Raw genomic sequence first — 144,179 nt, 5'->3', positions numbered from 1 at the left:
TCAGCATCAGTCTTTCCCATGAATATTCAGGATTGATTTCCTTTGGGATGGACTGGTTGGATCTCCTTGCAGTCCAAGGGACTCTCAAGAGTTTTCTCCAACACCATAGTTCAAAAGCATCAATTCTTCAGCATATCTTTTTCTTGAAGTATAGTTGATTTACAAGGTTGTGCTAGTTTCAGGTACAGAGCAAAGCGATTCAGTTATGCATACATATTCTGTTTTTCAGATTATTTTCCCTTATAGGTTATTACAAAATATTGAGTAGAATTCCTTGGGCTATGCAGGAGGTTCTTATTGGTCATCTATTTTATATATAGTAGTGAGTATATGCTAATTTCAAACTCCTAATTTATCTCTCCTCCCACTTTCCCCATAGGCAACCATAAGTTTGTTTTCTATGTCTGTGGGTCTATTTCTCTTTTGTATACAAGTTCATTTGTATCATTTTTTTGGTTTCTCCATATATGCAATATCATGTGATATTTGTCTTCGTCTGGCTTACTTTACTGAGTATGATAATATCTAGGTCCATCCACGCTGCTGTGTTATTTTATTCCTTTTATGACTGCATGTTATTCCATTGTATATGTACCACATCTTCTTTATCCACTCTTCCGTCAATGGACATTTATGTTGCTTCCATATCTTTATCCTTTATGGTCTTACAAGGCCTCCAGAGTTTCCTCCCTAGAGCCTCACAATGAGGCTGTGAGGGAAATTTGCTAAAGAAAGAGATTTCCATCCTAAAGATAAGAAAATGGAGGCCTGGAGAAGTTGGGTGATATCCCCCAGGACCAGTAGCAAATTAAACAAAGAGTCAGGACAATGCCTAGGTCTAAGATTCCTGCCACAACCTTCTTCTCAAGTGTCCTCCGAGATTTTTTTAGTTTTAAAATTTTGGTACTAGAGCTAATCAATGAATATAGTAAAGTTGCAGGGTATAAAATTAACACAGAGAAATCCCTTGCATTCCCATACACTAACAATGAGAAAACAGAAAGAGAAATTAAGGAAACAATACCATTCACCATTGCAACAAAAAGAATAAAATACTTAGGAGTATATCTACCTAAAGAAACAAAGACCTCTACATAGAAAACTATAAAACACTGATGAAAGAAATCAAAGAGGACACAAACGGAGAAACATACCATGTTCATAGATTGGAAGAATCAATATTGTCAAAATGGTTATACTACCCAAAGCAATCTATAGATTCAATGCAATCCCTATCAAGCTACCAACAGTATTCTTCACAGAACTATAACAAATAATTTCACAATTTGTATGGAAATACAAAAAACCTCGAAGAGCCAAAGTAATCTTGAGAAAGAAGAATGGAACTGGAGGAATCAACCTGCCTGACTTCAGACTCTACTACAAAGCCACAGTCATCAAGACAGTATGGTACTGGCACAAAGACAGAAATATAGATCAATGGAACAGAATAGAAAGCCCAGAGATAAATCCACGAACCTATGGACACCTTATCTTTGACAAAGGAGGCAAGAATATACAATGGAAAAAAGACAACCTCTTTAACAAGTGGTGCTGGGAACACTGGTCAACTACTTGTAAAAGAATGAAACTAGAACACTTTCTAACACCATACACAAAAATAAACTCAAAATGGATTAAAGATCTAAATGTAAGACCAGAAACTATAAAACTCCTAGAGGAGAACATAGGCAAAACACTCTCCGACATGAATCACAGCAGGATCCTCTATGACTCACCTCCCAGAATATTGGAAATAAAAGCAAAAATAAACAAATGGGACCTAATGAAACTTAAAAGCTTTTGCACAACAAAGGAAACTATAAGTAAGGTGAAAAGACAGCCCTCAGATTGGGAGAAAATAATAGCAAATGAAGCAACAGACAAAGGATTAAACTCAAAAATATACAAGCAACTCCTGCAGCTCAATTCCAGAAAAATAAATGACCCAATCAAAAAATGGGCCAAAGAACTAAACAGACACTTCTCCAAAGAAGACATACAGATTACTAACAAACACATGAAAAGATGCTCAACATCACTCATTATCAGAGAAATGCAAATCAAAACCTCAATGAGGTACCATTACACTCCAGTCAGGATGGCTGCTATCCAAAAGTCTACAAGCAATAAATGCTGGAGAGGGTGTGGAGAAAAGGGAACCATCTTACACTGTTGGTGGGAATGCAAACTAGTACAGCCACTATGGAGAACAGTGTGGAGATTTCTTAAAAAACTGGAAATAGAACTGCCATATGACCCAGCAATCCCACTTCTGGGCATACACACCGAGGAAATCAGATCTGAAAGAGACACATGCACCCCAATGTTCATCACAGCACTGTTTATAATAGCCAGGACATGGAAGCAACCTAGATGCCCATCAGCAGACGAATGGATGAGGAAGCTGTGGTACATATACACCATGGAATATTACTCAGCCATTAAAAAGAATTCATTTGAATCAGTTCTAATGAGATGGATGAAACTGGAGCCCATTATACAGAGTGAAGTAAGTCAGAAAGATAAAGACCATTACAGTATACTAACACATATATATGGAATTTAGAAAGATGGTAATGATAACCCTATATGCAAAACAGAAAAAGAGACACAGATGTACAGAACAGACTTTTGGACTCTGTGGGAGAAGGCGAGGGTAGGATGTTTCAAGAGAACAGCATGAACATTATCTATAGTGAAACAGATCACCAGCCCAGGTGGGATGCATGAGACAAGTGCCTGGGCCTGGTGCACTGGGAAGACCCAGAGGAATCGGGTGGAGAGGGAGGTGGGAGGGCAGATCGGGATGGGGAATACACGTAACTCCATGGCTGATTCATGTCAATGTATGACAAAACCCACTGCAATGTTGTGAAATGGTTGGCCTCCAACTAATAAAAATAAATGAAAAAAAAATTTTTTGGAACCTGGGTTTATTAGTTCAGAGCTGTCCACACATTGCAAGAGCCCTATGACACCAGAGCACTCCTCACCCTTCACCAACAAGAGTTCTCTTAGGAGAGATGAACACACACCTGGACTGAGTATGTGACCTCCTTCTCATGAGCTAAGTGGCTGAAGACGACCCAGTTTGGAAATTCACCAAGCTATAGTCTGTCTCTCCCTTCTTTCTCCTGGTTATTGACATTAAGCTATCATGTTACTCACAGATAGAAAACTGGAAGCGAACTAAAATGGAAATCCTGTTGTTACCTCAGATTTCTCCTTTGTACACTCATCTGAATATATGCTACTTTTATTCAGCAGTTACTAATTCAAAAGCCATAGTGGCCATGTATCAACTCTTGAAGTGACTGATGAAATCAACTTAATGAAGGGCAAAGTCTATGGCAGAAAAGACTGGGTGTCTGTCTGACTCAATTTGGCTTGCCAGCCATGGAAGGACCCACTCCTCAGAGGGAACCACAGTTCTTCATACAAAGATGCAGACCACACCCTGACCAACACGCTCCCCACCTCCTCACCCTCAACACACACACCCTTCAGGTTTTCTGAAGTCAGTTACTCAAAAAATATACACAGAGGAATTTGTAGATGTCAGGCATTGTGCTAAGGAGTAAAATACAGCTGCTGACAGCACAAAAAGCCTTGCCTCCTTGGTGCTTACATTCTAAAGAGGAGATTTACACAACAAAATCTGAAACTAAAATATTAAAATAGACTCACCTGCTGTCATTCCCCACATCACACCTTCTAACTCCTCTGGGGCCCCATTTCTAGGGCTTCATCTCTGCCTCCATCTTGTTTTCTAACACCCAGCTCTACTAAATCACCTTGGTTCCCACCACCCTCCAAACACCACTTGCCTCGTCTTGGTCCGGGAGTTTGTGATGGACAGGAAGGCCTGTCATGCTGCAGTTCATGGGGTCGCAAAGAGTCGGACACGACTGAGCGACTGAACTGACTGACTAACTGAACTGGTCACCATTACCCTTTCCCAATTCTGAGAGCAAATGCCTACTCCTGAATCCATTACGTGGAATCCCAATCAGGTGTACTCAGTGAGACTTCTTGGGACTCGTGCTCAGATGCCCTATTGATCTCCCTCATCAGCTCCATTCTGGATTATGACTGAGGAGGTCTCCACTGGTCCTAGAATGTCAGTGTGGTGGCTCCACTCCATCTTCCATCAGACCCTAGATCTTGCCAGGCCTCGGGGCTTTGTGATGGAGTGTTTCCAGTACAAGATTGTCCAAAAGAACTGATAAACCAGCGAAGGACCTGTGATTCTATTCTGGAATCTACTAGGCAAGATTAGCCATGTTCTTCACCACTTGGCATCACTCTGGGCTTCTGTTTGCTTGTACCTCAGTGTCCACCTTGGCTCCTCTCTGCACCTGTGTTTTTAACACCGCATCACTTGTGTTCCCTTTCTAACTTTCCCAGCTTCTAGTCTGCTGGCTCAGGTCCCTCTGAGGTTACTCCTTCTCCCCAGACGAGCTCATCCCAATTCTCCCCAGCATGGCCATAAATGACAAATGACACGTGCTCCAGTTGTCCCCAAGGACAGGTATGAAAACAGAGACAGGAAGGGGAGAGGGCGAACCCTGATGGTTATAGAATGGATTGGAGACAGAAAAGCTAAACTTCAGTTCTCCAGGCCTGAGATTCTGTGCTCTTACCTCTTTGCGCTAGTCCACATTTCCTAGGGCTTCTAGAAACTTACTATGACCTAACCTCATGATTTCAGAACTCACACACAAAAAAAACATCAGTCTCTTCTTTCTTCAATCTATCCTCTGTACCTGGATATCTCTCTCTCCCCTCTCTCTCTTGCACACAGACTCCCTTAACTTGTGTGGGGATAGGGAGGGAGGGAGGACTGAAGTGTGGGAAATGATACCTCAGAACACTTCCATCACTTGATGATGCTGCTGGAAGACTAGATAGATACCCACTTTTGCTGAATAGGGAGGTATTCAACTTTTTGTACTCCTCTCCAAAACCTGGGTGTGAGCATTCCTTCAACTAATATCTTCAGAGACTGCTGAGCTAGTGAAAGGTCAACATATGCTCTCCCATGTTACTCTAAGGAGACTTAGCAACAGTTTACACATTCACAGCCAATGAATTTCATACTGTGGCCTGTAGTCAGAAAAGAAGAATAGAAATCAATCAGAAGTCACCCTGATGCCCACCTTTCTCTGAAAATCCACTCTGATGTCAAACGAGGAAGAATGGTTTCAATAGCAGCTGATAAGTCAAACCTGTGAACCTGCTCCTGCATACCTGGGGATTGGCAAGCCTTAAGGAGGAGGCTGCAGTAAGCTGTCCTGTACCCAGAGCTATGACTGACTGCTGAATTTTCAAAAACAACTTGCCTTTGGAGCACAAGGTAATTACATACAGCTTCCAGGCAACATTTGGGAGAAAAAAAAAAAAACTCAAGTGGATGAACCAGGTTCCCCTAAAAATTAAAAAAAAAAAAAGTCCATCAAAAGGACAGCTTAATAAAATGCATGTGTTCAATTGATCCTGGGCAGAAATGATTTTGCCCTGGCAAATTACATTTGTATCTAAACATCGTATTTTCAAATGGGACTGTGTTCTCTGCCCAGCATCACTGGGAAAGGCAGTCAGTGCCCTGAATGTTCAACAATATACCATATGGATTCCTTTTATTAAAATCTCATTTCACCGGGATGACTCCTTTGAGAGAGATGTGCAGAGTAACGTGAGGAAATCGGTGAACCAACACCACATAACTGTATCACGCATATTAAATATTCTTGCTTACGCATTCACTACGCACTTGGCCTACCGCTGAATGCACTTGGAGACCGAGGACGTCTGTAACTCAGCAGCTTGGGAACTTTGTTCCCCCCCCACCCCCCTGCTTCCTCCTTTCCTGCTTTTAAAATCAATTAAGAGGGGGAAATGAATCAAAGTTCTTCTGTCTTCACACCCTCTCTGCAATGCTGCCACTTCAAAGGTGCTTGGGCGGGTTGCTTTCATCAACAGAGCCCTGAGTGATCAATGGGAAATACCAGCTAAGTCATCACACACAGATCTGCATCATTGCCATGATCCCCCTCCAGCCACTGTCCCAGAACCAAGAGTTTCTTAAGCATGTGTGCTGGGCTCCTCTGTAACTTGTTTGATTACTCTGGGAACAGGAAAATAGCTCCAGTTCAAAAATCAGACACTGTTAAGTTTCTTTCAAATTTTCTTTTTTGTTTTTACCATTTTAAGTGTGCAGTGTAATAGCATTGTTTATTCACAATGTTGCACAACCACTAGCATGTCTGTTTCCAAAATCTTTTCATCATCACAAACCATAACTCTATCAATGAAATAATAACTGCCCTTCCCACCTAAAATTAAAAGGACAATGTTTACCCATCGTGGTTGGCCAACCACACAGATTTTATTTTAAAGATGGATGAAAGTGAAAGTGTCAGTCACTCAGTTGTGTCCCACTCTTTGTGATCCCATGGACTGTAGCCCACCAGGTTCCGTCTTTCCATGGGATTCTCCAGTCAAGATTACTGGAGTGGGTTCCATTCCCTTGGTCTAGGTGAATCTTCCCAACCCAAGGATCCAACCTGGGTCTCCTGCATTGCAGGCGGATTCTTCACCGCCTGAGTCACCAGGGAAGCCTCCTAAAGACGGGTGGCTATGAAGAAGAGACGCTTGTCTGAGCACATGATTTTACATAAATTCTGGTGAGATTTAATATAAGCCAAAAATATTGATCCTGAAAACTTGTGGCTGGTTAGAGCTTCATTTTTTTTTTCATTTACTTAAACAAATACAATGAACAGCTACTATGTACTGTGTTCTGTGTACTTTGGAGATCCAATGGAGAATCAGAAAGAAATCTGCCCCCATATAGTCAATTACCATAGAGAAAGGACATGTGTAGGTAGCTCAGAAACCAGACAGCCATTGGCAGAAACATGGGCTGCTATGAGGGTCTCTTGGCTCAGTGATCCAAGGAAATCTTTCTGAAGAAAAGGTTCTTTGATCTGGTTTTTGAAACATTAACTGAATTATATACATGGAAGAAGATAAGAGAAAAGAGAATAGCATATGTAAAAATCAACTTAGGGAGCACGTGGATTGTAAGTCAGAAATGGCATATGGAGTTTAGGGGAAGAAAAGCTGTAGATGAACTAGAAATCAGGGGGTTTCTTTTAGATGGTGTGCGGGGGGTGGGGGAAGATCTGTGACAGGCTTCATGCAGAAGTTGTTCTGCTCTTTGTCATGGGACCCTGCAACCCTGGTTGGAGGCGGCCTCTTTGTTTGGACCCAGGCTCCTGCCATCATACCTGCTCCTCTGCTCTTTATTCACCCATTTCTTCAGCTTGCAGATCGTGTGTCTGGCCTTGGTAGGATTCCAGCCCACCTCTGCTTGCCTGTCTGTTTCAGTGTCCTGTGTCCTAAATATAAATTCTCACAATGAAGTACTTCCAATGGACTAGACTGAGTCAGGAGCACATTCCTAACTCCATCATTTGTGACTGGAGGGGACAACACCCCTCTGACAAACATGGCAGCCTGGGTCCACACCCCTTCAACTGCTGCTAGGGTACAGGCACCCGCTGGAGAAAAGTGATATCAGCTGACATTTACTCAAATGAGTATGTACTCTAAATGTCACAGACATCTACTAACATTTAAGAAGACAAGGAGATGTGCCATGCACTATGGAAATTATGCCAGAAAGGGTAAGAAAGTGAATATTTTAGCATTAACAGAGGCAACCTTCAATTATATGGAAGAATGCTATATGGAAACAGTTCATAACTCAATACTGCTGAATAATGAGATGTTCCACTCTTTTGATATGAATGACCAGTCTACAATTCATCAATATTATAATTTACCCCACTTCTCTCCACTCCACAGTCCCCAATGTGTGTCAACCAAGAAAACAAAACTTCCCCTTGCCCCGTCCTATATGCATTCAAATCACTTGTAGTATGCAGAAGGATTTTACATAACTGTATCAAAATTATTAATAGAATATATTTCACCAGCCCAGGAGAGAGTTACATTTTCATAGGGTATATGGTCTGATAAACAGTATCAGCAAAGATAAGAATTTTACCAGGCATGTGTTTTTTAAAAAACGAATTACCTGCAAATAGGTATTTTTAAAACCTTTTCCATGCTGGTTCCTCACCCCCCCCCCCTTTTAAAATAGGTCTACCATAAAGTCCTCTATTCAGAAAAAGAGTGTCTGATTATTTTAATGTATAAATATTAGCTATAAGTTCCTTCCCCTGGGCAAGTACACAGATCCAAAGTGCTACTGCCTTCAGCTTGCCATGGTTTTAATATAACTATCTTACTCCATCAGTTAATTAATTAAGAACACATACTGTGTGTGTATGGTGCACACTTGTCACGCAAGCAAGGGCTTCCCAGGTGGTGGAGGTAAAGAATCTGCTTGCCAATGGAGGAGACACAAGAGACTCGAGTTCCATCCCTGGGTCTGGAAGATCCCTAGGAGAAGGAAATGGCAGCCCACTCCAGTATTCTTGCTTGGAAAACCCCATGGACAGAGGAGTCCAGCAGTCCATGGGGTTGCAAAGAATCAGATATGACTGAACGACCGAGCACACAAACACACATAATACAAGCATATACACACCTGATGGCAGAGGTTCAAGCTCATCAGCTCCATGAATGTACACATCTGCACAAGCATGACAGTTATATAAATTCACCACTATATTTGATTCTTCTGTCTCAGACTGAAAGATGATACAGGCTTTCCCATCAGTAATTTGAGATGCTATTTAATTGGCCTTTGTGATTCTAGAGATACTCTAGAAATATTCACTTCCCTTCTTTGTTTATAATCTTTCACACATCAAAACTACTCAAAGAATCATACTTACACACCACAGGCCTTCTGGGCTCAGCTAAGATTTCCTGCTTCTAATCAAAGGAAAAAATCTGAACTTTAAAAGAAAATATTAGTGCTATCCAGTGAATGCCAGGAGCTGCAATTTCCTACTAGTACAGATGATAAGAATTCATTTTTCTTTTTTTGATACTGTTTGCACAATACTTGGAATGTTTGCAGTGTGTATAAATCAGGGCCATTAGTAATGAGTCAGACCTGAAACTGAAAGGAGACGAACATAGCATCTCCTGAGACAAGCTGATTTCTGCAACCAGTCCCTGAGTTTGACTCTCTGCTTCATGGTGGCCATGGCCAGGTGGGGCACCATGCTTTGTTACCAAGACAGTGTTGGATCTCCTTGCAGTCCAAGAGACTCTCAAGAGTCTTCTCCAAGACAATAGTTCAAAAGCATCAATTCTTCAGTGCTCGGCTTTCTTTATAGTCCAACTCTCATATCCATACATGACTACTGGTAAAACCATAGCTTTGAATAGATGGACGTCTAAGATGGCAGAGTAGAAGGATGTGAGCTCATCTTCTCCTGCAAGAACTCCAAAATTACAACTCACTGCTGAACAACCATTATCAGGAGAATGTTGGATCCCACCCATCCCTGTCCAAGGGCAAAGGAGAAGACCCAGCAAGACAGTAGAAGGGGTGAAATCATGTTTAGAATCAAACCCCATACCCACCAGAGACACTTGAAGGGCTCAAACAAAACCTTGTGCACACCAGGATACTCCACAGAGACTGAGCCAGACCTGCCTTCGAGTGTTTGAGCATCTCCTGTGGAGATACAGGTCAGCAGTGGCCTGCCACAGGGGCAGGGGCTCTGGGTGCAGCAGGCCTGGGTGTGGCATAAGCCCTCTTGGAGGAGGTCACCATTAACCCCACCATAGAGCTGCCAGAAGTTACACAGGACTGGGGAAACAGCCTCTTGGAGGGCACAAACAAAACCTTGTACAAACAAGCACCTAGGAGGAAGAAGCAGTGACCCCACAAGAGACTGACCCAGACTTGCCTGCAAGTGTCCAGGAGTCTCTGGCAGAGTTGTGGGTTGGTGGTGGCCTGCTGCAGGGTCGGGGACACTGAGTGAGGCAGTGCACGTGTGGGACCTTGTGAAGGGGGTTGCCATTATCTTCATTACCTCCACCACAGTTTGGCCTCAGGTCTTACAACAGGGAGGGAATACAGCCCAACCCATCAACAGAAAATTGAAAGAAAGATTTACTGAGCATGGCCCCACCCATCAGAACAAGACCATTTCCCCCTCAGTCCTCTCTCCCATCAGGAAGCTTCCATAAACCTCTTATTCTCATCCATCAGAGGGCAAAAAGAATGAAAACCACAATCACAGAAAATTGATCAAACTGATCACATGGACCACAGCCTTGTTTAACTCAAATGAAACCATAAGTTATGCCGTGTAGGCCCACCAAAGATGGATGGGTCATGGTGGAGTGTTCTGACAAAATGTGATCCACTGGAGAAGGGAATGGCAAACCACTTCAGTATTCTCACCTTTAGAACCCCATTAACAGTATGAAAAGCCTACTTGTTGGGCTCAAAGACCAAGAGAATACTTCCTTGACTTAGAATACTTGGACTTTATTGTGAATATAGTCAAAGCTATGGTTTTTCCAGTAGTCATGTATGGATGTGAGAGTTGGACTATAAAGAAAGCTGAGCACTGAAGAATTGATGCTTTTGAACTGTGGTGTTGGAGAGACTCTTGAGAGTCCCTTGGACTGCAAGGAGATCCCACCAGTCCATCCTAAAGGAAATCCATCCTGAATATTCATTGGAAGGACTGATGCTGAAGCTGAAACTCCAATACTTTGGCCACCTGATGCGAAGAACCGACTCATTGGAAAAGACCCTGATTCTGGGAAAGATTGAAGGCAGAAGGAGAAGGGGACAACAGAGGATGAGATGGTTGGATGGCATCACCAGCCCGATGGACGTGAGTTTGAATAGGCTCCGGGAGTTGGTGATGGACAGGGAAGCCTGGTGTGCTGCAGTCCGTGGGGTCGCAAAGAGTCGGACACGACTGAGCAACTGAACTGACTGACTGATATACATTCCTGAGTGTGAACCATTCCACATTCAGTAAACCACACAAATAGTTGGTCTCAACATAAAATAAATGAATGAACTTAGAAAGGGGTGTCATATGCCAGTGTACTTACTTACCCAGCTTCATCACCCTGTGCATTCAAATCAGCACACGTTTCCCAGGCTACACAGGTAATTCTGAGTACTGCAGGGTCCCCAGGGTGCTTCTGAGTCAGCCTCCTTATCAGGCCACCTCACTGTACCTTCATCACTCAAGTCCTTGGCGAAACTGCCACCCCTTTGGTCATCATCCCTGCCCCCACAGAAGCTGGCCTCTCTTCTGCCATTCCATTTCAGTTATTAAACAAGTGTTTTTCCCTTAAAGGTCTTCAGAGCAAAGCTGAGACAAAGTCCACTTTTTAAGAAAGGTTTTACTAAATGTCTAGGGTTAAAGAAATGAAAATAGCGTGGCAAGATCCTGTTTACAAGTATCAGCATATCTTACTTCCCTCAGAGCCAACAGGCCCAGATTCTGTAAAGTCTTAACCTCTTTACTGACCTCCAGTCCATCCACTCACAGCATTCCTTAAAGGCTCCAAGCTGGGCTGTCTTGAGTTCTGGCTTGCTTCCCCAGCCTCCTAGAATGTTCCACCCCTCTCCCTCCCCTGGTTAACTCTAAGCTAATCTTTGCCTTCTCCTGAGTATCATCTTCTCCAGGAACACACTGTGATGAGCTAGCTTCTTGCTCCACAGAGGACACTGCCTTTTTTACATTCACTCTCGGTGTTCTTTTATTTATATTTAATAGGTATAGTCTTATTTCTCATGCTTAAAAAGCAATTATTACCCTCAAAGGATTGAAAGCAGAATTCTAAAGAGATACTTGTACACCCAAGTTCATAGCAGAGCTATTCACAATTAGCAAAAGGGAGAAGCAAACTCAGTACCCATTGACAGATGAACAAATAAACCAAATGTAGAATAAACATACATTGGAATACTATTCAGCCTTAAACAAGAATGAAAATTTGACACACACTTCAATGTAGTTGAACCTGGAGGACATTGTCAGAATTTTAATGTCAGTCACAAAAAGACAAATATGGTGACTGTTCTTACATGACATATGTATAGTAGTCAAATTCATAGAGACAGAAAGTAGGATGGTGGTTTCCAGGGCCTGGGGGAGGAGGAATGGGGAGTTATTGCTTAATGGATACAGAGTATCAGTGTGGGAGATGAAAAACTTCTAAAGTGGAAGATGGTGGTGGCTGCACAGGGATGTGAACGTACTTAATGCTACTGCATCACACATTTAGCATGGTTAGGATGGTAAATCTCTGCTATGTGTTTCTGAGACACAATAAAGTAATTTAAAAATTAGCTTAAAAAACTATTTGTTTAGTACTTGTCTCCACCTCTAGTCTGTAAGCTGGGTGTAGTTTGTAGTCACTGCACATATATATATTTATATATATGTGTGTGTATATATACATATACATATATATATATTATATATATATTTAATAAAATGAGTAAATGGAAGGTGCAGATCATCCCACTTTTGCAGGGACACCAAATGTACCTATGTCTCAAAATCCACACCCCCTCTTAAGACCCCCAATCCCAAGCAGGAAAAATGTCCACTTTACCATGCAAGCTCCATCATTCAAGTTACAATTAATTTCCTGCCCCAATATCTGTCTCTACCCAGGATGCAGGATGATAAACATACCCCCTCCATTGGCCTCTCCAGGTAATCTCCCAAGAAATGTGGTCTCATTCTCTGGACCAAGATGAACAGTCTTATCAGAATATATCACAACGTCAGTACATTTTCCCAAATATTAGTCATTCTGTATGAAACAATCCTACAGTTAGGACAAAAAGTTCCACCAGGGATACTGTGATGAACTTCTGTACACTGAGTGGTGAAGGGTGTGTTAGTAACACATTTCTGCAATCTTCCTTGTCAACCCTTATCTCCTATCAGTAACTTCTCAAGCCAAAATACCTATGACACCATCAGAACATGCCACAGGTTTTAGCAGAGTACTTGAAACTCAGAGCCAAAAATATTTCTATTCCCCATTTTCTCTCTAAAAAATTTTAGAACATGAAAATATATGTATATGTATATATATATTTTATATTTATTTATATAATATATATATAGCTCTGTCCCAGCCATATGCCACAATTTATATAACCAAATAAGATGCCTATTTTCTTACACTCTTTTGTTCAGATTAATGACACTTTTGAACTTTGCCTCAAAACTTGCTTAAAAATTGATAAGCAAATGGCATATTCCAACTGATCCTTCTAGAACAAAGGGATAGTCTTCCCTCAAGAAACACTTGAGTTTTCTATTTTAATTAGGTATAAAATAGATTGCATGATTAAAAAATAGGTTTCACAATTCTTACCCATCATGGTTGCAAAAATCTTTGGGTTTGATTTTTTTTGGGGGGGTGGGTTTGATTTTTAACTGGGATATTCACTATTAAAACTGAGTTAAGGATACATGCTCACTTGTGAAATTCTACCCTTTTAAATATCCATTCAGTTCTTGTAGAAAGTATCAGCTTTGTATCAGTTTCTTTATTAAAGGTATTATATCTTTATTAAAGATATTTCTTTCATATCTCTCTACAATATTTAGTAATACCTCATTCGAGCATGAATTTTTATAGCAAAAGGCATCAGCAACAAGGCACAGGAAATTATCAACCTCTTGTCAGAGCTTATGGTGAATTTTTGAAAATCCATATCTTGAATCTATAAACCTGGAAGTTTTCTTGTTTTATTTCCTTCTCCAAATGAAGTACGCTTATTGCCTTGTCGTAGACATAAAACCTAAGGAGACAAATTCACCTCTTATTCCAAGAGCACTCCCAGACTCCAAGTTCCCTCTGAATCATACTCTGAGGTCATTCTGACAAGAGTGACCCACACAATCCTTGTCCATTCACCATTGTCACATATCACACCATCCTGCAGAAATTTCATTTTGTGCAAATGAGGGCCCCCTGGACATTAGAAGCCACTAAAATATAAACTACATACTCTGCAACTTTTAAAAAACTCCAGGTAGTTGACATTACCTGTGGACTAATGATACCTCTTGCTGCTTCTTCCCCATACTGTGGTTTGCACGTGGGAAGGGCATAGATAGCAATGCTGGAATTGCAATCAAAATCAAGCTTTGAGAGCTGCTCCTTTATAGCAGGCAACCCAGGAAAGCAGAGGACCATTCAGGGAGGTTCTGTGCTGCAGCTGTTAAATGCATGTGCCGTGGAACCAGTCAGGTTCCTTCCCAACTTCTTCCATGCACTAGGCATGCTACCCCGAGCAAGCTATTTAATATCTTTGTGCATCAGTCTTATCATCTGTAAACTGGAGATGATAGCGTCCCCCTGTCAGAGAATTGCTATGAGAGCAAAATGAATAGCAATATAAAATACTCCTAGTATTACCTATACATACTAAGCAGTAAAAAAGCATTCTGTTTGTTTCCAAGGCAAACCATTCAATATCACGGTAACCCAAGCCTATGCCCCAACCAGTAACGCTGAAGAACCTGAAGTTAAACGGTTCTGTGAAGACCTACAAGACCTTTTAGAACTAACACCCAAAAAAGATGTCTTTTTCATTATAGGGGACTAGAATGCAAAAGTAGGAAGTCAAGAAACACCTGGAGTAACAGGCAAATTTGGCCTTGGAGTACAAAATGAAGCAGGGCAAAGTCTAATAGAGTTTTGCCAAGAGAACGCACTGGTCATAGCAAACACCCTCTTCCAACAACACAAGAGAAGACTCTACATATGGACATCACCAGATGGTCAACACCGAAATCAGATTGATTATATTCTTTGCAGACAAAGATGGAGAAGCTCTATACAGTCAGCAAAAACAGACCAGGAGCTGACTGTGGCTCAGATCATGAACTCCTTATTGCCAAATTCAGACTTAAACTGAAGAAAGTAGGGGAAACCACTAGACCATTCAGGTATGACCTAAATCAAATTCCTTATGACTATACAGTGGAAGTGAGAAATAGATTTAAGGGACTAGATCTGATAGACAGAGAGCCTGATGAACTATGGACGGAGGTTCATGACATTGTACAGGAGATAGGGATCAAGATTATCCCCATGGAAAAGAAATGAAAAAGGCAAAATGGTTGTCTGAGGAGGCCTTACAAATAGTTGTGAAAACAAGAGAAGCAAAAAGCAAAGGAGAAAAGGAAAGATATTCCTATTTGAATGCAGAGTTCCAAAGAATAGCCAGGAGAGATAAGAAAGCCTTCCTCAGCAATCAATGCAAAGAAATAGAGGAAAACAACAGAATGGGAAAGACTAGAGACCTTGTCAAGAAAATTAGAGATACCAAGGGAATATTTCAGGCAAAGACGGGTTCTATTAAGGACAGAAATGGTATGGACCTAACAGAAGCACAAGAAGAGGTGGCAAGAATGCACAGAAGAACTGTACAAAAAAGATCTTCATGACCCAGATAATCACAATGGTGTGATCAGTCACCTAGAGCCAGACACCCTGGAATGTGAAATCAAGTGGGCCTTAGAAAGCATCACTACGAACAAAGCTAGTGGATGTGATGGAATTCCAGTTGAGCTATTTCAAATCCTGAAACATGATGTTGTGAAAGTGCTGCACTCAATATGCCAGCAAATTTGGTAAACTCAGCAGTGGTCACAGGACTGTAAAAGGTCAGTTTTCATTCCAATCCCTAAGAAAGGCAATGCCAAAGAATGCTCAAACTATCGCACAATTGCACTCATCTCACACGCTAGTAAAGTAATGCTCAAAATTCTCCAAGCCAGGCTTCAGCAATACGTGAACCGAGAACTTCCAGGTGTTCAAGCTGGTTTTAGGAAGAGGCAGAGGAACCAGAGATCAAATTGCCAACCTCTGCTGGATCATCAAAAAAGCAAGAGAGTTCCAGAAAGACATCTATTTCTGCTTTATTGACTACGCCAAATCCTTTGACTGTGTGGATCACAATAAACTGTGGAAAATTCTGAAAGAGATGGGAATACCAGACCACCTGACCTGCCTCTTGAGAAACCTGTATGCAGGTCAGGAAGCAACAGTTAGAACTGGACATGGAACAACAAGACTGGTTCAAATAGGAAAAGGAGTATGTCGAGGCTGTATATTGTCACCCTGCTTATTTAACTTATATGCAGAGTACATCATGAGAAACGCTGGGATGCAGGAAGCACAAGCTGGAATCAAGATTGCAGGGAGAAATATCAATCACCTCAGATATGCACATGACACCACCCTTATGGCAGAAAGTGAAGAGGAACTAAAAAGCCTGTTGATGAAAGTGAAAGAGGAGAGTGAAAAAGTTGGCTTAAAGCTCAACAGTCAGAAAACTAAGATCATGGCATCTGGTCCCATCACCTCATGGGAAATAGATGGAGAGACAGTGGAAACAGTGGCTGACTTTATTTTTGGGGGCTCCAAAATCACTGCAGATGGTGACTGCAGCCATGAAATTAAAAGATGCTTACTCCTTGGAAGGAAAGTTATGACCAACCTAGACAGCATATTAAAAAGCAGAGACATTACTTTGCCAACAAAGGTCCATCTGGTCAAGGCTATGGTTTTTCCAGTGGTCATGTATGGATGTGAGAGTTGGATGGTGAAGAAAGCTGAGCACTGAAAAATTGATGCTTTTGAACTGTGGTGTTGGAGAAGACTCTTGAGAGTCCCTTGGACTTCAAGGAGATCCAACCAGTCAATCCTGAAGGAGATCAGTCCTGGGTGTTCATTGGAAGGACTGATGCTGAAGTTGAAACTCCAATACTTTGGCCACCTCATGTGAAGAGTTGACTCATTGGAAAGAACCCTGATGCTGGGAGGGATTGGGGGCAGGAGGAGAAGGGGACGACAGAGGATGAGATGGCTGGATGGCATCACTGACTCATTGGGCACGAGTTTGAGTAAACTCCGGGAGTTTGTGATGGACAGGGAGGCCTGGCGTGCTGCAATTCATGGGGTCGCAAAGAGTCGGACACAACTGAGCAACTGAACTGACTGGTGATAGCTCAATAGATGAGTTAACAATAAATGTCCGTTCATACCATTCTTTACGTCCTCCTTATTTCTAGCTCCCAAAGTTTTCAAGGATTTTGGTTTAGTCCTAATCCTTTAAATTACACCTTACTGCTCCCTCCTCTCCTTAGTTGCCCCTGGAAAACAAAGCTATGAGCTGCTGGCCCATTTGGGGGCCAAAGAGAATTCGAGAGGGCCAAGTCAAATGAGGGTTTGCTTATGAGTGAGAAGGCCATTCTCTCATTGGTTTTCTCTGCTCAAGAAAAAAACTGCACTTCTAACAGTTTTTCTGAACAATGAAGGGGGAAAAAAGGATTTCATTTAATATTGAGATGTTTTATTTTACCTATAAAGAACAAAGATTCTTGAAGCTGGCTTCTTGTCAATGCAGATAATCCATGCATGCATATGGGTGACCCTCAGCCCTCAGATAGCTAGCAAATTGATCTACTTCTTGTTGACCCAAAGTCAATGAACTAAAGACTCTGGACTTTTTTTCTATCTAACACAACTCTATCTCACTTAATTTTATTTGGAGGTCCTGTAATGGGGCATAAATAGGAAGCAGAAGTGGGGACCCCTCAAATCTTACTTCTTTTTCAATGAACTAAAGAAAAATTGAAGGGTAAATATGTCCATTAGTCTCATCAAATTAGAGGCTATGTTAAAATCACCATCAACATTATGAATGGCAGTGAAGCTCCATATAGGGTTAAAAAAGGAATATGTCTGCATGAAGGGAAGTTTCATTTTGCTCTACCATCTTCCTCCAAAAACAGCCTTAGGAATGGAACATATAAGTAGATATAAGGACACACAAATCACTTAGTCATTTTCCCATAGTGGACACTCACCTGAGCAGGTGAGATGGTCCACGCAGGGTTGAAGTAAAGATGGCTCAGCCGTAGCCATCTGCCCTATAAAGTATGTTGGCAAGACCTTTCTACAGTCTTCTGTATCAACATGTATCTCCTATAAATTAGGACTTTGAGATTAACATATATATACACTACTATATGTAAAATAGATAAACAATAATGACCTACTGTCTAACAGGGAACTATACTCGAAGCCTTTTAATAACTTAAAATGGAAAAGAACATGAAAAAGAATATATATACAAATGTATATATATATGTGTATATATATATGTATATGTATATATGTATATATATATGTATGTATATGGAGAAGCAAATGGCAACCCACTCCGGTATTCTTGCCTGGAAAATCCCATGGACAAAGGAGACTGGTAGGCTACATACAGTCCATGGGGTCACAAAGAGTTGGACACAATTTAGCAACTAAACAGCAACAAATATATATATATACATATATATATATATACACACACATACATACACACACACATATGTACATATGTATATGTATAACTGAATCACTTCTGTACACTTGAAACTAACATAGCATAGCAAAATAACTATACTTCAATTAAAAAAAGAAACACATATCTCCTATAGGTAACTGCCTAAGCTTGCTATGTGGTGAGTCAGGGAGAATTTTCATACAAACACACTGTTCCATTGTGAGCATCTCATTCTACTGGTCCCAGAAGCTGTGCCTTGGGTTTAAGCTAATCACTAGCCACTAGACATTCACCTCTCTGCTCCTCTGCTCAAGCCCTAGAACATGAAAAGTATACAGGTTTGGAGTGACGTTGAGGATGGTGGCCAAGTGGAGAACATATCTGATTGTCTTTTCTGTCACTCTAAGAGCTTTTCCAGGAAAAGAGAAGTCCGCAGACATAAGCTTGCAATAATGGACTGACATGGGAGAGAAGCATGTAATGGATTGCCAGCTGCATTGAGCAGGATAGATTTCTGCATAATGCTCACTTCCTTCAGTTCTCTGCTTCCCACTCACTTGGTCATTGTGCTCTGTCTTCTTATCACCATCTGACATAAGTATGTATTCTCTTAATTATCTGGATCCTCCAGTCAGAACATAAGCCCCATGAAAAGTAGAACTGCTTTATCCCCAGCACCTAAGATCATATCTGGAACATAGTAGGCACTCAATAAATAATTGCTGAGTTAATGAGCAAACCTGTTGTAGCTGTTAACAGTTTTAGCACTAGATTCCTGGAGACAGAGAAGGATGCGACATCAACTTTGGAATATACTAATCTTACTTCACAGATGAGGAAACTGAGACTCAGAGAGGTCTTGGTTTGCTTCAAATCTTATCAGCCCAGAAGATCAGATCAAGGCTCAATGGACCACTGACCAACCCGTCCTCCATGCACATAGACATTTTTGCTATAAACATGTGACCCATGACAGAGCAGAAGGAACTGGAAGGGAATTTCCTGGGCACTCTTCAGACATGACCCAAATAGAAAAGGGAGTCCTGAGCCCTGAGAAACAGAATAGATGAGAGTGAACAGGAGCCAGCCTGTCCCAGTCAAACAGGCTGCACAATGGACATGGCAGTGCAATAAAACAGATGGCTGCCCAGATGCAGCAGCTGCTGTAGCCACACAAAGTGTAGTCTGGTGAAGGTCACAGTAAGTGAGTGTTATATCACAAAAAGGAGGAACAGGAAAGCAAAATAGATGCATGCATGCTAAGTCGCTTCAGTCGTGTCTGACTCTTTGCAACCCCATGGACTGCAACCTACCAGGCTCCTGTGTCAATGGATTCTCCAGGCAAAATGAGTGGGTTATCATGCCCTTCTCCAGGGGGTCTTCCTGACCCAGGGGTTGAACCTGAGTCTTCTGCAGCTCCTGCATTGCAGGCAGAATCTTTACCACTGAGCCACCAGGGAAGCCCTAAAATAGATGCATATACATTTTTAAAATTTTAGCTTATTCTTTGAAACTTCCACAGCTAGAAGGTTGTTGTTGTTGTTCAGTCACTCAGTTGTGTCCGACACTCTGCAACCCTGTGGACTGCAGCACACCAGGCTCCTCTGTCCTCCACTATCTCTGGAGTTTGCTCAAAGTCATGTCCATTGAGTCAGTGATACCATCTAGCTGTCTCATCATGTGCTTCGCCTTCTCCTTTTGCCTCTAACTAGAAGGTAGGCAACATGAAAACAGGGTGTTCTCTCTCATTTAATAAATAGTTATTATATACATGAAGAGATGAATGAATGAATTATAAGCATCTCTCATGTGATAGACATAATGCTCAATACAAAGGATGGTTCCTGTTCTGGAAGCTCAATATTCCAGAGGCTTAAAGTAAGTCCCAAATTACTACACAATGTGTCTCCTATTAGACTAGAACCATGAAATGATCCCAGAGGAAGCTGGGCTTTAGGGAGTTAGGAGTTTTCAAGAAATGTTTTGGGTAGGACTAGATGATCAATTGGGTAGTGTAAAAGTAGAAATTAATCAGGAATAGAAGATGAGGAACTAAGAGAAAAATCTATGCTAATGCCCAGAAGCAAGAGAGGTGGGAGAAACCCCAAGAAGCCCCATATCACCTAGAAATAGCACAAGTTTTTTAATTAGACCCAAGTTCAAACTCTGACTCTGCTTCTTATCACCTGAATATTGGAAAAATTACTCAAGCCATCTGACCTTTGGTTGTAAACATCTCTAATGTAGGGGAAATTCTGTCAACATTTCAGATTCTTGCAAGGATTCCACGAAAAGGTGCTTTCTGCATAGGATCAGGTACATGGTCAATTCTAGGAGCTGCTGTCTGCCATTACAGTGTGTAGAAAAAAGAGAAGTGGCACTAGTGATAAAGATTCTGCCTGCCAATGCAGATGTCAGAAACACAAGTTGGAGTCCTGGGTTGGGAAGATCCCCTGGAGAAGGGAATGGTTACCCACTTCAGTATTCTTGCCTAGAAAATCCCGTGACAGAGGAGCCTGGTGGGCTACAGTCCATGGGGTTACAAAGAGTCAGACACAACTGAGGACACACGCAGGATGTATGATCCATTACTATGTAGGGAACGGGTCAAAGGTGACCTGAAATGGCAAAACACGGCGAACTCATCAGTGGCTGCCGGTGGCACAAATTCTTACTTTAACTAGGAGATATAAGAAGGAGATTCAGGGTTTTAAGAAATAGAGTGGTGTGATCAGATCTATCCTCCACCTGTATCACTATGAGAGTGATTACAAGCATGGATGAGCTTGGGGTGATAACAGGGCTGGCAGGGAGGTCATGGAATCGTCACCTGCAATAATCCAGACAGTAAATAAATGTCTGGACTAAGGAAGAAATAATGGAGATAGAAAGGAGGGGATGGCAACAGGGAGTGTAAGAGCAAGATTCCTAGAAATAATTATCCATGGCTCTTATGGGAAGAATAAAAGCCCAGAGAGTGCTTGTGAGTGTGGTCTTCAGACCAGGGCCAAATCCGAATTGTTTGTTACCAGCTGGCAATGAAATAAGTACAAAATCAAGAGTAAGAGTTTAAGAAGCTTCACAGCAAGATATTTTTATTGAATTTTATAAAAATATCAATCTGCAACAGTTTTCATTCTTAGAAGGTTTGCAAACCATTGGTCTACAGTGATGCTGTCCAGTGGAAACATAATGAAGTCATGTATATAAGTGGAATTCATGTTAATGTATTTTATTTGACTCAATACATGAAATCAACATGAAAATGTCAAGGATGCTTTTGCATTCTTTTTTTCAAAACCTGATATGTATTTTATAATTATATCTGAATCTGGATTAATTCATGTTAATATATTTTATTTGACTCAATACATGAAATCAACATGAAAATGTCAATGATGCTTTTGCATTCTTTTTTTCAAAACCTGATATGTATTTTATAATTATATCTGAATCTGGATTAGCTACATTTTAAGCACTCGATAGCCTGAATGCCCAGTGACTACCTATTAAAAAGCCCAGATGTAGAATGTCTGTCAGTTACTGGTTTAAGTGATTGAGTAGATGGTCGTGCATTAACCACACCTTGGAGAAAGAGTAGTCTTAGGGGGAAAAGCTCCTAATTTTATGGCAGAGAGTTTTCTCCTAAATGTGTATAGCCTCTTGCCCCACATCTTACGCCTCCCCTGGAGAACTGGAAGAATTTCCTGTGAGTAACTTTGGGGAAACAAACTGGGCATGTCCAGCTCAGCAACTTCACTCTTTTCCTTTAGGAGCCAGACCGACCTGAGAAAGAATGGAGCTTTGCTTCTCCTCTCAGGGACCCCCTCCACATAAGGAGGCCTGCCATGGCCTAGCACTGCTCTGATCCAGAGGATAAATCCTAGTTCTGAGGTTAGGCCATAAGCTCATTTGACACTCACAATAAGCCATGTCCTTCAAATTAGTCTTTATCATTAATAGTAAGGGTAATACTCAGCCTCCAGCTTTGCCTATAGCGGCAGAGGTTGGTTCCAGGGACTGATGTGGGTGGAGAGGTTCTCAGCAAAGGAATGGATCTCAGGGGATTTGGAGGTGAAGCCAGTGATGGCTTGACCTTGAATTAGACAGTGACTGGCCTGAACACACACGTGTGGGCCATTCAGGGCCCCAGAAGATGGTAGCAGGTGACAGAGTTCTTAGTAAGCAAGCACAGCTGAGGCAATGACTCAATCTTAGGAAAAATAGAGCATTTCCTTATGCTGTTGTTATAGACTTCAGGGAGTTTACAATACTTGCTGCTTTTAAACTTCAAAAGACTTGAGTTCAGCATGTACTTCAGAGAACTATGAAGGCTTTAGGTTTAAATTATTAATGCCAGGCCTAGCAAGTACACCAGCTGCCCCATTCTGTATCCTTAAAAAGGGAGAGATGAAGTAACTCATCTTGGATTTAGGAGGCTTGCTTCCAAACTCAAGAATGCTGCTGCTGCTGCTGCAGCTAAATTGCTTCGGTCGTGTCCGACTCTATGCGACCCCATAGACGGCAGCCTTCCAGGCTCCCCCATCCCTGGGGTTCTCCAGGCAAGAACACTGGAGTGGGTTGCCATTTCCTTCTCCAATGCATGAAAGTGAAAAGTGAAAGTGAAGTCGCTCAGTCGTGTCTGACTCTTAGCGACCCCATGGACCTCAGCCTACCAGGCTCCTCCATCCATCGGATTTTCCAGGCAAGAGTACTGGAGTGGGATGCCGTTGCCTTCTCCGAAACTCAAGAATGAGCCACTCCCAAATGATCTCATGTTAGTTCATGATTACTTGAGGATATGAGGGAGTCCGTGTCTTACCCTTCAGCAACTGCACAGTTATATTGCCTTAAGACTGTATAACATCTGAAAATAAGAGAATGCAGTTGCCCTGTCAATAGAGACATTCCACACTCACATTGCTCAGTTCAGTACTGAGTAAGTAGGTCTACACAATTCTGGGGCTCAGTTAGTGGGACCATTTGTCACACAAAATAGTGCCCTCCAAGTTAAAGTCTGTAAGCCATTATGGTAATATTCTGGCTTACAACAAATTACTTTGTATTTTACATTTTCAACCTAAAGATCTGACAAAAATAATAAGTTCCATTTGGGAGATATTTTTTAAATGTCAAGGAGATATTGAGGCATCCTATAGGCATTTGACTAAGTTGTATAAAGATATTAAATTGAACTTGGGTAGAATCAAAGGTCTAGAAGCAACCAGTACAGGTGTAGATGGTTTTTGAAACATAGGTGAACAAGAGGTCATGGAAGAAGCTTTTAAGATGAGAGAGGAAACCAAGAGCTAAACTCCAGAGAACAAAAGCATTTGAGAAATGGACAGAGAAGAGAAAGAAATCAAGAAAGTGCCAGTAGAAAACAAGAGGGTATTATTTCTACTGAGAAAAATGGAAAGAATGTTTGAAGAGGGAGAAAATGGCCAACACTGTGACTTGTATTTACACATGTATTCATTCAACAAATATTTATTAAGTATCTGGTAAGCAAAGAGACTATTCTAAGTACCTAGAATTTAGCAGTGAGTAAGACAGATAAAATGCTTCCTCTTGTGAAGTTTGTGATCTAGGGCAAATTCACACAGATCAAGTAAGATGAGGAAGGAATGAGATCATCCATTGGGTTTGACCATCAGGTGGTCATTAGAGATTTCAGCAAAGGAAGGACAATGGCATAGAGGAGTAAAAGCAGACAGATGCAGATTCAGGCAAGCGTGGGAACTGGGGCTGCAATAAAAGAAGACTGTATGGAGTGGTTATTGAGAATATTTGAGGGGTGGGAGAGGAAAAAGTCAGTCAAGAGAGAAACTAAAGACCCAGGAGAAAAGATGAAAACTTGCAGAAAAAACTTATGAGCATATGCTTGGATAAACACAGTTTACAGTGGTACAAATTCTACCCTGAGTAATAGTAATAAGAAGATCCAGTTTGTCAAACACTCCAAGTGCCTTTTGCTATCATAAGTACTGTGCTAGATACAAGAGGATAAGCTTTGATCTTAAGGCTGTCTCAGTCCCGTACATTAACTCTACAAGAATAATTAGCATGATCGTTTCTTATATTGAATGAGATACTGTTCCAAGCACTTACAGGGAATATTGCATTTAACTGACCTAGCAAACCATGCAAGAAGGTTGATTATTGTTACCTCTGTGACAGATGATGCCACACAGGGACAGAAAGGTGAAGTACCTAGCCCAAGAGACAGGCTGGTAAATGATGGAGCCAGGAATCAAAACAAGACAGTTCAAGTTCGGGGCCCAAGATCTTATCAACAGAAGTTAATCTGAATCACTTTTGTTTATCCCCATGTGACATTTACACTGAAATGTCTCTTTTCAGGTTTTAGGTGGTTAGTTGTCAATGTCTATGAGCCTCAGAGTCAAGCCTCTGGTGTATCGGCGGGAGGTGAGTTCAAATGGATGTTTGTCTTACTTTAGCAGAGCAGAGTGACAAACCAATCAACTGCTTGGAGAAGATTAGCACATGGCCTGCTGTGGATTATTGTTTGGCCTGAAAGGCTGGTGCCTGGCAAGCTCCTCTCTGCTTTAGGAAACTTTGACAGTTATGGAAGGTTTTAGTTATTCATTAGGAGAGGAAGACTCTCAGGACCTTCCAAACACTACCTGACTCAACCCAGATGAAATCAGTTTAACAGAGAGAAAGGGGCTCTAAACCCCAGGAAACATATGGAAAAGGACAAATGGGGTGGAAGTTTTAGGGTGTTTTATTCTCCAGAAATCATCAAGTATAGGAAGAAAATGTGAAAAAAACGTCCTAGAGGACACACGAAATTACAAGAAATCAAGAAACATACCAAATGCCTAGATGGACAAGTTGAAAAGTAATAATGCATTCCATTAAGGCAATGCCAATAAATCCCACTAGCACTTTTTTTGAAAATTGTAAACATACTGCTAATTTAAGCAAAAATGAAAGCATTTTAAAAGAAAATAATAGTGGGAGAGAAAGACATACTTGTTCTTCTAGGTAAGAAGTTATGCTATAATAAAGCTATAATTATTAATGTATTGTGATTCTGGGTCATAGCTAGACCTACAGATCAATGGAGCAGAATATAGTCCTGAGAAAGATACAAGGATGCAGAAAAATTTAGCTGATTATGAGGCTGCTATTTCAAATCAACAGAGAAATGAAAATATTTCTAAAAAATAGCATTGGGACAAATAACAGTTTGAATGAAATTTAATTTGGATTCTTAGTGTGTGTCTTATTCCAAAATAAATTCAGGATGGATTAAATATTGAAATATAAAGCAAACATGTAAGAACACCAGGTGAACATTCAGGTGGATATCTTTATCATCCTTATATGAAGGATCTTCTAATTATGTCATCAAAGTGAGAAACCATAAGGATACACTTGAACCCATAAGAATTCAAAACATGTATATGGTAAAACCCACGGTCCCCAGGATTAAAAGAGAAAAAACAATAACATATGGCATCCCAGGATTCTGAGAAAAATAAGATGTTCATGCTTCTATGAATCAGAATGTTGTTTTAAGAATGATGCAAGAAATATTCCTGAGGATCCTCTGGGTCAGGGACTCTTCCCAGTGCCAAGGACACAGCTAAGCAGGGAGACTGGCTTCTTGCTGTCACTGAACTTGGTACCCAGTGATGAATGAGTGGGAGACAGAAAAAAAAAAAAAAACTGTTTAATGTCCTGCAGAGATGAGTACTACAAGGGGAAAAAAGCAGAGCGTTGCCTGGGGTGGGGGTGAGGGGCAAAGGATCGGGGAAGATCACGTTGAGGAGGTGATAGTTAGCCTTAAGGGCAGAAGAACACAAAGCAACACAGCAGGGCAACATAAGGCAAATCCATTCAAAACAGTAAAATGGAAATTCCAGTATCCAGAAGGTATCGTATAAAGAATTACAGGGTTCTTACACCAACTCAAACATCTGTTTAGTATTCTCAGCCCAGTTAACTCCTTTTCCCACTTCTTTTAAAATTTATGCTTTGCCAGCCTAACCCAGTTGAAGGCCAATTTTATGCACATTTTCTATTTCAGAATCTGAGCTCTTTTTGAAATCACAATGCTTTATAAGCACGTTTTTGCTGTTCTTGATTAGCCACTCAGTTGTGTCCAACTCTTTTGCGACCTCATGGACTGTATGTAACCTGACAGGCTCCTCTGTCCCTAGCATTTCTCAGGCAAGGATACTGGAGTAGGTTGCCATTTCCTTCTCTGAGCCCACATTTCTTGCATTGGCAGGCAAATAATTCTTTACCCCTGTGCCACCAGGGAAGCCCTTATAAGCAAGTTTTATTTTAATAGAAATTTAAGTTTTCATGGATGTATGAAAATTAACCAGAAACTGAGATTTTTTTTAATTTTCTGGACTAACCAAGAAAAAAGCTTGTGTCTCAGAAAGGGCTGGCCTGTGACTAGGGAGGAGATGGACAGAGAAATAGAAATGAGTATCTGTGTCTGTGTACATGCATGGGTGTGGTGGGGTGCAGAGATATGTAGAGACCCATAAAACATGACCTGGATGACAGGTACCTACATGTAGGAGCACAGAACATATCTCTTCCAAAGTTTCCAGAACCCACAAATAAGCATTACTCCAGAGTGTGACCCCTACTCAACTACCCATGCATGGGAGCTCAGACATTTGTTTTGCTCAAAAAGAAAAAAAAAAAATAAAAAGACCATTTTGCTCAATCATATTTTATTTATATGAAATGATGATATCATGCTAAAGCTATTTTATTGTTATAGAACTTTAGGTTATATAAAAAAAATTGAGTTTCAGGGAAAAAACATACTTTAATTTTAACATCTTCAAATTTTATTAAGTAGAAACACTGGTTTTGGAAGTCAATCTTTTTTCATATTGTATATAAACCTTCTTTTCAAAAGAGCCCTTCTGTTTTACCCCACCTCATTTGTCCAGCAAACATATACTAAGTATCTACCTCATGCCAGCCAAGCCTGACCCAATTCAGTTCAGTTCAGTTCAGTTCAGTCCCTCAGTCATGTCTGACTCTGCGACCCCATGAACCGCAGCACACCAGGCCCCCCTGTCCATCCCCAGCTCCCAGAGTTCACTTAAACTCATATCCATTGAGTTGATGATGCCATCCAGCCATCTCATCCTCTTTTGTCCCCTTCTCCTCCTGCCCTCAATCTTTCCCAGCATCAGGGTCTTTTCAAATGAGTCAGCTCTTTGTATCAGGTGGCCAAAGTATTGGAGTTTCAACTTCAACATCAGTCCTTCCAATGAACACTCAGGACTGATCTCCTTTAGGATGGACTGGTTGGATCTCCTTGCAGTCCAAGGGACTCTCAAGAGTCTTCTCTAATATCACAGTTCAAAAGCATCAATTCTTTGGTGTTCAACCTTCTTTATAGTCCAACTCTCATATCCATACATGACTACTGGAAAAACCATAGCCTTGACTAGATGGATTTTTGTCGACAAAGTAATGTCTCTGCTTTTTAATATACTGTCTAGGTTGGTCATAACATTCCTCCCAAGGAGAAAGTGTCTTTTAATATCATGGCTGCAATCACCATCGGCAGTGATTTTGGAGTCCCAAAAAATAAAGTCAGCCACTGTTTCCACTGTTTCCCCATCTATTTGCCACGAAGTGATGGGACCGGATGCCATGATCTTAGTTTCCTGAATGTTGAGTTTTAAGCCAATTTTTTCACTCTCCTCTTTCACTTTCATCAACAGGCTCTTTAGTCCTTCTTCACTTTCTGCCATAAGGGTGGTGTCATCTGCATATCTGAGGTTATTGATATTTCTCCCGGCAATCTTGATTCCAGCTTGTGCTTCTTCCAGCCCAGCGTTTCTCACTGACCCAGTTAATGACACTGAATTCCTAATACCTTGGGGTCCATCAACATTGAGGCACATACAAATGGCAAGTATTATTATTGCCATGATGGACATTCTCCAGCACACAGGCAGGGCACAGAGAATTAGAGAATCCTACCCTGTCTCTCATGGGATCCTTACCGCTCTTTTCTTCTCAAAGAGCAGAATGAAAGGAATCTTCAGTTAAACCTGACTGCCGTGACTTTGCTGATTCCAGCTTAAGAGAGTTAAAATGCAGGATTGGTGCTAATAACTAGACCACATGAAGGTGTCTGAACTCATAGGACCTGATGTCTAATCCAATAAACTCATAAGCTTGAAAGTAAAAGAATCAAATCTATTAAATAACCCATCTGCATGAAGCAAGTGAGAAAAGGGGGAAAGATATATGCTTTGTTATAAGATCACAAACACATACACACTTACAAACAGAATGGCAGACATACATAGCTTCCTAAACAGACACACTCACACTGTCAGTCACACACTCAAAAATTCAACTGATTGGATGAGGCCCACCCGCATTAGGAAGAGCAACCTGCTTTACTTAATATACAGATACAAAAGTTAACCTCACCCATTAACACCCTCACAGACACACCCCAAATATTGTTTGACTAAATGTCTGAGCACCCCATGGCTCAGTCAGTTTGACACATAAAATTAACCATCACATTCATATTTTATACCAGGCATTGAGCACATTCCTTGGCACATAATTTGTATCAGGCTTATTCTTAAGAAACGAAGACATTTGAAAAAAAATTCAAATGTTCTCAGCTCTCAGATTATTGCCATGCTCCAAAGGCAGGAAACAGAGAAGAAGATGAGGAAGAACTAAGGACCTAAAAATAAACTACAAAAACTACAAGCCAAGGAGAAACCAGGAGTCAAGGGTTATTAGTTATGATCCTTCAGAGAGAACACACACACACACATGCACACACATAAACATACACAGACACATACACACATATGTGTATACATAAATACATGCACACACATATGCAACCACCAAACCAAAGCAGAGAAAAAATTGTTGCTATTGTTGCTTAGTTGCTAAGTCATGTCTGACTTTTGTGACCCCATGGACTGCAGCCTGCCAGGTTCCTCTGTCCATGGGACTTCCCAGGCAAGAATACTGGAGTGGGTGCCATTTCCTTTTCCAGGAGATCTTCCTGGCCCAAGGATCACACCCATATACTCCTGCACTGGCAGGGGAATTCTTTACCACTGAGCTACCAGGGAAGCCCGAGAGAAAAAATTCTTGTAGCTTAACCCTTTAATTTGTTTTTAAACTTTTTGTTTTGTATTTGAATATAACCAATTAACAATGTTGTGATAGTTTCAGGAGGATGGCAAAGGGACTCATCCATACATATACATGTATCCTTTTTGTTGTTTAGTCGCTAAGTCAAGTCCAACTCTTTGCAACCTCAAGGACTGCAGCATGCCAGACTTTCCTGTCCTTCACTATCTCCCAGAGTTTGCTCAAACTCATGTCCACTGAGTCAGTGATGCAATCTAAACATCTCTTCTTCTGTTACCCCTTCTTTTGCCTTCAACCTTTGTCAGCATCAGGGTCTTTTCCGGTGAGTTGGCTCTTCACATCAGGTGGTCAAAGTATTGGAGCTTCAGCTTCAGCAAGTCCTTCCAATGAATATTTAAGGTTGATTTCCCTTAAAATACATGTATCCATTTTCCGCCAAACTCCCCCCGCATCCAGGCTGCCACATAACACGGAGCAGTTGCTTGCACTGTACAGTGTGTATGGATGTGTGGTAGTCGCTTAGTTGTGTCTGACTCTTTGCGACCATATAGACTGTAGCCTGCCAGGCTCCTCTGTCCATAGAATTCTCCAGGCAGGAATACTGGAGTGTGTTGCCATTCGCTTCTCCAGGGGATCTTCCCAACCCAGGGATCAAACTCTGGCCTCCTAAACTGCAGGAAGATTCTTTACCATCTGAGCTACCAGAGAAACCCTGTACAGTAGATCCTTGTTAAACCCTTCATTTTAAAAACAAAGAAACTGCAGCCCAGAGAGACAGTGTTTTATCCAAAGTCACACAGCAAATGAATGACTGATCTAGGATCTGCACTCAGGACTCCAGAACATTAGTGCAACATCAACAGGATATGTTTCAGCCATTGTATTATCCTGCCTGCAGTCCTGGGTGCCACAAACATTCTAAAATTCCTGCTTTCTCTTACCAAGCCCTTTGTGATGAGAAGCTGATGGCAGGACGGTGCGACTCTTAATGTTCTTCCAAACAGCAGAGCCAGCACTCCAGGGAGCAATGGTTCCTTGTGGTCCTGAATGTAAAGATTTTGAGAAGGAAGGCAAAATGAACGGGAGGCAGATTCATGAGCTAATTGCTTTGAGATCATTATAATCAATATCAGTTGTCCCAGGTCAAGGCTGCCTTTGCCTTGTCAGGCTGCTGACACTTTGTGCTCTATCAACTGGCTTCTCGTTTCAAAGTGATAACATTATTGATTTTCATCCTGTACCATGAAGGCCACCCTCTCACCTCCGATGGATAGATGGTCCCATGCTTGTGGTTTGCCCATCCTCAGGCTCCTTAGTGAAAAAGGCTATAGGAGAAAGAAGACTGTCTTTGCAGTTTCACACCCTCAGATTCTGTCCACGGCCTGAAGAAATACACTTTCCCACAAACAATACTGCCTGATTTTCCTAAACGCCCTTTCTCATCCTTCTCCATATGCAAACTTTTTTTAAAACCCAAATGAAACTTTCCCTCTTCCTCTCTGTGCTCTGATAATGCTGGGCTTCAAATATGCACCCAAAGTGAGTTGCTTGCCCAGCTCTCTCCCCTGAGTAGACATTGGGAAGTCATGGGTTTGGGGGTCAGAGAGAGCTGGGTTCAAACAGTGGCTTAAACATTTTCCAATGCTATGACCTTGGATGGGTTGTCTAACTCCTCTCCAGGCCTTCATCACGCCATCTTTGAGAAGGTAGATGATAACACCTGTCTCATCACTTTGTTGAGCTCTTTAAATGAGATCATATATAGGAAGCACTGAGTTGGTGCCCATTAAGCCTATGCATCTCATCCTTTTCCTCCTCTCCTGCTCTTTCTTTTATTTATTTGTTTATTTGGCTAGATCAGGCCTTAGTTGCGGCACACAGGATCCAGGCATGCGGGACTGAACTTACATCCCCTGCCCTGGAAGGTGAATTCTCAGCCACGGCATTGCCAGGGAAGTCCCTCCCCTGCTCTCTCCTGATAGGCTGTGCCCTGCACCCCCTACTCCACCTCCGGACAGGGCCACGCCTCCCTCTTCTGTGAGTTTCCCTCGCACCACATATGGCACGGGGGAGCCATGATGAAAGTTTATGGAGTTGAGAACAGCGAGGAGGATAAATTTTGTAGATGATGAAACTGCCTCATGGCGAGAATCCTTGATGCTGATGATAGAAACCAGTCCACCAGACTCCACATTTGACACATCCTTTAATCTCTCTAAGTCTTGGTGCCTCATGTTAGTTCCAAAACAATCTGAACACAACAACCATGCAGACTTGGTGTGGCACTTGCTGCATAATTTCTTTAGCTAACAAGTTCCCATCTCCCTTTAGTGCCGAACAGAGATGTCCACCACTCCCTGCACCAGTCCCACCTCCCTCCCCCTGCAGCTGTAGTCCTCAGCCTTCCAACAGCATAGCCCTTCCTAGTTACCAAGAACGATGCTCTGAAACAGGAAGGGCTGAAATAATCCCAGTTCCCCTCCCAGCAAGTGACCGTAGACCTGGTACCCAGGGCTTCAGAGCTCCTGTTCTGGGCTTCTAGCTGCAGTTTAACTTCTTTACAAACAGCACTTCTTAAACCAGCATGCTCCAGTTTTAGAGATTAACTCTTTCCTCAAAACTCTTGCCCTGCACCTCAGCCCAGCAGCCAGGCCTTGCTTCCCAACGGCAGGTCCAGATGCTGCCAGCCCATCGGTCTGAATTTCTCAGTGTCTCCCACCTGCATTCTCATTATTAGCTCCTCTCACTTGCTGGTCTTCCCGGTTCTGTGCCATCTGGCAGCACCAGCTGTTTGTCACTTTGACATAAACTCCTTGAAAAGGTGGTTTGTCTCATCAGACTCTTCACCTTTGCTGCCAGCCCCGCACCTAAGTTCCCATCCGGCCCCCGGCCCTCTCCACCCAGCTGTCTGCTGGCCAATCCACTGCCATGACTTCTTTTCCCAAATACTATTATCACCAAGCAGGACCCTATGGGGTTCCATAGCAGACCCTTCCCCCATAACCTCTGCTTTACTCCTCTCTGAAGTACCCAGAGGTTATCTGATGCACATTTCCTGACTTGTTTTACAGATGCTAAAACCCCCACCAAATGGAAGATGTTAACTCTTTGATGACCATGAGCACACAGGCCCCAGCCTAAGGACTGATAATGTTAACACCTGTGATACCACCCTGTTACCGCCCATCAACCAATCCGAGAATTGTGCACAAACCAATCACATACTCTGCAAACTTCCCCTCTCTTACCTGGCCCTTAAAAAATATGCCTTTCTGGGGATTTCCCTGGTGGTCCAGTGGTTAAGAATCTGCCTTCCAATGAAGAGGATGTGGGTTTGATCCCTGGTTGGGGAACTAAAATCCCCCATGCCTCAGGGCAACTAAGCTGGCATGCTGCAACTGCTGAGCCCAGGCGCTCCAGAGCCAGTGCCCTGCAACAAGAGAAGCCTCTGTACCACAACAAAGGCCTAGAGCAGCCAAAAAAAGAAGAAACTTTGCTGAAACCCAGGAGAATTTGGGCTTTTTCAGCACTTACTATCCTGGATTCCTTGCGTGGTGCCCTGCAATAAATACTGCACTTCCCTTCATCACAGTAGAGTGGCTTTACTGTGCATGGGGACAGGATGACATTCTACAGGCACTTAGTTGCTTTTGTAGGAAAATAAAATTTGTCATTCCAAGACATCTCTTTGGCATAGGATTATTTCAAGCTGAAAACAAGCAAAGCCCATAAGACTCAGGAAGAAAACTCGACCTTCCCCCTAACTGTCTAAAGAACATAAATAGGGGGCATGTTCCAGGGAGGAGACATCACCAGAGAAGGCTACAGCATGAACTACGTGTGTCCTCAGGGAGGAACCTGGAAAAGTCAGCTAAAATTCTTCTCTCTTTCCCATTGTCTCTGCAAACTTGTTTACCAAACATTTGCTTTCCCTCTTCATGTGAGCTTCCAGCCTGCCCTCTGAAGTTCCGAACCACTACCCTCCACATCCTCTTATTATCTTCAGCTAAAGATGTCAGTATCTGAAAGTGAAGATTTGGCCCATTTTGGTGAGTCACTCGGTTTTCTTGGGTTTCTCCCATGTATACATGTTATTAAACTTACGCTTTATTTACTCCTGTGAATCTGTCTCATGTCAACTTAACTCTTAGATCTGTGAGAAGAGACTAGAAGGGTAGGGGAAACTGTCCTGTTCCCCAACACTTAGCTATCAAAGGCATCCTCATGTTCTGAATCCCTCCTCAGATGTATGTCACTGACAGAGGCTGTTTTCTTGTCTGCATCCCTATCTTACCTAACAGGGCTTCCCAGGTGGCTCATATGGTGAAGAGGTCACCTGCAGTGCAGGAGACTTGGGTTCAGAAAGATGCCCTGGAGAAGGGATTGACAATCCACTCCAGTATTCTTGCCTGGAGAATTCCATGGACAGAAGAGCCTGGTGGGCTACAGTTTATGGTGTCAGAAAGAGTCAGATACAATTAAAGCGACTGAGCACACACACACATGTTACCTGACAGAGTATCTCTTGTAACAGCCAACAATATTGGAAATGGCATTTAAAATGTGACAAAGTTAAACACTCTGAAAAACAGTCAACATGCTTTCAGCCACTTAGCTAAGCACCTGGCAAGCATTATCTCATTTGCTCCTCAACAAGCTAGCAAGACCGATAATATCACTAAACTCATTTCAGAGATGAAGAAACTAAGAGAAAATAAATGATGGCTTCCAAATAGTGAAACTATTAGGAAGGATTTTGAACCTAGATCTGCCCAATATCAGAAGCCATACCCAAACAATGTGTGCACTGCACTCCATCCATGTGGTCATCTTAGAAAGCATTTATTGGGATGAACATATAGTGTGGCCTTATTTCAGCATTAAGAATTGCATACTTTGAGTATCTAAAGTAATAATACTGTTCTTGAGATTTTGTAGCTTATACCTTATACCTTCCACAGCACTCCTAGTCATTTGTCCTTTTAGGTGATGGCTTCATTGGTCTTTAGTGTATCTACTCGTCTCCCTCTGTCCTGAACTTCTTTATTATTTAGCCATTAATTTGGTGTTAATCACTCTTTTCCATGTGTCAGTTCTTTGGCTTCTGTTCTGTTTTATTGCTTAACCTTTCATATTTTTGTATCCCTTGCTTCCTGTATTATTTATTTATTTGGTTTTTATTTATTTTTTTTCCATTTATTTTTATTCATTATTGTAATTACTGTACAATAGTGTAGTGGTTTTTGCCATACATTGACATGATTCAGCCATGGATTTACATGTGTTCCCCATCCCAATCCCCTCTCCCGCCTCCCTCTCCATCCCATCCCTCTGGGTCTTCCCAGTTCACCAGCCCTGAGCACCCGTCTCATGCATCCAACCTGGGCTGGTGATCTGTTTCACCCGTTGTAGTATACTTGTTTCAATGCTGTTCTCTCTAAACATCCCACTCTCACCTTCTCCCACATTTAGAACAGTACCTAATCCATAGAAGGTACACAGTATTATTTGAAATGTGCTTTGCACACAATAACCACTCAATACATTTTCATATATTCTACCTCACTAAATATCCTATTATTTTGCATACAAGAGGGTATTTGCTGAATAAATTCATTTTTTAAAATGAGAAACCTGAGACTTACTCAGCCAGGAGAAATGTATGAGCCTGGACAACACAGCTATTTGGTGACCTCGTAAGAACTTAAACATAGCATCCTGACTCCTGGTCCATTGCTCTTTCCTTCCTTTATTCTACTCTTTCGTATGTTGTGAAGAGTGGTAGAGTGATTTGACTGGAAGTGACATCTTTAATGGGGCTTCCCAGGTGGCTCAGTGGGTAAAGAATCTGCCTGCAAAGCAAGAGACACAGGAGACATGGGCTCGATCTCTGAGTCAGGAAGATCCTCTGGAGGAGGGCAAGGCAACCCACTCCAGTATTCTTGCCTGGAGAATCCCATGGGCAGAGGAGCCTGGTGGGCTTCATTCCATAGGATCGCAAAGAGTTGGACACAGTTGAAGTGACTGAGCATGCACGTATACACATCTTTAATATGTCTTGGAATGAAATCATCAATTACAGGAACAAAAGCACAGGACAAGAATCCAAGAAGGCCATGTTCTGTGCTCCTGGATTTGCCTCCTAAGGTGACTAGCAGGACAGTTTTTAGCATAAAAATGGTCTGAGAGCTTGTCCCTGGAGACTGATAGGAACAAGGTTGAAGTGACTATTTTACAGTCTGTGGAGGGAGGGGAGAAGTTGACAGGAGCCAGAACAGGTGGAAGAAGCACCAAAAATGGGCAGAAAACGAGCTAAATTACAGTGGCTCAGGATAAGCAAGACCATATGGATATAGAGTTGTTCTAGAAACTTAAGGGGCTTCCCTGATGGCTCAGTTGGTAAAGAATCTGCCTGCAATGCAGGAGACCTTGGCTCAATTAGGGAAGATCTGGAGAAGGGATAGGCTACCCACTCCAGTATTCTTGGGCTTTAAGAGATGTGTGAATTTCCTGACAAGGAGTTCATCCTCTGAAGGGAGCACTGCCCTCCTGCAGTGTTGTACAGGCACACTGCTTCCACCTTAGCCATTTGTTAAAAGTCTAACAATCCATGAACACAGCAAAGTTTTTCCTGTTTTAGACAGGTCAAGATATATGACAAGGATTTGGAAGTGTAGGACAGGGAAAGTAATCTCTACTTGTCTAAGTTCCTGACTGAGATTTCCTGTAATAAAAGATAAATTAACAAGAGAAAAACCAACAGAAATTTATTTATATGTAAACCTCAATAACTCCCTGAGATGGCCCAGGTTACCACCCTAAATGGGCTTCCCTGGTGGCTCAGATGGTAAAGAATCTGCCTGCAATGCAGGAGACACAGGTTCGATCCCTGGGTCAGCAAGGTCCCCTGGAGAAGGGAATGGCAACCCATTCCAGTATTCTGAACTGGAGAATTTTATGGACAGAGGAGCCTGGAGGACTACAGATCACAGGGTCACAAAGAGCCAGACATAACTGTGGGACTAACACGTGTGCACGTGTGCCCGAGTACGTATGCATGCATACACACACACACTACTTTATTTTTTTTTCCCCATTAGTTTTTTTTTTATTTATTTTTATTAGTTGGAGGCTAATTACTTCACAACATTGCAGTGGGTTTTGTCATACATTGACATGAATCAGCCATGGAGTTACATGTATTCCCCATCCCAATCCCCCCTCCCACCTCCCTCTCCACCCGATTCCTCTGGGTCTTCCCAGTGCACCAGGCCCGAGCACTTGTCTCATGCATCCCACCTGGGCTGGTGATCTGTTTCACTATAGATAATATACACGCTGTTCTCTCGAAACATCCCACCCTCGCCTTCTCCCACAGAGTCCAAAAGTCTGTTCTGTACATCTGTGTCTCTTTTTCTGTTTTGCATATAGGGTTATCATTACCATCTTTCTAAATTCCATATATATGTGTTAGTATACTGTAATGGTCTTTATCTTTCTGGCTTACTTCACTCTGTATAATGGGCTCCAGTTTCATCCATCTCATTAGAACTGATTCAAATGAATTCTTTTTAATGGCTGAGTAATATTCCTTTGTATGTGTACCACAGCTTCCTTATCCATTCGTCTGCTGATGGGCATCTAGGTTGCTTCCATGTCCTGGCTATTATAAACAGTGCTGCGATGAACATTGGGGTGCACATGTCTCTTTCAGATCTGGTTTCCTTGGTGTGTATGCCCAGAAGTGGGATTGTTGGGTCATATGGCAGTTCTATTCCCAGTTTGTTAAGAAATCTCCACACTGTTCTCCATAGTGGCTGTACTAGTTTGCATTCCCACCAACAGTGTAAGAGGGTTCCCTTTTCTCCACACCCTCTCCAGCATTTATTGCTTGTAGACTTTTGGATAGCAGCCATCCTGACTGGCGTATAATGGTACCTCATTGAGGTTTTGATTTGCATTTCTCTGATAATGAGTGCTGTTGAGCATCTTTTCATGTGGTTGTTAGCCATCTGTATGTCTTCTTTGGAGAAGTGTCTGTTTAGTTCTTTGGCCCATTTTTTGATTGGGTCATTTATTTTTCTGGAGTTTAGCTGGAGGAGTTGCTTGTATATTTTTGAGTTTAATCCTTTGTCTGTTGCTTCATTTGCTATTATTTTCTCCCAATCTGAAGGCTGTCTTTTCACCTTGCTTATACCTTCCTTTGTTGTGCAAAAGCTTTTAAGTTTCATTAGGTCCCATTTGTTTATTTTTGCTTTTATTTCCAATATTCTGGGAGGTGGGTCATAGACGATCCTGCAGTGATTCATGTCGGAGAGTGTTTTGCCTATGTTCTCCTCTAGTTTTATAGTTTCTGTTCTTACATTTAGATCTTTAATCCATTTTGAGTTTATTTTTGTGTATGGTGTTAGAAAGTGTTCTAGCTTCATTCTTTTACAAGTGGTTGACCAGTTTTCCCAGCACCACTTGTTAAAGAGGTTGTCTTTTTTCCATTGTATATCCTTGCCTCCTTTGTTGAAGATAAGGTGTCCATAGGTTCGTGGATTTATCTCTGGGCTTTCTATTCTGTTCCATTGATCTATATGTCTCTCTTTGCGCCAGTACCATACTGTCTTGATGACTGTGGCTTTGTAGTAGAGTCTGAAGTCAGGCAGGTTGATTCCTCCAGTTCCATTCTTCTTTCTCAAGATTACTTTGGCTATTCGAGGTTTTTTGTATTTCCATACAAATTGACACACACCACTTTAAATATATCTTCATCTAAACACAAAAGAAAGATGTTAGGGTGAGGATAGGCTAATTAGAGGAAGAAACCAGAAGAAGCATAGTTTAAAAAAAAAAAAGCATGGCTTGTTTTACAAATTTAACTCTGAGCCTTCTCTATTAATATAAGTTTCTTGTAATTTAGTCATCCTTCTCTTCCTGGTACAGGAGAGAAAAGAGAAGCCCTTACAAATTGGATCTTCTTTACAGATGTCAATTTCTCTTACAAAAGGGTCACTTCTACTCTGTTTTCAGAGCATGTCCTGGATCTGCAGTTTCTCAAAATAATCCTATGCCGAAGAGACATATTTGGGGTGGCATATTCTGCTATCTTTCAAAAACATTTCTGTTATTTAGTCCTAAGGAATAGTAGAACCATCTGGAGAGAGCTAGGACTAATGCCTCAAGATGTGTGTGTGTCTGTGTGTGTGCATATGCATGTGTGTGTGTGTGTGTGTGTGTGTGTGTGTGTGTGTGTGTGTTTGTAGGGGGTGATAGAAGGAGCAAGTAATAGGCAAGGGAGATGTGGAACCCAACTTGGGTAAATTTGTTTTCCCAGGATAATGCATCAGATAATTAAGTCAAAACATAATTTAAGTGACACCAAAGGTGACTATTTTCAGTGGGATCAAACAATATAATCAAGAATTAAACAGCAGCACAGAGTGACTTTTTTAAATCAAACTTTAAAAGAGTAAACATAATGGAAGCAAAATTAAAGTAAATGAGGTCCATCTAACTCTCTTTTCTGCACAGAATTGAGGTAATTATGTACAAAGGTAGTGTGATAAGCAATTACACAAAAATAGGCAGAACCTTGCCTCTTATGATTCTTTCTTGGACTCCCACGACTCTGCACTTTTCTGATCCTGGGCACCTCTCCCTCTCTGACCGTACTTCTGCTGAATCCTTTCTGACTTCCCTCTTACCTTCGGGATCCAACTGTGGTCCTGCCTGAGCTCAGGCTTCTGAGCAACAGAGGTGACATGGCATCTTCAAACAGCCTATCTTGTGGAGCCCGGAGCCTGGCATTACCCCAGTCCAGCTGGAGGGCCTGTCCAAGTTACTTAACCTCTCTAAATCTTACTAGTTTTATCTTTAAAAATGGGTAAAATAATGTCTACTTTATAAGATATTAATAATGATTACATAGAAAGACAGCTTCTAAAATTCCCACCACCGTGTAGGAACAAAATGTAACCTTCTATTATTTCCTCTAAAACTTGGCTGTGCTCAGTCATGTCTGACGCCTTGCCACCCCCAAGGACTGTAGCCCACCAGGCTCCTCTGTCCAGGGGATTTCCCAGGCAAGAATACTGGAGTGGATTGCCATTTCCTTCTCCGGAGGATCCTTCTGATCCAGAGAGTGAACCCGCGTCTCTTGCATCTTCTGCATTGGCAGATAAGTTCTTTACCACTGTACCTGGGAAAATCTGTCTAAAACTCTGCTAATTTCAAATATTTTTTTCTCTCCTCTATTTTTCACCATACTGAAGTACCCTATTTTTATTTTTACTGTAGCAAAATGCACATAAAATGAAACTTACCATCTTAATGATTTTAAGTGTATAGTTCGGTAGTGTTAAGAATACTCACATTGTTGGGCAGCCCATCTCCAGAACTCTTTTCGTCTTGCAAAACTGAAACTCTATACTTATTAAACAAATCCTCATTTTAAAGTCCACTTAGCATCCAGCAATCACCATTCTATTCTCTGTCTTTATGAATTGGACTACTCTGAAAGTGAAAGTGAAGTCGCTTAGTCATGTCCGACTCTTTGTGACCCCATGGACTGTAGCCTACCAGGATCCTCCGTCCATGGGATTTTCCAGGCAAGAGCACTGGAGGGGCTGCCATTTCCTTCTCCAGGGGATCTTCCCACCCCAGGGATCGAACCGGGGTCTCCTGCATTGTAGGCAGAGAGTTGACTACTCTATGTACCTCATAAGTCAAATGGCACGGTATTTGTCTTTTTGTGACTAGCTTATTTCACTTAACATAATGTCCCACAGGGCTGTGAGGTTGGAGTATGTGTCAAAATTTCCTTCCTTGAAAGGCTGAATAATATTCCACTGTATTATATACCACATTTTGTTTACCCATTCATTCTTTAATGGACATTTGGGTTGCTTACATCTCCTGGCTACTGAGAATAATGCTACTGTATATGTGCATGTACAAATACCTCTTTGAGACCCTGCTTTCAGTTTTGAAGGGGATATACACAGAAGTGGTATTGTTGGAGCCTATCATAGTTTTGCTTTCAAATTTTTGAAGAACTGCCGTACTGTTTCCATAGTGGTTGCACCATTTTACATTCCTACCAGCAGTGTACAAGGGTTCCAGTTTTCTACATCCTCACCAGCTCTTATTATTCTTTGTTTTTGAAAGGGTAGCCCAACCTAATTGTTATGAGGTGATATCTGATTGTGGTTTTGATTTTCATTTCCCTAATGATTAGTGATGTTGAGCAGCATTTCCTATGGCTGTCAGCCATTATCATTTTTTCACATTTTTATTTTTATTAAGTTTTATACCATCATTTCCAATAAACTGTATGGAAACATATCCACTTTTATTCCTCAAACTCTTTTCCAAACTTCCTGCTCTCAGAAACTTTCTCATTTACCCAGACTAGAAGCAGCATCTTTATTATTAACTATTGAAATGACTCTTCGAGTCCCACAATCCTTTCTTTGTAATGACTCTTATTCTCACCCATTTCCCTCCGCTCTTCCATCACGCCCCTCATCAGGAACCTGCCGCACTGAGATACTACGGCAGCTTCCTGCACACCCTGCTTTATTTTTCTGCATCAACTCCTATGCATCTTCAGCACTGTTGCCAAGTTAACTCACTTTTAAAGCATCACAATTATTTTATAATTGGGCCTTCCCTGGTGGCTCTGACAGTAAAGACTCTGCCGGCAATGCAGAAGACCTGGGTTCGATCCCTGGGTCAGGAAGATCCCCTGGAGAAGGGAATGGCAACACACTCCAGTATTCTTGCCTGGAGAATCCCATGGACAGAGGAGCGTGGTGGGCTATAGCCTGTGGAGTTTCAAGAAGTCAGACACAACTGAGCCATTAACACTATATTTTATCGTTACTTTGATCAAGAATTAGTAATTACTGTCTACTGCCCATTCTGGATGTCCTTGGAATTTGTTTTTTCCTCATTTGGCAGAAGCACTCTGTTGATAAAATTAAATAATGGTGGTCTTTTTTCAAATCACAGAGAAATTAAATTGATAACTAAGGGTTCTTTTTTTTTTTTTTTCAGTTTTAGACTTTTCTCCTATCTATATTTATTTAGTTTTCAACATATGCCACTGTTGACTTGTAGCAGGTCCTGGAGGATGACAAAATAATGAAAAAGTAATGCACTATTAAAATTAATAGAAAAGCTCAGAAATCATGAAACATATTTATTTGGGCAGCTCGGGTGTTTTTTCATCATTGTCATTATAGGTACTTGTTTTATTAATAAGTATATGCCTGTGGTTTACTACTAGAAAAATACAGTATAGGCACAGTATAATCATTTTGGAGACTGATAAAATTCCTACACTTTATAAGAGAGCTAAATGCATATACATTAACAATTTCCATCACTTAGCTGTTTTTCAGGCTGTCTGTTGTTGAGCCTGGAAGTTCTTGTAATTAGTTTTTGAGTTCTTTTGGCTGGTCTAATTAAATTGACACAAGACATATTAACAGGAGAAAAAAAATAAATTTGTATGTACAGAGATCTTGTAGAAATAAGATGTAAGGGGTGGCCAAAGCAGGAAGCTTTTATAATTTTTAGACAAAGACAATAAATCTGTGAGGAATTGACAAGACAAAGAAACCTAGGCTTGAGTGCTGAATTGGTGAAGATTCTAAACAGTTTGGGCTTGTGGTAGTAAGTTGGCAAAGAAGTAAAATGGGTCAAGAGTTGTTTGTACATTCTTTTGGGGCCCTGAGTTTCCTATCTCTGGTGATAGAGATGTCTCCCCTCTTCCAAGTTCTAGGAAGGTAACTTTCACATAGATTTATTTTCTGTGTTCAAGGAGACTGAAGTGAAGAGCAGAGCATTCTTCTTGCACTGGCTGTTTCTCAAGTAACATGAATGAGAAATAATCAATATATTATCATGGCATTATTTGGGGTGGCTTTCCCTGAGTTTCAACACTGACATCTGACATATTTAATAATCCGTGACCCAATAATTAATTCTGGACACTTCAACTTGTAAAGAGAGTCTCTTTTAAAAGATGCCTAGGATTTCCCTGGTTGTTCAGTGGTAAAGAATCTACCTGCCAATGCAGGAGACATGGGTTTGATCCCTGGTCCAGGAAGATCCCACATGCAATGGAGCAACTAAGTCTGTGAACCACAACGATTGAGCCTGTGCTCCAGGGTCTAGGAGCTGCAACTATGGAGCCCATGTGTGACAACTACCGAAGCCTGCATGCCTTTGAGCCCATGCTCCACAATGAGAGAAGCCACTGCAATGAGAGGCCTGCACACTGCATCTAGGCAACTTGAGGATGACCCCTACTCTCTGCAACTAGAGAAAAGCCCACGCAGAAACTAGAGAAGACCCAGCACAGCCAAAAATAAATAAAACTTAAAAAAAAAAGATACCTAAACTTGTTTACAATTATCTCAGTTTGGAAAATTGGCAGAAAGGGGAAGCAGCTGTTAGTTAGCTCATGTTCGGAGAAAATTTTCCACAGAATTTTCCTTTGAGGATCCCCCTTTGGGGTATAAGAAATCACAGAATCAAGACAGTATGGTATTAGCATAAAAACAAACGCATAGATCAATAGAATAGACCAGACAGCCCAGAAGCAAACCCATACATATAAGGCCAATTAATTTATGACAAAGAAGCAAAAAATACACAATGGAGAAAAGACAATCCCTTTAATAAATGGTGTTGGGAAAACTGGACAGAAATGAAAACACTATCTTATACCATATACAAAAATTAACTCAAGGTGAGTTAAAAACTTGAACATAAGAACTGAAGCCATAAAACTCCTAACAAAACAGAGACGGTAAGCTCCTTGATGTCAGTCTTGGTGATGATTTTTTGGATTTGACACCAAAAGCAGAGCCAAAAAAAAGTAAAAATAAGCAAGTGGGACTACATCAAGCTAGAACACATCTGTATAGCAAAAGAAATCACTAACAAAATTAAGAGACTTACTAAAGAGAAAAATATGTTTAAAAATATATTTGCTAAGGAATTAATATCCCCAAATGTATAAGAACTCATTCAACTGAATAGCAAAAAAGCCAAACACTTGTTATTTCTTGTCTTTTTAATAGTACTTTTTCTGATAGATGTGAGGTGATATCTCACTGAGGTTTTGATTTGCATTTCTCTGATGATAGTGATATTGAGCATCTTTTAATGTACCTACTGACCATCTGTATGTTTTTGTTGGGAATATGTCTATTTAGATTCTCTGCCCAATATTAAATAGAAGTGTCTGGGCTCATCTTCATTACTGCAAAGCAGAGAATAAAGGACCTATTCAGTGCTGAGCTAAGTTGATGATTATTGATAATTGGCATAGTCAACTCCTTTGACTTCAGTCTCTACATGCAGAGAGACTTCTATACCCATTTGAACTTCTATACAGCAAGAAAACAACCAGAGAGATAATAGATAAGCAACATGGCTGAATAGACACACTGTCATGAATAAGATAATCGTCATCATCCCCCCCACACACATATTTGGCATCCATTCACAGATAAAAGTGCCTTTGTGGGAGCCGTGGGATCTAGCACCATACACTAAGGGACCTAGAAAACCCATAGTCCTGCCTATGAACGTGAACCAGCTCCAGCCCTTCATAGCTGTAGTCCAGGGGCTATCTTAAGCAATCACCCATAAATGAGAAAAGCTTTGTGGAAGTTAAGGTCCTAGTGGAGATGTACCAACACATCACTGAAGCAGAAAATATAAGTTTGGATACAACAGAGAGGGTGAGAGGAGCAGTTTGACTTTACCTACACCGCCCTGTCCCCAAGGTGGCACAGCCTGGGACTGAGAAAGTCATTCTCAGCCCATGGTTTCTCTAGTAAGAGAAATGGAGAGCAGGTGAGTGAGCACTTAGCTTCCCAAGCCGTGAGACAATGCCAGTGGAGCATGTTTCTCTCTCGCTCTACCCAAACTAACAAATCATGAGGTGCCTGATGAGGTGGGGAAAGGCTGGGAGAGTGGCAGACGGATCTCTCAGAGGGCATTAAAGGGGGCAGATCCTGTTAACTGTATCGCAAACTCCGTCAAGACGCCCACCCTCAAGCCAGTGGGGATGCATTCCCCATGTGTCCTGCCAACTCACCCGTGGGGACACTTGAGCTCCAATGGTCTGCGTGCCTCACCCTCAAACACCTTCACCTAGCTCCCTGTGTATGCTCCAGAAAACAGAAGTGAGGGTAAACTTTGACAGACAGCTAATGAGCACACACCAAAAGTCAGCTAGAATCTGTGGGTCAGGAAGGGACCACAAAGATGAATACCACCACCCTTTGTAAAGCAAGAGGGAGGCTGTCAGCAACTGACTGGGTACATTGCAGAACTGAGAAAAGACATGTAACCTTAAGAATTCTGCCACAAGAGGGAGCAGAAAGTGTGGAGCAGGCGTATTCATAGAAAGTTTGGGAAAGCCTCAGCATCTTTAGCAGGGCTGATGGAAAGTATTTCTCCCGTAAAAGCAGTTAGTGAAGACTGGAGAAGTTGCCTTCAAATGTAAAGACAGCCATGCGAAACTCCAAGGAATATAAAAATAGCAAGAAAGCATGTCACCGCCAAAAGTAATCTTTCATGAATCAATACCAAAGACATGGAGATCTGTGACTTTCTTGATAAAGAATTCAAAATGGCTGTTTTAAGAAAGTTAAATGATCTACAAGAAAACACAGAAAGATAATTCGACAAAATCAAGAAAATTATACATGTACAAAATGAAACGTTTAACAAAGAGAAATCATATAAAGGAAGCAAACAAAAATTCTGGAGTGAAGAATACTAATGAATGAAATATGAAATGAAAAAAGTAGTATAGAACATCAACAGTAGCATGGACAAAGCAGAAGAAAGAAACAGTGAGTGAGAGGACATAAATTTTGAAATTATCCAGTTAGAGGACAACAAAGCAAAAAGAATGAAGAGGGGCAAAGAAAGTCCACGTGACTTATGGGATACTATCAAAAGATTTTCAGAAGGCAGAAAGCTTATCTAAGAAATGGTGGTGGAGAGTTTTCCAAATCTGAGCGATATTTGGATTTCCAAGTTCACAAAGCTTGTAGGTCACCAAACAAACTCAGCTTAAAGAGATGCTCATTAAGCCACGTAAAAATAAAAGTATCATAAATCAAGTCGAAGAGAGAATCTTAGAATTAGCATGAGAAACAAAGCTGGTAACTCAAAGGGAATTCCAATAATTAACCTAACAATAAATTGATTTAATCATCCAACTAAAGACAGAGTGGCTGAATAATTTTTTTTTAAAAGACCCAATAATTAACTGCCTACAATAAACTCATGTTTTAAGCTTTAAGGACACACAGAGGCCCAAAATGAAGTATAGAAAATGATACTTCATGCAAGTGGAAATGAAAAGGGAGCAGAAATAACTATACTTATATAGGGAAAAATATGTAGTAAGCCAAAAACTGTAACAGTAAGCAAAGAAGGTCATCATATAATGATGAAAGTGTCAAATAACCACTTGTAACAACCATAAATATATATGCACTCAACATCAGAGCACCTGCTTATTAAGGAAACACTAGGAGATTTCAAGAGAGAAACAGATAACAATATAATAATAGTATAGGACTTCATACTCCACTTTCAACAGTGGGTGGATCATTCAAACAGAAAATCAATAATGAAACATTTGACTTGAACTATATTTTAGACTAAATGGACCTAACAGATATATATACACAACATTCCAGGTATTCCATTCTGTGCAGCAGAATACACATTCTTCTCAATCCACAGGAAACATTTTCCAGGATAGATCATATGACAAGTCACAAAAAGTCTTAGAAAATTTATGAAAATTAAAGTCACAATAAGTATCTTTTACAATTTCTATAAAATTATAAATTTATAGAAGAAGGAAGCTAGAAAATTTGCAAATGTATGGAAATTAAACAATACACTTCTTATAAACCATTGGATCAAACAAGAAATCAAATGAAAAACCAAAAAATATCTTGCAACTAATGAAAGTGGAAAGATAATATACCAAAACTAATGGGACAAACAAAAGGATTTCCAAAAGGGATGTGTATAGTGATAAAAACAACATCAAGACAAAAGAAACATCCAAATAAACAACTTTACACATTTCAACATTAATAAAATGAAGAGCTCATTTTTTGAATGAAAAACTGACAAATCTTCAGCTAGACTAAGAATAAAAGAAATTGCTTCAATAAATAAAATCGTAAATGAAAGAAGAGGCTTTGCAACTGATGCACAGAGATATGAAGAATCATGAGACTATTTATGACAATTATAGGCCAAAAAATTGGATAATCTAGAGGAAATGGATGAATTCCTAGGAACATACAACATACCAAGATTGAATTATTAATATGAAGAAGTAGGAAAATCTGATCAGACAAATCTCATGTAGACAGATTTTATTAACAATCAAAACCTACAAATGAACAAGTTCAGGACCAAGAGGTTTCACTGCTGAATTCTACCAAATGTTTAAGGAAGAATTCAAGTTAAGCTATTTCAAATCCTGAAAGATGATGCTGTGAAAGTGCTGCACTCAATATGCCAGGAAATTTGGAAAACTCAGCAGTGGCCACAGGACTGGAAAAGGTCAGTTTTCATTCCAATCCCTAAGAAAGGCAATCCCAAAGAATGCTCAAACTACCGCACAATTGCACTCATCTCACACGCTAGTAAAGTAATGTTCAAAATTCTCCAAGCCAGACTTCAGCAATACCTGAACCGAGCACTTCCAGATGTTCAAGCTGGTTTTAGAAAAGGTCGAGGAACCAGAGATCAAATTGGCAATATCCGCTGGATCATCGAAAAAGCAAGAGAGTTCCAGAAAAGCATCTATTTCTGCTTTATGGACTATGCCAAAGCCTTCGACTGTGCGGATCACAATAAACTGTGGAAAATTCTGAAAGAGATGGGAATACCAGATCTGACCTGCCTCTTGAGAAACCTGTATGCAGGTCAGGAAGCAACAGTTAGAACTGGACATGGAACAACAGACTGGTTCAAATAGGAAAAGGAGTACGTCAAGGCTGTATATTGTCACCCTGCTTATTTAACTTATATGCAGAGTACATCATGAGAAACACTGGGCTGGAGGAAACACAAGCTGGAATCCAGATTGCCGGGAGAAATATCAATAACCTCAGATATGCAGATGACACCACCCTTATGGCAGAAAGTGAAGAGGAACTAAAAAGCCTGTTGATGAAAGTGAAAGAGGAGAGTGAAAAAGTTGGCTTAAAGCTTAACATTCAGAAAACTAAGATCACAGCATCTGGTCCCATCACCTCATGGGAAATAGATGGGGAGACAGTGGAAACTTTATAAAGACAGACTTTATTTTTGGGGGGGCTCCAAAATCACTGCAGATGGTGACTGCAGCCATGAAATTAAAAGATGCTTACTCCTTGGAAGGAAAGTTATGACCAACCCAGACAGTATATTAAAAAGCAGAGACATTACTTTGCCAACAAAGGTCTGTCTGGTCAAGGCTATGGTTTTTCCAGTGGTCATGTATGGATGTGAGAGTTGGACTATAAAGAAAGTTGAGTGCCAAAGAATTTATGCTTTTGAACTGTGGTGTTGGAGAAGACTCTTGAGAGTCCCTTGGACTGCAAAGAGATCCAACGAGTCCATCCTAAATGAGGTCAGTCCTGGGTGTTCATTGGAAGGACTAATGCTGAAGCTGAAACTCCAATACTTTGGCCACCTCATGTGAAGAGTTGATTCATTGGAAAAGACCCTGATGCTGGGAGGGATTGGGGGCAGGAGGAGAACGGGACGACAGAGGATGAGATGGCTGGATGGCATCACCGACTCAATGGGCATGAGTTTGAGTAAACTCCGGGAGTTTGTGATGGACAGGGAGGCCTGCAATTCATGGGGTCGCAAAGAGTCGGACACAACTGAGCAACTGAACTGAACTGAACTGAACTGAATACCAATATTTCTCAAGTTCTTACTAAGACATTGAAGAGGAGAGAACATTCCTAAACTTCTTTTATGAGGCCAGCATTACCCTGATACCAAAGTCAGATAGGGACACTACAAGGAAAGAAAACTACAGGTCAATATCTCTGATAAATATAGATGCAAAAATTATCAACAAGTTGTTAGCAAACTGAATCTAATGGCACATTAACCAGACTGTACACCCTGATCAAGAGTTTATGCTGGAGTGCAAAGAGAATTAACATGCCCAAATCATTAAATATGATAAACTATACTAGTAAATTTTAGAATGGTTTTCCTCAAAAGATAAGGGATATCAAGCGTTAGCAGGATATAGGGAAAAAGGAACACTTGTGCCCTGTTGGAGGGAATGTAATTGGCACAGTCACTATAGAAAACATTAAGGTGGTTCCTCTTATTTAAAATTTAAAAATAGAACTACTCTATGGAACTATCGTTTGATCTGGTAATCTCACTTCTGGTCATATATCCAAAGGAAATGAAATTGAGATATATTTAATAGAAGAGATAGTTGCACTCCCATGCTTAACACAGCATTATTCATAGTAGCCAAGATAAGGAAATAATCTAGTGATTTAAGAGGCTGTCTACAGATATATGAATAAAGAAGATGTGACATATATATATATATAATATGTATACATATAATATACTATGCATGCAGGATTTCCTTCTTTCTCGTAATAGAATACTACTCAGCCATAAGAAGGAAGGGAATTCTGCCATTTGTGATAATATCGATGGATCTTAAGGACATTATACTAAGTGAAACAAATCAGAGAAAGACAAATACTGTATCATCCTGCTTTTTACATGGAATCTAAAAGGGTCAAACTCACTCACCTTCAGAGATGGCCCATACACTGTATGTTAAGTGTGTTTCTCTGTAAATACATCCACTTCTTACATTAACAAACAAATAAACAAATGACCAAACTCATAGAAACAGATAGTAGAATGATGGTTCCAGGGTACTGGGGGTAGGGGGGTAAATGGGGAGATGTTGGTCAAAGAATACAACCTTTAATATAAGATGAGTATGTCCAGGAATCTAATGTAGTTACAGTTAATAAGACTGTATTATGTACTTGAAATTTGCTAAGAGAGTAGATCTTCAGTGTTCTCACCACAAAAGAAATGATATTTACATAATATATAACCTTACATTTCACAATATATAAATGTATCAAATCAATACATCGCACCTCTGAAACTTATACAATGCTATATGTTAATTATATCTCAGTAAAGCTGAAAAAAAACTATATATTTCATATAATAAGATGCAGCTGTCATAAAGAGTAAAGAAATTCCCCAAAATGGAGATGCATAATCCCAACTGTCAGTAAATCTATCACTGGCTAAAGAATTCTCAAATGCTCTCACAGTCTCTGTTACCTGAAGTTAAACTTGTAAAGTTAACTTCAAACAACTTGTATAAAAATGAGAAGAAAATGATTAGCTAATGTAAATAAACATACAACAAGAGGAATATATAAAGTTACCAAGTCCTCATTTCTATAACTGGTCACAAGGCCATCCATAATTGATTGGTATCTATGATTTTCTTCTTCCACAATCCATTCCATGTTCCCACTTCCCCCAACCAACCGGAACTTTAGCTGGTTAATATGATTTGTCTGGGAGAGTAACCCAGATCTTCATTCTCAGAAGTCTGAGTCCTCATTGTCCTGCCCACCCCCCAACCATGTTTTTAAGATCCTGCAGGAACCTTAAAAGCTTTCCATTAACCTTTACTTTTGGAATAGTACTAAGAAGTACCCAAGTGAATCCCCTGGGTTCCAGACCACACCTAAACCTTGCCTCCGTTGTGAGCAGTAACCCAGTTTCCTCTTTGAAATCAGTACCATCTCACAGAGTAACCTGTTGGTTCAGTGGTATAAAGAGATCCAAATGGCCAGGTTACAGCCTCATCTTCAATTTAACTCAGCTACTGTTTTATCCCCTGGGAGAAGCATTTCCTTTCTGAGCACTGAGGTCTTCAAACAGCAGAGCGCAGTGCTGCCAGGAAAAGAGACAAAAGATCTACAAGTGAGTTCTTAGGTATGATAGTGAAAATGGTTCTCAGTACTTTTTGTTCTAAGAATCCACTTGTAGAAGCAAAAAGTCTGCAAGTGGATTCTTAGTACGAAAAGTACTAACCAAATAAATAAGAAAGCAAATAATTAAGTAAATAAACAGGACTTCCTCAAAATTGAAAACTCTTGCTGCATTTGAGAAACTATTAAAAGAATGAAGGAACAAGCCACCCACTGTGGGACAATATTTACATTCCCTTGATTATTAAAGGGAATAATAATATTTATTATTATTACTTCTTTGTGTGAGAAAGTTTAGCCATGTCTAACTCTTTGCAACCTCATAGACTATACAGTTCATGGAATTCTCCAAGCCAGAACACTGGAGTGGGTAGCCTTTCCCTTCTCCAGGGTATCTTCTCAACCCAGGGATCGAACCCAGGTCTCCCACATTGCAAGTGAATCCTTTACCAGCTGAGCCACAAGGGAAGCCCTATTATTACTTATGTATAACACACTTTTGTGAGTGTCTGTTCTAACCTTTTAGTTGGATTCTTTGCCTTTTTAGGATTGAGCTATAAGAGTTATTGATACATTCTGCATTCATATCCTTTATTAGATGCATGTATTGGAAACACATTTTCTCAATTTGTAACTTGCCTATTTTCAAGTGTCTTGATGAGCACAGATTCTTATTTTGATAAAATACCATTTACGATTTTTTTCCTTGTTGGTTAGTGTCTTTGGTGCTCTCTGTAAATAATTTTTTAAAATATCAAATTTATAAAGATATTTTCCTGTATTTTCTTCTACAGGCAATGTAGTTTTAGTTTTAATGTTCAGTGCTAAGGTCTTTCAGAGACTTTTAAGTGAAAAGATGACATGAACTGGTTTGTATTTTAAAAGGAGCACTCAACAAGTTGCTTGCATGCTATTAGGGGCAATGATGGCAATAAGTGATCAGTTACGAGATCCCTGCAATAATCTAGATGAGAAATGTGTTGGCTTTGACCAATAAATTTATGGTTAGTAGGAGGTCTGGTGAGGTGTGGTTGAATTGGGGGTATACTTTAAAAGATAAATTTCCTGATGACAAACAGGATGGGGATGTGAGAGGAAAAGAAGATGATCAAGATGATGACAATTTTCTGGCCTGTGCAACCAGAAAGATAAATTACTATTTTAATGTGCTGAGAAAGATTGGTGAGTGAAGGTGGAAAGGAATCAGGAGTTACATTCTGGATATATCAGTTTACAGGTGTTATTAGACATTCAACTGGACATAACAACCTGGAGTTTAGTGTTGAGATCCAGGCTAGAGGGTTTCTGAGAATGTGGATGGTGATCAAAGCCATCAGATTATTCTTTTTAGTTTTTTCAAGTACAGTTGTTTTATTGCTTTGCATTAGTGTGTACACCAAAGTGATTTGGTTATACATGTATACTTACATTCTTCTTAATATTCTTTTCTATTATGGTTTATTACAAGGTATTGAATATAGTTTTCTCTGCTATACAGTAGGATCTTGTTGCCTATCCAGTCTGTATATAATAGTTTACAGCTGAAGCCGTCAGATTAGATGTCGTTATCCAGGGAGTGAATATAAATAACGACGAGGGATGAGCTCTGAGTTCTAGGACACTCAAATATAAGAAGTTAGGAAAAGGAGAAAAGTCAGGAAAGGTGACTGGAGACTGAAAATAAGTAACATTAGGACAAAAATCAAGCTTCCCAGGTGGCACAGTGGCAAAGAATCTACCTGCCAATGCAGGAAACATGTATTCAGTCCCTGGGTCGGACAGATCCCCTAGAGTAGGAAATGGCAATCCACTCCAGTATTCTTACCTGAAAGATCCCATGGACAGAAGAGCCTGCTGGGCTATATAGTCCATGAGGTTGCAAAGAGTCAGACACACCTGAGTGACTGAGCACAGGTCAGGACAGGACAAAAGTCAAGAAGGTGTGGTGTCTTAAAAGTGAAGTACAGAAAGTCTTTCCATAAAGAGTGATCACAGCAGAAAACGGTAAACTGCCAAATAAGGTGATGACTGACAACTGATTATAGGATTTGGTTACATGGGGGTTACAGATGCCGTGACAAGACCATTTTTGGTGGAAGAATAGTGTATAGCATCTAACATGGAGGGAGAAACCAGAAAAGGGCTGGGAGATTGTGAGAAAGAGAACATCTCCAAAAGATCAAAAATAGTAATAATAATTGTAGGGAATAAGGGAACACAAGAGCTGATGGACAGAATATTGTCAGAGGCTTTAAGGCTTCAGGGAGGAAAGCCATCCTGGACCACGACAACTGTCAGAGTGTGGCCGTGGGTTGACTCATCGGACTTAAGTGGGGCTGAAGGACTTTGGAGCTGAGGAATTAAACACTGTGAAGTCCAGTCTTGGATGAGTTCTACACACGGACATTGATGCTGCCTGGCATTGTGGACGAGCGAGACCTGAAGCCAGCAAAGCAAAGCCAGGTGTCAGCATGGGCTACGGCCTGAGTAGGAGGGCCACGCTGCACCACGAAGGGAACAACCCTCTACCCTACCGTGTAACTGCAGCCAAAACACACACCAGCCACTCTCTCCACCCCATTACCAGGATGGAATGTATAAGGAACAAAGCAGCTGCTCAGAATTTTAGGGATTTACCGAAAAGAACAAATGTATTCTGTCGTGTGGGCTGCATCACGCCATTCCTCAATGTGCCGAGATAAGTGATTCATGGATATGAATCACCAGTGACATCTGTCACCCTGGGCCTCTGAAGCTGCTGTGGGTTCATATTGAGGTTGACCTCTTGCTTTTGTGTCCCTGTGTGTAGGCTGTGTGTGTGCGTGACTGCACGTGTGCACACACATGCACACTCATTGTCATATCATTATAAATTAAGGAGTTCAACACATTTAAATTTAAAATCATTGGGAATGAAAAAAAAACAAACAAACATGTCAAAGGAATCTGAGTGCTCAGATTTGACTCTCTTTCCTATCTTTCTAGAAAAGAGCTGTTAACAAAACCTGACTCTTGAGCCATTCTCTGGTCTTCTACTGAGGTAGTGTTTCAGGTGGCTACATGACTGATTCCTTACCTTATAAAATAAGAATAAAATAGACTGTTTCATTCACTTTGAATAGGGCATAAACTTCAGTTTCTCCTGACTTGGACCTCAACATTCTAAAACGAAGACCATGGCATTTGGTCCCATCACCTCATGGCAAATAGATGGGGAAACATTGGAAACAGTGACAAACTTCATCTTATTGGGCTCCAAAATCACTGCAGATGGTAACTGCAGCCATGAAATTAAAAGAAGGCTGCTCCCTGGAAGGAAAGCTATGACAAACCTAGACAGCGTATTTAGAAGCAGAGACATTACTTTGCCAACAAAGGTCCATCTAGCCAAAGCTCTGGTTTTCCCAGTAGTCAGGTATAGATGTGAGAGTTGGACTATAAGGAAGGTTGAACACCAAAGAATTGATGTTTTTGAACTGTGGTGTTGGAGAAGACTCTTGAGAGTCCCTTGGACTACTAGGAGGTCAAACCGGTCAATCCTAAAGGAAATGAATCCTGAATATTTATTAGAAGGACTGATGCTGAGGCTGAAACTCCAAAAATTTGGCCACCTGATGTAAACAACTGACTCATTAGAAAATATCCTGATGCTGGAAAAGATTGAAGGCAGGAGGAGAAGAGGATGACAGAGAATGAGATGGTTGGATGACATCACCGACTCAATGGACATGAGTTTGAACAAGCTCTGGGAGTTGGTGATGGACAGGGAAGCCTGGCGTGCTGCAGTCCATGGGGTTACAAAGAGTTGGACACGACTGAGTGACTGAACAGCAACAACAAAGCATCCCATAGAAGCACCTGGGATCATCTGAGACCACAGGAAATGTCACATCAAAGCCATAAATGACCAGTATCAGGTGCTTACATTAAAACCACTTATACACAAAAACTGGAAGAACTAGTCCAAATCCTTAATCCCATTCTAGGCACCCATGACATCTTTGGTTCCTACACCTGCCCCCATATCACCTGGAGGATTTTTACATTCTGTATGTAACACAACCCCAGAGAACACAAATGTCAGCATCACTGTGACAGTGAATGGGTGGAGGAGGAGAGAAGCTCCCTGAGCGATGTACTTCTCACACACACACACACACACACACACACTCCAGCTTGGAAACCCAGGGCAGAGGGCCCAGAAGCCCTTCAGAAAGGAAAACATTTTTTCTAAGTTTGGCCCAGCCAATTCCAATTTAAAACTCTTCTGAGTTCCAAAACAATGGTATGAAGGAGTTGGGGTGGCCAGAGCTCCAGGCCGCGCCTTCTGACCTCAGAGGGATTAACAGATCCCTGCGCCTGCCATGGATAGCCAATTCTGGACGTGCTCAACCCCAGGAGGTGGGGGTCCCCACACCTCTGAGATTCTACAGAAGTTTCACTGGAAGGGTGACAGGTCTACTTGTTATGTTGTGTTTTTTTTCAATTTTAAAAGTAAATAGTAGTTACGCATGTATCTATGTTAGTATGTGTTTCTGCGGGATGTAGTAAAAGATGTTTCAGGGTCACTCAGAAAGTTTCATCAAAGTAAACAGCTAACCTTTCCCATACCAGCACCTAAGATGCCAGGATTCTGATTCAATCATTCTGAGGTGGCATCTGGACATAGTCCTTTGATTAAAAAAAGCCCAGGAAACTCTGATACCACCCCCTCCAGTTGCGAGTATCAGTGATAAAATATCCGTGGGGCCCTACCTATCTATTCGCAAGCCATTTGTTTAAAGTTAAAGCAACTCAGAACTCTTCCAGGCATGGCAGGAGCATTCAGTCCACAAGAGGCATCCGTGTCACCTGTTAATATTTTTCCACCGAAGCCCACGTATCACCTGCTTTAGTCTCAGTTGCTGTCCCTGTATTGCTTTAATCCTCACTCTGTCTTATTCATTGCCCTTCTGCCTCTTCTGTCTCTTATTAGCTGCTGTGGATGATTCAGGACTCATCAGCATAGCATTCAGGAAGTCCACATTTGCTGCCGCCTTTTTTTTTTTTTTTTTAAGAAATATATATGAAGTTCACTTTATTTATTTTTTTTTTGTAGTGGTTCTTGCCATACATTGACATGAATCAGCCATGGATTTACATGTGTTCCCCAACCCGATCCCCCCTCCCACTTCCCTCTCCATCCCATCCCTCTGGGTCTTCCCAGTGCACCAGCCCTGAGCACTTGTCTCATGCATCCAACCTGGGCTGGTGATCTGTTTCACCCTTGATAGTATACTTGTTTCAATGCTGTTCTCTCAGATCATCCCACCCTCGCCTTCTCCCACAGAGTCTAAAAGTCTGTTCTGTACATCTGTGTCTCTTTTTCTGTTTTGCATATAGGGTTATGGTTACCATCTTTTAAAATTCCATATATATGCGTTAGTATACTGTATCGGTCTTTATCTTTCTGGCTTACTTCACTCTGTATAATGGGCTCCAGTTTCATCCATCTCATTAGAACTGATTCAAATGAATTCTTTTTAATGGCTGAGTAATATCCCATTGTGTATATGTACCACAGCTTCCTCATCCATTCGTCTGCTGATGGGCGTCTAGGTTGCTTCCATGTCCTGGCTATTATAAACAGTGCTGTGATGAACATTGGGGTGCACGTGTCTCTTTCAGATCTGGTTTCCTCGGTGTGTATGTCCAGAAGTGGGATTGCTGGGTCATATGGCAGTTCTATTTCCAGTTTTTTAAGAAATCTCCACACTGTTTTCCATAGTGGCTGTACTAGTTTGCATTCCCACCAACAGTATAAGAGGGTTCCCTTTTCTCCACACCCTCTCCAGCATTTATTGCTTGTAGACTTTTGGATAGCAGCCATTCTGACTGGCGTGTAATGGTACCTCTTTGAAGTTTTGATTTGCATTTCTCTGATAATGAGTGCTGTTGAGCATCTTTTCATGTGTTTGTTAGCCATCTGTATGTCTTCTTTGGAGAAGTGTCTGTTTAGTTCTTTGGCCCATTTTTTGATTGGGTCATTTATTTTTCTGGAATTGAGCTGCAGGAGTTGCTTGTATATTTTTGAGATTAATCCATTGTTTCTTCATTTGCTGTTATTTTAAAGCCCCCCCACCCCCCGCCCACAAACATGCCTCTCTCGGGCCTTTAGCTCTTTCACTGTGATTCTCTGGCTGCCTGTGTTTCCCACAAGGTGCAGGGAAGGGGCTGGGCTGAGGGGTCTTCCCCTTGTTGGCCACACTCTGTCCTGCCTGGGCTGTCCCCGCCCCTCCCCGCCATCCTCATCATCTCCACTAGGTGTTCCTGCTTCTCTAGGCACCACTGCAGATAGCAGTGGTTCTCACACTTTTTTTTCTTTTTAATTCTCAGACTTAAACTTCATCAGAATTCCCTATAGGAATTGTTAGAACAGACTCCTTGGCCCACACCTCTGGATTTTCTGATTTCTAAGTCTGGGGTGGAGCCCAAGAATTTGCTTTCCTAACAATTTCCCAGACAATGCAAATGCCACTGGTCTGGGGACCACAATTTGAAAACCACTGGTGAAGAGGCAAGAACAGGTTCAGAGAGGAAGCTCAGTTGGGCTCCATTAAAAGTGTAGCCACTGGCCACTGAATGACCCAGACAACTTATTTGCCTTCTGAGAGACTCAGTTTTCTCAGCTATAAAAATAAGACAGTAATAACCTTGCAGAACTGTTGTAAGGATTAAATGAGATACTGTTCCCTGGCCTCTGTTAAAAGCAGAATTTTTATTTTACTTTTTACATATATATTCTTTCCTATATTCTTTTCCATTATGATTTATCAGAGGATATTGAATCTAGCTCCCTGTGCTACACAATAGGACCTTGCTACTATACAGTAAGACCTTTATCCATTCTATATATAATAGTTTGCATCTGATAATCCCAAACCCCCAATACTTCCCTTCCCTGCCACCAACCCAGGCAACCACAAGTCTGTTCTCTATGTCTGTGATTCTGTTTCACAAATGACTTCATTTGTGTTGTATTTTAGATTCAATACATAAGTGAATCATATGGTATTTGCCTTTCTCTCTCTGACTTCACTTAGTATAATCATCTCTAGATCCATCCATGTTGCTGCAAATGGCACTATTTCATTCTTTTAATGGCTGAGTAGTATTCCATTGCATACATGTACCACATCTTTTTATCCCTTCTTCTGTCAATGGACATTTAGGTTGAGAAACAGAATCTATGAAATGAGATTAGAAGACTGAGCACCCCGGTCATTACTAGCCATGCAAGGAGCACTGGCCAGCAGTGCCATTGTTTAAGGCAATCTGGAATGAGTGGCCTTGGCTCATGTGGGTAACCACTTCAGTGTACAAAGTGGCAGGACTAGGTCACCTTCCCCTGACACTTAGGCTCTCTAGAATGTACTGTATAGGGATTCCCTGGTGGTCCAATGGTTAAGACTGTGCTCCCCCTAAAGCAGGGGTCACGGGTTCAATCCTTGATCAGGGAACCAAGATCCTGCACGCCACACAGCACTACCAAAATAAATAAAATAAATAGACGTTATCTGCTTGAAGGAAATATTATGAGGTACAAAGAAAAAAAATATTATGTACTGTCTAAATAGAGAAGGAAAGAAAAACCACTTTCATCTTCCTGGTTCTCATTCCCCTCCCTCCCTTACTCATGCCATTCAATCTGGAATCCCACGGCTAATTCCAAGGGGTACATTTTGTTCTTAGAAGGAATGTATTGGGCTTGTGTTCCTGTGCTCAGAAGAGAGTGTAGTCTAATGGGTAAGAGATGGGAGTGGCAGGGAGGTGGGTTCTATTTAAAGCCTCCCTGCTGACTCACTGAGGCATCCTAATGAAATGGCTTCATTCCTCTGGGCCTTGGGTTTCTTCTCATTAAAGGGAGGAGAGCTATCTCCTTAGTAGGGCATGCCTGAGGACAGGGTAGTTAATGTGAGAAGCACTTGGAGGTAGAGAGGTATGTGGTCATAGCAAATACGGAATCTGGAGAGGGACATTCTTTCTCCGCCTTCTCCTATGTATTACAAAATGCCTACCTCTGGCCAGTCAGGCTGGTCAAGGCTCTATCCTGACCCATCTGAAGCCCTGACCTTGGGAAACAGTGGAAATAATGATAATTTTGCAAGCCCTCCTGTTGAAACAGCATTCCCCTCTCCTCCTCCTCTCTGAGGTTTGGGGGAGGCAGACTGGGGGACCAGGAGAGCCCCGGCCCAAGAGACTGAAATAAGATATCTGGACATGCCTCTGTCTGTCTCCACCTTGGACCTGGGGCCAGAGCCTGCCCGACTCAAGAGTTTAAAAATGCTAATGATATCCAACACCCCTTCCAACTCTTTGACACCCCAAGGCTCCATAACTCTGAACCATGAGGTCTTTCCCAGCATGGTCAAGAATTCAAGGAATAGAACTGTAGCTCTGTTCCCACTAAGAGACACGTCACCTGCACTCAGTCCTTTCTGCCTTCCCCTGGCGAGGTTCTCTGCATTGTCCTTTCACTAGTTTACCCAGGGGTTTTTGAGTCCCCACTTGCCTCCGTCTGGAGACTAGCCTGGACCTGGGAATTGGAGTACACAAGTTCTGCCTTCAAAGTTTTTAACCTCTAAAAAAAGAAATCAAGAAGCGCTCTTCCTTCTACTCAGTAGGTGTAGTTTTAGAAGAGTCCAGAAAAACTTAAATAAAGTTTAAATTTATGTGCCTAATGGCTGCACAGGAGCACAGTGAACCCTTCTGAGGAGTTTGAAAAGACCTTCAGAGAACAGAAGGGAAGAAAAAAGAAGCTCTCACTAATAAGGCAACAGAAAGGAAAAATGGCGGCGGGGCTTTATTGATTCATCTTGCCAGGTACCAAGTGAGTTGCTTCACATACATCTGCTTACCCTCTATCAATCTCATGAAGTAGATTTTTTTTTCACAAGTTTAAGTTAAGCACAGTTGGGCATAATACATTTCCTTATGCTCCCAGAGCTAGTTCGTGGGAGGGCCAGCGCTCCAGTTGATGTGGTCCGGACTCTAATGCAATGCCTCCGGAAGACAGTCATCTGATCTGGTCTCAAACAGTCACTAAGGTTTTCCCTGGAAGAGAACGGGCAGTTTCCCCAGATCTATACAGGAGGCTAAATCAACAAAGTCCCAGAGGTAAGATTTGGTTAGCAGCCAGGATTTAAGAACTGATGCAGGCACTGTCAGGAAATGACATAAGCAGGGGACCGGGGAGGGGGCACAGCCAAAGCTCGTGTGTGTCCCTCCAGGCCATGGTGCCATGGAAATGGGAATAACTTCATCCCATTTTTCTCTTTAAAGCTTCTGCTTTGATAGCACTGTGATGGGAAAAGAGGTTTTTTCAGGCATTGATGAAGCATTAATAATATTAGGGAGAGGGAGCAGTAAAGAGATGATAGGAAGTGCAGAAGAGAAATGATGAAAACTTGGACCAACCTCTTGCTCTGCTGTCTGTAACATTTCAGAGACTAAAGGAGCCCTGGGAAAGCCCACGTGTACTTAGAATTCTAAGCATTGTCAGGCTACCTACCTTAGCAAAGCTCCTAGAAATCATTTAATAAGTATGAATTTAATAGATCAAGTCCTGAAGGTCTGCAGTTTCCTAGGAGGATGTTTTAGGAGCAGACCCTCTCCTTAAAGCTTCAAAGCCTCTTGGGGATTCCAGTCTCCCTTGGAAAGGACCTAGGGAAACTTGATTTAAATTTCTCAGGATTCTTCCAAATCTACACCCTCTGAAGAGAAGGAAGAGCTCTTTCTGGTATTGTCAGGAAAAAGAGTGGCATTCTTAGACACAAACTTCATTCACCTGATAGACAAAAGAGAGCCAGGTGGCTTGGAATCAGATCCTTTTTAGACTGTATGGTGTGAGACAAGCAGCTCAAGAGAGTTTGGGCCACAGCTGTCCTCGGAGAAGACAGGGCTTGAGTCCAGGCCACCCAGTGGAGCCAGAGGAAATCTGGAGGGCTGACCGAGGGGATGGTAGCAGATAAGTGATGTCACTGAACCATCACAGCACAGATCGACACGGGGCCATCCTGAGGCTCCAAGGAACCCAGACACAGGCAAGAAGATGTGAAAAAAGTAGGATACCTGTACATCCACTCATAAACACCTGCACTGTCTCCAAAAGTGATCAGAAGATAGAAATGATGACATATCCTGTTCATTTTGAAAATCAAGTCACTGGCTTCATCTTTACCTCTGTCAACTGAAGAGGGGGGAAAGAAAAAAGCACAACCTAAAAGTTGAGAATTATGTTTTTTTCAGCAGACTTTCTGGGGACTTAAGCTCAGGAGGCAGCCTCTCAGGTACCTCTGAGGGACTCCTCCAAAGGGGTGTGGAAAGAGCCAGTATATACAGGAGTTTTTGCAACAAAAACTCAAACATCAAAAGATTATAATTAATTAAAGAAAAACAGATCTCTCAAATTAATGAATTTGGTGAGTTTCTATATAAGAGATGATACACAAGTTTGGGATCATTGAAATCACTCTTTTCATGTGCACCTTTACCATCCAGGGCCAGCGTTCTGAGATTTCCCGTCCTGAATTTCATCAGCATGCACTGCTGGGGTCAGCTGCAGGGGCTGATGGTTGGGTAGTGGCAACATCCTTCGTTTACTGATACAGCAGGTGACATTCTTCATCCACACCTTCATCAAAGAATTAAAAGGAATCCTCCTACACTGTTGGTAGAAATGTAAATTGATATAGCAACTATGGAGACCAGTATAGATGTTCCTTCAAGAACTAAAACTAGAGCTACCATATGATCCAACAAACCCACTCCTGAGTGTATATCTGAGAGAGTACCATAATTTTAAAAGATGCATGCACCCCAATGTTCATTGAAACACTGTATATAATAGCCAGGACGTGATAGCAACCTAGATATCCATTGATACAGGAATGGATAAAAGAGATGTGGTACAGTAGAATATTATTCAGTCATAAAAAAGAATAAAATAACACCATTGCATCAATGTGGATGGACCTAGAGATTATCATACTGAGTGAAGTAAGTTAGACAGAAAAAGACAAATATACAATAACACTTATGTATGGAATCTGAGAAAATGATACAAATGAATTTATTTACAAAACAGAAATGGAGTCACAGATATGGAAAACAAGCTTATAGTTATCAAGGGGGAAACAGGAGGTATACTGGGAGACTGGGATTGACATAAACACATCACTATATATAATACAGATAACTCATAACAACCTACTGTCTAGCACAGGAAACTCTACTCAGTTCTCTGTAATGGCCTATGTGGAAAAAGAATCTAAAAAAAGGGGATGTGTTATATGTATAACCGATTCACTTTGTTGTACAGCAGAAACTAAACATCACTGTAAATCAACTATACTTCGATAAAAATTACTTTTTAAAAAGAAAAAGAATCTACTTCTCTCATTCAACTCTCACCCCACATCTTTTCCCCCCAGTATTTAGAAGGGCAACAGGCAGCTTGCACAGACCACAGAGAGTTGAAGGACCCGAGTGGGTTCTGGTCCCGTCTCTGTCACTTGTGAGCTCCCTGCCCCTGCAAGCGCTGCATTGTCTCTTGATTACGAAGACCGGGAAACCATGAAATGATGGGGTTGGAAGTGCAGGCTGCCCTTTTCAGTCCCTTCCAATCCCAACAGTTTCTCCTTTGTCTCAGACTCCCACTCCTCTCCCCCATGTATTTTCATCTTTATTTTGGTCTTTCTCTGTTTTTTCTTGCTTATAAAATCTAGCCCGTGTGAGTAATGTTCATATGGTTATGAATACAGTTGGTTCTTTGTCATCCGTGATAATGAGCTTGGGATCATGTGGATAACCCCAAACTGCAAACACTGCTCATATACACGACTGAGGCATGTTCCAGTGTGACTAACACTCTAATATTTGGTTTGGACTGCATTCGTTGAGTATACTTAACTGGTTAGCAGGATGGGCCCAGAGAGATTAACTGGGCAGCTTTGGGAAGAACTAGGATTCGAGAATGGGTACAAACATTGCCAAGTCCCCTCCACCAGCAATGTCTTGTTTATACATTAGACTTTGGTGGATGGTGCGATTAACACTGCAAAGGCCCCCATGTGTAGAGCACGCCTGGGAATAGGGTGGAAGCTACACTTAGAAAAGGTTGTCACTGGCCAGAGGTTTAAGAAACTGAGAGCCTCAGAACCACATAAGTTTAGTATCTCAGTTCCAGAGTGGCTCAGTCCGAAAGACTGAGGGCCAGCCCTCCTCTCTGGATTCTCCTGTCCCTTTGTTTCATCTTGGGGCTGACACTATGCTAAGGAAAAACCCCTTGGATATTTACAAGTTGAAACAACCCCATAGAAAGGCAAGCCCCATAGGAATACAAAGCCCTTGTGTTTTCCTGATTGTGCAGCCCTGCCATCTCTTCTAGAATGAAAAAGGGAAGAGGCTGTTTCAAGGCTATTTGTGACTACTGTCCTAGGACCCAGGTCCTGCTTTCTCCCTACCTTCTCCTCTAGGCATCTGGTCTCCAACAGACTCATCATCAATTACCCCTGATCGGTCAGTCAGTAAAGGCAGTTCAAGTGAGCTGAAAGGTAATTTTGTTCTGGCTAAGTCAAGATACTGTATAAAGTTTTCTCTACTCAGAAAAGGTTGAAAATTTTTACATAAGATCACAGAACATGTAGGTTCATCTGGGCCATTTATCTAGATTCCACATATATGCATTAATATATGAAATTTGTTTTTCTCTTCCTGATTTACTTCACTCCGTATGATGACAGTCTCTGAGGGTGGAATGAATTGGGAGATTGGGATTGACATATATACACTACTGGCTCCCCTAGTGGCTTAGACGGTGAAGAATCTGCCCCTAATGCAGGAAATCTGGGTTTGATCCCTGGGTCTGGAAGAACCCCTGGAGACGAAAATGGCAACACATTCCAGTATCCTTGCCTTGATAATTCCATGGGCAGAGGAGCCTGGCAAGCTACAGTCCACAGGGTCACAAAGAGTCAGACACAATTGAGTGACTAACACACACACATACACACACAACTGTATGTAAAATAGATTGCTAACAAGAACCTACTATATTGCACCGGGACTCTACTCAGTGCTCTGTGATAACCTAAATGGGAAGGAAATCCAAAAAAGAGAGGATATATGTATCAGTTTCAGTTCAATCGCTCAGTCGTGTCCAACTCTTTGCAACCCCATGAACCTCAGAACGCCAGGCCTCCCTGTCCATCACTAACTCCCAAAGTTTACTCAAACTCATGTCCATTCAGTCAGTAATGCCATCCACCCATCTCATCCTCTGTCGTCCCCTTCTACTCCTGCCCCCAATCCCTCCCAACATCAGGGTCTTTTCCAATGAGTCAGCTCTTCACATGAGGTGGCCAAAGTATTGGAGTTTCAGCTTCAACATCAGTCCTTCCAATAAACACCCAGGGCTGATCTCCTTTAGGAGGGACTGGTTGGATCTCCTTGCAGTCCAAGGGACTCCCAAGAGCCTTCTCCAACAGCACAGTTCAAAAACATCAATTCTTCAGTGCTCAGCTTTTCTTTCTCACATCCATACATGACTATTGGAAAAACTATAGCTTTGACTAGACGGACCTTTGTTGACAAAGTAATGTCTCTGCTTTCTAATATGCTGTCTGGGTTGGTCATAACTTTCCTTCCAAGGAGTAAGTGTCTTTTAATTTCATGGCTCCAATCACCATCTGCAGTGATTTTGGAGCCCAAAAAAATAAAGTCAGACACTGTTTCCTGATCTATTTGCCATGAAGTGATGGGAGCGGATGCCATGATCTTAGTTTTCTGAATGTTGAGCTTTAAGTCAACTTTTTCACTCTCCTCTTTCACTTTCATCAGGAGGCTCTTTAATTCTTTTTCACTTTCTGCCTTAAGGGTGGTGTCATCTGCATATCTGGAGTTACATTTGGAACCATTCTGTTGTTCCATGTCCAGTTCTAACTGTTGCTTCCTGACCTGCATACAGGTTTCTCAAGAGGCAGCTCAGATGGTCTGCTATTCCCATCTCTTGAAGAATTTTCCACAGTTTATTGTGATCCACACAGTCAAAGGCTTTGGCGTAGTCAATAAAGCATAAATAAATGTTTTTCTGGAACTCTTTTGCTTTTTTGATGATCCAGCGGATATTGGCAATTTGATCTCTGGTTCCTCGGCCTTTTCTAAAACCAGCTTGACCATCTGGAAGTTCACAGTTCACGTATTGCTGAAGTCTGGCTTGGAGAATTTTGAGCATTACTTTACTAGCGTGTGAGATGAGTGCAGTTGTGTGGTAGTTTGAGCATTCTTTGGCATTGCCTTTCTTTGGGAATGGAATGAAAACTGACCTTTTCCAGTCCTGTGGCCACTGCTGAGTTTTCCAAATTTGCTGATGCATTGAGTGCAGCACTTTCACAGCATCATCTGTTAGGATTTGAGATAGCTCAAATGGAATTCCATCAACTCCACTATATAGCTGATTCACTTTGCTGTATAACAGAAAATAACAGCATTCTAAAGCAGCTATATGCCAATAACAAAAAAAAAAAATCACAGGGAACACACTAATACCAGAGATAAGCACCCTTAACATTTTGGTTTATCTTTACTCTCTTTTCTAAGTGAATAAACAGACATGATGAGATAGAGATTAAAAAAAAATAGTTGACAGATATTTTGTTCATAGTTTTAGTTTTATAATTCACCATTTCTTTGAAACAATCTTGTAAGCATTTTCATGTCATTTAATTTTTCTAATGCTATTGAGTGTGTTTCTGTTACTTTAACTTTAGGCATTTATAATAATTTGCTAAGCATTTCTACATTATTGAGATTTTGCTTCCATTATTTACTTATTTTATGTAAAATGGCAATGAAAATCTTCTTACATCAGTATCTCTTTGAATTACTGAGTTTTTCCTAAGAATATATTCCTTTGAAAATGAATTTCAGGGCAAAGGGGCACAAAGATTTTTAAGGATCTTGACTAAATGATCAAAAACTTTTCTAGACAAGAGGCAACAATTTGTACTTCTACTGGTGGTATAAATAGCATAACCCCTGCTCCTGCTGACATGAACATTTTTTATAATGTTTAATATGTATATGTAGTTATTCATAAAGCAAAAAAAGTTCTAATTCTTTTTTTTTTTTTTTTGGTTCCACAACATGTGAGATCTTGGTTCTCAGACCAGGGATGGAACCCACTCCCCCTGCAGTGGAAGCACAGAGCAACCACAGAACCACCAGGAAAGTCCTGATGATTCAATATTTTAATCAGAATTTCCTTGAATTTTGTTTGTAAATATTTTTCATATGTTTATAGAACTCTCAACTTATCATCTTTGCCCATGTTTCTGTTGGATTATTCTTATTTATTCTATGAGCTAATCATATCAACTTTATACGAGCTACATATTTATGTATGCATGCATGCTCAGTCACTTCCTTAGTGTCCAACTTTTTGCAACTCCATGAACTGTAGCTCACCAGGCTCCTCTGTCCATGGGATTCTCTAGGCAAGAATGCTGGAGTGGCTTGCCATGCCCTCCTCCAGGGGATCTTCCCGACCCAGGAATCGAACTGGTGTCTCCAGCGTCTCCTGCATTGCAGGCAGATTTTTTGCCTTTGAGCCACTGGAGAAGCCCTATGTTTATAATAAGTACGTACATATGTGTTTTAAGTTTTACTACCTATGCTTCAAATAGTTTTCCTCATTTGATTTTTGTTTTTTAATTGTGTTCATGATTTTAATATTAATTTTTTAATTTAATTGTAATCAAATTTCTGCTTTTACTTTATTACTTCTTTCACATTTTCCAACTTCATCTCCACTGTAAAAAGACTGGAGAATATTTATCCTTATTTTCCATTAATAATTATTTGGGTTTTAGTAATTATTTTTGTTTTACTTTTTATATTTAACTTTATAATCCATCTTGTGTTTATTTTGCACATAGTATGAGGTGAAAATTTTACTGGAGATCATTCTCCAAACTATTTGGTGACTAATCCATCTGTTCATGACATTTCCATTATCACATGTTAAATTCTCATGCACGCAGTAATGCTGATGCATCACTCAGACTCCCCTATGGGAATAAAGGATTGGTTCTTCGGTTTCAGAAAGATGGCCCTCAGTTGCCAGACCTCTTTTTGGGATAGCCTCAACAGAAAAAAATGAAACAAAACTGTCTTGCCCTGGGTCATATCTTCCAGAGGCAACCCTCATCCAGCAATGGACTGATACCAGAGTATAAAGGTCCAGGCCTCTCCCCCAAGTTCAGGAAAATTCCAAGGGCTGTCCCAGCCCCACAGCTCAACTGTAATGCCAAAGCCCTTCTTGGGACTGATTCACGCCTAAGTTCCTCCCTTTGCCCAATTTCACTTCCATCTTCTTCCATTCTGGCCGATCTGAATAGCACTCCCTAACCAGTAGCCTGCAACCGAATCTCCATTTCAGAGTCAGCTCCAGGCATACATACATACAGTCTTAGACGTGCATACAGTCCCACAGTCTGTAGCCCACAGTTCCAAAAGTTCAGGAAACAGGGGTTTTTGTTTATAATATTTATTTTGACTGCACTGGATCTTAATTGCAGCTCCCAGGATCTTCTTAGCTGCGGCATGTGCATTTCTTAGTTGGGATATGTGGGATCTAGTTCTCCGGCCAGGGATGGAACCCAGCCCCCTGCATTTGGGAACACAGAGTTTTACCCACTGGACCCCCAGGGAAGTCCTCCCTCACCCCACCAAATTTTTTAATCACAGGTTTGATGCAAACATTTATTTGGAAAGAAAGCATGAGCTGAATCAGTAGGAGACTACTTACCACTTTGATGTATCTTATTCAGTTTCATTGCAGAAGATTCTTGTCTAGACCAACTGGAAGGATTAAGTAATTTTTAGGATATAACCGAATCACCTTACTAAAATTCAATTTTTATTTGTTTTTATCTAAGTATAGTTGACATACAATAGTATATGTTTCAAGTGTGTAACAGTGATTCACAATTTTTGAAGGCTTAAAATCCAGATTTTAAATTCCAAAACACATCTAGCCCAAAGAGTCTCAGATGAGGCGCCAGAGACCTATGTTTGAGCACGTTTTGAAACTTACCTTGAGGCATATGTTGTTTTAATGGCAATATCATCATGAAGCATATTGAAACCTAATAGATTAAAGTCTCTCCAGCATTGCTGGGTTTTGTTGGTGGCTCAGACAGTAAAGAATCTGCCTGCAGTGCCAGGGACCCAGGTTTGATCCCTGGGTGGGGAAGACCCCTTGGAGTAGGGAATGGTTACCCACTCCAGTATTCTGTCCTGGGAAATCCCATGGACAGAGGAGCCTGGCAGGCTACAGTCTATGGGGTCACAAATAGTCAGACACAACTTAGCAACTAACACTTCAGCACTACTATTCCTTTACAATATAAATTTTGCTATTCCTATTGGTTTATTCTTGGCAATAAACTTCAGAATTCTTTTATCAAATTACAATCCAAATTGAGATTTTCACTGAAATAATATTAAGGATAAAAATTAATCTGAGAAGAGTTAACATCTTTAAAGTATTTAACCATCACATCTAAGAACATGACAATCCTATTCTTTTGTTCATATTTACTTTTGTATAATTAACTGAGCTTTGAAGTTTCTTTGGAAAAGCCCCACATATATTGAAATAACTTTTCTTTGGATTGTTATTCTGAGAGAAGCTAAGAAACTCTTTTTCCCCATTTATTAAGCTTTACTTTTAACTGCTTCTCTGCTATAGACTGAATGCTTGTGCCCTCACCACCCCCCTCCCCCACTCATATATTGAAACCTGACCCCCAGTGTAATGGTATTTGGAGGTAAGGCATTTGGGAAGTGCTTAGGTCTTGAGGGTGGAGCCCTCATGAATACAATTAGTGTTCTTATAAAAGAAAGCCCAGAGAGCTCTCTGACCCCTTTTTACAATGTGAGGTCACAGAGAGAAAACAGCTATCTATAACCAGAAAATGGGACTCAACAGACATTGTATCTGTCAATACCTTGATCTTGAACTTCCCAGCCTTCAGAACTGGGAGAAATAAATGTTTGTTAAGCCTCTCAGTCTATGATACTTTGTTATAGCAACCTCAATAGACTGAGACATTCCCTTTCCAAAATTATACTAAGTCTAACAGTTTTTCAGTTGGATTTCCTTGAATTTCTCTTGTATTTATTTGCATCATCTGCAAATAATGATAATTCTGTTCTCTCATAAAATATTCTTGCATTTTCTCTTTCCATTTTCTACCACATTGTGCTGGACAATACATTTATAACAATACGAAATAATGATGGCAGCAGCAGGAATCCTGGCCAGCTTCCCAAATTTAATTGGAATTGTCCCCAGTGCTTCACTATTAAGCATTATGCTGGCTAGTATTTTATTACACTTATTCTTAATCTTCTACAGAGGTATTGTGTTCTTAGTTTTCTAAGAGTTTCCTTTTTATCTGTAAAGAAATATATTATTTTGTAGCATATATATATGTACATATATATTTCTTACTTCTGTTGAAATTACCATATTTTGTGTCTTGAAATACTGATGTGTTATAATATATTAGAGCTTCCCTTGTGGCTCAGACCATAAAGAATCTGTTTTCGATGCAGGAGACCTAAGTCCAATCCCTGGGTTGGGAGATCCCCTGGAGAAGGGAATACCCACTCCAGTATTCTTGCCTGAAGAATTCCATGAAGGAGCCGCAGCTGCAGTCCATGGGTAGCAAAGAATTGGACTTGACTGTGTGACTAACACTGCGTTATTGGATCCCCTTATAGTAAATCACTCTCAAAGTTTAGGATAGACTCTATTTCATTGTAGCAGGTGAGTTACACTGATTGTTTACAGAAATATAGATTTTCACACACGTTTGTAATTGGGGTCAGTCTATAGTAAAAGATCTCACGTGTGAGAAAGCAGAAGCATCACCCCAGGAACAATTTAAAAAACAAAGATTGTATAATCCAGAAACTGTGGCAGAAGAGAAAGATAAATTTGAGTTCAAATAATTTTAATTCCCTAATAGAAAAAAATGCTTCATAGCCAAAAGACAAATGGAAATTTGTTACAAAAAATAATGAATTAACAGATCAATTCCATATTTTACAAAGTGCTCAAGCAATCAATTACAAAACCAGAATAAATCTAGTGGTAAAGTAAGCAACAGTTACAAACAAGTAGTTTACAGGAGGAAAAAAAAAATCTATAAACAGACAACATAATTTGAAATCATGCCCAACCTCTTTGATAATTAAAGAAATACAATTCATATTTATGGGATTTAAGCCTATTAAAATAGCAAAAAAATATTTAATAATGACACCCTGTCCTGGCAAAGATATGGCAAAATAAGCATTTAATATCCTTTTTGTTTCTAGAGAAAGACTTGGCAATGGTTATCAAATTAAAAGTCCATGCATATTAGATCCAGCAATTCTGCTCCTAAGGATTTACCATATGACTATTCACAAAATATATGTAGAAGATGCAAAACTAAACCAAAGCAACTAATGTATTAGCCAACAGATGACTAGCTAAACAAATTATATTCATTTTTAAGTTGAAGAATAGTTGATTTCCAATGTTGTATTAGTTTCAGATGTATAACAAAGTGATATATGCATATAAAGTATTCCTTTTAAGATTCTTTATCCTTAAAAAAAAAAAAAAGATTCTTTCTCCCTATAGGTTATTACAAAATATTGAGTACAGTTCCCTGTGCTTTATCATAGGTCCTAGCTGGTTATCTATTTTATGTCTAGTAGTGTGTATATATGTTTTTGATAGAATAATATATTGCCATTAAAAAATAGATTGATCTATGTATGCTGATACAGAAACTTTTCAATATAAATTATTAAATGAATCTACTTCCCTTGTGGCTCAGCCGGTAAAGCGTCTGTCTACAATGCAGGAGACCTGAATTCGATCCCTGGGTCGGGAAGATTCCCTGGAGAAAGAAATGGCAACCCACTCCAGTACTCTTGCCTAGAAAATCCCAGGGACAGAGGAGCCTGGTGCAGGCTACTGTCCATGAGGTCGTAAAGAGTCAGACAGGACTGAGTGACTTCACTTTCTTATTAAATGAAAGAAAGCAAGTTGCAAAGAAGTGAATGTAGTCTGGACACTCTTGTAGATATATTGAAAGATTGATAAAGATAGATACTGGTATGTGCATAATTTTCATTTTTCATACTAGAATGTTACCTTTGGGGACTGAATTTAAATAAGATGGTACAGAGGGATAGTGTCAAGGACACTTTTCATTATACTCTCTGTACTGTTTGAATCTGTTTGAATGCCACTTCTATTAAAACTAGTAAAGCCACTATGGAGAACAGTGTGGAGATTCCTTAAAAAACTGGGAATAGAACTGCCATATGACCCAGCAATCCCACTCCTGGGCATACACACTGAGGAAACCAGAACTGAGAGACACGTGTACCCCAATGTTCATCACAGCACTGTTTATAATTGCCAGGACATGGAAGCAACCTAGATGACCATCAGCAGACGAATGGATAAGAAAGCTGTGGTACATATACAAAATGGAATATTACTCAGTCATTAAAAAGAATACATTTGAATCTGTTCTAATGAGATGGATGAAACTGGAGCCCATTATACAGAGTGAAGTAAGCCAGAAAGATAAAGACCAATACAGTATACTAATGCATATATATGGAATTTAGAGAGATGGTAACCATAACCCTATACGCAAAACAGAAAAAGAGACACAGATATATAGAATAGACTTTTGGACTCTGGGAGAAGGCGAGGTTGGGATGATCTGAGAGAACAGCATTGAAACCTGTATATTATCAAGGGTGAAACAGATCGCCAGTCCAGGTTGGATGCATGAGACAAGTGCTCGGGGCTGGTGCACTGGGATGACCCAGAGGGATGGGATGGGGAGGGAAGTGGGAGGGGGGTTCAGGATAGGGAACACATGTGAATCCATGGCTGATTCATGTCAATGTATGGCAAAAACCACTACAATATTGTAAAGTAATTAACCTCCAACTAATAAAAATAAATGAAAAAAAAAGTAATACAAGCAAAGATTTTCTAAGAGTTTCAAAATTCATTTTCTGCTATATACTATACTTTTCTATATTAAATTGATAATCAAGAATATAAAAAAAACTATATTCCTGAGCCCCATCCTTAACGACTCTGATCTGTGAGTACTGGGACCTAGGAATCTGAAATGTTTGCAAACATTCCCAATAATTTATGAAGGTAACCAAGAAACACATTTAAAAAAAAAATCTCAGTTCTATACCTATGCTGCTTTGTTTTACCTCATTTGGATATTACAGCAAGGTTAAGCTAGCACAATAAATTATTTGCATACTATGATTTTCTATTTCTGAAAGAAATCTATGATCTGTGATTTCTATAATTTTCTATGTAGTATCAAAATTATCAATAAATTGACAATTTGTGGGGGAAAAGTACCAATAAGTCTTTGTGGAAATAATTGTTTATACTGCATTTACTTTCTTCCAAAGCTATTTTTCTATTTAGTCTTCCATCATTTTTTTAAATCACATTGAGTCAATTACATTTTCAGTCTAGATAATCCAGATTTTCAAACTTATGGCATAGAGTTGTACAAAGAAAACTCATAAATTTCTTCTCTATTCTATAGAGAAGATCTATTTTATAGCCCATTTCTTATTTCTCAGTTTTATTTTTGAGTACCCTATCATTTTCCCTTTATTATTCTTGATCTGTTTTATAAGTATTTTTAAATAGATTGACCCTCAAACTTTTTAACCGATACCAATTGTTATATTTCTGTTCATCAACTTTTTAGTATCTGCTTTTATTTTTATTATTCCTTCCTACTTTACTTAAATTTGTATTTTTGTTTTGAAATGCAAAAGTCACTGTCTTCCTTTTCTGCTTAATCATAAAAGCACATAAAATACTGAATTTGACCATAAGTATAATTATAGCCTCATGTCACAACTCAATATTTTCTCAGTATTATTTCATGACCTATAGAAATAATTTTATTTTTTTTGTTTAGTTCAGTAGTTAAGAAATTATCATGCAGTTGAATATTTTTGTTTGTTTTAATTATTTGATCAAAAGTCAAAGGTGTCAGAAAATGTAATTATTCTATATCTGTATTTTGAAATCCACTGAGGTTTTCATTGTATTCTTCAATTGTATACACTTTGTGAATGTTAAATATGTATTCTATTTTTAATATGTATTAATTCATTCTTGTTAAATAACTTTATTATTTAACTCTGTTAAACTACATTATCTGTCTTTGTCCTTGATTTTTGGTTCTCTAATCTTTCAAAATAAGAGAGGAGTGTAGAAAATTTTCCTGTAACAATTTTACTTCTATTTATCTCTATGTCTTTGTCCTTTTATTTTAGGTGTACTTTTATTTTTCAGCTCATTTTAATAGTCTTTAACTTCTTAAAGTATATGCTTGGCCTAACCTCAGATACTATGCTTTATTCATGTAGTCATTTAGCAAATATTTATTTAATACTTGCTGTCTATGAGTAAAAGTTCAGCAAGCCGTTCAATAGAGTTCTGGCCAACGAGGTATAAGCAGAAGCCTATTAGAGTGACTGACTTTCCCATTCTCCTTCCTCCTACATGGATGCAGTCAGCAGGCTGGAGTCACAGGAGTCATCTTGTGCACAGGAGGGAAGGCCCAAGACTTCTAGATATATCTCCCAACATTATTTACTTAGTGAAACAACACAAAAAACTATCTACCTCTGTAAGTCTTGATATTGGAAAAAAATTTTAAATAGTAGTAATTGAAGCTACTATTAGTAGGCTATTGTGTACTTGCAACTGAATACATTCCTAATTAATATGTCTTTCCATATACTTCAAATTTTTCAAAGGTGTATTTGAAATGGCAATTTTTAGTTATAAATTAAGTACCCTGCAATGACTTTCTATGTAACACAAGAAATTAGAATACTTTTAATCCTCATTTTCCAATCCTTGTAAGTATAATTGATGAAATCAAAATTTTATTTTTATTGAATTTTTATATTATGTTACATTTGTGTTTAATTTAATAATTATAGTTATAACAATTACTTATAGTTAACATTTTGTGCTCTATTTTGAACTCTACAGTTCTTTAATGATTAAATGTGTTCATTCTTAGGTAAAAGTGATTCATCTTTTGGGCAGCTGTCATATGTCTTCAGGCACAGTTTCTAGAAGTTACAAAAGTGCTATTTTTCTTTTAAATCTTTCCATAATTAAAAATGCCTATCTTTTTGCCTTTAAGCGTGAACAACATGTTAGAAAACAATCTCTTGTCTACTGCAGAATTCTCGGATTAAAATTTTTCATTAAAACTCTACATTTTTAAAACTGTCTTATGAATTTTTTAATAAGGTACTATGAAGAATAATCTAAGGGCACAATGAGTTTTTTTCCCTTGTTGAACTACATTTTTTAATTCTCTAAAATAAAATGCTGCAACAATGTAATCCTTTATGAATAATTCACCCTGAAAAATGTTAAGCTCCTTGGATCACAACTCACATGATTATAATGATGATGCTGGTAGGTAGTGATGATGATGAGGCTGATGCTGAAGATGAGGATGATGGTGATGATTTTGGCTCAGGAAAGTGTTTTACTTTGTATATTTTATTCCTTCCTTTGTTTGGGTCTCTTCTGAAAGTTGTGTATGTAAAATTAGTTTCTGTTCTCCATATCAACTTCCTCTCCCTCATTTTAAAAAAATACATTACTTCAGAATTCATAAAGAGATATAGTTCATCTTCTACATCATTGACTTGAATTTCTGCAGTATCAATTCTATTTCTTATCTTCAAAGCATATTTTACTTCTGCTATTGCATTTTTAAGTTCCTAGAATTCTCTTCTCACTTCTGTCAGATCCTTTTTCATGTCTGCTGGCACTCCATAAGAACACTTTTATCTCATTTCTCAACCCTGATTCACAAGCCCATGCTTTCTCATATTTATTGAGACTCTAAAGATAACATCCAGCTTATTTTTCTTCTTTTTTTCTACCTATGTTTTTTTTCTCACATGGCATTTTTCTCATATAGTATAGACGTTTGAACTACTAAACTATTTCTCATTAATTTTATTGTATCTTTCTGTTTGTTCATCCTTGAAAATTAGATGCTGAGGATTTATTCTCTCACTTAATATTTCTTTTTTGAAAACAATTTTGGCCACACTGGGAGGTATGCAGGATCTTAATTCTCTATCAGAGATCAAACCCATGCCCTCTGCAGCAGAAGCACGGAGTCTTTAACACTGGATCACCAGGGAAGCCCCCGTCACTGTATTTCTTAACAGGTTATTCTTTAGATTAGCAAATATTTGGCCAATAGCCTTAGTTTCTGGGTATTGAACTTGACATCTGAATTATCATAGCTGGTTCAATGGAAAGTAGAATGAGTGAATCAGGTATCTCCCATCCTACCAAAAATCCTTCCTTTTACTAAAAAGGGAAAGCGCATGTTACATGTATTATGAATGATTGACCATAAATTTTTTTTCACTTGAAAGTGATTAAAAAATAAGCTAGTGAAGTTTGATTACTAACACCCAATACTCTAGAGAAAGGTGATACCGGAGAGTGGTTAAAAGTACAGGTTTGGAGACAACTTGTGTTTCTGCCTCTTGTAACTCCTTAAATAGTGACATCAGAAGATTCACATCTGCAGGTTTTCTCATATGTAAAATGGTGCTCAATGATACCTATCTCACAGGGCTATTGGGAGAATTAAATAGTGTATTTAGGATATATGCATCCTATTATTAAAGTATGCTGGGCACTGTTAATACAGAAATTAATACATGACATGCATTCAATATATAATAGCAACTATAAATATTTTGTTATTTGCACAGTATTTTGTAAGACCTGATAGTTCTCCCTTTTTTGTTTTTATTAGACCATCTGTATCAATTTATTTGGAGTACCTAGTAATCAAATTCCTAAATAAATACAATGACACTTGAAAAAATTAATTTATTATTTTATTCACATAAAAATTCACTTAAAAATACATGATTACTTGGGTCATAACTAGCCACTGATCAAGTTAACAAGACTACAAATCATTCCAAGAACTTTAGGAGGTATTCAATCAGAATATAATTCAATTTTCACTCAATTTTCTGTACTGATGATAAGTAGATCAAGAGTTTCATGATTAAGTCTTTTCACAGACTAAGAAAGACTAAAATATATCCATTATTTGATTTCATTTTTATCAGGTGAAAATACTTTCACTGTTGACATTTTTTGCCAACTTGAGTTCACAGAAAGAACATTTTCTGTTGTTGATTAGTTGCTAAGTCATGTCTGACTTTTTGCGACCCCATGGAGTTCAGCCAGCAGGCTTCCCTGTCCATGAGATTTGCCAGAAAAGAATCCTGGAGCGGGTTGCCATTTCCTTCTCCAGGGAATCTTCCCGACCCAGGGATCGAACCCACATCTCCTGCTTGGTAGGCAGATTCTTTAGGACTGAGCCACCTGGGAAGCCCTCTCAGATATTTGATATTTACAAATATCAAAATAGATCGGTCATACTGAGAGAAGTAAGTCAGACAGAGAAAGACAAATATATGATATTGCTTGTATGTGGAATCTTAAAAAAAAATGATAAAATTAAAATTATTTACAAAACAGAAACAGACTTACAGACTTAGAGATTGAATTTATGGTTGCCAGAGGGGAAGGGTGACCATAGTCAGGGAGTCTGGGACTGACATGTACACACTGTTATATTTTAAATGGATAACCCACGAGGACCAACTGGGACTCTGCTCCATATTGCATAACGTGGAAAAGACTCTGCTCCATATTACATAAACGGAAAAAGAATTTGAAAAAGAGTAGATAAGTGTATATGTATAACTGAATCACTTTGCTGTACCTGAAACTAACATGACATTGTTAGTCAACTCTACTACAATGTAAAACTAAAAGTTTAAAAAAATGGATTGAGAGGGAGGAAACTGGAGAACTTGAGGGGCTAACAAATTGAGAAAACACCACCTCCTTTTATCTGGCTAGCCCGCAGACATAACCTTGATCCAAGATACAACCAAAGTTGAACATGCTTCTTCACATAGAAAAATTAGGAGCAACTTTAAGAACTGCCGGCTATATAATTGACTTGATTCCTTTAAAACTTTATGGAAGGTTTCAAACCGAAGTTCCACATATGAGGGCTTTCCATAGTCACTGAGTTCTGAATCACCGCTAGACAGGACTGGAGGGGATGGAACGCCTTACACTATTCCCTTTGGTTAATCATTCTCTAGGGACAGCCAGAGGTCCCCATCCTAAAACCACAGGTGTCATCTTGAACTCAGGAGCTACCGAAAGCAGTGGACTGAAGTTGTTTCACTTCTGCTCAAGGGAGCCACCTACTGTGTTACTTTCACACTGTCCATGTGCAGTCTAGGTAAAACAGGACTTTGGGGGAGAAATTACATTCTTAATAATTTAGAATTATTTTAGTGGCCTTTTTCAACTATAGAATATAAAATCTAATCCATGACTTTAAGAACCTATCCATGACTTTCATTTGTAGAGTATAAAATCGATCTGTGACTTTCTATCTGAAGTGCAATAGTTCTTAGAGAAAAGTATTCATTTGACTAGATATGCAAAATGCTAGAGGGCACTAGTAATGAAAAATCTAGCCAAGATAAAACTATCTTTCCAACAACGAAGTAAGTCAGTGGCTGGGGAGAAGGGAGAGATGAAAGATATTTAAAATAGGCCATATCCTTCTAGTTCATATTCAGAGTCAGCTCTACCTAAAGATCCTTGTGTGTAACATTTACTCTGATGTTTAGAAGATGGCACAGGGTTGGAGACTCATTTCTAACCAACCAATCAAGCTATATGATTTTGCATAAATCCATTTATCTCTCTGAACCTCAGTTTAAGCAAGGACAATATACTGGATCAGAAGCTCACAACTACATGTTTAAATAAATGTTGCCAGAACACAAGTAAATGGAAAAAGATAAAATCAGACTGACTTCAGAGCGCTCCTAAGGAGCCTTAAGGCTCTGTGGGACCCAGTTTGACAACCACTAGACCAAGTGATTTCTTAGACATTCTCGGAACTAGCATTCTATTACTCTAAATGAAAACATGTTAAACAACGAAACCCAGAGCTCTATGTCTCCACCTATATAATATGTCCATGAGGTTCAGCACGGTGAAAGCTGGTCCAAGTTGTGTCATTCCAAGTGTGAGAAAGAGAAAATAACAAGAAGGAAAAATTGGTTGGCTCTGACAGAACCAAAACAGAAGGTGATTAGTATTTTTGGATTTTTGCCAGAGCTCTAGCCTCCCCTCGGAAGAACTGCACATGCAGGGCACCAAGCCCCTTCTAATGAAAAGAGATGGAATGCACAGAAGGACTTGCTAATACAAATGTTCTTAAACTTGAACTCAGCAGGATCAACTTGCACAGTGAGACATTTCTGACACTGGAGAGGAAAAAAAATGCTTAGTATGAAACCTTTGTCCTCACAGCAGGCTTGTCCCTGTTTATTGCTTTGTGAACTAATGTAAATTGAATAGAGCAACACACTCAAACCACACTGGACTTGATAGTATAAATGAGAAAAAGATGGGGAGTGAGAGTGCAGCTTCATTCATACTCCATGAAGTCAACACATTATAAAAGTGCTGTAATTCACATGACAAGTGTCCAGAGCTCTCCTCACACTTTTTCCTCTAAACTCAGCCTCCCAACTTCTTACCCTTCTCATCACACATCCAGTCCTGGGTGATGCCAGAAATTGTATCATAGTTAATGGCTTATGATTATTAAGGGAAATGGACTTTTTGCTGAAGTCTTATCTTCAACAATTCTGGTTACATTCCTTGGCTTTCTTTAGTCCTGACATACAGCTCTTTGCATATTCATCCTTGACATGCCCAGTTTCCTTAAATATTTGGGAATACTGTCAATCCTCAGTGGATGTGTCTTTGGTAAAACAGGTATATTTCCTGTGTTAGTTGTCTAGTCTTGCATAACAAATCACTCCAAAATTTAGTGGCTTAAACAGTACATATATATTATCCTGCAGAGTTTCTATGGGTCAAGAATTCAGGAGCTGGATGATTTTCACTTGATGTCCCTCATGAGGCTGCAATCAAGATGCTGGCCAAGGTTATAGTCATCTGAAGGAGCGTCTGGGGCTGGAGGATCCACTTACAAAATGGCTTGCTCACATAGTTGTTGGCAGGACGCCTACATTCCTCATCGCTCTTGACAAGTGGTCTCAGTTCCTCACCATATGAATCTTTCAATAGGGCTGCTTGAGTATCTTTACAACATGGCAGCTGCTTTCCCCTAGAGTGAATGACCAAGAGAGAGACAGCAAGGAGACCACAGTGCTTCTTATAATCTAGTCCCAGGGGCACACTCCATTGCTTCTAGAATATTCTGTTCATTAGAAATGAGTCACTAAAGCTGAACCCATGGGGGTGAAGGGGAAAGATCAGGCTCCATCTGTTTAAGGCAGGATTATCAAGGTATGTGTGGACATATTTTGAAACCTCCAGCCTCCCTTCAGGCTAACCTAGAATATGAAAATGGAAACTTTGAAAACAAATTACTGCCAGAATGGCAACTCAAATGACCAAAGACTTTTATGCAGGATTTTGTTAGTCCACCGTGAAACACTCCACATTAAGTATTGGTTTATAGATCATTAGTTATTAATACTTGACAATGAGATTGAGTTTGGGAAACAGAAGATCTGTAACATAAACATTACGAAGTAGAAAGAACCTCAGGTTTCTCTGTAATGATGTTGTAAAAGAATAGGGAAATTATTTAATTCATAGAACACACCTAAAGTCTATAGGAATATGCCTTAGAACTTCTCTGTTAATACAAAGCAGGGAAGTCAAAACAGTAACATAAATAATTATCTAAGATGCTAACAATAATGTTAAGCTGGTAATGAAGAAGAAGAAGAAATTGAAGTGAGTGCTTAGTGAGTGCAGTCATTTCTTCTTTGAAATTACTTTTATGATTTTCCCAAATTTTTTAATAGCTGATGGAAGAAAAGAAGTAGCAAAAACTGTGCCGTTTTAATTGCATGTGTTGGGGTTGGGAGGAAGAGACCAAAGCTTAACATTAGCATGCCAAAGCCAAAATTAATTTTTGCCAAAAGTAAGTAAATAAAAAGCAGTCAAATTAGGTGTTCTTTTATAGAGACAATCAACTTGTTTGTGTTATTTTATTTGTTCATTTTCCAACTGGTTGTTTCAGCAACACACAAATATAGCCTCTCCTTTCCCTTCCCAGGGCTTCCCAGGTAGGTGCTAGTGATTAAGAACCTGCCTGCCAATGCAGGAGACATAAGAGATGCGGGTTTGATCCCTGGGTCAGGGTCATAGCAACCCACTCCAGTATTCTCACCTGGATAATCCCTTGGATAGAAGATCCTGGAGGCACATACACTCCCTTTCCCAGCAATAAATAAATAAATAAAAAGATTTTCTTGGTAGAGCCAAATAAATAAATACTCATATACTCATGAAACAAACTCCTTTTAAGTTCTGCTGATAAAGAAAAATGCATCTACAAATTTCTTAAATAAATACTGCTCCTTCTTAGCAAGTAACTAGCTGTGGTGGATTAAATAATAGACGAGAAATGGTAAGGAGTCTCCACGCTTCCTGACATTTATCTCTTGATATGCTCACTCACTAAGTAGCACCTACCATCCAAGAGAAAGTCTGCAGTGTCTCAAGTTGCATGATTGTAGAGAATTTTGTGAATGGCAGAGGCTCTTTCAAAAAACCAATTCTCTCCTGTTGTCTATATAGCCTTGCTTTTCCAAGAGAGGCCCAAGAACTAGAGACTGTTAGTCACACAGAAGTCTCAGGCACCACTGCAGACCTACAGGATCAGAATCAAGGTTTGTTATAAATCAAGTCCTCATTTGACTCTCATGTGTGTCGAAGTTGGGGAAGCTGTGGAATTTGAACCAAAAACATTTATTATGCTGGATAAACAACAAACTGTTCACAGGGGTTAAACCACTGGCTGTTTCCCCCTTACCAGGTTGTACAAGGAATCTCAGCCTAGACTCAGCCTAGACTGCAGAACAAAGATTGCTGGCTTCCACAGAAATGTCCACATCCTGGTGACCTACCTCCTTGTGTGGTGGGGATTTGGGATATCTGACCAGACCATCAAGACCAGACAGACCAGTGTTTCAGCTAAGAGCTCCTAGCAGAGGTTTACAAATAAAATCCTTCCAACAGACTAATCCTGGCTGGAGGGAAAGGCACAAAGCCATAGCATTTATCCAGGTTATGGAAAAGGAAGAACCAATTCAGACCTTTTTAGTTCTGTTAGCTTTCCTGGGCTCACTCAGCTTCCTGTCTCTCTGTTGAATTGTACACAAAAATGCTGACATCTTGTAAGTGTGTATTCAAAGGACCAGTGCTGCACCATTAAAGGTGAACAGGCATAGATACTCTATAAACCAAAATGTTCTATTTGGGACTGAAGCTGAGTTACCTTATAGGTTCACATTTGAAAGTAACACTCATGAAACAAATGATTGAAAGTGATCATAATTTAAAAGTTAGTAAAAGGGTACCAGGCCCAGGTAGGCGAAGATATTTTACGATCTGTGCCAGGACTGACAAACACAGAAAACCGGACCCCGTCCCCATTCCTTTGGCCAGTGCCAAACAGATTTTATTGTCATACATTACCACAGCCCTCTCTCCTCCCCTCACAGTCCTCAACCAAGACATAATCTAGAATCCTTATCAGTAGTGTTTCTTTGAGCACTCCCAGCCCATCCAGAATGACACACAAGGTCTTTGCCATCTGGCCTTGATCCAGAACATTTTCATGCTAAGTCATTTCAGTCATGTCTGACTTTTTTCAACCCTATGGACTGTAGCCCACCAGGCTTCTTTCTCCATGGGATTCTCCAGGCAAGAATACTGGAGGGGGTTGCCAAGCCCTCCTCCAGGGGGTCTTCCCAGACCAGAGATCAAATCCCTGTTTCCTGCATTGCAGGTGGATTCTTTACTACTAAGCCAGTGGGGAAATCCCAAAAAATCATCTTCAGGTATCCTTATTTTGAGAAAACCTATCAAACTGACTTCTTTCAATAATATTCTAAGACAACTTAAATGGGCCAAAGTTTGGAGAAGAACTCCATTTTTTTAACGTTTCCTTCTAAGTAGAAGGAGCTCCACTCCTGTGAAACTTTTAGTCAGTTTTATTTATTCTGCCCCAGTAACGGAGCACTAAATTATGTGATTGTCAAATTTGCAAAGAATAAACTAGATGACATCCATAGCTCATTTCTTCCCATTTTACTTTTGGGAGGAGAAGTTCTCAGCATCTCTATTCCATGTGTTTTTCTCTGTGCAAATTTTTTTCTTGGTAAAGCCTGTCCCACCTAAGTTGAACATCAATCAATGGAACTCTTTGGTCCTTACATTAAATTTTCCCTCAGGAAAATGTAACAAGGAAATGAAGTTGCATATAAGATTATATGTAATATAGAAATAAAAGAAAAGTTACTGGGGAAATAAGAAAGAGCTCCTTTCTTATAAGAAAGAGTTCATTTTAGTGTCATGTACCTTCACACCAAAACACAGTACGAAGCTGTTGGTTTTTTTTTTACTCCAAGAACGATGAGTGGGACTCAGCGTAAGCCTGAAAGAACCACAAATCTTAAAAGGAAAATCCATCCATCACTCAATCCAGAGCAGCAGTGTTTGGCAGAAAGAATAGAGATAACACACCTTGACGGTCAGCTACTGCTTAAGGCTGAGCCCAACCTTCTTGGCTGGGGTCACTTGGCTGACATTTTCTACTGTGAGAATGTCATAATAGGCACAGAAATGTTCCCAGCTTCACACCTGGGGGTAAAAGTGTGTGGATTGTTATAATAATGGTTCCAAATACATTCTGTCTCCTTGTGTCCATTATGAGTCTGTCACTCCTTCCATCAAGAGACAGAGTCATTTTCTTACCCTTTGCACCTGACCTCACGACTTGCTTTGACCAATAGAAGTCTCTAGAAGTGAAACTGCATGACATTGTCCAATAAGACTTAAGGGGACTTGCACCTTCCATTTTACCCTCTTGGATTTCTCATTACTATGTAAGGAAGCCCAAGATAAACTATTGCATGATGAGAACCATCAAGAAAAAGAATGAGTCTGATAACTAGTATCAAGGTTCCAGACAGGTGAATGAGATAATCTTAAATGCTTTAGACCCAGTGAAGTTGCTAGGTGACTACAGCCACATGAATGACCGCAGATAAGACCAGCAGAATAGCAACCAAGCTGAGCTCAACAACCCCCAAAATCATGAGAAATAATAAATCTGTTATTACTAACTTTATTTTTATTTAATTTTTAAATTCATTATTATTTATGGGCTTCCCCAGTAGCACTAGTGGTCAAGAACTTGCCTGCCAATGCAAGAGACACAAGAGATGCAGATTCTATCCCTGGGTTGGGAAGAGACCTTGGAAAAGGGCACGACAACTCACTCCAGTATTTTTGCCTGGAGAAGCCCATGAACAGAGGAGCCTTGTGGGCTACAGTCCATAGGGTCACAAAGAGTCAAACACGACTGAAGTGACTGAGCATTATTTTTATATAATTTTTAAAAGCTACTTTCCATTTACAGTTATTTTAAAAATTGGCTATATTCCCCACATTGTACAATATATCCTTGAGTCTTATCTTATATAAATCATTGTTTAAGTCTTTATATTTGGGGGTGTTTTGTAATACTACAAAGGCTAACTGGTGTACGGAGTGTGTTGTCTGTGGACATGAAGGTTTTCTCCAGAATCTGTCTCACTACCAACCATGGAAGTCCTGTATCTTTGCCTTTAAACCTGTACAAGTACTAAAGACTTCCTCTTTTATCAGACACCGTGTTTTCCTTCCCTCTCTCCCTTAGTCTCCTTTACTAGGAACCTACTTAATTTTGCATCAAGAATTTTTAGGAGAAGCTACAGTTGACTAAGTTCATTTCCCATTTTTATTGTCCTCTTAATTAAAAACATATCCCCTCTCTCGGATTCATAGTTCCACCATCTAAAATGTCTTCTTTTCCTCCCATATTCTCCAAAATAACTGAACAGTGAAGCAGGGGGAGGTGGGGGCACACATTTCTTATGAAAGCAAACATGTGTTTTGTTTCATTTTTTTTTGAACACATCCTTATCTTGTCAATGGCACAAGCCACTCTGGCTCTTCCTAGCTATGCCCAGGGGCTAAACACTGCTAATTAGAGACAGGCCAGCCTCAAAGGGATTTCACTTGGGTTCCAACTTGCAAATGGAGTTTGTGTGTTTGGATTTAGATTTAGAGTGAATCAAAGCTTTCCTCTGCACATTGACTTGAAGTTCTTTTCCTTAAACCCAGCCAAATGGAGTACTCTCTCTTATGCGTCAGAACACACACATAGAAAAGATGACAAATTGTTTTAAAGTCTAGATAAAGGGTTTGAGTTGATATCTTCCAGCTGAAGGAGAATTGGAGACTCATATTTGCAATTTCTCTGCCTTCCTAGAGCCTATTAGCACCAAATCTGTGTACTTTTTTGAGGTAGTGGTGAAAAACAACTGGGTGAAAAGTCAAAGAAGTATTGAAAACAATGTGTTCTTTTAACTATGTGATGGCTAACAGTCCTTGCATATCTCCATAGATTCATAGGATCACGTTAGAAATCTTATACACTGATATCTGTTGACTATTTACTGTGTAAATTTTCTCTTAATTTTTAAAGCAATCATAAGAGGTGAAGTGAAGCGAAAGTCATAAGAGGTGAAGTGAAGTGAAAATTGCTCAGTCATGTCCCACTCTTTGTGACCCCCAGGGACTATATAGTCTATGGAATTCTCCAAGCCAGAATATTGGAGTGGGTAGCTGTTCCCTTCTCCAATGGATTTTTCCCAATCCGGGGATCAAACCCAGGTCTCCCGCATTGCAGGCTGATTCTTTACCAGCTGAGCCACCAGGGAAGTCCAAGAATACTGGAGTGGGTATACCAGTATCCTCCTCCTATCTTCCACTATCCCTTCTCCAGTGGATCTTCCAGACTCAGGAATTGAACCAGAGTCTCCTGCATTGCAGGTGAATTCTTAAGTAGAAATATTATCTCTATTTTGCAGATCAGATATATGAGAGGGAGGTTAAGAAACTAACCATATCTTGGTGCCACTTATGCTTGATCTCTGTCCCATAAAGAGTAGATCATGGAAGGACAGTCATTCATGAAAAGTTCTTCTACCATAAATACTTACATATTAACAGTGGCATTCTGAAATAAACTGCAAAGAATTGACCCTACATTATATAAATCATAGTTGAGGCATGAACCCTAGAATCTTAGAACATTACTTTGCCAACAAAGGTTCGTATAGTCAAAGCTATGGTCGTTCCAGTAGTCTTGTATAGATGTGAGAGTTGGACACAGTTCTTCAATGAACTGATGCTTTCAAACTGTGGTATTGGAGAAGACGCTTGAGAATTCCTGGGGCTGCAAAGAGATCAAACCAGTCAATCCTAAAGGAAATCAACCGTGAATATCCATTGTAAGGACTAATGCTGAAGCTGAAGCTCCAATACTCTGGCCACCTGACGTGAAGAGCCGACTCATTAGAAAAGACTCTGATGCTGGGAAAGATTGAAGGCAGGAAGAGAAGGGGACAACAGAGGACAAGATGGTTGGTTGGATCACTAACTCAATGGACATGAGTTTGAGCAAGCTCTGGGAGATGGTGAAGGACAGGGAAACCTGGCATGCTGCAGTCCATGGGGTCACAAAGAGTCATACATGACCGAGAGACTGAACAACAAGAAGAGATCATTTGGTCCAGATCCTTTATTTCGCACGTAATGAGATGAAAGCTTCAGAGGAAAAAAGTGATTAGGTAAAGGTCACACAGGGTCACTGGTAAACTGGTTTAGAGCCAGTTGCAATTTACACATTAAAGCACATGGTACACAGCCAAAGGAATTTCTCTTGGAGAATGTTGGCTTGATCCCCAACAAGTTTCACACTCAGGATGGCACCAATTTTGCTGAATTTATCATCATCAGGGACATGGCCATCAGCATTACACCTTCTGAAATTTGCATTTATTTTTACCATATGCTAAGGGATATATGTCTAAGAGGTTGAATCAAACTAATGAAACTCACAGACTGAAGTACCATAAACCAGAGTGTGGATTCTTTTACTCTGAAGAATATGTTATCCTTCCTCTGTCAAACACACAGTATAGTAGTTAAGATATTGAAATCTCTTCTTGAAAAACATAGTTATGCTTAAAAACAAGACAAGCATATCCACAGACCAAAAAGCAAAAGAGAAAACCCAGAAATAATTAGAAGTAGAAGCCACGTACAGATCTCCGGAACCAGAGACAAGAAGAGGCAGCTGGGAGTTCACCACTTTCAGTGTAAAGCGAAGTTTCTCGACCTCAGCATCAGGGACATTTGGGGCTTGATAATTCTCAGTAGGAGTCATTCTGTACATTGCAGTATGTTTAGCAGCACCCCTGCTCTCTACCCCTCTCTCTCTGTCCCCTACCTGTCATCATAACCAAAAATGTCTCCAGACATCACCAAAATCAACCCCTGGTGAGAACCAAGAAGGTCATCTTAAACATACATTACAAATGGTGGGGCTCTAGAGACAGACTCACTTTGTAAAACCAAGGGCTCAGGTAGCATATATTAACTTACAAACAGAAGCATCCAAACCACGATCACTGTCTAGGTAAGGCCAGCTGTTGCCACACCATGCTTGGGGGATAGGCAGAACAAAGAGAGCCACCCTGCCAAAGTCCTGGCCAAGTCTTCAACTGGCACAAAGGACTAGATCAGTGACTTCCTGGTATCCCCATGAGTCGCCCATGTCTCCAGTTTTTGTGAAGTCATTTCAATCTCTCATGGACCAACATCAATAACCTTCTGTCAAGCCCCCAATCCAATGTTCTCTGCATCATAGCATACTACCTGAAGCCCACTCAAACAATTATTTTAACATATACACTATGTTTTATTCATTATTATATTATTAGTTCATATGAGAATCTAGCGTAAACTAGGATAAAATGCATGTGAAATGAATAAATGAACAGAGTCAATGAACTAGTCTGAAGTGAGCACCTATTATGTACTAGGTTCTGAGAAGGGTTTGTTACAACATGAACTTTGACATCACACAGACCTGGGCTTTGATCCTCAATATGCTTCTCACTAACCGTGGGACCTTGGGACTGTTACTTTACTTCTCTGGGCTTCGTTTTCATTCACAGGAAACAGAGATAGCAGTGAAATTTTTAGCATATTGCCTTACGTACAGGATGGTTTTCATTTTGTTTCTATTTTCCAGTAGAATACTTAATGACCATTTAATTCTGACAACCCATAAAATGAAGGGCTTCCCTGGTAGGTCAGTGGTAAAGAATCTGCCTGCAATGCAGGTGACATGGGTTCGATCCCTGGGTCAGGAAGATCCTCTGAAAAAGGATGTGGCAATCCACTTCGGTATTCATGCCTCGGGAAATCCCATGTACAGAAGTGCCTGAAGGGCTATGGTCCAGAGGTCTGCAAAGGTCAGACATGACATAGGGACTGAGCACACAGGAGAGCAACTTATCCTAAACCCCAGTGTGATGGTATTTGGAGCTGGGGTCTCTGGGAGACAATAGGTTTAGATGATGTCATGAGGATGGGGCTCGCATGACGGGATTAGTGCCCTCATAAGAAGAGGAAGAGATGCCAGAACACCCTCTGCCATTGCCCCCACTATATGAGGACAAAATGAGAGAATAGCTGCCTACAAGTCAGGAAGGCACCTCACCAGAACCCTGCCAGGCTGGTTCCTTGATCTTGGATGTCTAGTCTCCAGAACTGTGAGAAATAGATTTCTGTTGTTGAAACTACCCAGTCTATGGCATTTTGTTACAACAGCCCAAGCAGACTAAGGGAGAGACGATAGAAATCATCATTTCATGTAAGTGTAGCCTCAATTTTCTAATCATAAAGTTTCTTCAAAGAATCAGGGGGTAGACGGCAGAAGATAAAGGGAAGGCTGAGTGCGCTGACTTCTTTTGGGCCACCTGTTAGGCTCCAGCACATCTGGTGCCCAGGAAACCCTGCCCATCTGGAGAACTGTACTCAGAGAGGGTTCAGGGAAACTGATTTGGAAAGTAGCATTTCAATTCCTTGTCTAGTCTCTGGAGAAAGTTAACCTTTTAAATGTAAAGAAAAATAATAAAAGGCTAACATATTAAAGGCTTATCTATCTGTGGAAAGTACTTGCTTTTGTTTCCAGGAATAATTTTCCTACTGTGGAGTCTTTGCTCCCTCCAGCACCAGAACTGGTTTTATCTGTAGGCATTCATGAGTCTCTTTTGTTGCCAGAAATAAAGAGCTGCATAGGCCACCTTGGGTCATGGAACTGACCATAAGGCACAAAGGGAATGAATGAAGGCACGGAACTGACTGAAAAAGGAGAATGGACCCCACCCCCCTGACTATAGTTTCTGTTGATCTTTCATTCAGAGAACTTAGCCTTTCACAGCTATTTCTCCCTTCCCTACCTCTATTCACCACTCATCTCATGCTTTACCCCACACATCCTTTCGCTACCTCAGTAAATAGTTTTTAGTAAATAAAGAGACAAATTTTAAAAAATACTCATCCTTTCTATTTCTTAACAATGTTGCCTTATTCATAGGTTCGGCTTACTCAAAGCCCATGTTACCCTTGCTGCTTTGTGATGTGTGTTTGCGTGTCTGTGTGTGTGTGTGTGTGTGTGTATGTGTTTGTGTTTAGCTTCAGGTTTTGCCACCTCCTACTTCCATTTAATTTCCCTAGTTGAATTCCACAGACCAAGAGAGGGAAAGCAATTGACCTAGTAAACTGCCATTGTCATTGCTTAACCAGTGGTTTTTTCACACCAAGTCACCTTAGTCCGGTCAGCTTGTTTGGTTTGTTTGTTTTGTCTGATCTCTTGGTGGGGGAGAAGACAAGATCTTGTGCTTCAGAACTTGTCTACATTACACTACCCCCTACCAAGGTGCAAGATGTAGCAAATAAAAATGCAGGATGCAATATTTGGAACTTACTTATACTAAAAATACTTATCATTTATCTGAAATATGAATATATCCAGGTGTCCTATATTTTGGGTTTCCCAGGTGGTGCTAGTGGTCAAGAACCTGCTTGCCAATGCAGAGACCTAAGAGACGTGGGCCTGATCCCCCAGTTGGGAAGATGCCCTGGAGGAGGGTATGGCAACCCATTCCAGTATTCTTGCCTGGAGAATCCCGTTGACAGAGGAGCCTGGCAGGCTACAGTCCATTGGGTCACAAAGAGTCAAACACAACTGAAGCAACTTGGCATGCATGCATGTCCTATCTTTTATCTGGCAACAATTCTCCCCACTCAAGCAGACTGAGTGAAGCAGCTTCACAAAGACGAGATGACCAGGTGCCCTCAGGGATGGGCCCAGCCCAGTCTTTAATGGACATCTGTCTGAAATACACATGTGATCACTGTGTTAACAGACAAAGACATAAAGCACAATTAACCATGTCTTGATCATACAAGGTCACCATTGTCATTTTCGGTTCTGTGTTCAAAGCTTATAATTACATGCAGCTCCTAGCCCCTGCACTGGAATTTCCATTTCTTGGCTGCTTTTTCCAGCTTTAAGCTAACTCCTGTCAATCATCACATCTTGCTGTGGGCCGTATGCTTGCCTCTTGCTTTCAAGTGTATAGAGCTATACTGGTACCAGCCGTCAGCTAGAACAAGAGTAAATAGAGACTCCAGGCAAGAGCATTAAGGAATTTCATGAGACTCCACTTGAACATAGCATCTCACAGTTTCAAAACTTGTGATTTCTAATACTTGGATTTTTATGGCATTGGCTGTTCAGAGATACTGTTGTATTTAGAGAAGGGAGAAAATGCATTTATTTATTGTCAATGAGTAGTGTTCCAGATTCTCTGCTATATGTGACACATAAATTACTAGTGTGCTTCAGACACAGAACATTGAAAAATGGCTAAATTCCTTTAAAAAAAACTTTTTTGAAGTATAGTTGATTGACAGTATTATGTTAGTTTCAGGTATACAGCAAAGTGATTCGAATGTGCCTGCCAATGCAGAATATGCAGATGTGTGTTTGATCCCTGGGTCAGGAAGATCCCCTGGAGGAGGAAATGGCAACCCACTCCAGTGTTCTTGCCTGAAAAATCTCATGGACAGAGGAGCCTGGCAGGCTACAGTCCAAAGGAGTTGAACATGACTGAGCACACGTGTGTGTGTGTGTGTGTGTGTGTGTGTGTGTGTGTATTCCTCTTGAGATTTTTTTTTCCCTTGTAGGTTATTACAAAATAACGAGTAGGATGTGCTGTGCTATGCAGTAGGACCTTGTTGGTTATCCACTTTATATATGATGGGATGGCCAAATTCCTAATAGGAGAGGTCTATTACTCTATTTTTAAAAATCTGATAACATTATGGAATCCTTAATTTCCCAGGCTCTTCTGGAGTGGGAAAAGATGACCAGGGTTAAAGATACCAGTTAAAACTATAATTCAAAAAAAAAAATTCTGAGCTTCCACCAGTATACTTGCTGACACCTTAAAACTGCATCTTACCAAGCTTCCCGCAGCCCATTTCTCCTCCTGTAACCAGTCCCAGTTTGATCAGTGACACTACCATCATGGAGTTGTCCAGGCCAGTAACCAGGGTGCACCACTTAACCTCTTCTTCTCCCTTAAAATGAATAATCATGAGTCTGGTCAATTTTGCCTACTGATTACACTATTAATCTTTTCCTTCTTTCTATCAATTACCCTTTCCCTGACTGGGTCTTTTTAAATCTGCTGGGACTATGCAAATAGCTTTCTCTTTATCTCCCACTTTCAATCCTATGTCCTCTGCCCCCACAAATCAATTGCGTGCACTATCATCAGAATATCCTATATGAAATACAAATCCATCCATGTCACTGACCCCAGGATAGCCAGATACTCCTAAACTTGTGAGCCTAATCTCCCACTGATCTTCTTCAACTGACCTTGAACTTTACACTCTGCAGAAGCAGCTTTTATTTCATCTCCCATGCAGCACTATTTCACACCTCAGTAGCTTTGCTAATACTGTGTCCTCTGCGAGAAACACTCTTAGCAACTCTATTGCTTTGCCAGCTTCTGCGAATGTCTTTCAAAACCCCATTCAGTCATCCTCAGCTCTATCCCCTCTTGACCTAAACCTCAAACTGGATTAAGTGCTTCTTTTTTGTGTCCCTGAGACATCTGGGGATCTCTCCTTCTTGCAACACTTACTGCATATCATCAAAATGATCCGGGTGAACTTTCCTTGAACTAGACTCCCAGCCTCTTGAGGGTAAGGGTTTTATTGCTCACTCTATGTCAATGCCTTTTACATGAGAGATACTGAATGTCACTGGATCTGGCTGAGGAAACTGGGGCATGCTCTTGAAAGTCCTTGAGTTCCTCTCCTCCATTCTCCATGTGAATCTTTGCTCAACTTCAGGCAGTCCTATTCTGTAGAAGCTGCTGTTGTGGCTGATATAGATTATGATGAATCATGGCAATTTAAGCTACAGGTGATGCTGTAGGGGGTGCTTTTGCTCAGATAGATAAAAACTCCAGTCCTCTCCGGTATTCTGTCTTTTCCAAGGCACCCTACCACACAGGCTTTACATTTCTGTGGCTCCTAGTACCTACTCATCATATAATCAAATTTATTCTGTTATACTTATCACCCCAGCTCCCTACAGTACAAACTTGGGAGTGCTCCCTGAGGAGTAACTTGAAGAACCATGTAAATGGCATCCTCTAGTGCCTACAGAAAGCCCTGCTCACCACTGACCAACCTTGTCCCTCATGGAGTCCAGGAATCACTCCTTCATTTTCCAGGTGGGTGTTCGTCCTGCCCATCAAGAACTGTATTAAGATGATAGAGTTTGTTTTTATCATCTTAACTTCTGGCAAAACTTAAATACTGTGCATAAAGTTTAAACCTCACTGTTCTGGGTCCTTTAACACTAGGATCCTTAAAAAGCCAGTCCAAGTTTTTGTCTCAGAACTCCACTAATTTTCATGCAGATAAGATTCCTCTAGACTTCTCTCTTGGGCATCCCATTCTTTCCAGGGAATGTGTTGCACTCCAAACCTCTCAAACTTTTTCTTGGAAATGAAGCAGCTGCCCCTCTCCGAAGGGATCAGACTCTCTCCTGCACTGTGAGGCTCCTAAAGCATTATCCCAGCTCTGTGCCATCAATATTCTTGATTGATGACAGCTAGCTTATAGAATGGCTTTAGCCCTATTGCCCAAAACCTGCGCTTCCCTCACTCACTGATCACGCATGTATCTGAATCCCTTTTATTTCCTCTCAAAGTGTAGCTGTTCAAACAAGTTCCCTGATTACTCTAGAGAGCAGAGTTTTAAAATTCACTAAGTAACCCACGGAGGAGCCTGGCAGGCTACAGTCAGTGGGGCTGCAAAGAATCAAACACGACTGAGGGATGAGCACACACACACATAAATAACCCACAAACCCTTAAATATATTCTTCATGGTCAAATGATTAGCATAGCAATCCTATATACGATTGGGCTTTGCTTTCTCAACCTACTCTCAAAGATACTATTCTTTGGTGCTTGTTCCCTTCTTACACATTCGTCCAGGCCTCTTTTCCCTGTAGAAAATTTATATATTTATAAGAAATCTTCTAATCAACAAGGACCTACTGTATAGCACAGGGAACTCTACTCAATATTCTGTGATAATACATATGAGAAAAGAATTGGAAAACGAATGAATATATGTGTATACATAGCAGAATCACTTTGCTATATACCTGAAACCAGCACAACATTTTTAATCAACTATAATCCAATAAAAATTTTAAAAAGATATCATCTGTCTCCTCTTTGAAAGCAAACCACAAGGAAGCCCACAGCAGGTAAGGGTTTAAGGTTGGATTAATTAGAAACTAAATTAAGAAGTTTAGAGTTTTTAGTTATTTATTAATGCATAACACACTACCTCAACACTTAGTGGCTTAATACAGCAATCATTTTATTAATCTCACAATTTTGTAGGTCAGGAATTCACACAGGCTCAGTTGCATAAACCCTGCATTCCTTGTAGTGTAAAGTAAGTACAGTCTTAAAGGAAATCAAACCTGATATTCATTGTGAGAGAGTCAATTCCTAGGAAGGTTGGTAAGAAGTCCAGGATCACTGAGGAGGAGAAAGGGGTCCAGGGCCCTCGAGAAGGAGAAAGTGGTCCAAGGCTCTCAAGGAAGAGAAAAAGACAAACTTTTTTTTCTACATTGCTTTGTTTTAATCAATATAACAATGTATCTTGCTCATACTTCTTAACAAGAAGGTTTTCTGACTAATCTTGTTATCTTAAGACGTATGTTGTGGGAGTGGGTCTGGTAAGACCTTTATATTGTTAGCTCTAATCTTGTTAATTTAAGATGTATGCTATGGGAGTGGGTCTGGTAAAAGTATATAAGGCCTAGATGAGACTCTCCATCCCCCTTCTGATGTCTATGTCAGAAGTTTTTTCTGTCCTCTTTCACTTTAATAAAACTCAGATACACAAAATCTCTTGAGTGATCAAGCCTGGTCCCTGGTCCTGAAGCTAAATCTTCTTCTCTGGAGATCACAAATCCAACACCATTTACAGTAAGCGATCAATTGGAGGGACTGATGCTGAAGCTAAAGGTCCAATGCTTAGGCCAGAGCCATAAGCTTATGCAAAGAGCCAACTCATTGGAAAAGACCTTGATGCTGGGAAAGATTAAGGGCAGGATGAGAAGGAGGGGACAGAGGATGAGGTGGTTGGATGGCATCACCGATTCAATGGACATAAGTTTGAGCAAACTCCAGGAGAGAGTGGAGGACAGGGAAACCTGGCATGCTGCAGTCCATGGGGTTGCAAAGAGTTGGACATAGCAACTGAACAATAACAACAAACTACGCTTACTGCAGGGGGTTTTCTCCTTTGGTAGATGGGCTGGCCAGGGGGTTGAGGGCAGCATCAATCATATGGCTAGCACCACGGCAAGGATGTCTGCCAAACTCAGCAGGGATGGCCAATTAGAGCATCTACAGGTCTAGTTAGAGCATCTCTACGGTCTTTCCAGGATGGCCAACTCAGAGAAGTCAGATGATTTCTATGGCTGGCTTCCCTCAGAGCAAGCACTCCAGAAGACAGGAAGCGGAAGTTTATGGTTTCCCAGGTCAGTACAGGGTCACTTCTACCACTGTTGATTGATCCAGCAGCCCCAGAACTCCCCTGGTATTAGTACGAGGAGAGGGTGTAGACCTGGCCTCTCGATGGAAAGAACAGAAGAGCGTCTGCAGCCAATTTTTCATGTCCCTCTCAGAGCGTCTCCTCAGATCTTGTCAGAGAAAACAAGACATCACGTCATTCTTCACCTGAGTAAATACTTACTGGATGTTCACTATTGAGGGCAGGACACCATGTTGGCTTGTGGGTTGAGACTGCAAACTAGTGGGTCACACATTAGGGCAGCTTCCAGACATAGTTGATGGTTCTGGAAGGTTTATTCTTAAGTATTTGAATTAATTGTCAAGGTTTAAAAGTTGGAGGGTTTCACATAATATGTGAGTTTTCGACTTTACTGGAAAAAAGCTAATTTTGTCAGCAGGTTACTGGAATGGCCTAAGGAAACACATTCAACTTGAAGTGCCAACATCTCATCAGGCAGAGAGGGGACCTGCCATTCAGATATCCCTGTCCTTGCCCCTCCTTGTCCCTCAGTGATGGTTTTGTCCCCTTGGGGATTTCAGCCTGCCACTCACACTCTATAGACAGAAATACGAATAAAACCTTAAAATCGTGTCCATGTTTTTCACTGTCACCAAAGCCACAGCTTTGGGGATGATGGCTGAAAAGCCAAAGTGGTCATGTCAGTTTCCAGGGTTATTTATAATTTCTTACACCCTTCTCTGGGCTTCCCTTGTGGCTTAGCAGTAAAGAATCTGCCTGCAAGAGAAACAGGTTCATTTTCTGGGTGGAGAATATCCCCCAGAGGAGGGCATGGCAACCCCCACTCCAGTATTCTAGACTGGAGAATCCCATGCACAGAGGAGCCTGGTGGGCTATAGTCCATGGGGTCACAAAGAGTTGGATACAACTAAGTGACTAACACACAGACCACACAGACGATGTAAGGTCTAAAGAATAATACAATAAAACATGCACACACCTACCACACAGCATAGAAACAGAACATTATGAATAGCCAGTTTTTCCCCTGTCTGTCTCTCCCTGAACTCTTCAAAAATAACCGAGTCTGGGAGGTTTTGTAATTGTCCTTCCATTGTTTTTCCTATAACTCATCTTTATGCATCTTGAAACAACATGGTTAGCCTTGCAAATTTCAAAATTTACATAAATAGAAATATTCCATATGTATCTGCGACTTACTTTCTCTGTTAAGTGTTATAGTTGTGAAGTCCATCCATTCTTGAAGCCTACAGATACCATTTCTTTTACTGTCTCAAGCAGTCTGTGGTATGATATATTACAACTCATATAGTCGGCTCACATAGACGGAAACAGATTTTTTCTGTAATTTGGGGTTATAAGTAACAACATTATTTTGAATAGTCTCCTACATGTGCATGAGTACAATGGTTTCTTTAGAACACATGCCTAAAATAGAAATGTTTGTATCTTTAGAGCATGCTCATCTTCAAATATTTCAAGTATTGCTAAATTGCTTTGCAAAGCAGTTAACACCCCAGCAGCAGTGACTGTAAGCACCTACTGCTGTAATGTTGATCAACACTTAGTATTATTAGACATTTTAGTGTGTACCTCTCTGGGGGTATAAAGCAATATTGCATTGAAGTTTTAATTCGTATTTCTTTGAGTACCAATAAGGTTGAGCATTTCTTTCCCTCTATGTCAATTCTAAATTCTACTTCTTTGTGATATTCCTATTCACATATTTTTAGAAGTTATTTTTACTTGGGAGTTCTAGAAGATATTCTTACGATGCTGTGTTACTTTCTGTTGTACAGTAAAGTGAATTAGCCACATGTATACATACATCCCCTCTCTCTTGAGCCTCCCTCTCACCCCACTCCCTCGCACATTTTCTATTGGGGTGCTTTTCTTCATCTTTTTGACTTGCAGAAATTCTTTGTGTATAAAATACACTATGCATTTGCGGGGTTTTTTTTGTTTTTGCTTTTACTTTATGAATAATGTGTTTTACTGGAAAATTTTCACTTTATTTGGCTGGAGTCATCACATTTTTTATTCATGTTTTGTAATGTTTATTTAGTTTAATGGTCTCCTAACCTTGAATCTATAAACATATAGGAGAAAATTTCCCTTTAAATATTTAAGACTTGGCTTCTCACACTTAAATTGTTAGTGTTCCTTGAAGTTATTTTTATGTATGGTATAATGTAGGTATATAATTTTATTTTTTTCATATGTATAATAAATTTTCTCAGCACCATATTCCCTTTCTCCCACAATATGTAAGCTCAATCTGATGCTAACTTTTCATATGTGCAAAGATAGGTTTCCCAGCTCTTGAGACTGTTCTAGAGGTCTTTTCCTCCAGTGCTATGCTGCTGGTATGCTATCTTTATTAATATAGCTTCAGAAACATCACATAAGGCATGTTCCCCCACCCTGTTCTTCTTCATGAGTGTTTTGGCTATTCTTAGTCACTTACTCTTGATTGTGAATGGTATTTTTTAATTACATTTTCAAAATGCTTATTGCAGGTATATAGAGTTCAATTTTTCAAATAGTGAAGTTAAGTCCAGCAACGCTGCTAAACTCCATTATGAGTTCTAGTAATTCATTTTTAGATTATCTGAGTTTTTTGTTTTTTTTTTTTTTTCATACAGGACAAAATGTTGTCTTCAACTAATGATGATTAGGTTCCCTAAGTATCCCTATCTTATTTCTGATCTTATGGAGAATGCTTTAATCTTTAACCATTAAATATATTTGCTGAAATTTTCCAGACTACCTCTTAGGAGGTTACAGAATTTTCTTAGTTGCTAAGAATTTCTTTCCATGAATGTTATTGAAGTTTATTGAATGACTTTTTCTTCGTCATCTAATAAAATCATCATGTAGTTTTAGCATTAGAACAAATTTGCTTTCCTTGGATAATTCAATATGACTGTGACATTATGATATTTGTAGAATTATACATTGTTTGCTGAAATAATTTGCCAAAGATCTCTGCATCTGTATTTATGATGTAAGTTAAACAGTAATTTTTTTCCTTTTTGTACAGTCATTGTCTAGTTTGGGAATTATAAAATAAATCAGAGAGTTTTCAGATTTGCTATTATCTGAAAGATATCTGAAGATATTATCTGAAAGCTATCTGGAAGATAATTTGAATAATTGAATAATGAATTTGAATAACATTGAAATGTAAATAATATTGAAGTTCCTTTGAGTGTTACTAAAACTACTCTGAAAAATCATTAAGGTTTGTATTTTATTGCAAGAAATATTTTTAATAGTAATGCATTAATAATTTTTAAAGGGTATAGGACTACTCAGGAGTTTTGTGTCTTCCTGTGGTAATTTTCAAGATTTATATTTTGTATGGATTTGTCTGTCAGGGAAGAGATCTGGACTGAAGATACACCTATCTTTGTATCTCCTACATCAAGAGCCAACAACACCAATTGAATAAACATGCTGAAATAAAATGGAATGAATCAGAGATACAGAACAATAAATCACCTGTCATTTTCCCAGACATGCTAACTCATGGGCTCCTTGAAGGCCATGCCAATGAATCTTGAAGAGGGCATGGTGAGGTCTAAGGCCTGCCTTGGTCAGTGGCTGCATATACATCTTAACTCAGCTCTCAAATTTTTAACTGGAAATTGAGGCTGATAGTCCTGATAATCTGCCTGCTTCACGGTGTCAGGGTGAAGATGTAAGGTGATAATACACACATAAAATTATGGAAAATTACTAAATGTGTGAATGAATGTGTGAATCAAATCTCCTTTCATTCTATCTTAGGGTTTATGGCTCACATTCAAAAGAGGTCACACACTCTATCAGTGTCTCACAAATGTAACCACTGGCATGATGACCACCTTAGCTTTCCTCTATGGATCATTGCTCTTTTTCCAGTATACAGTGTACTTCAAACAAACAGACAATGATGCAAGTTCAGACATGCTGCCCACATGCTTACTGGTGACTCACAATGCTGAAGGCATATTCCTTGTTGTCTTGGGTTTACCAGACAGCAGTGCTGGAGGGGAAAGAGTTTGGAATGTCTAGTTAGAAGACCTACTAGATATAACTCCAAATCTGCTAGTTTCTGGTCATGAGACTGTGACTAGACTCACATAACTCCTTGAGCCTCCTCCACTGTAAAGGAGGATGAAATCACCTCCCTCAAAATAGGGTTAGTGCCAAGTACTTCAGTCATGTCTGACTCTTTGCGACCCTATGGACCGTAGCCTGCCAGGCTCCTCTGTTCAAGGGATTTCCAGGCAAGAATACTGGAGTGGGCTGCCATTTCCTCCTCCATGGGATCTTCCAGACCCAGGGATGGAACCTCAGGCTCCTGCATTGCAGACAGATTCTTTACCATGGGAACCACCAGGGATGAAAGAGTCTCACATCCTTTGCAGTGTAATACAAAGACTAAGGGAGATAATGTTTGCATACACATGTTTAAAACTGTGATGCACAATATAAAATAAATGTTTTTTTCTAAGATAATCCAATAACATGGAGGAAAAGCTGGATGGTGTCATGGGAAATGATTGAAACTTGTATAGAGAAATGAAAGTTTGATACTTAAGGTTGCCTCTTTTTAGATGTGTGATCTTGTTCAAGGTACCCTTTCTGATCCTCAGCTTTCCTACATAAAGATAAAGGGCTTTTCCCCCTTTTCCTATTAATGAGAAATATATGCTTTATAAGTAAATTAGCACACATAAAGTTCTGGCAGACAGTAAGCACTTAATAAATGTCATTTTATCCTCCCTCCCCCATCACTGGTGGTGGTAGTTTAGTAGCTAAGTCGTGTCCAACTCTTGCGACCCTCTGTACTGTAGCCTGCCAGGCTCCTCTGTCCATGGGATTCCCCAGGCAAGAATACTGGAGTCATTACACCACTATAATTTGGTTAAAGTAAAATAAACTTATATTTATTTTTTTAACTTGTTCTATATCATTGGTTTCAAACTGATTCACTTTTGAAAAATCTCAGCCTGATGAAAGGAAAAAAGATAAATGCCTCTGAAGTTCTATGTGAGAAACGTTTGAGTGAGAAAAGTTGATTTCTAGATTAATGCTTGAACTCTACATGTTATATCTTTGCTTTATCTCTGAGCCAAATTTTAGCAACTTAACATAAATTTATCTCACCCATTATTAGACTCACCAGGGATCTAACTCCTGAATGGAGATACCCTATTATTGGGGCCATGCCCCAGGAGCAGTGTTCAGGCAGCCTTTATGGAAACTGTGTCCAAAACTAAAGCCAAAATGCCTTTCACTGTCAATTTTCAAGTTCATTTAATGAGACTGTTAGGTAGAGACTAACTCTTGTAGTCACTCTCTTGCTATTAGCTATCCACATTGAAGAAGGAAAAACCTGCAACCACATGGATAAACCTTGAGAGCATTATGCTAAATGAAATAAATCAGACAGAGAAAGACAAACACTGTATGTAATCTCACCTGTATGTGGAATCAAGAAGAAAAGAAAGAAAAAGAAAAGCAAACTCATACAAAAAGAGATCAGATTCCTGCTTACCAGAGGCAGACAGTAGAGGGAGAAGTAATAGGATGCAGATGGTCAAAAGATACAAACTTCTAGTTGTAAGATAAATAAGTACTAGGGGTGTAATATTAATATAATAATATTAATATAAACATAATGACAAACACTGTTATATGATATACAACAACATGGATGAAAATGGAGGGAACTACGCTAAGCAAAATAAGCCAGAGATACACAACTACTGCATGGTATTGAAACAGAGTGGGGCCTTGGGGGGCTCCCTGGCATGGAGGCTTCTTAGGGTCAAGCCTCCAACCCTTCTTGCGTCCCAAAGGGCAGATTCTAACAGTTGCTAATCAAGGGAGGACACCCAAGAAAGCAGCTGAGGCAAGATTAAAGGGACCAAAGAAACTCATCAAGATCAGGATATGGACCATCTGAGATTAAGGGAACACAGGCCCTCAGTTTAGTTCAGTTCAGTCGCTCAGTCATGTCCGATTCTGCGACCCCATGAAGTGCAGCACGCCAGGCCTCCCTGTCCATCACCAACTCCCGGAGTTTACTCAAACTCATGCCCATTAAGTCAGTGATGCCATCCAACCATCTCATCCTCTGTCATCCCCTTCTCTTCCCACCTTCAATCTTTCCCAGCATCAGGGTCTTTTCAAATGAGTCAGCTCTTCGCATCAGGTAGCCAAAGTATTGGAGTTTCAGCTTCAACGTCAGTCCTTCCAATGAATATTCAGGATTGATTTCCTTTAGGATGGATTGGTTGAAACTCCTTGCTAAATGTCAGAGACCCCACCCTTGAACCATTGTTGTAAACCCTTCATCAGTCCTCTGGTTTGGAACACAGTCTTTCAAGGGGGAAGGCTGCTGCATCCCTCTTTGCCTGGCAAAGCAATAAAGCTCTCCTTTTCTACTTCACCCAAAACTCTGTCTCTGAGATTTGATCCAGCACTGGTTCAGAGAAGCCAATCTTTTGGCATTGGTATCACTTACTTGTGAAATCTTAAACTGAACCAAAAAAAAAAAGCAAACTCTCATAGAAGCAAAGTAGAATGGTGGTTGCCAGGGGTGGGGGAGTGGGGGAAATTAAGAGAGGTTGGTAAAGTTATAAGATGAATAAGATCTGAAGCTATAATGCCTAACGTAGAGACTATAATTGATTATACTGATTTGTATACTTGAAATTTGCTCAGAAAGTAGAACTTGTGTTCTCACCAAATAAATATGTGGGGTGAAGAATTTTTTAAAAAGAAGAAGAAATCTACATCAAAACCTTGGTGCTGAGGTGTCCAAATCAGAAACTGGTCTTTAAAGAACTGAAGTGAGTTACTTGGAGATGAAGGTTGGCTAGAGCAATTTTAATCAGTTTCTGACATTTTAGTTAAATCGTCTATAAAGAAAATGTGGAGGTTCAAGTTCCTTAGCAATACTTCCCTGCGTTATATTATCAGCAATTCAAGGAGGGGACCAATCACCTCATTCACTTATAATCCCAGGGGTATTGCTGACAGAGTTGAAGCTCAATAAACATTTATCGAATGTTATTCTTCTCTCTGAACTCAATTTTCATTGTGTGTTCTTTGGCACCTGCCTCTCATCTAACCTTCCATTTACTTCTTTCTTTCAGTAAAAGATGACCAAGGCATCCTTCCAAGTCCTGACTCAAACCCATTTCCAGCAGAAAGCCCTCTTAGATTGGCCATATCTTCTGTTCCCCTCCTCCCACCTATATTTTGCATTTCTTCAGCCCCTCAGTATATAAACTGTTTATGGATTGCTTTACACATGTCCTTAAATTGTCTTTTTTTTTTTGTAATATCTGTCTCTTTCCAGTTAAAGAGGGAGGAATGCTTGGAACTATGCTAGGTATTTTAACATTTACATAACAAATATGTATTAAAATAGAATACAGGAAAGGAGAAAGAGCAAAGAAAGTAAGGAAAAGGTAGAAAGACCCTGATGCTGGGAAAGATTGAAGGCAGGAGGAGAAGGGGATGACAGAGGTTGAGGTGGTTAGATGGCATCACCAACTCAATGGACATGAGTTTGAGCAGGCTCCGGGAGTTGGTGATGGACAGGGAAGTCTGGCGTGCTGCACTCCATGGGGTTGCAAAGAGTCAGACACGACTGAGTGACTGGACTGACTGAACTGATTCCATGTCTAACACACCCTGCTCCTGTAGATGTAGCATCATGACCAGATTAGATGAATAAAAAGTGATACAAACAGAAATGGGAGAAATCCAGAGAAACTGTGAACCACAGAGAAAGAAGAGAGTATTGTTTGTCTCTTCATTCAATCTAACCCTTAAGGAACTATAGGGACTTCACTAAGGTGTTCGCCTTCTATATATATATATATTTGGCAAGTCATCGTTTGCTTTTGTAAAGAAGATGTCAATACTTTATTACCCCCTGGTATTTATCTGGGAGGACAGACTGAGTCAACAAGTAAGGGAGTTGCAGCTAAAACTCATTTTAATAGTGATCACAAGTCTTAGTTCTGGAGGCTGAAAGTCCTAGGTGAATTTGCCATTCTCAGTGAGGGCCCTCTTCCTGGCTTGCAACGGCTGCCTCTTTACTGTATCCTCACATAGCGGAGAGAGCGGTCCCACCTCTTCTTCTTACACTTGGGATTAAGGCTTCAGTATATGAATCCATAACACCAGAAATGCTTGGTCAGTTGGGAAGCTACATGGGGGTGTTCTGACAATGGTGTCTGCCATGAGGGTGATCATTTGGATTAATTCATGATTCAGAGGATGATGGCTGGCTGGATGTAGTTTCTTCTTGCCTCACTAGGGTAAATTCTTCTTTAAAATAAAATTAAATTTTAAAAAATATTTCTTTATTTGGCTGTGCCATGTCTTAGTTGCAACATGCAGGATCTTCAGTCTTCAGTATAGTACGCAAACTTTTAGTCCTGACTAAAAATAGAACCCAGGCTCCCTGCTTTGGGAGCTCAGAGTCTTAGCCACTGAGCCACCAGGAAAGTTCCAAGGTGGATTTTTCTTGAAGGTGAGTACTTCATGGAAGAGATAATCTTCCTATTTATTTGTTCTTCCTTTGAACAATTACTTATTGAATACCTATGTGCCAGGAACTCTTCTATGCACCAAGGATACAAGCTCCAGGAGCTTGTGTTCCCTTCCCTCAAGGAGCTTATGTTCTAGTGGAAAGAGATGAGTAATAAAGAGAAAACAAATGGGCAAGATCATTTCAAGAGGATATATATTGTGAAAGGTAGCGTGACAGGTCATTATTCAACCCAACACATATGACTGTCTTTTTTCCCTTTGCGAAAATCTCCAAATAGGATCTCCAACTTTGTCCTCAAATAAATTGCATTTTTGTCAAAATTAAAGGAACATTTTATCTCTCTCGGTCATCCCCATCCTTTTCCTCCTAGCTCACATTTATTGAAGCATGGGTTAAAGTGCTTTACAATGCATCATCTCATTCAATCCTGAAAACAGCACCATGAGTTTAGTACCAGGAAAATAACCATTTCACAGATGAGAAATCCAAAGCAGAGAACAGTTTAGCAACTTGCATTTAGTCATGCAACAAGTAACTAGTGAAGCCAGGATATGAATGCATAACCTCTGAGTCCAGAGGTCCTGGCAAAGCTAATGTGTCAGCATTGTCCCTGTGGCAGAACTAGTCCTTCCAACAAAAGGAGGCGCCAAACAGATGTTCTCCATCTCCCCCAAGAAGAGAAGGAAGATTTGTATTACAGCTGAGGGATATGAACTAGACACAGTAAAGAATCAGTTCAGTTCAGTCACTCAGTCAGGCCCGACTCTTTGTGACCCCACAGACTGCAGCACGCCAGGATTCCATGTCCATCACCAGCTCCCAGAGCTTGCTCAGAACTCATGTCCATCGAGTTGGTGGTGCCATCCAATCATCTCATCCTCTGTCATCCTTTTCTCCTCCTGCCTTCAATCTTTAAAGCTAAAAACTTCCTAGAGAAGTTTCACAAATTTTTTTCTTCTACTAGAAATTGGAACAGAGGTCAGCAAATTACTGCCCATGGGTGAAATCCAGCTACTTGATTTCATAAAGTTTCCCTGGAACATAGCCATGTTTCTCCATTTACATACTGTCTATGGCTGTTTTCATGTTACAGAATTAAGTAGTTGTGACAGAGACCATATGACTGGAAAATCCTAAAAGATTCACTTTCTGTCCCTGTATAGAAAGTGTTTACTGACCTTTGACCTAGAATACCAGAATGGATTTTGCCTGGGTTGGCTTGAGTATGTTTCCAAATTCAAGGAAAATCTAATTGAAACTTTAGAGTCCTTCTCAGCTCTAGGAATAAAGAAGTGGTCCACCTCACTGGTGGAACTCTCCTCCCCACTTCTCCCAGCTCTCCCAGCTCCAAGTTAACTATGTCTCTCTACATTATGGGCTTCCTAGGTAGCGCTAGTGGCAAAGAATCTGCCTGCCAATGCAGAGATTCAAGAGACGTGGGCTCAATCCCTGGGTCAAGAAGATCCCCTGGAAGATGAAATGACACGCCACTCTAGTATTTTTGCCTGAAAAATTCCATGGACAGGGGAGCCTGGTGGTCTATAGTCCATGGGGTTGCAAAGAGTAGGACATGACTGAGCACACATATTACATTGCATTATTCTACATTATATTTAAAAGGTTCATGGCTGACCGAAGTCTCCCAGATTACATTGCAGACTACCAGTAAGCACAGTTTAGCAGTGCTAGGGATTAAGTGGGCAGCAGTAATAAATTCTACCTACCAGGAAACTTAGAGTGGTACCTGCCTTGACGTTAATTCTGCTTCAGTCACCATTTAGACTGAGCATGAAGGGATGGCAGATTTCTGCTGTTCCAGTGATTAATATCATTGCCATGATCTCTATCACCAGTGATCAGGATGTGCTGTACTTAGTCGCTCAGTTGTGTCCAACTCTTTGAGGCTCCATGGGCTATAGCCCACTAAGCTCCTCTGTCCATGACAATTCTCCAGGCAAGAATACTAGAGTGGGTTGCCATTCCCTCCTCCCGGGATCTTCCCAACCCAGGTCTCCAAAATTGCAGGCAATACTTTAATATCTGAACCACCAGGGAAGCCTAGTAATGAGGATATATCTTATTTAATTTCACTTTGGGTAAAAGAAAAATGGGTTGTTAGAGCATAAAGGGTTAATTTTTAGAGAATTTTTGTGGATCAAACAGAGAGGTAGAACTGAGCCACTTATGAATTTTTTTTAAATACTATACATACACACACACACACACACATACACACACATAGTCTGGGGAAAATATGTACTAACTGCAAACATTTTTCATCCCTAAGAAATTCATGAGGGAACTTCCCTGACAGTCCAATGGTTAAGACTCTGAGCTTCCACTGCAAAGGGCATGGGCATGATCCCTGGTCAGGAAATTAAGATCCTGCATGTCACAAGGTAAGGCAAAAACAAGTTAAGAAGTCATGAGTATTTTCCCAATTCAGTTCAATGTAAAATGACATTTCCTTTTGCTTTTTTTATACCACCCCTAAGAAACTAAACTATGACAGCCGGCCTTTTACAAGCTGTGTGATCTTGAACAAGTGACTTTGTCTCTCTGAGCCCTACTTTCTTTAGTGAAATGTGGCTGTAGAATGGATGTTCTTTTCCTAGCCAAACAAGAGGCAGCATGCCTGTGGGCCTTAAGAGTCCTCCATTCAACCCCAGGCACCACCCTCTACCTGGTATCCAAACCATGTCTCAGTCTGGTGTATTGAACAGATGTGAACTGGAGTCAGCCAGCCAGACTTGGGTCCAACCTTGAAAAGCACAGTTTTATTTGCAGTTCAAGCCACATACCCTCCTCTGGAATGACAGGCCATCAAGCTGTTGCACACATTCTTCCCTCCTCCTAGAACACCCTTCCACAATCGGATCAGTACATTAATGCTCCTGGTCACTCTCCTCCCGCTCAAAGAGGTGTGTGTTCTCTGATACCCTGGGCAGTTTTCACTGTTAACTCTGCATGTGGACTCTTCCCGCAGACAATGACTTTCTCAAACCAAGTGCTGTGCCTTGGGGATCAAGCATGGTGGGGATGTCCACATGAAAAGAGCTCCCTGCTTAAGACTATCTACAGCTTTTCATCTCATTCCGGCTCAAACCCAAAGCTCTTATCCTGGCTTCAAGGATATCCTGGGACAAACTGACCTTTGCCAACTTTTCCAGTCTCATTGTAGGCTATTTGACCCCTTTTCTTAGGTCCTCTAGCCAAGTCCCATCCCCTCATTTTCTTTATGTTCGTCTAGTTCCCTCTGCAGAAATTTTCTATAGACAGCTCCCCCACAGCCCTTTACTGGACCTTTTCCAGATCTTAGTTTCAGTCCATTCATTCATTTATTTAAAAATATTTCCTGAGCACTGTTCTAGGCACTGGACAAAAATCCCTGCCTAGCTGGTGTTCTCCATGATAATTGGAGGCTACAAACAAATTTAGCAATAAATGCAAACTGTCTTATGGTGATTTGTGCTAGGGAGAAGAATAAAGGAAGATGAAAGGCTGGGGCAGGTGTGATTCCATATGAGGAGGTCAGAAAGGTCCCATAGAGGATAATGGATGAGCAAGACCTGGTGGGAGAGGGAGATAAAGTGTAAGCGTGTTTGTGGAAGGAGCAGTAAGTACAAAGGCCCTAAGTCCAGGTGGACCTGAGAGGGTTGAGGAAGAGCAAGAAGGTCAGTGAGAGGGAGAGAGGGGTGGGTGACGGTGCAGAGATAGCAGGGGTCCGGGTAGTACAGGGCCCTAAGGCCCCTGGAGCACTTTGACTTTTCTTCTGCATGAGAGGAGCGAATCAAGCAAAATGACCCAGCTTCTGTTTGGAAAGGACCATTTGGGTCGGCATATTGAGATTACATGGCCATGGGACAAGTTCAGACAAAGACTAGTTAGGAGGAGTTTCTAATGATCCAGGTAAGAAATTAAACTTAGCTTAGACCAGGATGATTGAGATCATAATGTGGTTAACAAATGACTGGGTTCTGAATAGGGTTGGAAGGTAAACTGTATAGGATTGATAGGTGTGTTGGAAATGGAGGTTAAGAGAAAGAAAATAATTCAAAGATGATGCCAAGGCTTTGATCTGAACCTTGCGAAGGATGCATTTGTTGTTTACTAAGATGGGCAGGCTGAGGGAGGAGAAGTTTAGGGGATGAGGTAAGGAGATGAATTTGGTTTCAGATACATTCAGTTACAGATGTCTGTTAGACAGCCACATGGAGAGATCAAGTGCACAGGTGAATTAGGAGTTCAGAGGAGAAGACATGTGCGGCTGCAGGGGCACTTCAATCTTTAGAAGACACAGATGTGAGAATAAAATGGTAGTTGCTCAGTCATGTCTGACTCTTTGTGACCCTGATGACTGTAGCCCACCAGACTCCTCTGTCCATGGAATTCTCCAGGCAAGAATACTGGTTGCCATTTCCTTCTCCAGGGGAACTTCCAGCCCTAGGGATTGAACCCAGGTCTTCTGAAACAGCTAAGGAAAAGGAAAGAAGTCTGTTATGCAGAAAGTGAAAGTGAAGTCGCTCAGTCATGTCCGACTCTTTGCAACCCCGTGGACTGTAGCCTACCAGGCTCCTCCATCCATGGGATTCTCCTGGCAAGAGTACTGGAGTGGGTTGCCATTAGGCAGCGTGGTGTCCTAGAGGCTAAATGAAGAGAGTGTTTCAAGAGGGAGGGACCGCTCAACTGTCAAACGTTGGTGATAAACCAAGCAACACAGGACTGAAAACTGACCGTTGAGCTTAGCCAACTGGAGATCATTGGCAGCCATGTCAATGGTATTTCCTTGGAGCACTGACCTGAATGAGCTTCTTCTTCCTCTTCCATCTTGCACAAACGATAAAACTTTCAGTCAAGTTACGCCCATTTCACGATTCTGTAAATCCTAGAGGCCCATCTCTGCTGTCATTAACTAGCTCCTTGAGCTTGGGCAAAGCTGACTTTTTTCTCCTCTGGATTTCAGTTTCTTATCTTTTAGCAAAGTGTGTGAGTTAATGGCCCTGCCAGCTCTATTAGCCCACTGTTCCATAACAGGCCTAGGTCAGGCTCCCTCATTTCCAGACTATGGTGTCACTTCAGTCCTTGCCTCCCCACAAATGTCTCCTACTGGCCTGAATTCTATCACTAGATCTTAATACAATTTTTTTTTTTGTAAGAAATGAGGAAGCTTCTTTTTTTTAATTTTTATTTGAAATTGGAATATACCTGTTTAACAATGTTGTGATAGTTTCAGGTGTTCAGCAAAGTGATCTATTTATACATTTTCTCTTTTAGGTTGTTATATAACATTAAACAGAGTTGCCTGTGCTATACAGTAAGTCCTTGTTATTAGTCATTATAAATACAGTAGTGTGTGCATGTCCATCCCAAACTCCCTAAGTATCCCTTCCTCCTGCTTCTTACCCCACTCTGTAACCATACGTTCACTCTCTAAGTCTGTGAGTCTGTTTCTGTTTTGTAAATAAGTTCATTTATATCATTTTTTTAGATCCCACACATAAGCAATATCATATAGTTTTCTTTCTCTGTCTGACTTGTTTCATGCAGTATGACAATCTCTAGGTTCATCCATGTTGCTACAAAAGGCATTATTTCATTTTTTTATGGCTAATATTCCATTATATATATGTACCACATCATCTTTAACCATTCCTCCGTCGATGGACATTTAGGTCACCTCCCTGTTTTGGCTATTGTAAACAGTGCTGCAATGAACATTGGGCTGCATGTATCATTTTGGACCATGTTTTTCTCTGGATATGTGATTTTACCACTTTTGAATTCAATCTGAGCTCTACTAGATACACAAATGAGTAAGCAGCTACTATCAGCCATTTTTGCCAGAATGTGAGGACACTTCCCTCGTCCTTTCCTAATGACAGTTTTTTTTTTTCATTTATTTTTATTAGCTGGAGGCTAATTACTTTACAATATTGTAGTGGTTTTTGCCATACACTGACATGAATCAGCCATGGATTTACATGTGTTCCCCATCCTGAACCCCCCTCCCACCTCCCTCCCCATCCCATCCCTCTGAGTCATCCCAGTGCACCAGCCCCGAGCACTTGTCTCATGCATCCAACCTGGACTGGCGATCTGTTTAACACTTGATAATATACATGTTTCGATGCTGTTCTCTCAGATTATCCCACCCTCGCCTTCTCCCAAAGAGTCAAAAAGTCTATATGCAAGACAGAACAACAGACACAGATGTCTAATGACAGTTTTAGATGAGAACTTGAGAAAGAATGAGAAGAGTTTAGGAAGTGTATTGCTGCTGAGGTAGGAAAGGGGTTCCAAAAGGAACCTCACTGGGAAACAGATGAACTCCCTGAAAATCTATGTAGGGCAGGTCGCACTTTATAGACCTGAACAGTAAAGTTTCAGCAAAGGTTAATTTGTGTCTCTAAGCAACTCTAGCTCCTAAGTGAAAGCCCAGTGATATTGACTAAATCGTTTCTCCAACCTGTGTTTTGATATCAATGAGAACAGCAGAACTGCACTTAACCTGAAAATTCCATGCTCCCTTTAAAGGCAGAGTTTCTCTGACTAGGGAAGACCTCTCTGACTAGGTAGAGCAGGGAAGATAATCCATTTCCGCCTTACAATAAGAGATCAAGCAAGTAGTCCTATATTTGCAAATACATGGTTCGTAGGTTGGTCATGTCAGCCCCAGGAAGTGCTATCCAAGCATCTTAGCAGAACAACAATAATAATTCCTTAAATTTATTCAAGTTCTGGCAAACAATTTTAAATGGCCCTTGCCTGCCTCTGCCATACCCCATAAGCTTGGTAATCTGTGCTGTATGTGTCAAAGGTCACAGAATCCACTCTTGGCATTGCCTTTGGCTGAGACTATGTATATAGAACTAGAGTTAATTTAGTCCCCACGGTATTGACCTCCCTTTAATGAGCCTGCCAGCATCAACAATAAGGATTGGGCTATGGGCAAATTTTCCAGTAGTGAATTGGCTTGTACTGGGCCATGTCTTTCTACATGTACAATATCTATAACAAGATATTTGTAAGCCAGTGGTTAGAGTGGAGTCTGTGACCTCATCCCAAATCTATATCTGGTGAAGGGTGAGTATAAATAAACAGATCAACAGGCAAGCAAATAACATTTCTGACCATTTCTTTTTCAGAGAGTGAAGTCAACGGGATCGTCAATAGAATCCAGCCTGTAACTTCAGCTTCTTTAGCACAGCCCCAAGGACAGGATAAACGATGTTTCTGGATAACCAGGGTGAGATAAGAAATTTGAGAATCACCATCTGCTGCTGTCAGATCTACCTTAAGTCAGGGAGCGGAAGCCTTGGCACCGGGCACACGAGGATGTGTTTCGGATGGTGTGAGCGTCTGCTGGTGTGTGTGTTCAAAGTTCTTGTGGGTGGTACACTTAATACGGTGCTTTTCTGTTCAGGAAAACTATATCTCTTCCAAAGCCCTGAATTATTAAAATCTTGACGTTTCTTACATCTGTTGCATGCTCCTTATCACCATTTCTGGATGCTATTGGGTGCCATTTTCTGGGTCTGAAGTTACGGGCACGCTTGAACTCTTCCACTGCCAAGCCGGGAGATCGTTTGTTGTAACTGTAGCCAAGACCCAGGGAGCATGATTCTGAGACGAGTCAGCAGGCAGCAGGGCAGGGAGCCGGCCGAGCTGTGGGGTGGTCTCAACACTCAATATTCCAGTCTCTTGCCTGAGTGTAACCAGAGCCCCTCAGAGACAAACCAGCCTGAGGTGCTTCAGCAGCTGTAAAATTCCTCTAATGGCCTATATTCTAAGTTCCTCTTGTGCAGACCACCACCATGTAGATGGAAACTGAGTTTGGTCCAAATAGGATGAACCAAACTTCTGTTTAAGCAAAAAAGTTGGCTCAGGGCTGCACAGCTTTAAATGGACCATGAATAATGTTTTATTGCCTCAGCACTGGGTGAACTCGGCCCCTACACTTAGCCTCACCTTTCACAGTGTTATTTTTAGAGATCTCATTACATCCCAGCTTAAACTAAAAATATGTTCCCCAGGAATAGCAGCACCTAGTTTGAATTGTGTGGAGTGACCCAAGGGCTCCTGGACTCTGATTACATATGATGTTTCATGCATGTGATATCTGCTTTAGGATCAAGGGAGGAATTGCTAAATTTCATTTTTCAAGAGCAGCAACAAGACTGGCTTTGGGGCTGTTGGACTCCATGGGCTTTTTCTAAGCTGGAGTTTTCCACCAGCTTTAGTATCACATCATTTGGTATGATCTATATAGAATCACCGGTCCCAGGAAGCCCTGTTCATGAGAAGTTCATATCCACCATTCTCATCCAACCCCGACACATCCTTCCCTCCACACCGTCCTGGGACTTGGAAGGAAAGGTCATGCAGTAGAAGAACTTTGGGGTCTGACAAATTGGTAGCTGCATCTTAATTCTGTCCCTCTACCTCTGTGACTTCAGGCATGTTATTAATCTTCCTGAGTCTGATTCCTCACTGGAAAAAAACAGAACAGAAGTTGTATGGATAAAATGACATAATTTCCGTATTTAAAGCAGAACCCTAATAAATTATCACTTGTAAAAAATTTAACTTGCCTATATACTGGTCAAAGCAGTAGGGACATTTATTGAGCCCTGACTAAGGTCAGATCCTGACAAAGATGCACGGGGGCATGATGGCCCGGAGCAAGGCAGCATGGAATGTCACATCAGACTTGAGGTTCCAGTCTGGACTGTGAGGCCGCTAGCCAGGGAGCAGTTCAAGCTGGGGGAAGAAAGTCTCCTGAATTCAAAATGTTCTTTGAAGGTTTCCTCTCTCTAGTGGCCCACTTAAGGGTTAAGGTCACAGCCTGCCCCACATCGAACCCCCGTTTTGACTGCCAGTGCAACCTTGCATAAGTTCCTTGAATTTTTATGCCTTTAGTTTCCAAAGCTGTAAGATGGAGATCGATAACACCTGTTTCATAACATGCTTATGAGGATTAGATAAGCTACACAAGATGATGCACATGTCTTTAGCACATTGTCAGAAAGGAATCGCTCAAGAGACACTGGCTGTTCAGAGTACTATGAAAAGTACATTCTCAGAAGAGGTACCAGTTTGAACAGAGAGGGGAAAGTGCAGGACAATTAGAGTATCTTGTGTCCTAGTTTGACTGACTCATAATGTATGTTAGGAGAGAAAGGCAGGGTCTCATGTGTTCCCAGAGTTGATCTTTGCATTCACTTGTGCTATCTTCTAGATTATCGTCAGTATACATTCCATCTTTCTGCCCAGTTAATGCATCTCCTCATGACAGGGAGTTCCACTGTAACCATTGAGAGTGCCTCACAGCTTTCTATTCTCGAGCAGAATCATTTTCCCTTCCTGTCTCCATATTCCTCTGGTTGCCGCAGTTCTTCAGATCCACTGATCAATTCTTGACCTTATGACGAAACTCACAGCTTTATGGCATCAGTGTGATCACTCAGTCTGGTTAGGGAGAAAAGCATGTTTGTAAAATTCCTCTTTGCAGAGATACCCAGAGGCCCCATCTCATTTGTGTAACCTCTCAAATCTCAAAGACCAGCCTGGAAGGGGGCTTGTTCATCCTGAACCTGTCAGCTATGTTCTACAGCATGTGGGCAGAGACAGAGCAGAGGGACGCTAAGTGACAGGCTGACCACGGAAATCCTGAAAGGCACCACACACTTTAAAACTTAGGTCACTGTAAATACTCCTTATATATGATCCACTGCTGCAAGGTACCCACTAATCCTAATCCTAGCATTATTTGGGATCTTGGCAGGGTATACACTGGTACCCAATACCGGGAACCTTTTATATTCCTTCTTTTCCAGAGCATTCTTACCATATTTTCACACAGAAATGAGTGAATCCCATATCATTGACTTTAGGAGGAAGAAAAATTATTTTGTATACCAAGGTGAACAATTCTCTTGCACACTGGTGAGGATGAAGAACAGAAAGTTGGAAAATGAGAGGAAGAGGAGACATACTGCCCCCTCCCAGAGTGTAGTATTGTAACCTTTGTGTACCTCAGACTCCCTGACTATTGCTTTCAGATCATAGTTTCCCTCTAACCCCCAGTATCTAGAAGCAGAGGACGCGAGCCCAAGCAAAGTCAGCAAAACCTCCTGGGAGTTGACTCTCACTGGTGGGTCTCCTTAGACCCCAGGTTCTGCCCCAGGCCACTCACCAGGACCACATCACACACCTGGTCCCTCTGGACAATTCCAAGGCTCTCATGTCCTGGCATCCTGGAAGAGACCCAGAGCATCTGAGAAGGGCAGCGAGGACCCCACATCGCAGTGGAGAGTAGAGGGCCCCTCTCCACCCTGAGGAGGCCTCCCAGGAGCGAGCCTGACTGGACAGCTGATCCTCTCTAATCCCCACTGGGGAGGGCTCGCCTGGTCGCCTTTCATATAGCTATGACTTGCGTGTTCTTTACATCGCCTGCTTTATTTTCAAACCTGTCAACAGGTTTCTGAAAAGGTTGCACATATGAGCAGAGGTCTGGATGGCTCGGAGAAGGAGCCACAGGCGAGGTGGGGAAAGTGGCCACCCCAGACCTGGGAGACCCAGTCAGGAAACCATGGGCTTCCCATTTTCCTGGGTTTTCTCTAATCAAAGCAAAAATGAGGCAAACGTTTTTACACCGTGACCCCTTCTGGTCAGGTTAGAAACTGGCTATAAACTCGAGATGGACCACACACTTACTGAACTATATTTATCAAGTTTCTTAATAAAGCCAAAAGCTCAGGGGCCTCAGGGAGTAAACTTTTTTCTTTTTGACAGAGACAGAAGCCAGCAACAATCGGTTTACTGTTGTTGTCCTGTTGCCAAGTGGGTGATTCAGTTAAAATAGGCACTGCCTCACATCTGTTTACAGGAACCGCGGGGTTGCTATTTGTACAGGGGCCCAACTTGTCTGACCTTGGTTGTTGCTAAACTTTTTTTTCCCCAAGACTGTTCCAAGGAGCTAAAAGAAGACGCACTGCCCTACCACCAACGGTGCCATTTGCTGGCACGTCTTATCCCTCCCAGGACCAGCACGTTGCTGTGACAAATGCTGGAAGAGCAGACGGAGGCCCGCTTTGAGGCTGGATGTCGTGCCAACTCCTTTTTCTAAGCTGACTAGCTAATTAAACTAACAATGGAGTTCAAGATCATAAAAATCAGAATATTCAAATGGGAGGAGATCCTGGGGGACTATATAGTACAACTCCCTCATTTTCAGTTGAAGAAACAGAGGACTAAAGAGATTGTTGGAGGGAGCTGGGACATGAAGGTAGAATGATGGGGCTCTTGCTAGTTTTTCATGCTCCCCAGGAAGTGTGGCATCTTGAGATATAGCCTGGATCAGACCAGGCTGTAACTTCACACCTGACCACATGAATGTGTAACCTGACCCTGTGGGAGAGGAAAACCTTGGTGTCACCCATGCGGAGAGCAGCATTTTGGATCCTCATATCTACAGGGCTCCTCTCGAAGCTGGGAAGGAGCTTCCAGGTTTTCTTTCACCCATAAACCACATGGAGAATTCAAAGTCTCTGATGAGCCCCAGAGGAAAACTACAGAGAAAAAAACATATCAGGATAGCCCAGGAATGATGAGTAATGTAATAATGTACGGGAAAAGGACCCTTTCTGTAAACCCTAAAGCAGCTTTCAAATATTTGAGTGTCACAGAATGTTAAAGTGGAAGTTTTAATTGAGATATCAAAATATAAGTATCGGATATAAAAATACCAACACACCCACTCAATAACAATTTCATATTTCTATAACCCTCTCTGGAGAAGGCTGCATGTGAATAGCACTCAAACTCTGAAAGGCTCTTAGTTTGTCTCAGGTCCCCCCAATAATTAGGGTGATAATGTGGACTAATGTCTTATTCTCCACCACCAACCCTTAAAATGTAAGGAATGGGGAGTAAAGAAGAGTGATATCTCTAACTCCTGGAGTTTGCATGGCAAAGTACCCTGAGTTTCCAAGGACAAGACACAGGCAATGTGATGGAGCTGGCGTGGGCAGTCTACAGAGAAGTTAGTAGAGGATTATCTGATTTCCAAGGGCTAATGACAGTAGGTGGGATGGAGAGAACCAGCAGGGTGAGAGGGTTTGCAGGCAAAATACCACCAGCTAGCGGAGAAGACCCGCAGATCACCCAGGGAGGATATAAGCCTTCAACTTTTCCCAGGCTTAGAGCCAGCTGCCTTTGATTGGGTTGCCTTGGAGCAGGGCCTAATATAGGGATTCTTGTGGTTTACGGAGGGGGTGTTCTCAGGGGAAGGAGTAAGGGAATCAGGATAGAGCAGAGTGAGGGGAAGACAAAACAAGGATGAGGTCTCTGTGATTGGCTCACTTCTGACTGGCCCCACAGGTTCTGCTGTCCCATGGAAAAGGGGACCAGGCTTTCAACACCAGGCCAGTTGGGTGCTGGCTCCTGCTTGTAATGTGCGGAAAACGGGACACTTGGGGAGGTTGGGGCATGTCTGGGTCATCACCCAGCAGATGTGGCTTGTATCTGGTCAATTACAAATTCTCCCAAAAGGGAGAAACTGTGGGCCATTAGCAGCACCTGTGGATGGGGCTCTGGGAGGAGCGTGAGAAAGACTCACTCTGCCAGCTTCTGGCCCACCAACTAAGAGCTTGTTAGTTCTCCTTACGTGCCCTCCCCCCTCACAGCTGGCAACCCCCACCCCAGGGGTCAGGAACAGGGGGTGGGAGGTGAGTGAGGAAGATGGAGAGGAGGTGATCTTCTCCACACACACCACTTACACACTACGTACACTACACCCCCCCACACACACACCACACACGTCACACCACACCACACACACACTACACACACCACACATGCACCACACACACACACCACACACCACACACACATTACACATACATACACCACACACACATCACACCACACACCACACACACATTACACATACATACACCACACACACATCACACCACACACCACACACACATTACACATACATATACCACACACACACCACACCACACATGCACCATACACACACTACACATACATACACCACACACACACACACCACACACCACACACACACACACCACACACCACACACACATTACACATACATACACCACACACACACACACCACACACCACACACACATTACACATACATACACCACACACACACACACCACACCACACATGCACCACACACACACTACACACACATACACCACACACACCATACTATACCACACCACATACACACTACACACACCACACATGCACCACACATACACTACACATACATACACCACACACACACACACACACCACACCACACAACACAACATACACACACTACACACACATACACCACACATACCATACTATACCACACCACATACACACTACAATACACACACACTGCACCACACACACTATACCCACATACACTACACCATGCACACACATACTACACACACCACACACATACTACATCACACACACTATACCACGCACACACACACACACACACACATACACACACACACACACTTCCTTTCCAAAAGGCAAAAGACCCTATAATAGGGCCTCCCTAGAGGTTGGGGAGAAATCATAACTTTGAGTGAAATTGAAAGTTTTGATTACTGCATAGAACTTGAACACAATTTCATAGAAATTGACATCCATGTACAAAAGGCTCCTATCAGAAGCCTACAGCTCAATGAGTTTTCACAGAACACACCTGTGTAACCATTCCCAAGATTGAGACACAAAAGCACCAGCTACCCAGTGGCTCCCTTTCGGTCACTTCTCTCCTGTGTCCATCACAAAGGGAACACTACAGCATTCTTCCAACAACACAGATTCATTTAACCATGTTGATGAAACCTGGGATTTTGACCTAGCTAGAGCTTGAGGTTTATAACAAATGGCATTGATCTCCAACTGATCTCAAACATCCAACTTCATTTCCCATTACCATAGGGTGAAGGAAGGTAGGTTTTCATAATAAAAATGGATAAGAACCAGATTTTTATCTCCTTGATTATTGTGGGGAAAGAGGAGAAAGAAAAACAGGATTTTTTTTCCAGGTTTCTTCCCACCCCATTCCACCTACCCTCCCCCCCCCCCCCACCGGCTTCCCAAAGGAACACACAAAATAATCTCATTCCCCCACTCAGAGACAAGCCTGGGCCAGAAGGCGTCCCCTCGGGACATGTGTGTGTGTCCTCGTGTGTACGTGGGGCATACAAGCCATTGCTGAACTATGCGGGACTTGAGATCTTAGGTCCCTGGATGGGCCTCTGAAAAGCAAGCCCAGCTTTTGTTGTTCCTTCCCGCATTTTTGTCCAGTCAGTTGTTTCCCTGAGAGAGTAAGGGGTGTTAGGAAATCAAGTTGCTGCAAAAGGCCTTTGGGGGAATTTTCACCCAATGTGTTATTTTCTAATTGGTGCTATTTGCTGTGGTCCTCCTGCCTGACTGTCTGCATTGAGACAAGATTATAATTATAAACAGAGGAGCAGCATTTCCATTGAAACTCATCATGTGGTTTCCCTGACTCATCCTAATGAACTATGCACCCCTCAAAGGAAAGGGATTTTTTTTCCCCTGAAGAAAGTACTATGATGATGACCTTAGTTGACATCAGAATGACCAGATGCATTTGTTATTAAATTTTTTAAAATATTGTATTAAAAGGCAGAAGAGGTGATGCCAAATGTTTGTCTATATGCTGTGAATATACCTGTGTATTTTACATGAGACCATTATTTTTTTAATAATAATATTTTAAATTAATATATTTATTTTATTTTTGACTCTGCAGAGTCCTTGCCGCACACAGGCCTTCTCTAACTGAGGCAAGTGGAGGCTAATGTTTGCTTCAGTGTGTGGGCTTCTCATTATGGTCACTTCATGGGCTCTAAAGTGTTTGGGCTTCAGTAGTTGTGGCACACAGGCCTAGCTGCGCCACAGTATGTGGAATCTTTCTGGACCAGGGTTTGAATCCATGTCCCCTGCACTGGCAGGCAGATTCCCATCGACTGTACCACTGGGGAAGTCAAGACCTTTATTTTTTAGATTGTACCAATATTGTATGGCCATGTGGCCTTACCAAAATGACTCAAATGTTTCCTTCAGAGGAGACTACTTTTTATGCAAATGGAATATGACCACTGAACAAGTTAAGAAGAATAAAGAATGAATTAAATAAGAGGATCCTTGAAAATCTTGCTTTCATGATATGCGAAAGTGGCTGAAAGAGCTATGACTTGGGGAGGAAGCAGTTTACGCTGCTCAGCTCAAGTGAAAGTGAAGAGTCCCCAGGGTTTGGAAAGGATCCCACAGCCTTTGGGTTCTTATAGTACAGCTCATGGGGGCCATTCATGACAAGGTGAGTTTCTACTTAAAGGCCCTGCTGGCTGCCTTCCACTCAATAAAGATTCCATTGCATCCTGTTATGGGGAGAGAAACACAGCTCCTACTTCGCATGGCCTGCTGACATTCTGAGAAGTCATAGACTCCTGGCAGGTCAGACTGGGGAAGGACCTTGAGAGAGATGAACTTGGACACATTGCAGAGAGAAACAGGGTGCTCTTCAGAGATGGCACCAAGACCACAGATACACACCCGGATGAGCCAGGCCAATCAGCGAGGATCTTTCTAAAAATATTTGCTCCTGTGTCTGGTCCCAGACCTATTGAATCAGAAACTGGGGATGCGTGAGGGGGTCAGAGGACAGGAGGCCCCTGTGATTCTGATGTGTACTCACATTTGGAAATCAGTGATTCTCATGAAAAGCCTTTATTTCAGAGTTTAGGATAATAAGTTTCAGGAAAATGAGTTCCTTGCTGGGGATCACCAAGTGGTTAGTGACAAGTGTGTCCACGTGGTGGTGTTCAGTATTCTTCCCATGCCGTGTCCGAAACACTGGCTTGCCTTCTGGATGCTTCTCTTGCCTTGGTCTCTCACTTTCAGAAGGCTGCCAGTTCTGCCATGGAAACAGGTTCTGCTTCTCTGAACCTCATTATCCTCATCTATAAAAGGATGTGTGTGTGTGTGTGTGTGTGTGTGTGCACACGCACTCAATCACTTAGTCATGTCCAACTCGTTGCAACCCCATGGATTGTAGCCTGCCAAGATCCTCTGTCCATGGGATTTTCCATGCAAGAATACTGGAGTGGGTTGCCATTTCCTATTCCAGATCTTCCCAACCCAAGGATTGGACCTGCACCTCTTGCATCTCCTCCAAGGTGGATTCTTTACCACTGCACCACCTGAAATACTACTCAGCCATAAAAAGAACAAAATAATGACATTTTGCAACAATGTGGATGGACCTACAAGTTATCATACTAAGTGAATTCAGACAGAGAAAGACAAATACCATACGATATCACTAAAATGTGGACTCTAAAATATAGCACAAATGAAGTTATCTGTGAAACAGAAAGACACTCACAGACACAGAAAATAGAGTTGTAGTTGTCAAAGTGAGGATGATAGATGGATTAGGAGCTTGAGATTAGCAGATGCAAACTATTACATATAAAATGGGTAAACAAGGTCCTGTTATATAGCACAGGGAACTATACTCAATATAAGAACCATCAAATGAGGATTTTAAAAAATGATTAGGAAGAGCTTTGAAACTGTAAAAAGCAGAATACCTAGTAGGTAGGACTCATTATTATTTATACTGTGAAACTAACTTGTTCACACAAACTGTATAGGAATCTAAGAAAGAGAAGAGAGAAAAAAATCTGTGTATTAGTGGGCAAGAGCCTTTAAAATATTCAACCTTCTCAAAATGTGATGAAGGCAGGGCTTTTGGTGATTTTTAAAATAAGCTTTAGATGAGACTGAGCCTTGGACCCCCTGAATTTGCCATTTAGCTGATCGTCATTTTCTTCTGCCCTCTCTCACACCTATCTTCAGACTACTTTGGTTTTCTGTGACATAGTTGAAAGCTTTCATGATGGTTGAAGCTGCTATAATGACACATCCACCCAAGACTTACCCACTCATGCTGTGAACCCCCTGAAATGAAGACCACTTTCTCAATTCTTGAGAAAACTACCAGCCCCTCACGTATTGAATAGTATTCCATGAGAGATAGATAATAGGTGATTCCAGAAACATAGGACTGGAAGAAACCTCAGAGGCCCATTCGTTCAACCATTGAACAGTGTTTATTGAGCACCCATGATATGCCAGTCACTGTTCTAGGCTCTAGGGTTGTAAGCAATGAGCAAAAAATAGTCATCCCTGTCCTCTAATGCTCAGTTTCTATTAGGTAAGAGTAAATCTATAAATAAGCGTCTTAGTCAGTTCAGGCTGCTATAACAAAATACCACAGACCAGATGGCTTCAACAACAGACGATGAATTCTCACAGCTCTGGAGGCCGGAAGTCCAAGATCAAAGCACCTCAGACATGGTTCCTGCTGAGAGCTCCTTCCTGGCTTGTTTTGTCCTCACATGGCCTCTCCTTGGTCAGAGGGGGTGGGGAGGGGTGGGTGGAAGGAGAATGAGGGGCAAGGAAGAGAGGGAAGGGAAAGTGAGGGAGGGAGAGGGAAAGAGAGGGAAGAAGCAAGAGGAAAAGGGGAGAGAGTTAAAGACACCCACTTTAGTCTCTCGTCCTTTTCTTATAAGGGCACTAATCCCAACAGGAGGGCCCCGCCCTCATGACCTCATCTAAACCTGTGTGTGTGTCTGTGTTTTAATCACTCAGTTGGATCCGACTCTTGCAATTCCATGGACTGTAACCCTCCAGGCTCCTCTGTCCATGGAATTCTCCAGACAAGAACACTGGAGTGGGTAGCCATTCCCTTCTCCAGGGGATCTTCCTGACCCAGCAATGGAAACTGGGTCTCCTGCATTGCAGGCAGATTCTTTACCATCTGAGCCACCAGGATAGCCCCCATCTAAACCTAATTATCTTCAGATAGTGACCTCTAAATACCATCACATTGGGGGTTAGGGCTTCAACATATAAATTTGGGGGCAATAAGAATATTCATCCCCAAACAGTAAGTAAACAAACACGTCCATACTTAAGTGAGACATCAGGTAATGCTAAGTGCTGTGAAGTAAACTGCAGCAGGTCAGGGGTCAGAGAGTGGGAGAAGGGCAAGTACACTCAGGGAACCTCTGAGGAGAGAGCATTTGAGTGGAATCTGAGGAGTGACTCGCATGTGGGATGAGGAGCGAACCCCACTGCAATTTCACAGGCCCAGGTGAGGGGCAGGAGTTGGAGTCAATTCTTCAAACCAGAGAATGTCTCTGGGGGATTCTGAGGCAGAAGGTGTCCCAAGTCTGACTCATAGTTAGCAGTATTCCTTTAGTCCTTGGCCAGAAAAGTATGGTGGAGAAGTAGTGTGGAAGCAGAAAATCAGTTGGGAGACTTTGGGGGTGACGGGTTATGGTGGCTTGGATGTGGGCAGAAGCCGTGGGGGTGACACACTCAGATACAGTCAATTGCAGTTTGAAGGAAGCACTGAGTTAATCTGCAGAAAGTCTCCAGTGACGCTCACCTGTTTTCCTGAAACCTGGGGCTCCTAGAAGAGCTGGAGGCTGCAAAGAAGGCAGGCAGGGGAGTTAAGCATCTCCAGCACCCCCTGCTGGTTTCCACCGCAACTGCTGAGCTTTACCTGCTTCACACGCATCAGTTCAGTTCAGTTCAGTCGCTCAGTCCTGTCCGACTCTTTGCGACCCCATGGACTGTAGCACGCCAGGCTTCCCTGTCCATCACCAACTCCTGGAGCTTACTCAAACTCTTGTCCATCAAGTCGGTAATGTTATCCAACCATCTCATCCTCTGTCATCCCCTTTTCCTCCCACCTTCAATTTTTCCCAAACCTCAGGGTCTTTTCAAACGAGTCAGTTCTTCACATCAGGTGGCCAAAGTATTAAGAGTTCCAGCTTCAGCCATCAGTCCTTCCAATGAATATTCAGGACTGATTTCCTTTAGGATGGACTGGTTTGATCTCTTTGCAGTCCAAGGGACTCTCAAGAGTCTTCTCCAACACCACACTTCAAAAGCATCAATTCTTTGGCACTGAGCTTTCTTTGTAATTCAACTCTCACATCCATACATGACACGTGGGAGGGGTCAATTGAAACTACCCCCTTCTCCTGTGTCACAACGTCATTTGCAGTAATAACCATGAATGAAAAGAACACCAATTATGACCAGAAAAGAAATACAGTGTAAATTTGCTCTCATTAAATTTCATATGCCTGTATAACCATACCATTAAACACAAAAATAAATGAAAAATATGAGAGGAAATAAATATTATGGTACAAAAAGGGGAGGAAAAATCAATTATTTATTCAATAGCTTGATACTTACCTAACAGTTTTGAAACGTGATTCTCTGGTTATAGTGTTATAATAATATTTTATCTAAATGACTCCCCATTAACTAATAAGCAATCTGTAATAAAACTGAAGTGTCTGCAAAGGGCACAGTTTAGACAACTATGAAATCGTAATGCTGACGAATGTTTTTTCCCTGCTTTGTTCTTCAGTTTTAACTGAGTTTTGACTTTGGTTTTAACAGAAGAACTATCCCCCAAAAAAATTTACAACAGCAGTACATTAATTTCAGTAAAACTACTAACAGTTGTTTTAATAAGGAATACATTTAAATCTTACAGATATTATTCCATTTCAGTAGACTATTTCATGTCTGGACTAAATTTGTATTTCTATAAACACAAAGAAATAAACACATATATACATATTACACTTTTATCATTTATACTTATGCTTAAGTACAAACTCCAAGTGATTACAAAAAAAGAATCAAAGTAATTTTGATTCCTTTTTCCTTCTTGGTGATCACTCTGCTGTCATTGTTTAGTTTGAAGCTTCTGTTTAAAAGCAGAAAAATGCAGCACATCTCATGGGACTGGTGACACAAAATGCATCCAGAGCCCTCAAAGGACGTCAAACAATGACGAATTCACCTTCCAAACAGTCAGCTGAGTCTCCAATTGTGAGCAGTGAGTGTATAACCATGAGCATTTAGAATAAACCACCATGTAAATTACAATGTTTATAACAGGGTAATTAATGAGCTATCCTATTTAAGTTTACATCTTATGAAAACTCACCAGCAACTGCAAAGTTTCTTGGAACTTAGACCAACAAAACATTTTTTTGGTGAAGGAGTATTTTATCAGTGACTGGTTAAAAAAAAATAATAATTTTAGTTGGTTTTATTGGAGTTTTATATATTCTACAGACAGTGCATCGTCTTATTGCCTGAATCTAAGACGGAAGTCTCCCGTTGCTTGCTTAGCCCTCAGTATGCCACCAGTGCCAATAAGGTTGCATTTGTGTTTCCCCAGGCACGGAGGGTCAGGAAACGTCCACGTAGCCTGGTACCCTCATTGTCCAGATAAGGAGGCTGAGGTCAGGTGGGCACATATGACTTCTGCAGGTAAGAGAAACCTTGGCAGAAGGAAATGAGAGGGAGGGTTTCCAGGCTTCTCTTGTCAGGCTGTAAGCTAAAAAGGCCCACAGGGACACAATTTGAAGTGCAGCACATCCTGCTCAAGTGAGCAGGGCATCTCAGAATGTCCCCTGGAGCCAAGCAATGATGGAAAGGGAGGATCTGGGCATGGAGGGGTGTCAGTGGACAAGTGGGCAACACAACTCCCATCTGAAGGCAGGTGGGAACTGAGCTCTGGACAAAAGTTGCCATGGAGGAACACAGGCAAGCAATGCCAAGCCTCCTTTGCCTAGCAAGGCCAGAGAACGCCCTCAGCCCCTTGGGCACAAAATCTCTTTTTTTAAAAAATTTTATTTTATTTTTAATACAAGGATAATTACTCTACAATATTGTGATGGCTTCAGCCATATATCAGCATAACTCAACCATAGGTATACATACACTTCCCCCTCCTAAGCCACCCTCCCACTTCTCTCCCCATCCCACCTTTATTTTTCTTTTGGCCACACCACGAGGCACGTGAGATCTTAGTTCCCCAACAAGGAAGAACTTAGTTTGTTGTAGCCACACACTCCAGAAAACAAACTCACTCAGAAGGACAATGCAGATAGTGGAGTGCAGTTTATTACACTGGCAGGCCCAAGGCAGAGTCTCCTCTTAGCCAAGGACCCCGACCGACTTTTGTGAAAACCTTTTATACCTTAAGTGTACTGCTCAAGCCCATATCCCCAGATTCCTTAAACCTAGCCTGGGAAATGCTAAAGGGAGAAACAATCAGGTTACAGCCATGATTCATAATCAGAATCATGATTCTGATTGTAGCCTACACCAATGGGGGCCATAAAGATTACAAAGGTGATTGACTACATAGGGGATTATTACGTTCTTTTTGGCGACGGGAAATCTCGGCATGGAATCTGGTATTTATCAGTCCGGGAGGCCAATTTGGCCATAGGTATGTTATCCCCACGGCTACCAGGCACATAGTCCAAAGCTCACTGAAAGGGCAAGATGGAGTTTCCTTCTTTTTCAAGATGGAGTCGGCTCGGCCTGTTCCTTTCCTCCCTCAAGTTCACCCCCTGCACTGGAAAGGTGGAGTCCTAACCACTGGACTGCCAGGGAAGCCCCTGAAATCTCTCACATCTTATATTTTGGCACAAATCCAAATCACTTGAAGGAAAATAAAAAGGAAGGAAGAAAGAGAGGAAGGATGGGAGGGAGGAAGCAGAGAAGGAAAAAAAGGAACCAAGGAGAAGAGGAAGGGAAGAGAGAGAAAGCTGGACTCTGAAGCCTGCCACCTCTCCCTCAGGGCTGGCCAGTTACTGCCCGCCCTCGACCTCTGTGCTGCTGCTTTGGCAGATAGAGCTTCATCCTCAGCACCCATGGAAAAGAGTTCCAGGTTGGCATTTCCTCTCAGAGGTAGTTAGGTTAGCCTTTATTTTCTGTGACACCCCTTGGGAAGTGGAAGGGTAAGGACTCTGCCCCCCACTGCTGCTCATATTTGGAGCCCCTGGACTTGCCTGGTGGCTCAGACAGTAAAGCATCTGCCTACAATCCGGGAGACTCAGGTTCGATCCCTCAGTCAGGAAGATCCCCCTGGAGAAGGAAATGGCAGCCTACTCCAGTACTCTTGCCTGGAAAATCCCATGGACAGAGGAGCCTGGTGGGCTAGAGTCCATGGGGTCACAAAGACTCGGACACGACTGAGTGAGTTCACTTGACTTGGGGCCAGGGGTCTCCAGCCCCCAGGCCACAGACTGTTAGCAGTCTGTTAGCAACTGTGCTGCACTGCAGGATGTGAGCAGAGGGCAAGCAAGTGAAGCTTCATCTGTGTTTACAGCCGCTCCCCATCACCTCCTGAGCTCAGGAAGACAAGCTCAAGGCTCCCACTGATTCTGTATCATGGTGAGCTGTATAATTATTTCATTATATATCACAATGTAACAATAATAAAGTGTACAATAAATGTAATGTGCTTGAGTCATCTCGAACCATCCCTTCCACCCCTGGTCTGAGAAAAAAATTTCTTCCAGGAAACCAATCCCTGGTGCCAAAAAGGTTAGGGCTTTAGGTCAATGCTGGCCCTTTGGCTCCACATGTAGGAACAAGACGGACCCCCTTCCTGGCCAGGGAGAAGCTTGCCATCCCGGGCAGCACTGTGCTTTCTGCCCCTGCTCCTGCCCTCTACCCCTGCTGCAGACAGAGCTCACACCGCAGATGGCCAGGGAGCTAAGAGGCCAAGTTCAAGGGGCCACTGTGGGCTGCCAAAAGAAATTTCCCTTCCTTAACAGGTCAGAAGCAGACAAGAGGCACACAGCTCATGTAACGTTTGCACCATATGCGATTTTGAAAGAACCCTGTTCCACAGAGAAAACCTTTCAAAGACCTTTCTTTGTAAACAGACCTGATGATAAAGACATGCTAAGTCCTAGAGCCCAGAGGCTGTCAAGGGTTTTACATAATACCAATTTCATCTTATCTCCTGGGTACTGTGAACTTGAACATAAGCTAAAGCTAAGTGCTAAATTTATTAGACATATGTCAGCATCTGTCTGTCACAAACAGTAGAAACTCCCTACCAACTGAGCCACTCTCTGGTAGAGGGAAAGATTGAAAATCGTCTGGAATGTTTTCTGAGAATATTTAAAAAAAAAAAAAAAAGTAGCTTGGGTTACACAGATTTGGGTTTCTCTGCTTTTACCCAGCAGAAGAAAATTGCAGAACCGTAGCTATTGATCATCTGAAATTTGTTTTTTGTTTTTTTTAATTTTAATTAATTTTTTTTCATTTATTTTTATTAGTTGGAGCCTAATTACTTTACAATATTGTAGTGGTCCCTGTCATACATTGACATGAATCAGCCATGGATCCACATGTATTCCCCATCCCGATCACCCCCCCGCCCATCTCCCTCTCCACCCGATTCCTCTGGGTCTTCCCAGTGCACCAGGCCCGAGCACTTGTCTCATGCATTCAGCCTGGGCTGGTGATCTGTTTCACCCTAGATAATATACATGTTTTGATGCTGTTAAAATAAATTCACACCCCACATGTCCAAAGAAAAAGACCAGGTGAATAAATATCCAAATGTTATACAACAGTTATCTTCAAGTGATGAAATAAAGCATATTTTTTTTTTTGTTATAACTCAATTTTGTATAACTCAGAAGTGCTGTGATGAATATTTATTATTTTGGTCATATAAAAACACATGAAAAGATGCTCAACATCACTCATTATCAGAGAAATGCAAATCAAAACCACAATGAGGTACCATTATACACCAGTCAGGATGGCTGCTATCCAAAAGTCTACAAGCAATAAATGCTGAGAGGGTGTGGAGAAAAGGGAACCCTCTTACACTGTTGGTGGGAATGCAAACTAGTACAGCCGCTATGGAAAACAGTGTGGAGATTTCTTAAAAACTGGAAATAGAACTGCCATATGACCCAGCAATACCACTGGGTATATGCCTAGAGGCATATACACCAAGGAAACCAGATCTGAAAGAGACACGTGCACCCCAATGTTCATCGCAGCACTGTTTATAATAGCCAGGACATGGAAGCAACCTAGATGCCCATCAGCAGATGAATGGATGAGGAAGCTGTGGTACATATACACCATGGAATATTACTCAGCCGTTAAAAAGAATTCATTTGAATCAGTTCTAATGAGATGGGTGAAACTGGAGCCCATTATAAAGAAAAAAATCAAGTTTGCCAAGATTGCTATAAAACAGAGTACTACAAACCAGGTGATTTAAAATAGCAGAAATGTATTCTTTCACAGTCCTGGAAGCCATGCTTCAAACCAAGGTATTAATGAGACTGGTTCCTTCTGGAGCATCTGAGACATTCTATGTCTCTCTCCCAGCTGCTGCTGGTTACTGGCAATCCGTGTTGCTTCCTGACATATAGAGACATCGTTCCAATCTCCACCTCTGTCGGCACAGGGCATTCTCCCTGTGTGCACATCTGTGTCTTCACGTGCCCTTCCTATAAGTGAACCAGTCTTTGGGTTTAGGGCCCACCTTCATCCACTCTAATCTAAATTCATCTGCAAAGATCTATCTGAAACTCTGGGGTTCTGAGTGGACATCAATTTTAGGGGGACAATATTCAGCCCAGTATACATAGCAACAAAGTGGATTAATCCCCCCTGAAGAGACACAGGTCCCCACTGACCCTTGGGCATGGATGCAAGCTCAGTCATGTCCAACTCTGTGCAACCCCATAGATGAATTGTAGCCCGCCAGGCTCCTCTATCCATGGGATTTCCCAGGCAAGAGCACTGGAGTGGGTTGCCGTTTCCTTCTCCAGGGGATCTTTCCAACCCAAGGATCAAACTCACATCTCCTTCATCTCCTGCTTCGGCAGGAGGATTCTTTACCCACTACCACCACCTGGGAAGTCATTCCCTACCACTGACCATATTAAGCCTTAATTCTTGAGAAGTGGGGCTTTGGCGATGCAAATTGCACAGCCTCCCTCTCACTCAGTCTCTGGGCTGAGAAGTAGGGCCATAGCCAGAGCAAAAGGTGTCACTCACAACACAATCCAGCAGGACAAATCTGGGACCAGTCACACCCCTGGGCCACTGAGCCCTGACAGAGCAGCTAGTGATGGTGAGAAACCTGTCAATCACGTGTGCCCACACTGCATCTCATGCAGATGATGCAGTATAGTTTAAGAGTGTATATATGCCATTGGGCTTACCAAGTGGCACAATGGTAAAGAATCCTCCGGCAGCACAGGAGATGTGGGTTCAATCCCTGGATTGGGAAGATCCCCTGGAGAAGGAAATGGCAACACGCTCCAGTATTCTTGCCTGGAAAATCCCATGGACAAAGAAGCCTGGCGGGCTACAGTCCATGGAGTCACAAAAAAGTCAGACCCAACTGAGCATTCACGGGCATGTAGATGTCATTAAGGATTAGTAAATTGCAAACCTGTTTCAAAGTATTACTGACAATGTATATTTTCTACATCAGTGGGTCTTAAAAGTAGAACTACTGTTCTACTGAGTCTGTGAAATATCAAATGATAAAAATATTCTTTGTACTCCAAAAGGTTGAGAATCACCATCCTACATTTTTTTCTATAGCAGGCAAAGAGAGGTTATTACCATCATGTATTATGTATTATGTAACAAATACTGTGCACAATCCTTTAAAGCTGTTATGTTTCTAGTCTTCAAAATAAAACCATGAGGCAATCATCTCATTTTTCAGATGAGGAAACTGAGGCTGAGAGAGGCTAGACAGTTATAGAGAGGTTGAAAGGACCTAACTAGATAAGGGTAGAAGTGGGATTCGAACTTGAAAGTAAAAGTTTCTAAGGCTATGAGTGGTGTAAATCTCTCAGGGGCTCTGTTGATGTGAATCATTAGTACTTTTTAGCACTGGATGGAACATCAGAAACCTATATCCTAGGGCCATGTTGCCATGGTTCCAAACAGAGTATCTGTCCCTGAGAGAAACATTAGGGGTAGTCTCCAGGAGGGACCCTCTAATAGCTTTAGTAAATGCATTCCTTTTTAATGATCAGACACACAGACAACACAGTCCTCTGCACCTCGCTGTGCCCAGGCCTAGGTGAGGCATTCCTGCAGAGCTAAGGAACAGGAAAAGATCGGCTTCTGCTAAAGAACCGACACATTAATATTCTCTTGTTAGAGACAAAAGGAATAGGATTTGCCTGGATTTCCATCATCTCTACTCAGATCTCTCAGCTCAATCACAGTAACTATGGTTTGATGTCTTTATGCTCTGTGATCCAGTCCGCCAGCTCCTGCCCCTAAACTTGACCCGTTTTTCTCATTTACATTTTTCTGTCTCAATTTTTATTTAATTCACAATTTACTCTTGTGTTGGCCACTTTTCTGGAAATCCACCTTTTCTCCAAAAAAATTTTCATTAGTGTGGCTCTTACACAGGAAATGGAAGTGGATTCAGTGTGGAGTTAGCAGCCTGTTCCATCTGCTCCTGCCAGCTCTGGCTCCTTTACCAGGGTCTCTCCAATTGACCAAATTTCACATGAACCTTCTGGCTGCCTGGAACTTCATGCAGCAGACTCAGTTTGCTGACTCCTTGCCTTACCCAATGCTCCCATCTTGAAGATTCCTCTGACCTAAGTCCTGTCTTAGATCTCTTGTCTTCGAGTGAGTTAATTAACTAGGCAAAAAAATTTAATTGCCAAATGAGTTTATGAATATCCCCCTTGGGTAACCTCAACCTAAAAAAGAAGAACTACTAGTTTCAACAAAGGTTCAAATTTATCTAAAACTACATTTAATTTATGTAAGAAACAGTAGAGTCAGACTACCAATTTTGTCAACTTAACAATGCGAAGCTGAGGGCTGGAGAGCCCACTGAGCTGTGTGCTTTCTCGAACCTGAAGCCAAGACCCCAAAACACTTGTTAATACACACTTTGGATCCTTGATTCAGCCAAAATAAAGACATTGGAACTTCCCTGGTGGGTCAGTGATTGCCATCCAGGAAACACAGGCTCAATCCCTGGTCAGGGAACTAAGATCCCACATGTCCCAGAGCAACTAAGCCCACACACTGCAACTACTGAGCTTGCACACCACAACTACAGAGTCCTTGCACCACAACCAAAGACCCTGCATGACTCAAGAAGATCCCATGTGTCGAAGCTAAGACCCAACACAGCCAAACAAAATTAATTAATTGTGTTTTTTTAATGTTCTAAAATGCAAGGCCATATAAAGCTGTAGAAGACCTTAAGACCCCGACTCCAATCCCAATTCAACGACAGGTATATTGCCTACAAGTGTATTCCAATTTGATTACAAGTATATTCCCTGTGTGCCACGTGATCAGACATTTTATTTTAATTAATCTTCCAACCCAGAGCTATCTGGAGTGGAAATGAGCTAATAGCTTCTACTCTGCTCCAGGCCTGTGACCTTCTGTCCCGGGACCAGAAAGAAGAGGAGTTGGTGACATCTAAGAAAACACTCAAGACAGTGCCCTGTGTTGGCTGATGGCTCGGACTGGAAACACGAAGCTTTTGTTAGCCTGTCCTCCCTAGTGTGTCAGAGCCTGGCCTGGCAAGGTTAGGATGGCCTGGCATTGAAAGAAGCTCCTCGGAAGGCCACTTGCTATGAATGGAGGTCAAGGAGAGTAACAAGGCTCCCTGGGCACCAGAGGAGACATACTGCACCCACCTGCACAGGTTTGCACTGTGCCTGGAACCATCAGATAAGATAAAGGCTCTGCAGCATGGGAATTAGGCAATGGAAAGTCTGTCTGTATCTAATGGGGCTCTAAACCAACCCAGGGCAGCCATCCACGTGGTCCCTATTTTCATGGTCATTATTCTCACCAGCTGCTTCCATCAGTGTTTACCCTTCCTAAGAAGGAATACTGTCATCGGCTCTCCCGCACCCAATAAGAACATGCAAGACAGTTACAAAGTCACTAGTATTTACAGCTAGGGTCACTGAGGTCCCTAGCCCACTGCATTAGACAGAAACACTTGCACACAAGTCTAAAGTTGCATACCAGATGCTCGGGGCTGGTGCACTGGGTTGACCCAGAGGGATGGGATGGGGAGGGAGGTGGGAGGGGGGTTCAGGATGGGGAACACATGTACACCCATGGTGGATTCAAGTCAATGTATGGCAAAACCAATACAATGTTGTAAGTAAAATAAATTGATTAATTAATTTTTAAAAGTTGCATACCACTGATTTGCATGGACATAGCAAAACTATGCAATATGTTATCTTGCTACTCACTGACTCAAGATTCACTGCTTTACAAGGCAAGATTTACAGTACTATTAGAATGTTACAATGCTTTACTGTGTCATCATTTCTGTGAAAATATTAGGAAATGGAAGCAAACAGTGGTTGAAATAGATTTTGCAAGATGTATGAACAAGGAAATACATTTAATTTTGTATCATTTGGTTGTCTAACTCAGGGGAAATGAAAAAAAAAATGATTAGATTTTTTTCCTAAGAAAATGTATTTGTTTTTGATCCCAGAATTAACAGAAACTTTTGCAATAATTTAACCAAAGTTTCTAAGCCCGGACTCTGGGAACGTTGAAATTATGTACATGTGTGTATGTGCTTTGTTAAAGGGAGAGAAGCCATGTATTTGACCAGAATCTGAAAGGGGTTTACCATTGATCTAGTGTTCCATGCCTCGAGTTTATGGATGAAAACATTGACACACAGAAAGTGAATTTATAGTAGAATGTGGCAGAGTTCTGACTAAACTCTGGTATCTTTCTATGCATCACTGTTTTTAGGAAGAGTTTGAGATCTCTGTGAAAGTTTAGCCACTCTTCTGTATCTGACACTGTCCTGTAAGAATCCAGATAAACCTGCCTCAGTCCAGTGGCATAGAGGGACCCAGAGAAAACAGGTCTGCTTAACAGAAAAGGGCTGAACCATGCAATCAAATTATTCATTATGTAAGACTTTAAGTCTAATTTCTCAGTCTCTTAACACTTGGGGAATTCTTCAAAGAGGCTAGAAAATTGGCAGTGCATCATTTATCCTCATGGGCATTTTTATTAAATTAAAAGTGGATGCATATTCACACACTGAAACCAGCAAAAGAAAGCTTCACCATATTCTTTTGGCTGTTTGTGAAAAGTTCGCTTTCAATTTCCTGGATCCATGTTGAATTGCCTCACCTCCCTTTAGCATCTGTTACAGCTTCTAAAGGCATCAGGCACAGAAAGCAAGGGCAATTACTACACCATCACCCAAGGCATAAATAAACAGTAACAAATGATCCAGCATTCTTAAGTTGTTGATCTTGGCCCTTGTCTAGAACACATGGAGTCAAACTTGTTTTTCTTCCTTTATTAAATCATTGCACATAAACCATTTTTGTAATTAAGTCAGGAGCATGAGTCTTCATTCACACCTGCCAGCCTGCACCATTCCCAAGTCCTCAGGGTGAGAGGATCTCTGTGGATCCTCTATCCAGTGCTCTCCTTTCAGCCAGGCTGACCTCTGAACATGTGTATCACTACATCAGACTGCTAAAAATCCATGATAATAATGCTTAAAAGAAAAAAACTACTAACATTCATTACACCAAGCTACATATCAAGAAATGTGCTGAGCACATTCATAAAAATTTCAGTGAACCCTAACAGTTTATGAAGGAGGTGATTTTTTTTTATTCCTATTTTACATAGGAGAAAATAGAAATTTAGAAATTCAGAGATCATAAGCTTGCAGTTGCAGAGCTGGAATCTGAGCCAAACTTCAGAGGGACTTCTCTTTCTCATCCTACTGCTTTGCAACACAAATAACATGAACTCCTAAGCTAGTAGTTTTCCTCAGATATGGTCTTTGTTGGTAATGGTTTTCTAATTGAGAGACAAGACAAAGGTACTTTATAAATTAGCAGAATATATAAGAATATAGCCATGAACTTCCAGGAAACTTTAGTTGTTACAAGTCCACATTTAAAGGTCACAAATTTGGACTTCCCTGATAGTCCAATAGTTAAGAATCTACATTTTCAGTGCAGGAGTGCAAGTCCAATCCCTGGTCAGGGGAATAAAGATCCCACACGCCCCATGGCACAGCCAAAAAAAAAAAATATTTTTTCATTTATTTTTATTAGTTGGAGGCTAATTACTTTACAATATTGTATGAAATTAAATAAAGGCCACAGTTTACTGAGCATTTACTATGTGTCTAATAAAATCATTGTGTCTATTTTTTCATTCATGCACTATCTCCAACCCTTTACTTCAAGATGAGTTCACATTTTAGATGAAAGGAAACAGAAGCATATAAAGGTTAAGTGACTTGCCCAAAGCCATCTAACTAGTGATCCAGGTCAGAATTTGAACCCAAGCTAGTTCCCACACTTCTCATTCTATCTATCTATGACTCATATACGCTTAAGAGGTCTGCTGTTTTATGTACATGATATGAACAGTACTAAGTGCCCACCACCCTCCCTTAGTAGAGCACAAGGCGGGGGGGGTGTCCATAGGCACTTCATCCCCTTCATGGGCAGAATACCTGTGTGGAGCCAGAGAGGATGTAGACAGACAGACAGTACCAAGGTTTTTCTCTTTAAGGTGGTTGGTTATGGTACCAAACCTAGCTACCTAGTGTGCTCTGGGGCAAACCCCAGTCTTAAAATGGTACATGTAATTCAAATGAGCCAACCTGTAGAAAGCCCACTTTTTCAAGACCACAGTGTTGCTAATCATAAAGTACCATGGAACAGTGAAAAGAATATGGATTTTGAAGCCACATAGACTGTGTAATTCACAACTGCTGGTAAATGCTTAATAACCAGCTCTATAGTGCCAGGAGGAAGCTCCCATTTAGAGCATTTGTCAATTTCCACAGTACAAACACTCACAGGATGGTTCATTTCAAGATATCAGAATGAAGTCTCTGAACACACAGTTGGTACGAGATAACAGTAATTGACCCTCAAGAGCTGGTTCAGCCAGCTCTGGCACACCACTGTCAGAGGACTTTATTCTCACCCTAGCTCATAACTTCCCAGTGTAAGATTTGAGGCAAGCCGCCTAGCCTTTCTGAGGATTAATTTCCACTTTTATAAAGTAGGGGAGATAATGCTATTAATACAGAAATGATGGTGTGACTCAAGGGCTATAATCAACAGGACAAGATCATCTGTCCCCATTTCTGAGGGCGGTTGCTCAAACAAAGCATCTGACACATGTAAGCCAAGGAATACTTTATTGTAAGTGAAACCTATGCCTCTCAACTCAATTAGGATGGATCTGATCAGATGAGTCCTATCATGCAGTCAAGGTCTGTGTCCTGTCCTATCCTATCCTCCTAGCCTAAGCCAAAAGCCACATCCCAGGATCTGCTCGCCTTCTTCGCTGTTGTTTAGTCATTCAGTTGTGTCTGACTCTGTGACTCCATGGACTATAGCCTGCCAGGATCCTCTGTCCATGGGATTTTCCAGGCAAGAATACTAGAGTGGGTTGCCATTTCCTTCTCCAACTCACCACTACCAATCCCATGAAGGAGAGAGACTGAAGAGAGGTGAATGACCCCCAGAGGAATGCCCGTGGTAACAAGGCATAGGCCAGACCAATGGCATGAGTTCAAGAGAAGCAAGAACAAAGCAAGGTAAACAGGCTTCCTCGCCCATCCTCTTACCCTTGCTGCCATCCAGAAGGCGATGCAGAGGAGGGGCATCACACTTAATAACATTAAACCTGCACTGACTCATTGCACAGCACCCTGGCCTGATCAGCCCCCAACTCTTGAGATTAGCACACGGGGGAGTGGTGTTCCATTCTCCTTGTGCACTTGTGCTGTGTGGCTGCTGCGAAGATAAAGTGACATTAAGCAAAGAATCAGATTTTGACCCAAGTTGTGCTGCCCAGTTTTATGATCTAGCTTTCCTTTACCTGAACAACTCTGGGTGAATTCTCACTGTTCAAAAAAAAAAAAAGGAAGGAAATAAGCTAAATCTACTTGTGGTTACCTGCTACTCCTCCACTTCCAGCCCACTACCGCATAATGAGGCTGATTTCTTACCTTAAAGAATATTCAAAAGGATGTGTGTACTGTGTACTCAGAAGATAGATGTAAAAATTCATTGAACATGGGCAGTAACAAGCCACTTCCCTGCAGATCTGCATTTCAATGTTTTGGTTCTTACATGGTTGTGTAAAAGCCAGTTCCATTACTTTGTAGTAATGACTTTTATTTTTCAATATGAGTCACAATAGTTCAAAGCAAATGAACCATATTACATCAAACATGCTAAATGACATTCATCCTCGGTAAGCCAATAAGGAGTGAGAGGTTTCCCACTTTGATTTTGCCTTTAACCTTATCCTCCAGCACCTGCAGTTCCTTAAGTCTTTGATTTCCCTGTTGTGGCTTCCATGATGCAAATGTACCCAAAGATCCATCAGTTGGAAAGGAGTTTTCTGGATTTACATATGTTAAGCTCTAATTCACTGGGGAAGCACCAAGTCCCAGTCCTGTTCGGTGGAGCTTTAAGGGTACAGTGTATTGAGAAGCAAATGCAGAATCTGACTGACCTCCTTCCATGTTTCTTAAGTCTTCATGGCTTTCATTTCCACCAAGTGTGACAAGCGGGAAAAGACAATCTGTCTACCTAAAATACATCTGTTAGGTAGCTAGAATAGAGAAAGGAGTCCAAAATGGCAGTGGCTAAAAGACAGAAAAAGAAAGGGAGAAGCTTGAAAAAAGAGAACAAAGGGAAAATCTGCGGACCTGAGTGAGAACCTCAGGTGAAGCAAACGCGACCCCCTCCTGGCTAGCCCTAATTTGCATAGGGCAGACTCAGGGGAGAAGAGACAAAACATATAAAAAGAGGGAGCCAAAACAGACTGAGACTTCTCCTGTGGGATTGGCCCACCTTAATACCTCGGGAATGGACTTTCTTTACTGAATAAAACTGCGAGCTGTAACAGAGCTGTAACACTGTTCTGTCATTTTAAATTTTTGTTTCAGCGAGACAGAACCAAGGAAATTACACATTCTCCTGGCATATCCAAAATATCTAGGCAAGAAACCTAAGTAGAATATATCTCCCTCTTGTTGTTGTTGTTTAACCACTAAGTCATGTCTGACTCTTCTGTGACCCCAGGGATTATAGCCCATCAGGCTCCCCTATCCATGTGACTTCCCAGGGAAGAACACTGGAGTGGGTTGCCATTTCCTTATCCAGGGAATCTTCCTGACCCAGGGATGTAACTCACATCTCCTGCTTTGGCAGGTTGATTCTCTACCACTGAGCCACGTGGGAAGACTTTTATCTCCCTTGGTGCATAGAACTAATGTCACTGCTAAAGGAAATCAGGCTGTGACCTGGCCAAGGAGAGGAGAGGAAGTGAGGAGAGCCTAGGGGGAAGCCAGCCTTCTGAGATCTAGGATCTCTCCCAGGGATTCTTCTCCTGTCTGTGATAGTCCCACACTGAGGTACATGGTCCCAGGGCTCAGAAAATTTTAGGAGTCTGAGGAATTCTAAGTGAATGGCCAACTGAAATGAACCAACAGAAATAAATTTGAAAAGCTACCCCCCTTTTTCTGAACTTGGCATCCTGCGGGTATTTAGATGCTAGAGAAGCAGAATGGGGTGAAGTCTACACAGCAGTCAGACAAACTTCCCCAAAGCCAGGGCAGAAAGCAAAGTTTCTAGGCTGTCAGATCACTCAGGTTCTGGGCCATGTTTCTAAACGTGCACTGCCCAATATGGTGGTCACTAGTCACTTGTGGCCATCTACATTTACACTTAAATAAGTTAGAAAGAAATGAAATGAAAATTTCAGCTCCTCTGTTGTGCTGACAACTTTCAAGTGCTCAGTAAACCACCTGAAGCTGGCAGCTACCGTCTTGGAGAGTGCAAATACAGATATTGCCATCATCACAAAAGTTTTGTTGGACAGCGCTAGTCTAAAGCACAAAAATACACATGAAAGTCCAGGAACCCTCTGATCCTTTACATAATGCTATTTCCAGACTGAAACCCCCTATTTAGGCTTTCAAACAATTAATCAAAGCAATTAAAGATAAACAGGATTTGTTCTTCCTCTGTGGACAACCTAAAAGTATTTCAAGATACAAGGGGGAAAATGCCTTAATTTCTTTTGTACATGAGGTTTCCTTTTTTATGGGGAAAAGTAAGGAAACCCACACATCATATGACACTCAAGCATGTAACACTGCAAAACTTTGACTAGCAAATCTTTTATTTATAAGTAGTGGAAATTTACACATAAATTAGCTCAAGGAGGCAAATTTTAAAAATTTGATCTCAATTACCTGAAAAGGAAAATTTTTAAGAAAAAACAAGCAGTGTGCTAATTCCCTGCTACTGTCACAGATACCTGAAGGGCCTTGTTGGGCCACTTAGGCCAATCTGAGTTCAGAATGTACTCAAAAATATTGTTTTAGAACTGCTTCATATATATGCACATGTAGGTTTATCTGTTTCTGTGTGCACATCAAAAGTCTGTTTTTTCCCTGGATCGAACCAAATTGTCAGTTGGATCAAACCAAATTTTCAATGGGAGTTAATTTCATTTATTCTACTCACGTGACATTTTTTCAAGAGTGAGGAGTCTCTGACCAGGGCTTCCCTTAGACTTTCCCTTAGAAGGTGTGCAGGGCAAGGCTGTCTTCCTTCTCCAGGGCTCTGGTTCCTACACCTCGTCTCTGGGCTCCTTTTTTTATTCTTTCATTTATCTATTTTTTTTTTTAATTTTGACTGCACTGGTTTTTCCTTGTAGCACATGGTTCATCACTGCAATGCACAGACTTTCTCTAGTCACATCACGAGCTCAGCTGCCAGACAGCATGTAGGATCTTTGTTCCCAAACCAGGGACTAAACCTGCATCCCCTGCATTACCAGGCAGATTCTTAACCACTAGACCACTAAGGTAGTCTCCCACTCTGAGCTTCTTAATGATCCCAGGCTGCTGGAGTCAGAAACTGTGGCTGTAGATGTAATGATTCTCATGAGCACGTGACTGAACTCTCAGGGAAAAGGGGAAACCACACCCTGCTTTAAAGTAACTGGTGGTAGTCTTGGAGCTCTTCACCAAATGTTTTCAGCTCTCTATCTTCAACCACATGATTGCACTTGGGTCTCTTATGATCTGGAGGGACCATGTGACTACTTTCAACCAATGACTTGTGAAGAGAAGTGTCACATGACCACTTGGAGCTGGAGCAGTTAATTGATGATGTGAGACCCTTCAAAGTTCTCTTTCCCCTGACATGGAGAATAGGTATGTTTTACTGACCTTTCTGTTAGGCTGACCCTTGAAAGGAGAACAAGGCAGAACAAAATGTCCTGCTCAATATCAGCAAATGCATGAATCAGAAATAAACCTTTGCTGATTCAAAAGATGAACTTTGAGTTGTTACCAATGAATAATCCAGCCCAATCACACTGATACATGAGATCAGTAAGAGGTTTGAGGGGTGGAGAGGGAAACAATTTCTTATAGGAAGTTGTTGCAAAGAGTAATTCTACTCAGCCAACAACAGGAATGTGTCCATTGCTGAGCAAATAATACTAGGTTAGGATACAGAAGAAATAGTCTTCACCCTACAGGAGCTGCTAATTCAGTGTAGTGATAGAAGTTTGATTTTAATAGGATAAATCCTATTCTACCCATATAAACAAACCCTCTAGCATCTCAGAAAAGATCTTAATAACTCACCTTATAAAATCCAAGGAAGGCTACCATTACAAATTGGATTCCCTGAGAAGGTCTGCATTAAAGTTGTACACGAAGAACTTTACCAGGGAGTACTTTTGGAGTCAACACCTGTGTGGGAGTGAAAGATTGGGTTAACTACATTGTAGAGAAGAGTCAGAGAAGAAGATGAAGAAGCCATTTACTATAGAGTCACAGCAACCAAGGGAGAGGCAAAGGTCAGCACATGCATATTGCAGATGATGGAAAGTTTATGAAGGGTGAAGTGTGAAATGATCCCTTGGATTCCATCATAAGGATGGCATTCCAGAGGACTTTCAAGAGAGTATGAAATGAGCTTAAGAAACACCTGAGCAGTGGGGAAGCATTCAGATATGTTTCCCAAACTTTCCCACATCACAGCACATATAAGACATTTTTGTTTTGTATATATACTGGGGTACATAGACACAGGTCATGTTTGTAGCCAGGTGAGATGAACCCAGGAGATCTCTGGCCACCTCAAGGGCTGAGGGCACCAGGATTTGGGGTTCCTGAAATCCTGCCTGATAAAATACTAGGATGCCAAGGCACACCAGGTGGGAACTGTGCACATACATGCAGATGACACATTTGAGATGACAGATATGGATGAAAGGCCAAAAGATAAGGGATATAGGGACACAGACAATGAGGGACCCTTTTCTTCCCCAAGATTAAGGAGACTGTGTGCCTACTTGGCAACAGAAGAAGCTGATAGGAGCAAACCATCAGAGAACAATAAATAGCTGAAAAAATAAATCTTTCAAAATTGAAGGAAAGGACAAGCGTATTAGGTGGGTGGCCATCTTAAAGAGAAAGTCTGATAACTCTTTCTATAAAATTGGATAAAAATATGGGACAACTGATGATTTAGGGGGAAAAGAGCTTTGTTATGGAACTGAAAGCAAATTTGGAAATGAGAAGTATTTTGTTTGAGAGGAGAGTATTGGGAGATTAAACTTGAGACACAGGTAGTTATCTGTTCATGATGCCTCTTGAATGCAGAACTGAACTATCTGGGATCTGAGAGCAGGAGGGGAAGACCCAGAAGTGTTCCAAGGAGGATTTGTGGTTTGAAGTGTCTTAGGCTGCTGTAACAGGATACCATAAACAGATTGGCTTATAAACAACAGAATTGTGTTTCTTACAGTTGGAGCTGAGAGTTCAAGGTCAGGGTGCCAGTAGGAGCCTTCTGCCAAGTTGCAGATGGCTGACTTCTTATCATACCCTCAAATGGCAGAAAGAAGGCTCAAGAGCTCTCTGGGCCCCTTTTATGAGGGCACTAATCCAATTTCTGAGGACTCCACCCTTATGCCTTAATTACCTCTCTAAGGCCCCGCCTCCAAATACTATCACAGTGGGGACTGGGATTTCAATATATAAATTCTGAGGGGGACACACCCTTTCAGTCCACAGCAATTAGCCTGGCATGATGAGGAGATTCAAGCCACAGCAAAAGAAACATGGAGAAAGTGGCTATGAGGCTGTAATTTTAAGCCAAGTGAGAAGTGAGAGCCTCATCACAAAGTTTTGGGTGATGGGAATTAAAGGGGCAAGAACAGATTCAGAAATTATTTGGCAGTTAGAAAAGACAACAAGCAGAGAGAAAACTGAATTGTATCATAAACACCACAAATTGAGCATACTGACCCAGATAACAAATACACTAATTAACCTAACAATATATTACAAAAAAAGACATATTATCAAGTTTAAATATATGCAACCACTGAGAATTCTCAGACTCAGGTGAGATTACAAATAAACAGGGCAAGACTCTGTGTCTCATCAAACAGTCACTATCTCTTACATTCAAACTATTCCTTCATTTTCATATCCTCATGGAGACCCTGGCTCTTTAAATTTGACTGTTAAAATTGGCCCATTTCCTACACATTCTCTTTCATGACTAGAAGAAAGGATGTGCAATTCGGTTTGAGTTATTTTTTTTTTAACCAAGGGATGTTTTTCAACCAGCAGTTATTAGTAATAAGGTTAAAATCCCATTTTTTTTAAGCAACTGAAAATAATCAATATGCATTTGCAACCTGTTTCTAAATGTTCTCAGAGCACTCTGTTTGGAAATGCCCTGCTGTGACCCTGTGACCTTAATAGAAGTAGAGGTTTTGGAGGGATGCCTGATATAAACTTATCAGAGAGCGAATGAGCAAATGAATAGGCAGTTGTTTGCGGCTCCTTTGAAACAGGCAGCTGTGATCCTTGAGGAATAAGTGAGCAGAAGTAGAGACCAAAAATTTCCAGGCTGCTCTGATCTTTACATTTTAAGTGGAAGCTGATTTGCAAGCTCAGCCCTGCATGCTGTGAGAGTGTGTTTGGCAGGGCTATTCCCTTTAACACTGCATTGATCTTTAGACTAAATTAGAGGCCACACATTTCTGTTTCTTTTTCTCCTTGGGGTGCAGAAACTTCAATCACAATACCTCATCTCCTCTTCCCAGTTTTCAAGAGAATTAGTTGATTAAGTACCATGTCACTCAAAAAAGGAGGGGTATTGAATTGCCCTTGCATGATGGTAGACAAACTCAACATGAAAGTGTAAGAAGACAATCTAACAGAAACTGCAGTCATTCAATGGAATATCCAGCTCTGCTCAGAAAGACAGCTTCTTTCTTCCAGCCAGGCTCTAACTATATTCTGGGACCAGCCAGGCATTTGTCCAGTGTTCTGGGAGTTCACAGGGGTCACTTGAATGCTTGAAATTTACCCAACACCATTCCTGGCGCAGAGAAGACCCTTAAATTTATTTCATGGGTCTTATGACTTTCCCTTTTATGAAAGCAGGATTAGCCATCAGTAGCCAAGGTCTGTCCCCAAAAAAACCTTTCGGTGATAGGTTCCTTAGCACCAGGAACCTGAGAGAGACCAGGTTCCAATCATACACCACTGGACTAGCATGAGCAAGATTTTAAATTTCTTCTGTCTCAAAGTCCATAGTAATTGTTAATATTCAACATCATCATCATCCAAAGGATTTCTGTTTTTATTCTTTTGTTTCTATAGCTCTGTGGGGAGGTTTTGTGTCTTTTTTTTTTTTTTTTTTTTTTTTGATGATTTCAGACCTTATTCCTTGTGATTTGAGCATGGAGCCTGAGAAGATGAGATATGATTTTTAAAAGCTCACATGGGGTGAATGTGATGCAAAGCCAAGTTCAAGAACTCAGTTCTTATGTTCAAGGAAAGTTATTTTTGTAACCATCTTAAATTTTGCAAAGCATTTTCACACATATTGTCCATTTGATCCTCACCAAAATCCTTTGAGATGTACAGAGCACAAAATATACTAATCCCATTTTGCAGACAAGGGAATTAAAAAACTCTTTGCCCAAATTCATAGAACACCAGCTAGAACTCAGATTTGCAGCCCTGCCCAGCTTCTTTCTGGTGTATCAGGCAGGAAGGACAGAAATAGAGACATATAAGCAAGGTGAAAAGACAGCCCTCAGATTGGGAGAAAAATAATAGCAAACGAAGCAACAGACAAAGGATTAATCTCAAAAATATACAAGCAACTTCTCCAGCTCAACTCCAGAAAAATAAATGACCCAATCAAAAAATGGGCCAAAGAACTCAACAGACATTTCTCCAAGGAAGACATACAGATGGCTAACAAACACATGAAAAGATGCTCAACATCACTCATTATCAGAGAAATGCAAATCAAAACCACAATGAGGTACCATTATACGCCAGTCAGGATGGCTGCTATCCAAAAGTCTACAAGCAATAAATGCTGGAGAGGGTGTGGAGAAAAGGGAACCCTCTTACACTGTTGGTGGGAATGCAAATTAGTACAGCCACTATGGAAAACAGTGTGGAGATTTCTTAAAAAGCTGGAGATAGAACTGCCATATGACCCAGCAATCCCACTTCTGGGCATACACACCAAGGAAACCAGATCTGAAAGAGACACATGCACCCCAATGTTCATCGCAGCACTGTTTATAATAGCCAGGACATGGAAGCAACCCAGATGCCCATCAGCAGACGAATGGATGAGGAAGCTGTGGTACATATACACCATGGAATATTACTCAGCCATTAAAAAGAATTCATTTGAATCAGTTCTAATGAGATGGATGAAACTGGAGCCCATTATACAGAGCGAAGTGAGCCAAAAAGATAAAAACCATTACAGTATACTAACACATATATATGGACTTTAGAAAGATGGTAACGAGAACCCTATATGCAAAATAGAAAAAGAGACTCAGATGTATAGAAGAGACTTGTGGACTCTGGGAGAAGGCGAGGGTGGGATGATTCAAGAGAACAGCATTGAAACATGTGTATTATCTAGGGTGAAACAGATCACCAGCCCAGGTTGGGTGCATGAGACAAGTGCTCGGGCCTGGTGGACTGGGAAGACCCAGAGGGATCGGGTGGAGAGGGAGGTGGGAGGGGGGACTGGGATGGGGAATACATGTAAATCCATGGCTAATTCATTTCAATGTATGACAAAAACTACTGTAATGATGTAAAGTAATTAGCCTCCAACTAAAAAAAAAAAAATGGAAAAAAAAAAAAAAGAAGTAGAGACATAGGGGTGTCCCACTTCCCTTGATAAATCCAGTTCTGCAGCCCTCAGTTCTGTACAGTGTGACTGCTCCTGAAGCATCCCCTCACCATCCCCCGCCCCCACAACTTTCCATTGCCCTTCCTCCTAGAACACAAGAGGTCTCGACAGGAGAAATATTCCAGTTCCTTTTTTTCCAGCCTCCCAATTTAGTCTTGTCATTCTCCATTTCAAACGATTTTTTGCAATAAGGCCATTCAAAATCTTTTTTATTAGACTGTTCTAAAGCCTCTCTTTACATCTCTTTTCTTTCATATTTTCTTAAATGAGAAATTCCCTGAGGACTAAACCCTGGGTCATCAAAGGTTAGGAAGGAAAGGGAAGGACTATCATCATGCCCAAATCCCAGCCCACAATACATTGATCATGTTATCCTTATAGTCAGAAGGGCCCCTCCATTTAATTAAGGATTGGCTATGATGTCCCTAAACACCCATAGGAACACAGTCCCGTGCTATTTTTGAAAGGCAAAAATAATTATTTGGATGCAAAAATGAATTCCTTACATCTATCTGAACCCCTGCTGATTTACAACCATAAGGTAATTTGCTTCAACTAACTTAATTCCTGTCCTGTTCAATTCCCTTGTGCCTTTTAACTAATGTTTTAATTCTCTTTTGATCGCTCTGTGCCACCAAATCAAAGCAAAATTTATCTTTCATTTGCCAAAGCCAAGCATATTTGGAAGGGGAAAAATTACTAATAAAGGACAAAGGATTTTAAAGGAAATGTATTGTTTCATTTCAGTGAGTTGGAACAGAGTACAAAGAAGCTTAATCATTATATTAAATCAAAGGAATGTAAATCACATTATTCATATTCATAAATCACTGACCACATGTGGCCTTTGTAAAGCCTGGGATGAGAAAAACCTCTTGGTGGGATGGGTAGGGGAAGGAGGGACATCCTCTGGGAGTGAGGAGCCCTGTAGTCAGGATTAGGGTTTTTTTCAGTATAGTGGTTTCTTTTTCTTACAAGGCAGCCATTTTATAACTAAATTTCAGACCATCTCTCATGGTATTAGCTATTGGCATTTCAAGGATCAAAAACCAAGAGAGGGTATGAGTCCTGAGCATCTGACTCGTCTGGATGATTCTAATTGTGATGACATTGCATCACTCAGTGACTAGGCTGGATAGACCCTCATGGCTACTCTTCATTCCTCAAAGATTCTTTCTAACACCAGTTCATACGAGATGAATTAGCCATCCCTAAATTAATAACAGTAACGATAAATCATGTTTAATAAAACATTGTTGTTTTTGTTGTTGTTGTTCAGTCGTTAAGTCACGTCCATCTCTTTGCAACCCCATGGACTGCAACATGTCAGGCCTCCCTGTCCCTCACTATTAATAAAACATTTTAT

The sequence above is a fragment of the Odocoileus virginianus genome, chromosome 11 (genome assembly GCF_023699985.2).
Source record: "Odocoileus virginianus isolate 20LAN1187 ecotype Illinois chromosome 11, Ovbor_1.2, whole genome shotgun sequence".
NCBI classification, from domain to species: domain Eukaryota; kingdom Metazoa; phylum Chordata; class Mammalia; order Artiodactyla; family Cervidae; genus Odocoileus; species Odocoileus virginianus.
Note: the sequence above shows the minus strand (reverse complement) of the source record.